The following is a 144179-nucleotide window of genomic DNA, read 5'->3' as shown; positions in this document are numbered from 1 at the left end:
GGGACTCTGGCCTCCCTGTGAGCAGCAAGTTCAAGGGCAATTAGGGATGAGCAATAAATACTAGCCCAGCCAGTGACCTCCATATCCCATGAATGGAGATCAAATTTATGTAGGTGGCACAGTGGTTAGCACTACTGCCTCAGAGCGCCAGGGACCTGGGTTCAATTCCGGCCTCAGCTAACTGTCTGTATGAAGTTTGCACATTCTCCCTGTGTCTGCGTGGATTTGCTTCAGGTGCTCCGGTTTCCTCCCACAGTCCAAAGATGTGCAAGTTAGGTTGACTGGCCATGCTAAATTGTTCCTTAGTGTCAGGCAGATTAGCAGAGTAATTATGTGGGGTTACAGGGATAGGACTTGGGTGCGATTGTCAGTGCAGATTCGATGGGCTGAATGGCCCACACTGCACTGTAGGGATTCTATGATATTTACCATATCAGAAACCAGGGAGGGGGTTCTTCACTAAATGTATAGATAAGCTTTTAATGATATCATCCGGGCCTGACTGACATAACCAGGGGCCTTTGTGAAGAAGACATTGTGGCTTCACAGACAGTCCACCCAAGCAGGACAAGGAACCAGGAACAGAGAGACCCAAATTGTTAGGCTGTTTTAAAGAAAACCTCCCTGGGTTCAGGTGGGAGGCTAGATGGAGCAGGAGTGTTTTTATGGTGGTCGATGCAGTATCAAGGTGGTATGAGAATGAATGAATGACTAATTAATTCAGAGCTTTGCTGATTCGTGGCTGATTCAGAATTTAAACGAGAAAGTGTGGGCCAATATGGGAAACTTATACGATAAAATGTCACTCTCTCTCTTTCCTTTTTCATGGCTTCCCTCACTCCTTTTTATTTGATAAATGCTCAGAATATTTTTTAGAATATGTATTAAATCTAGCAAGGTAATCTGCGCATGTTTAGTTCATTAGTAACAACTCTTATTGTAAAATCATGCGGAAGTTAGAAATATGTTAAAGTTCTTGAGTAGACAATTATTGACCCTTTGAAGAAGGCATTCTTGGTACAAGGCAGAACATGCACTAAGTTATGTCTTTCAGATCTTTGCTGAAAGGAGATATCACTTCAGTGGGAGAATGAGGAGAAAGCAGTAAAATCCAAGAATATAATTCTGTAGGAAATTTATCTCAAAGTGGAAAATCTTTGATGAAAACAATCAAACCAGTTAGGGAGGTAATGACCTAGTGGTATTATCACTAGACTATTAATCCAGAAACTCAGCTAATGTTCGGGACCTGGGTTCGATTCCCACCGCTGAATTTGAATTCAATAAAAAATATCTCTGGTGTTAAGAATCTACTGATGAATATGAAACCATTGCTGATTGTCGGAAAAACCCATCTGGTTCATTAATGTCCTTTAGGGCAGGAAAAGGTAAGAATATTACCTACTCTGGTCTACATGTGACTCCAGAGCCACAACAATGTGGTTGACTCTCAACTACCCTTGGGCAACTAGGGATGGGCAATAAATTCTGGCCCAGCCAGCAATGCCCATATCCCACGAACGAATAACAAAAAAAGTACAAAATAATTTGCACTGAGATTTTAATATTGAATGTTTTCCCCGCTCCCTCCCACTAAAATCAGCTTACAATCCCACGCAAGCAGTACTGTACAGAGCTTGTGAAATGGTGAATAATTTTCCTACCTAGCAGTTACTGTTATAACTGCTGTGAACAAACTTTGTTGTGGGCGTTACATAATGAACCTGCTATTTCAGTTGCATATATTTTCCTGTACACCCATATTGTTTTGTTAAAATTGCTGGGACAGCTCACCACAGAATTTTGGTTCTACACTGATTTTCGTGTAACCTTAAAATCAACAGCACCGAATTCCAATGCTAATCATCCAAAGGGTGATGCTTAATCTCACATGGCAGCGTGATAGGCAACAGAGACCTGAATCAATTTGCTCGGAAGATATTTTCTGTGGGCGACAAAATATTCCTATGAATAAATATAAGGTGTAAATGTTTCCATCTCCGCTCCTGCCTTTCGTTTTCATTTCTGTTTTGACCCCCTTCGAGCTACTGAAAACCCACTAAATGAATTTGACTTTCAACCTTCAAAAGAATAGAAAAGCAAATTCTGTAAATGTATTCAGTGGCTTACGACTGCGTCATCATATACAGGGAAACAATGTTAATTCTCTGCACAGAACAACATAAACCCAGTAAACAAGTTCTTTCAACCTTGTGGGAATTTTGTTGCAGCCAAAGTGAGTTTTTGCGTTGCCGAATTTTTTTTTCAGATTTCATTTACATTCTATTTTATCGTCCTTTTTCTCTTATTAAAAGACTAATATGGATTAAAGTATAAGGGACAGTATCTGTGGCCAAACGGACCGCCTAAGATGGTGGTTTGCAAGAGCATGCTGGGATAATTGGACCAGTACTGAAACAGGTTGCAGCCTCAAAAGAAATTGGACCGAGAGAAACAGGCTGCAACTGCAAGAGCTGGAATACACAGGACATAGGCCACCTCCACTACAAAGGACACTTTCTGATCAAACTGGGTTGTTTATCAGACATAGGAGTGCCGTAACCCCTTACTTGGGAGGGAGGTATGTGACCTATGTACCTCTAGCGCCAACAGACATGGCCGTTGGGTACATATGCAGAGATTGGTGTGGCAGCACCTGACTGGACTTTATCGATCAGGGTAATCAAGTCCTGATCGATTGATTGGCAATGGCCAAAAAGAGCATGAAAACTAATGAGGTATAAAGGGTGCTGCACAACATAAGAATCTCTTTCTCTCCCAATGAATGAACAACAACAATGGTGGACATCGCCTGCAATGACCAGCACACAGAGAGCCACCACACCTGAGAAGGAAGGAAGATCAGGGCCAGAGTTTCAGACCAGACCAAAGGACCAGACTATGCAGAGGATTACAGAGACTAACACATGGATAAAGGCCAATATCTGCCTGGGTACTTGCCAGTCACGCAAAAGTTAAGTCAAGACCTAGTGTTGGACTTGGACTTCAGTATTCTGTAAAATAACTTTGTATCGATTGGGTGGATGATTAATAATTGTGTGGAAATAAACATTGTACTAACGAGAAGTCTATTTGCAATTCTTTCTCTATCATATGAGGGTTAAAACAGACTGTGCAGCAGGCACGCCAACATATCTTTAATAGATGCTATCAGGGAGATCATGGCAATGTTCAACAAATTGCATATTACATAGAAACAGAGAGACTAGAAGCAAATGAAGGCCTTTCGGCCCTTCATTCTCCAGCATTTATCTTGATCATGGCTGATCATCGAATTCAATATCCTGATCCCCCCTTTCTCCGCTATCCCCTGATCCCTTTGGCCCCAAGAGTTATATCTAATTTCTTCTTGAAATCAGAAAACGTTTTGGCATCAACTACATTCGGTGATAGTGAATTCCGCATGTTCATAACCCTCTGGGTGAAGAAATTTCTCCTCACCTCAGTTCAAAAATGTTTATCCCTTATCCTCAAACTATGATCGCTAGTTCTGGACTGCCCCACCGTTATATCACACCATCGCTTAAACCCTGCATTCATTTATTTTGAATGGAACTATTACTCCGAGATAGATGGTTTAGGGTGCATATGGATGATAAGACAAGCAATAAAGGGAATAGTCCAATGAACTTTCCCAAGGATCTGATCTAGCCCCAACTCTTTTCATTCTCTATATCAATGGCTTACCTCCAATTCTGTCTCAGAAATTCATCTGTGCTGACGATATCTGCTGTGCCTCTCAGGCTCAGGCATTTTCTAAACTAGAAGCAACACTAAACAATGATGTTACAAAGCTGACCAACTACTTTAAGACATGGTGCTTTCACCCCAGCTACAACAAAACTGTCTCAACTATATTCCACTTTCACAATGCCAGCACCAAGAGGGAAATTAACATCTCCTTGAATGGTAAGAGACTGAATCACAAACAAAATCCTTCTAATCTTGGTGTTTCCTTTGACTGAACACTGATGTACAAAAAACATCTCAGCAAGACAGCAGCAAAGATCAAAATGCAAAATAACCTCCTCAACAAACTTGCTGGCTCTTCATGGGACACAGATGCTCAAACCTGGTGGACCTCAGCTCTTGTCTACTCAGTAGCAAAATACTGGGCACCGGTATAGTACAACTCATCCCACACCAGATTTGTAATTACCCAACTCAACACAACAAATGCATAGTCTTGGGTACCCTCCGATCAACTCAATTCTCCCGAATCCCAGTCCTGAGCAACATCCCACCCCCTCATGTCAGGAGGCAGATTGCAAAAGGAGAGCTCCTGGAGAAGGTCTATAACAACCCAAGCCTGCCACTACACAAGGAGATTAGCGATCAACCTGCTATTCACTCCCATCTTGCCAGCCTGTGTGGCTAAGACCATCGTGCCATAGAATAACAGCAGAGACCCCATGGCAGCAAGAATAGAATCAACACACCACCACTAAAAATCACTTCCTCATCATAGTCCAACAGCCCACCCACCTAGCTTCAACCTGCTACTAACATTGTAAGAAGTCTCACAACACCAGGTTAAAGTCCAACAGGTTTATTTGGTAACACAAGCCACTAGCTTTTGGGGCGCTGCTCTTTCATCAGGTGATAAAGGTGATCCTTCGTCACCTGATGAAGGAGCAGCGCTCCGAAAGCTAGTGGCTGTGTTACCAAATAAACCTGTTGGACTTTAACCTGGTGTTGTGAGACTTCTTACTGTGTTTACCCCAGTCCAGCACCAGCATCTCCACATCGTGCGAACATTGGTCATTCCCCAACTGTTCCCGGACTGGCTAAGGCCTTTGTGCAGCAAATTGACACAGGTGGAACCTTGTAGGGAACCCGGCCTGCAGCTGTGGTGCTCCCCAACCAAAGGCTCACATCTTTATAAGACTGCCCCATGACAGAGCTCAGCGAAGGACTCAGAGAGCTCCATCTAGCCGTTGGGGAAGGTTTGCCTTGCTTACTGATTGCTGCACATGCTAAAAAAAATGTTTCAACTACGAATTGAATTTGCTGACACTGGGTTAGATTTTTAATTTGCCACCCAGGTGTATACTAGGGTTGAAGCTTGGCTGCCTGTTATTATCTGATTTTGATGCTATAATGGGTGGGCACTCTGCATATACAGGTGCGTTGGCAGTAGAAACCATAGAAACTCTACAGTGTAGAGAGAGGCCATTTGACCCATCAAGTCTGCACCGACTACAGTCCCACCCAGGCCCTACCCCAATATCCCTACATCCCTCTAACCAATGCATCTCAGGACACTAAGGGGCAATTTTAGCATGGCCAATCAACCTAGCCCACACATCTTTGGACTGAGGGAGGAAACCCAAGCACCCGGAGGAAACCCACGCAGACACGAGGAGAATGTGCAAACACAGACAGTGACCCAAGCCGGGAATCGAACCCAGGTCCTTGGAGCTGTGAAGGAGCAGTGCTAGCCACTGTGCTACCATGCCACCCGACATATAGTCCACTGCTGTCTGCTTGGGTAATCTGCTCTACATTGTTGCCACCTTACAGTATGAAGTAGTTTCCGTGACCAGAGTTTGTTATCCAGTAATTTATTACCTACCACAAACCCTAGATTTCTTTAAAAATTGATGAAGTTTTGTCTGCTCCTTCTTTCCTGCAGTGTATTGTCTCTCCTTTCAACTCACATAGGGTCCATATTGTGAAATCCCACACAATGCCAGTGCACAATCAATCCATATTTCAGAGACTCAGAACAGGCAATGCTGGATCTAGTAATGGATAGCATGGTTTAATAAATGACCTGAGAGTAAAAGATCCCTAGGAAGTAGTGATCATAACATAATAGAATTTAATATTCATTTTGTGAGTGAGAAACTTGAGTCAGAAACAACAGTGTTTAACTTAAGTAAAGGGAATTAAAATGAAATGAGGATAGAGTTTGCTGTAGTGGACTGGGTGGATAGATTAGCAGGAAAGGCAGTAAGTGAGCTGTGGCAGGTATTTAAGGAGTTTGTTCATGACTCCCAGCAAAAATATATCCCAGTAAAGGGTTAAGTTTCTAAGAGAGGGACAAGCCAACCGTGGCTAACCAAGGAAGTTAAGGAGAATATTAAATTGAAAGACAAAACATAAGGTGGCAAAAGTCAGTGATAGCCCCAAAGACATGGGATAAATTTAGAATCCAGAAAAAGTGGACGAAAAAGATGATAAAGAGAGAGAAAATAAACCATGAGGTCAAACTAAGAATATAAAAACTGACAATAGGAGCTTCTTTAAATATATCAAAAGAATGAGAGAAGTCAAAATGAGCATAGGCTCCATTGAAATGAATCTGGGCAGATAGGAATGGGGAACAAGGAAATGGCAGAGGAATTGAACAGATATTTTATGATGGAAGATACTTCACATCCCATTAATATTAAAGAATATGGGGAAGGAATTAAGTACCATCGCCATCACTAGAGAAGAAGTATTAGACAAATTAATGGGGCTAAAAGCAGATAAGTCCTCTGGCCCTGAAAGCTTGCATCCTAGGATCCTAAAATAAATAGCTACAGAAATAGAGGATGCATTGGTTTTAAATTCCAAAAATCCTAGGATTCTGGAGAAGTCCCGACGGGTTAGAAAACTGCCAATGTGACACCCCTTTTCCAAAAGGGAGAGAGGCAAAAAGTAGGTTAGCCTATTAGCCTAACATCTATTGTTGGAAAATGTTGGAATCAATTATTAAGGAAGTAATAGCAACACATTTGGAAAATCATAATCGAATCGAGCAGAGTCAGAACGGCTTCATGAAAGGGAAACCATTTATTGGAATTTTTCAAGGAATTCTCATCCAGAGTGAATAGAGGGAAACCAGTAGATTGTACAAACAGTATTTGGACTTCCAGAAGGCATTCAACAACGTATTTCACAAAAGATTAAGCCATAAGATAACAGCCTCTGGTGTTGAAGGTAGTGTATTGGCATGGATGTGGAACTGGCTAATGGGCAGGAAACAGCGTTCTTTTTCAGGTTGGCAACCTGTAACCAGTGGGGTTCCACAAAAGTCATTGCTGGGTCTGCAAATGTTTACAATATATATTAATGACTTGGAGGCAAGAAGCAAATGTACTATAGTCAAATTTGCAAATGACACAAAAATAAGCTGGAAAGCAAGTTGCAAAAGGAATACAAACTGCTTACAAAGAAATATTGATAGGTTAAGTACGTGGGCAAAACGTTGGCAAATGAAGTATAATGTGGGAAAATGTGAAGTTGTTGATTTTGGAGGGAAGATCAAAAGAACAGAATATTATTTCAATCGAGAAAAACTGCAGAAAACTGCAATCCAAAGGACTTGGGGGCGTGTGTGCATGAAACACAGAAGGCTTGCACACGGATGCAGCAGATAATCAGGGAGGCTAATGGAATGTTGGCCGTTATTTCAAGGGTAGGGAAATCTTGCTGCAATTATGCAAGGTACTGGTGAGGCCACATCTGGAGTGCTGTAAACAATTTTGGTCTCCTTATTTAAGGAAAGATAATATTTAATTGGAGGTGGCTCATGAGGATGATTCTCAGTATGGAGGGATTGAATTATGAGGAAAGATTAAACAGGTTTGGATTCTACGATTGGAATTTAGGAGAATGAGGGGTGATCTCATTGAAACATGTAGGATTCTTAATCGGCTTGACAGGGTAAGTGCTGAGAGGATGTTTCCCCTCATGGGAGAGTCGAGGACCAGAGGGCAGAGTCTCAGAATAAAGCGATGTCAATTTAAGACTGAGGTGAGGAGGAACTCCTTGCCACAGAAAGCTGTGGGGACAGAGTCCTTGGGCATGGCCTTACCTGCCGCTCATGCCATACTCCCACTGCAGAGGAGTCGGAGAATTTGGCAGCCAGCCAAATCACCGTTCACTCTGGCGGGATGAGAAAATCCCACTGGCGTGAGTGGTGTTACGATTCCAGCCATTGTGTATATTTAAGGCTGAGGTATATAAAGATTTTTGATCAGTAATGGAAACAAGAGTTATGGGGAACAAAGAACAAAGAACAACCCAGCACGGGAAACAGGCCCTTCGGCCCAACGAGCCCGCGCCGCCGCATCGCCCTACACCTATTCTACCCTGCATGTCTACGAATGGGACCCTACTCAGTCAGATTCAGGGAAGAAATAGTGTCAATTTGGTGGAAACCAATTAGCCTAAGAGCACATCTTTGGGGTGTGGGAGGAAACCGGAGCGCCCGGAGGAAACCCACGCAACCACAGGGAGAATGCGCAAACTCCCACAGACACAGGCCCAAATCCATGTATCTGCACAGCTAGCAGTGCTAGTCACTGAGCTGTTGTGGAGCCCGTCTATCGGTCCAGGATCAAGCACACACACCGACATGAAGTACTAGGCCACTCCTGGACTTCCAAGAGCAGCCCACGCACGACCCACCGTGTGCATGCCCCTCGCTTGACACGAGGTGGACCTCCACCTGTGGAATAAAGACAAAACATATTAGTTATACAGCCTGCCCTTCCGGTGTCTCCCGAGGTTTAACCCTATTTAATAGCCCCTACCATATCCCTCCATTCCCGTTACACTCATATGCCTATCTAACTGCATCTTAAACGAGTCCAACGTTCCTGCCTCCACCACCCTACTCGGTAGCGCATTCCAGACCCCCACAACTCTCTGTGTAAAGAACCTTCCTCTTACCTCCAAATTATACCTCCCCCCCCTCACCCTTAAATGATGACCTCTTGTGTTCGTACCCAGTCTAGGGAGCAGTCTCTCACTATTAACTCTATCTATTCCCTTCAGTATCTTATATACCTCTATCATGTCCCCTCTCAATCTCCTTCTTTCCAAGGAGAATAGCCCCAGTCTCCTCAGTCTCTCCTCGTAACCCAGTCCCCCCATGCCAGGCAACATCCTGGTAAACCTCCTCTCCACCCTTTCCAGAGACTCCACGTCCTTCCGGTAATAAGGTGACCAGAACTGGACGCAGTACTCCAAATGCGGTCTAACCAACGTTCTGTATAACTGAAGCATTAGACGGCAGCTTTTATACTCTAAGCCCCTTCCTATAAAGGCTAACATCCCATAAGCCTTCCTAACAACGTTCTCCACTTGTGACACAACCTTCATGGATTTGTGGACCTGCACTCCCAGGTCTCTCTGTACGTCTATACTCCTAATCGGCCTACCTTTTATCACATAGCTCCTCTCTGCATTATTCCTTCCAAAATGCATCACCTCGCATTTGTCAGGATTAAATGCCATCTGCCACCTATCTGCCCACTGCACCAACCTATCTATATCCTGTTGTATCACCTGACAATCCAGTTCTGTACCCGCCAACCCTGCCATCTTGGTGTCATCAGCAAACTTGCTGATCACACCACCTACTCCCTCTTCTAAGTCATTTATGTAGACTACAAAGAGGAGAGGTCCCAGTACCGAAAGGGAAAAAAAAAAGGGAAAGGGCAGGAAAGTGGACGTAAGGAATGTCGGATCAGCCACGGTCCTATTCAAAGGCAGAGCAGGCTCGAGGGGCCGAATGGCCTACTCCTTCCAATTTCTTCTGGTCTTTTAAGAACAAACCCCATGATTTTCTGTCTTTTGATTTAATTAATGGAAAATTATTGATGTAAAGCGTTACTGTAAACCCCTCAATCCTTGAGTCACTTGAGTCAACCTCCTCTCCAAAATCAGGAGCTCCCTAATGAAGTACAAAAATATACTGCCCAGATTATTAATTCTTATATTTATCCATTAACCATACCTAGGCCACAAAATCAGCTTCTGTTTTGACAGTGATGCCAATGAATGGAGGCCCACCCAGGGAGAAAATGGTTGCTTGATGCTTCCAGTTACTTTTAACACAGCATTTGTGTCTCCCCATGATGTGTAGGGCATGCCACTTGAACACCAGAAACACCAGGGGTGGTCAGATTGTGATGTTAATCAACCATTCCGGCTCGTTTGATGAACAAGTTTGAAACTTGGGCCACGCAAATCCACAGAAGGTCTGTAATATCCAATCACAGCTGAAAATGATGAGGAAACCTCAGAGTTATTTAAAGGGCCAATCATCTAACTAGCAGGTGAGGTGCTTCTATCTCTGGCTAGGGAAGTTTGTGGTGATGCTATGGATTGCTTTTGACAATGTTGTGTGAGTTAGCACACCCATACTGGAAGGCAGATGATTTGGGTACCTGTCCAAAGCAAGTCTGCAAAAGATACTTCCTTCATTCAGACCGATAGCCTCACACCAATGTGAGCACAGAACTCTAAATGCCCATCAAGGTCACCTTCCCTTTAAAGTTTGATGCGACTGATTCCTTCCCAAGTAGGAGATGGTAACATAGCTAACATCTTGCCATACACCATCCATCACTACAGAAGGGAGGTGGTCCTGGATACCCTGAATGCCAAGAGAAATTATTTCATCTGTTTCTCTCTAAACAGCTACGTGGCTGCCAGGATGACAGGATTTTCAATGGGGCAGGAAGCTATTGATTGCAGGCTTAGCATATCATTAGCTAGTGTCCAGGCTCACTCAGCTTTTAGAACAAAGAACAAAAACAGCCCGGGAAACAGGCCCTTTGGCCCAATGAGCCCACACCGCCATCTCAACACCACCAGTCCCCCTCTCCACCCACGACCCTTATCTAATGTTTTATGGCCAGCTGCGACATTAGACTCCAGCTCTTATATTCTATACCCCTTCCTATAAAGGCTAACATACCATAGGCTTTCTTCACCACACTCTCCACTTGCACTGCCACCTTCAAAGACTTGTGCACTTGCACCCCCAGGTCTCACTGCAATTCTATACTCCTTACGGGCTTACCCTTTATCATATAACTCCCCCCTACATTATTCCGGCCAAAATGCATCACCTCACATTTATCCGGATTAAACTCCATTTGCCATGTATCTGCCCAATCAACCAGCCTATCAATATCCCGCTGAATTGCCAGACACTGCTCCTCACTGCCCGCCAATCCAGTCATCTTGGTGTCATCAGCAAATTTGCTGATCACACCACTTACTCCCTCTTCCAAATCATTTATATACACTACAAAGAGAAGAGGTCCCAGTACCGAGCCCTGCGGCACACCACTAGTGACAGACCTCCAGCTAGAAAAAGACCCTTCCACTACTACCCTCTGTCTCCTCTTTGCAAGCCAGTTCTCTACCCATCTAGATACCTGGCCACGTATCCCATGAGCTTTAATCTTCTGTACCAACCTACCATGAGGGACTTTGTCAAACGCCTTACTGAAATCCATATAGACGACATCAACGGCTCGTCCTTCATCGAGCGTTTTTGTCACCTCCTCAAAGAATTCTACCAGATTCGTAAAGCAAGACTTCCCCTTTACAAAGCCATGCTGCGTATCCTTAATCAGATCGCAATGCTCTAAGTGCACATACATCCTATCCCTAAGAATCCTCTCCATCAACTTGCCTACCACTGATGTTAAACTCACCGGCCTATAGCTATCCCTCCTACCCTTTTTAAACAACGGTACCACGTTTGCTGTCCTCCAGTCCTCTGGGACCTCACCTATGTCCAAAAAAGAGACAAAGATTTGCATCAGAGGCCCAGCAATCTCATCCCTCGCCTCCCTAAGCAGCCTAGGATAAATGCAATTGGGCCCTGGAGATTTATCGGTTTTAATGCCAGCTAAAAGCCCTAACACTTCTTCCCTCGTAATCAATAGATCTTTCAATTGGTCTACCGCTCCCTCGATGACCGTACCAGACATCAAGCCCCTCTCCTTCGTGAATACCAACGCAAAGTATTCATTCAGGATCTCCCCCATTCCCTCTGCCTCTAAGCACAATTCCCCACGTCTGTCCCTGAGAGGACTGATTTTACCCCTAGCCACCCTTTTGTTCTTAAGATAGGAGTAAAACGCCTTTGGATTCTCCTTAACCCTACCTGCCAAAGCCATCTCATGCCTCCTCTTTGCTCTCCTAACTCCCCGTTTGAGATCCCTCCTACTCTCTCTGTATTCCTCTATTTTAACCACTTGGTTATCCCCGATGGCAATCATAGATGGTCTCCACCAGTGGAGACCAGACACGATGGGCTTACCGGGGGCATCAGAGGATATCCAAGCCCTCCGGGTGGTCAGTGTCAAGGCTGGGCAATGCCCATGGAGCAGTGCTAGCATGGCAGTGCCCACCAGGCAAGCTGCCACTGCCCATTGGGCACTATAAGTGTGCCAAGGGCAGTACCAAGGGGTGGGGCCTGAGTGAGGGCAAAGCCTGTGGGGTTGGAAGGGGAGCTCCGCAGGGGTAGGAGGGAGGGAGGGAACTCTGCAAGGGTAGGAAGAAAGGTGAGAACCTTGCTGGAAGGAAGGGAAAGGAATTCTGCCAAGGAAGGAGGGAAGGAACAGGCAATCCCACTCCCCAAAAAACTGGGAGCAAAACCCCCCCCCCACTTTGAATACTACATTATCATTACCTCATGTCCCCACTTTAAATCCTTGAATTAAAAGACTCAGGAGGTCTGCAGGTTTTATAACTCTTCAATATCTCTTTTGTATTACTGTCAGAGGAATAGTAGGCTTTGTGAGTGCTGGTTCTTCCCATTGCTTTAGAGTTTGTTCTGGCACCTGGCCATGTTCCGCAGTATCATTTGTACAGTGGGGATAGAGAGTTTAGACATGAGGAAGAGACCCTGACTGTACCCTTTGCAGTGTTATCCAGATACAAGTAAGGTTCTTTCTAATGATGGTACCTTCTCTCTCAAGGTCTTTAATCCAGACCTCATCAACTTGTTTGATGTGGTGTTGTAGGTGGAAGTTTGTTGCTGCCTGTTTTCTCCCTTGGATGTGTTGGTAATCCTTGGTTATCTCCTCTTGTGTGAGTCTTTTTGAGAGGATTGGAAGGTGTGCACAGAAACTCGACCATCTCGCTCGCCCCTGAATCAGAGTGGATGAGGTTCCTCGAACAGAAACCTCCTTTGGCCTTGGGCAGGATTTTATGATCTCACCTGAACGAGGCCTAAAAATCCCACCCATGAGTTCAGATGGGGACAGATCGCATTGCAAAGGGGTGGCCCTGTATGTTCTGTGCTGTATATCCTGTGTAATACGTAACGTAATGTAAGCAGTGCTGTGGGGAAGACCTTATTCTTCTTTAGGAGGGCTTTCAACCTCCCCATTTGACTGTGGGTATCTTGGGGCGCTGCTGCAGTGATGGAAGACAGATGTGGCTGCCAGTGAACAAAGCTTTGCTCCACGCCATTGGCTTGGTCACTCTGTCAGTCGGTTTGAGTGTTGCTTTCTCTTTCCTGGATTGCACAGGCAGGTCATTCTTCACCTGGTCTTTTTTGTGCTGGGCTGGACAGGTCCCATCTTCCATTGTGACCTCCATCCAAGCCACCAGGATCAGAAGGAAAGGAGTCTGCTGCCATTCTGGGAAGCAGAACACGGTACACTGTGGCACGGTGATTAGCACTGCTGCCTCACAGTGCCAGGGACCCGAGTTCAATTCCAGCCTTGGGTGACTGTCCGTGTGGAGTTATCCTCGTGTCTGCATGGGAGTACTACAATTTCCTCCCACAGTCCAAAGATGTGCAGGTTAGGTGGTTTGGCCATGATAAATTACCCCTTGGTGTTAGGGGGATAAGCAGTGCTAATATGTGGGGTTACAGGGATGGGTCCTGGGTGAGATCGCAATTGGTGCAGGTTCAATGGGCCGAATAGCTTCCTTCTGCACTATAAGAATTCTATGATTCTATGATCCTGCTTTCCCCGAATGGCCTGTAAGAGGGTCTTCAAGAAGGCTTCACTAAAACGTTGGGCCACATGGTGTTTGGTCTGGGACATCCTGGATGATTAACCTGGAGGTCCTGGCCTGCAGTGAGTGACCAGCTGTCCAACTACCCTTTAAAAATGGCAACTGGACCTTTGACCCCACGACATAATGCAGGGATGGAGACTCCCATCCATCCCCAGCACGCAATTTGGCAAGTTCCTTGCATTTGCTTGGGGATGTGGTGAAAAGCGCAAAACCTCACATGGTCAGCTGTCCCATCCCACAGCGGGAATCACTCACACCTCTGCACTCATCATTGAACATTGACTCCAGAACAGAAGATTCTGGCTAATGAATCCAGCACCATCTGTCAGGAGCCACTGCATCGGTTCTGCTGAGAGTTGTTGGCCATTTACACAGAGAATCAATGATTTAACAATTAATTTTAAACCAACCCACAGTTACTGCTATAATTATAGATTGTAGCTTCAGTTCCAATACAATAAAATGCAAGAGGTGCCAATTAATTTTGCTTCACATCAGCAAACTGCTCTGAATTGAATCCAACCTTCACTTGTTTTTTAAATAATAGTAATTAAATTAAGTTAATTAAATAATTAGTGATAATAATAACACACATTCGATTTCCAACTAAAATTAGTTGCTTGTCTCATCACCCGTGCCGAGTTAGAAGAAGAGTCAGCAACAGTTTGGACACCTTTGTATGGGTGCATACGTGAATGAGTGTAATTGACTGGAACTTATCACCCTCCCCTGAGGCAAGTTTGGTGGTGGGGGGGCATTTATTCGGCTGGAAGGGTGCCTGGTGGAGAACCTGCCGTTTTCCCATCTCTGCCCTGATTAAGCCTGGTGGGAAGGCTTGAGAGCTTCCCCTTCCTTTTGGTCAACCCCCACCAACCCCCACCGCCCATTCACATGCGTCTGTCCCTCAGAACCCAGCACCTCTGATAGATGAACAAGTCAAGGTGATTGAACCCTACGCATTCTCTTACATTACTGACAGCAGCCACCACTGTCCCAGCCAACTTTATCCATTCTAGGCACAGACAACCCAAACCTCTAGTGTGTCATGAAATCTTATGAATTTCCATCCTATCCATTACCTCCACCACCTCTGCTTCTACCAATATTTTGACAGATATTGTTAAACCACTTCAGTGCCATATCATTTTTACAAAACTTTGCTTACCTATATACCATGAAGAAAACACCTCCCAAAAAAGGGATACCCCAATTAGCAGGTAACATGCGTTTTGTTTGAGCTGTGTTGTTTACTTTGTAGGAAAGTGTGGGGAAAATGCGCGGGTAGGGAGTGCGGTAATTGTGCAACCTGTTTCAGGAATTGTTAGCAAGGGGGCAGCTGTAAGCAAATATCGTAATGGGTACCCCTCCTAATGGCAGGACCACGTCATTTCAGAGGCCGCCCTCAGTCAACTGGCCACATTAAAAGAAAATGTGAGACTTGCAAACCAAACAGGGGGAGCTCCCATTCAGAGCAGCAAGAGCTGGCTTGGGTTAGCGTGGGGGTGGTGGCACACACTCATAATCAAGGCATAATTGTTACTCACTTGCAGAGGGGAAACCAGCTTGCAGATAATCTCGAGTATTAAGAGCATGTGTAGTGTTCAATCGCCTTGACTGATTAATGGCACTTTTCTCCCTGGCGCTGTGAAAGAAATGGCCATGGCATTGTTTGCTCAACAAGTCATCTTGGTGCTTTCTGTAACTTTGTGGCAAAATACACTAGGTAAGTGCATGTCTCTTTCAGTTTTTTGTGATCTTTTAGTCTTGCTGATGTTGAAAGAATTGTTTAAATTGAAAGGAAACAGACTTCTTGAACATTTTATTAACTCAGATTGATTTTGAACTTCCAGTATGATGAAATCTGATTCATGTTGTAGCACAGGCAATGACTGATTTATATTTTGTTACTTGCACTTCATTTCCACAATAGTCTGGAAATTATTGTTTGCATTGCCATTGCAGAACTATATGACAGGTTTTTATTACATTCTTTCTTTAGCATTTTAGTGATGATAATAGATCTAAAATAAACAGGTTGAAATAGCAGAGAGAAACGTTTGGCAATGGTACTTTAAGCATTTGTGCAGCAAACTTACTCGCTGTGCTTTCCAAAACAAATATATTAGGCAAACATGCAATCCCTTTGTTGCAAACCCAAAGATTGGGCAGCACAGTGGTTAGCACTGCTGTTTCATAGCACCAATTCTTGGCTTCAGTAACTGTGCAAGTTTGCACATTCTCCCCATATCTGCGTGGGTTTCCTCCAGGTGCTCCGGTTTCCTCCCACAGTCCAAAAAACACATTGGTTATGTGCATTGGCCTTGCTGGATTCTCCCGTGTGCCCAAACAGGCGCTGCAGTGTAGCGACTAGGGGATTTTCACAGTAACTTTATTGCAGTATTAATCCAAGCCTACTTGTGACACGAATAAAACAAACTTTAAAAGATTTGGTGCCTTTTGGTTGTCTGTCACTTACTATTACCCACCAAAATGATGGATGATGGAGGGCTCACAGTAAGCTGTCAGCACGATTTGGGTAGGTAGCAATAGAATAGGAATGGCGAGAATCTGTGTCAACTGCTGAAGCTATACTGCATCCACAAGCCACAAAAGTACAGAGTAGTTGATAGGTAAGACCGGTACAGTTTTCAGTGTGAGTGAGAATGAGCATGACCTTGAGCTTTTAGGACTATATTTACAATGAAATAAGGTATCCAATTCAATTTAAATATACATTTGTGTTTGGCTGATGCAAAAAACATTTATACTGGCAATATTTCTGAAACATTGGCAAAGCAAAAATAGTTAGCAGCTTCTCTTGCTGCTTCTTTCTATAGTGTGGTTGGGTTACATTCCATTGTAATAACTTTCCCTAAACTTACTCCAGCTGTCATGAGGAACTGATAACCACAGCATGCAACTTAAATTTAAAAATTAATGGAATTATTGTTAAGATAAAGAGACTTATAAAATCCCCACAGTGTAGAGGAAGGTCATTCAACCCATCACATCTGTACTGACTCTCCCAAAGAGCATCTTACCTGGGCCTAGACTGTCCCCGTAATCCTGCACATTTACCATGGCCAATCCACCTAACCTGCAATCTTTGGAATGGGGGAGGAAACCAGAGCAAACTCACTCAGACACAGGGAGAACATGCAAACTACACACAGTCACCCAAGGCCAGAATTGAACCCAGGTCTCTGGCGCTATGAGGAGCAGTGCTAACCATTGTGCTACCACACAAACTTATATTTGTCTGCAGAAATACAGAATGTTACTACTTTTCTTTCATCCGGAGCTTTTGAAATTTAAGTTTTTTTCAGTTGGTCCTCATACAGTGACCATGGCAGTCAAGAAAAAGGATTCACATTGGAATCCAAATCAGTGACAAGAGGGAAGAACGCGCTTTGGGGTGTCAGCAACGAACCTGGGCACAAAATTTCACTTTTAAAGAGAAATGGAAATATGGCACCAATGAAATTGCACCTTTTGAAATATTTAGTTCCGAGGATTGGGATTCAATTGGAAATCAAAATCTGGCAATATCAGTGTTTTCTTTAAAAGACAAATTTCAACTCACGTTTTGTGACTTGTTCTATTTTAGAGGGAACACATCACATTCACTGAGTTGTATAGTCTGGTCACGGTACGTTCCACAACTTAGGATGCATTCATACTTTTACTATTAATGTAAGTGTTAAATGTTTCATTAACTAAGTGTATTCGCTTCTTTGTTGTACATTTGAATTGGTTGAACAAGTTTAAAAAGCACCTGATAAAACTTCTACACTGACTTCATTGCCTTCAATGCAAAATAACTGCACTTCAAAAGATATCCATTGGTTGTGAAGCACTTTGATATCATGTTGATGTGATAAGCTGCCAAAAAATTTCAAGTTCTATCTGTGCAATTTCAAATCTAAGTGATTTGAGATTGCCTCCCTGAGGGGGAACTGCCCGGTCAGAACCGTACTCCAGACTCACGACGCCACTTTATGTTCTACACCAATGTTAAAACTCCAGCATAAACAGACCTGTGGCTATTTACATAATTGAGGTTCAATTCAGCAAAGAAACATACCTGTCATGTTCTTTTTTTACCAATAAATGTGAAATAATATGTGCCATCCACAAAATGCCTGTGGGGAACTCAGAACCAAATCCATATCCTGTTATTCACTGTAATTGCTTATTACTATATTGTTCATTACAGTGTTAATTTCAAAACATCTATTTTGACCTTCTCTTGAAGATTGTTCCCTGCTTTTCTGAACAAGGCACATGTTGAGTGCTTTCTCGGTATTAACGAATGATGAAAAAAAGGGAACAACTTGAACTACTTTATTGCCAATTTGCTTGCAATGAAAGAAATCCACATAGTGTTTTTAAACATTTCACTGTGGGACGGTAAACCCCCTCACAGGTGGAGTTCCCCACAAATGATTGGACTCCGAGAATATTGCGGTCGCACGCTCGTGTTCCCACTCAAATGTGCAGGAATTGCTAAGCTGCATTTGCAGGAAATTAGTGTGTCTCTGCAACTTCCCTAGGGAACGTTAGGCGAATTTAAGCACTGCTGAAGAACAGAGCAAGCCACAGCGTTAACCAATGAGACTGAAGGATTGAAAAATAAACAGAGGGATGATAGTGAAGGAAGTGTAAGGTAGAGTGGGTGAATTTAACGTCAGGTCAAGCTAAGAAAGAGAAATAAAGAGATTGAAAGAACAATTGGATTATGAGAAAAAAGAGACAGAAAGGACTTTTTTTAACTTTAAATGAGATTTTTTAAAATCTGCAATAATGGATGAGGTGAAGGGCTCTTGCAGGCTGCAAAGAGACATTGATAGGATGCAGAGCTGGGCCGAAAAGTGGCAGATGGAGTTTAACCCTGATAAGCATGAGGTGGTTCATTTAGGTAGGACAAACTTGAATGCAGATTACAGGGTCAACAGCAGGGTTCTAAGGAACGTGGAGGAACAGAGAGATCTTGGGGCTCATATCCAAAAATCTCTGAAGGTTGCCACGCAAGTGAAGAAGGCTTATAGCATGTTAGTGTTTATTAACGGGGGGTTTGAGTTTAAGAGCTGTGGAGTTATGCTGCAACTAAAGCGGACGTTGGTGAGACTGCATTTGGGATATTGTGTTCAGTTCTGGTCACCTCATTATAAGAAGGGTGTGGAAGCATTGGAGAGAGTGCAGAGGAGATTTACCAGGTTGCTGCCTGGTTTGGAGGGCAGGTCTTATGAGGAAAGGTTGAGGGAGCTGGGGCTTTTCTCTTTGGAGTGGAGGAGGATGAAAAGTGACTTAATAGAGGTTTATAAGATGATGAGAGGGATTGATAGAGTGGACGTGCAGAAACTATTTCCTCGGGTGGATGTAGCTGTTACTAGGGGGCATAACTATAAGGTTCATGATGGGAGATATAGGAGGGATGTCGGAGGTAGATTCTTTACTCAGAGAATGGTTGGGGTGTGGAATAGACTGCCTGCTGCGATAGTGGAGTCGGACACTTTAGGAACTGTCAAGCGGTTATTGGATAGACACATGGAACACTCCAGAATTATAGGGAGGGGATAGCTTGATCTTGGGATTGGACATAGCTCTGCACAACACTGAGGGCCGAAGGGCCTGTACTGTGCTGTAATGTTCTATGTTTCTATGTTTCCATGAAATGAGACTTCACACCATAAATGCTCAGTATCAGAGAGTTTGATTGGCTGATACCTAATTACCTCGTAATGACAAACATAACAAACTTACTTTCTGGCACGATGTGGAGATGCTGGTGTTAGACTGGGGTAAACACAGTAAGAAGTCTCACAACACCAGGTTAAAGTCCAACTGGTTTATTTGGTAGCAAACGCCACTGGCTTTCAGGGAAAAGCCCGAAAAGCTAGTGGCATTTGCTACAAAATAAACCTGTTGGACTTTAACCTGGTGTTGTGAGACTTCTTACTACAATGTGGCAATGCCAGCATTGGACTAGGGTGGGCACAATAAGAATTCTCACAACACTAGATTAAAGCCTAACAGGTTTATTTGGAATCATGAGTTTTCAGAGCACTGCTCTTTCCTCAGGCGAGTGACGCTCCTTCATCACCTCTCATCTGATGAAAGAGCAGTGCTCCTAAAGTTCACGATTCCAAATAAACCTGTTGGACTTTAACCTGGTGTTGTGAGAATACTTAGTATTACTTTCTGTCATAAGTTAGTTCTTATCTACCACACAAATATAGCAACTTCATCACATTCAACGATGAGGCAGACAGCAAAATGTCACTTTTGCAAAACTATCAGCCGAATGTTGGAACTCGCATAGCAACCTTTTAGAACTGGGATTAACCGTGCACCTGCCTATTCCCTGAAGTCGCTGTAACATTGATAATTAAATGACAAGCGCCTTTAGCCTCCGTGTTGTGTTGACAGAGAAAGCTAGCCTGATAATACACACAGCTCAGTCTCCATTAGTGTAAGCCACAGAGAGTGAAATGTTTCCTCTGAGTTTAATAGCAGCGATTTATTTTTAAGTTTAGGTAATTTCTCTCTGTCGCTATAGGCCTAAGTCTCATTCACAATGAAATATACACATGTCTAGAATAAGTATACCGTATGTTTAATGAATAATATGTGAAATATGTAAACCTGTAAATTCTAATGTTAGCTCTGTTTGCCTCTAAATAAATTCTTCCTTTGCTGGAGCATTTGTAAATGAGTAAAAATGATTCACATCCCCCAACATTTAAACATGGCTAAGAAAAATGCTTGAAAGTTTCCAAGTTGATATAGCGAACACAGTTTGATGCCGACATTGCAGACCTTATCATATCTGTCCACCACTGAAGTCTGCCAGTCCTTTATTTCTTCATTCACAATCATACCGATCAGTTTAAAAAAAAGACCTTTTGGCCAAAGTATGGCTGTTACAGAGGTAGTGCATTATCCTGTGCAATGACTTGTGAAGATGTGAAGGACCTAGATCAGTATCAGTGTGGCTGGAATGTAAAAATCTATAACTAACAGAATTAAAAGGCATATAAAAATGCTGCCACATAAATTTAAGGCGTTCATCCATCTATGCATTCACACCATAGTATAAACATTGCTTCCTAAATATGGGTAGTCATGATGCAAATAAAAAACATCCAAATAAACCTGATGATGAATTGACATATGGGTGACACGGTGGCACAATGGTTAGCACTGCTGCCTCACAATGTCAGGGACCTGGGTTCAATTCCTAGCTTGGGTCACTGTCTGTGTGGAGCCTGCATGTTCTCCCTGTGGGTTTCCTCCCACAGTCAGAAAGATGTGCTGATTAAATAAATTGGCCATGCTAAATTCTCCTTCAGCATACCCAAACAGGTGCCAGAGTATGGTGACTAGGGAATTTTCACAGTAACTTTATTGCATTGTTAATGTAAGCCTATTTGTGATACTAATAAAATTATATAAATTATTATTATAGCTTCAAAAGCCACTCGGAAGGTTAATTAATTGAAAATGTATACTGGTTCAGTCCTTTACTGAGATTGAGTTTAAAGTTCATCATTGGGACTGTGTTAGGAGAATTACTCTGCACTTGACCCTTGATAGAAAGAAATCCCATAACACCAACTTAAAGTCCAACAAGTTTATTTGTAGCAAATGCCACAAGCTTTCCAAAGTTTTTTTTTATTCGGACTAAGGGAACTCCCAGCCACCTGACAAAGGGACAGCCTGTTCCAAAAGCCTGCGGCATTTGATACAAATAAAATCCTGTTGTGGGATTTCTTTCTGTTTTATCCCAGTCCAACGCCGGCATCTCCACATCTTGACCTTTGACACCCAGTAGAAAAAATGTTCCCCTCCCAGAACTGAAAATCTTCAAAATTTATCACAAAAACACCGTTAAATTATCTTATTATTGGGGTTATGTACAAAAGCAAATTTTAAATAAAACTGCAGCATCATTTAATGTTTTATAACTTCAAGATTTATAATTCTGTCTTCATTGTTAGCCATTAACCTTTAACATGCTATTTCTAGCACCCCAGAGATCAGTATTAAGACAAATATCGGGGAAAAGCAGGTTAGTATAAAGAATAGCAAACATCCGGCAGTCAACTTAATCAGCAATTCACTTCTGCATTTCTATTTTCAGTCGCTAACCACAGGAGGGAATCCTGTGTACATTTTAGGTAAATGGTGTATTTGTCTCTGGCACATGCTGGAGGATGGATCAAATTAATGTCATAGGTAAAGCTTGTGCTTTAGCAGAGATTTTATTTCCCCTATCTCTGATTCCCTCTGATTTTTTCTCCAACACTGATTCCAAAAACAGAACATCACAACACAAATAATCTAGTCAAGTGGTAACGATTAAGTAAATCATAGATCCAAGTGAATGGTTATTCTGAAGGCTAAAGTGACACAGTTGTGACTCTGTTATAAGTTGCGCATTGATGACTGTACCAAGAAAAGCCAGCATGGTGGTCCTTACTAACTAGGAAAGAGCTGGACTTCATGTCACTCACTGCTTCAGTATGTTTTCAAAGAGAACTTCTTCAAAGCAGTTTCAACTGTCTCTGGACTAAATATTAGCCAGTCTGAATATTTCTGGAATATGCATATTAAAAAGTACATGGCACACCCAGTACCAATTTACAACACAGATCTATTTTCAAAGCAAATGGAAATTGAAGTAGTCAAATTGTGGTCCAAATCAAAAAAAGAAGTTGGAAAGCAAGCGCACAGGAGTATATGTCCTTTAGGGGACATACGTACTATTCAAATAACTAATTTGATACAAATTGAGAAATATTGTACATATCAATTGAAAGAATGGAAAAATGGAATTATGAATAAGGATCCCTATCAGTTTTTATAAGCCTGATTTTAGAGAATTAACTCCTGTTCCTATTAAAGCAATATTTGGATCATCTTGGTACTGGTTTAGTCTCACTTCCACAAAGCCAGAGCAGTATGGAATGAGTCTTCTCAAACTGTACTCTGTATTGGACCATACTAACTGATCAGAGTTATCAATCATGAAAATGTGTTTGTTACCCCATCCCAACATGGGAATGAATGCCTCTGTTATTTTTTTTATTTTCAGGTGATTCCTTAACTCTGCTTCAGAATCCTATGACCATTGAGCAGAGACCTAGAGACAAAGCTATCATCTCCTGCAAACTTTCCAATGGAAATACCACTGAAGACATGAGACTGATATGGTACAGATACATAAATCAAAGCCAATCAAAGGTTGGAGAAATCAATCTGAAGACAAGTAACACCACAGCTATTGACCATGTTGTTTTAAAATGGGACCTTCACAACCAAACGGCTACAATGGAAATTAAAAACCTGACAAAAAACGACACTGGGGCATACGGGTGTCAACTACTGACATTAACTGACAATGTCATAAAGATAATGAAAGCCAATGCAACAAAAATCATTGTTAATGGTATGTCTCCAATCTTTTTCAGCACCTAAGTAAATACCTTAACGCATTTTCCTGGATTGAATTTTAATATTCATTCATATTTTTTATATATTTAGTATATTGGCAAAGGGAAGATTTAAAATCAGAGGTGTGATTCATTTAAATTCTTCAGAGCAAAGATGAACATATCAATATTCTTCATTGCAGCTCCGATGACAAACTCTATAGAAAAATCCCAATAGATTGGCTGCCTGCTTAATTCAATGTTAGTGGTTATTTACCTAGATTTCGCACATGAAAACACCATATATTTCACACATTGGGTTTGTTATTTATATTACAATTGTCTAAACTGATAAATTGTTTACGAATTCCAGTTCAAGTACTTAAAACTCATCAGTATTGTAGTTCTTAACATGATAAAGACAAAAGATAGATTTCAGATATCCTCCAGTAAATATTTTATTATCTGATTAGAATGTTCTCACTGCAAATGTTCACAGTGCATAGAGTTATAGATGTTTACAACATGGAAACAGGCCCTTCAGCCCAACTTGTCCGTGCCTGCCATGCATTCAAAACTGTTTATGTAAGCTGGTTGTAATTGATGGCACAGTGGCACAGAGGCCAAATGGTGGCACAGTGGTTAGCAGTTCTGCCCCACAGTGCTAGGGATCCAGATTCTGGCCTTGGGTGCAGATTCTCCCTATGTCTGCGTGGATTTCCTCCAAGTGCTCTAGTTTCCTCCCACAGGTTAGGTGCATTGGTTAGACGTGTGGGTTGGGGAATTGGTAGGGAAAATGCATGGAGTTACAGGGGGTAAAGTCTGTCAGCAGGTCAGTGCAGACACAATTGGCGAAATGGCCTCCTTTTTCACTGTAGGGATTATATGAGATTCTAACGGGAAGGGAAGCCAGCTGAACCTGACCATTCAGATATCCCAAAGTGCAAGTTAAAAGCTTGATGATTTGGAAGGAAAATAACATAACATTATTAGAATTTACTTGAGGCCCAGGCTCGAAGCTGTGATTCTATTCAGCAATTTTATAATGACCAAAAATAGTGGTCTTTCTTTCACCCTAATGCTGTCTGAACGGCAGCATTCACTGAGAGTGAACTTCTTAAAAAAACAGCTCATTCTCCCAAAAAGACAAAAAAAAAAGCTCATTCTGGAGCCTTTCCTCCTCATTGTCATCGCACAAGTACTCCAGACTTTTTATTCATGATTATTCTTTTCTGATTTCAGGAAAGATCTTAAAACCTGTTGATATGAAAGCAACCATCTCATGTTGTGAAACTGGACAAAGAAAACAACATACATTCATGTTAATTCACAACACTGTAGATAAATCAGATTTGGGATTGTAAAGGTTAACTGCTGCAGTTACATAGTGGTTAAGAAAGGTCAAGTTAAATCCTGCAGTTTTGATGTGTCTATTTCTTTCCTCTCCACCTTGTGTTTGAACTTTATTTTTCATTTCTTTCCTCCTTATTTCATGGCTGACTACAATACCCCATTTTACTCCCCAGTTTCACTCTTTTGGTGTATATGCACTGGAAAGCCAGTGCAGTCACGATGGTCTGAATGGCTTCCTCCTGTGCCACAACCACTTCAGAAATAGGGTCAGGTAATCTCAAAGAATATTAACCTATCAAAAGCTTTTTTACACTGCAGTTGATATGGTGTCGTCTGTTTTGATTTCAGATCAAAATCATTTCTGAGCTTAATACTGATGTGGAGATGCCAGTGTTGGGTTGAGGTGGTCACAGTAAAAAGTCTCACAACAGCAGGTTCATTTGGAATCATGAACTTTCAGAGTGGACTCCAGTCACCTGATGAAGGAGCAGTGCTCAGAAAGCTCATGATTCCAAATAAACCAGTTGGACTTTAACCTCATGTTGTGAGACTACTTACAGTTTAATATTAGCAGGCGCCTCTTTGTTAATATATATGATATAAAAGCAGAATACTGTGGATGCTGGAAATCTGAAATAAAACAGAAAATGCTCTAAAGATTCACTAGGTGTGGCAACTTCTGTGGAAAGAGGAATGGAGTTAACGCCTCAAATCCATATGACTAATCTTCAGAATCTCTTTGTTATTAGTTGAGGAAACTGATGTGAGCTTACCCCCATTTATGCTTGTTGGAGTATCTTTTAGAATTCTTGAGTAAAATATATATCAAATGTGATTGGAATAATGGAACAGAAATCCTAACTTCTATTGACATGGAAGGGTTACATTAACCTAATTGAAATATTTATATGCATCATAATGGTAGGTTTAATATCCCCAAAATAAAAATAAAAGAAGTTCATGTTCCAAGCTTTACTCATTTATGAAAATGAATGAGTCACTCTTAAAGGTGTAATTCATAAATGCCCTATTTTGAACCCACCATCAACATCAATCTTACTTTTTCTTAATCCATGCCACATGGTTTATCTATTGCTATGTAATAGAAACTATTAGAAATTGTTTATTTTCCAGAACCTAATGTTAGGATCACTGTTGTTAATTTATTGCCAGGAAGGGGGCTTTCTTGTTTGCTTTCTGGCGTCGATGTTAGATAGATCCAATTCCAATACGAAGTAAAGATAAATCAGTTAGATCAGAAATAGGTAGCAATTTAGTGAGATTCCAGAGGTGAGATATTACTTTATGAAAGAGGATATTAACATTTTCCGTACCTTGAGTTGAACTTTTAATTAATTTCAAAAAAGCACTCAGACGTTGAAATTCTTTCTCATCTTCCCACTGCAACACAAACAGTACTGGTGTCCACATTAGGGTCCAGGCCTTGAGAATGTAAACTTTGGTGAAGGAATAGTTGAGATTATAGGTGCACATTTTTTTGGATGGGATGGGTAGAGGAATCCAACTATTCCCTCCAGGGCCCAGGCAGCAATACTTTAAGCCTAGCCTCCATGAACAGGCATGTCTTAATTGACCCCCATGTGACTAAAGTAGGGTCAGTGGCAGAAGTCACCAACAGAGACTACCCACTTGGAACTTGCATAACTACAGATCACATCACAGAGATTCTTTTGCAGTCATGATGTTCATGGAATAGCTGACACAGGGAATCTTCATCAGGAACTGCTGATCAAAGACTGAACTGATCTCCCAGGATGGGAAGCGAAGGTAGTCTCCAAAAATTACCTGCTCCGGGACAAATTTATAAACACCTTTGGGAAAGTTTTCTGTGTTTGTTATTTGTATTTAAATCATAAGTGAAAAGCACCTGTTTACTACAAATACTGAGCAGATGCAATTTTACCAAACTACCAACAACTTATTTCTGAAGTTTCTAAATGATAAATGACAGTGAATTCAATCCAGGGGAATGTGAGTTGATGCATTAGTGGAGGGCAAACTGGGCAAGGAAATACCAGAAGTAATAAGTATTAGCATACTGAGAAGAGGAAAAAGGGGCCTTGGAATCCATGGTCATAGATCCCTGAAGGGAGGGCAGATCAATGAATAGGTAGTTAAGTTGGCAAATGGAGTACTAACCTTAATGGACCATGGAGTGCTAACCTTAATGGACCAAGGTATAAAGGAAAAGAGCAGCCACGTTATGCTAGAACTGCATGAAACACTAGTTAAACCACAGCAAGAGGACAGCAAGATTCAGTACAGCCCTCATTTACAGGAAGGATGTGATCACACAAGGGTAGAAAGGAGATTTACAAGGATGTTGTCAAGGATGGAGAACTTTACCTCAGAGGAAAGATGGGATTTTTTTTTGGAACAATTGAGGCTGTGGGCAGATTTATTTAAGGTATATAAAATTACAAGTTTGCCTAGTTAGAGTGGGTAAGAAAGACCTATTCGCTTTACCAGATTGGCGGGTAAGCAGTAGGCCTTTATTTAAAATAATCAGTGGAAATATTAGGGGGAATTTATGGAGAAACCTTGGTTGTTGGTGATCAGGAACTGACTGTCGAGGCAGAAAACCTCATCACTTTAAAAGAAATACTTGCGTATGCATTTGTATTACTGTAACCTACATGTTGAACTAAGAGCTGGGAAGTGGTATTGGGTGGACCACTGCTTTTTGGGCTGGCACTGACACAGTGGGCGAAATGGTTTCATTTTATACCATAAGTCTTCTGTGTTTCTATGTTCCTATGATAAACCTCATGCCATTATGAACCAATATCATACATGGTGGAAAGCATGCCTCCAAATTCAACTACCTGCACCTCCCCATTTAAGGATAATTTGAGTAATAGTTTCAAAATGCTTGATCAACTGGAAAATAGTGATTCCATGCACTGATACAAGTCAGACAAGTGATCATTTTGTCTGAGAGGCACAGGTGGGAAATCAACCTGGTTTACTAGGTCTATAATCTTATCAGTAAAAATAACCTAAGTAAGCCGCAGGAGCTACTGCAAAAGTGATTATTAGTAATTAGGTGATTTTATGAATGTGGAAACCCGGGCTATGAGTCATCAATAAGTCAACGTATTTTGTCTTTCGTAGTACAAACAATCTTCAGAATCAGGTGTATTATTCCATTCACATCATTTCAGAAATGTGGGCTTGCATCCAAAAATGGTCAATGAACCTCAAACTGCTTTGGGGAAAAAGCAGTTTCCATGACTTTTCAAGTCTTGCTGTATTACGTGGGGAAAACATAAAGGTATTACCCTGTGTATTTAATAAATTGTTTAACTGGGCACAATGTTCAAATGGAAACAAAAAACATGTGCATTATGTAACAATGTGTGTATTTAGTTCTTGTCACTGGGAAAGCTAATTGTTAAAAGGTAACTGCCTAAGACAACAAAAGCTGAGTAAAACATCTACCTGGGGTTAACAATGGAATCCTCTTTTATTTAGCTGTTAGATTTGAGAATGGTTTTAGAACATCAGTCTCTCAGTAGGGAAATTCAATCTTTCTGAGACATCAGATCTCACTTTTTGACTGTTAATGTGTTTTTTCTTTGATGATTATCTCTAAGCTGCAACAGGAAGCAGTGCAACATTGAAGGATCGCAGTAGCAAGGGCTCAAAGAGCACATATCTTTTGGTGTAACCTTCATCTAACTTAAAGTGCAGTGCAGTTTTACTTTTCAAAGCCTGCAGTCATTACATACAGGAAGACTGTAATGGTCATCAATTATTTCCAGAATAGGTTAAAGAGAGTGAAAATGGTTGACAGCCAGGCGATAAAATACATGATAACAAATGGGCAGTCTGTTTTATACACCACCCTATTTTCATTTCCATTAAGATTTTATGCCATCACTGAAGCTCTCTTTCAACCCCATGTATCTTTGAACTGTACCAATGTACATGCTGCAAAAAACAATCACATTATCAAAGTGATTTTCCTTTACCAAAGTGATTTTCAATCATGATACACTTTGCACCTTATGTTTAAAAGCTTATTACTTGTGACACTAATAAATAAACTTTAAAAAAAAATGTGTGGGTAAGGTTGATTGGCCATGCTAAATTGCCCCTTAATGTCAATGGGATTTGCAGGGTAAATACATGGAGTTGTGGGGATAGGGTCTGGGTGAGATTGTCGTCAGTGCAGGCTCAATGGGTCAATGGCGTTTTTCTGCACTGTAAGGAATCTTTTATTCTATGGTGATAATGATTTAAAGCATTTAATTATTAATTGCAAATTTCTGCTTCTGTCACACAGATTTAAATACATAGTTTGGAGCAGATTTTGGACCAACACAATAACAGTGAAGCTAACAACACTTACTGGAACTGGTACAGCAAATTAGATGAGGCTCAGATTGGCATTAAATGTGACTATCCAAAGGTTGTGTGTGAGATGTGACAGCTGAGGCTATGCAAAAACAGTATTTTGCAATTAATCCAAACATTGAAATTTGTTAAATAGTAAATATGAACTAAATTTGCGACACAAAATTGACTCTAGTAATTTCAAGCATAAGTATCGTTTTAACAACATAATGATTCCTGATTAGTACCAATCAACCTCACTGAAAGTGAACTATTAATAATACAGAGTCACATTTAATGTAGATCTGAGCCTTGCCTAATTTGCTACCCCATCTCCACAAAACAAACAATGAGTTCTAATACAAAAACTGAAAGATGCTGGAAAATCTTAGCAGATCTGATAGCATCTGTGGAGAGAGAATACAGCCAATACTTCGAGTCAGAGGTAAGTACCCGGTGTTGCGGGGATAGGGTGGGATATCAGATGCTGAGGTTTTCTAGCATTTTTCTATTTTTGTTTTAGATTCCAGCATCTGTAGTATTTTGCATTTATCTCAGTGAGTGTTATTAGCCTCAGTGTTATTATGAAGCTCCAAAATCTACTTCAAACTATGAGTCTGTGTGACAGAAGCAGGGATTTGCAATTCATAATGAAATCCTTTAAATCACTGTCTGAGATTCTCTGACCATGTGGATGGGATTCTCCAATCCTGCTGCAGTGAATGGAGATTTGGCTAAGTGCCAAATTCTCCGTTTGCGGTGGCAGGGCGTATGACATTGGAAAATTCAGCTAATATCCAGAAAAATATGTAGAAGATCTTGCTATATTTTCTGAAGGAGCAGACTGTTTAATAAGCTTCATTAATTTAACAATTATCCTTTTTAATTTTAGCCCCATCAGCAGCCCACTGCCTCAGCATTATGAACTGGCACATCGTTATATGACCAAAGTTGACAATTGTTGAAGTATTAAAGTCCGTCTAAGTGTTGGTTTCAGTGCACCTGTTAAATCATTTGCATTAATTTTTATTAGGCTATTTTGTGAACAGCCATACATACTTCATTAAAATTAACAGGTTAAGTTGTGCAGATAGGAGTTTATGCTGACAAATGCACAGAAGATAGTCAGTGGAGAGAATTAAACCTAGATTTGTCAACCACATCCTCAAGTAATTGTTTAAGAGACAAACTTCAGAGGCCTGTTTGACATCAAACTGTTCTTTAAACATTTAACTGTGAAGAAAAATAATCTCAGAGGCAAGTTGAAATCTGTAATTGTTTTCATGTTTAGAACACCCATTCTTATGATTATACAACTGTAAGATATAGGAGCAAAATTAGGCCATTTGGCCCATCAAGTGTGCTCTGCCATTCAATCATAGCTGACAGGTTTTTCAACACCATTCTCCGCCTTTTTCTCATAACCTTTGATTCCCCCTACCACCCAAGAACCTATGTATCTCTGTCTTAAATATATTCAATGAGCTGACCTCCACAGCCTTCTGTGGCAATGAATTCCATAGGTTCACCACCCTCTGGCTGAAGAAATTCCTCATCATCTCGGTTCTAAAAGGTCATCCCTTTACTCTGCAGTTGTGCCTTTGGATATTAGTCTTGGCCACTGATGGAAACACTATTTTAACCTTTTCCCACTTGGCCCCAACTTCTCCACCAGATACTTCCAATGCCTTCCACGACTTTTCAGCTAAGAAACCAGACTTCCGAACACATAAATTTCCATTTGTTTCATTCAAATGACTTGGAGTATCTTCTATCGCCAATTCTTTCCTTACAATTATCAATCAGATAAAGGCCACCATTAATGCTGCTGTAAAATTTGCAGTCTGGGCTTTACAAATATTGCATTATAATTAAGTTTGATTGCAATTTTCGTGTGCTGGCCAGCATTTATTGCCCATCCCTAGTTGCCCTTGGAGAGTCAACCATATTTTTGTGGCTCTGGAGTCACATGTAGACCAGACCAGGTAAGGACGGCAAATTTCCTTCCCCAAAAGACACTAGTGAACCAGATGGAGTTTTACAACAATGGATAATCGTTTCACGGTCATCAGTAGATTCTTAATTCCAGATATTTTTTAATTGAATTCAAATTCTACCATGGTGGGATTTGAACCCAGGTCCCCAGCATATTAGCTGAGTTTCTGGATTAATAACCCAGTCATAATACCACTACGCCATCACCTTCCAATGACAGGCAAAAGGTGCGTTTTGAAATGTTGTCACAGGTTAGTTCTGTAAAATGTCATTGTAACAGCTTGTGAGAATTGAGATTTCCTATTGTGTTCTAAATGAAATATTATCCATTTTTTTGAAGATTGGGAGATTCCAATCCCAGAGAACAGAAACAATACAGACAACAGGACTGAAGTCCCGAATAATGAAGCTAAAATTCAGATAATCGTTGCAGCAGTAATAGCTGCCTTCATCACCATTTGTCTGCTAATTTACATTTTATTCAGATACCGACCAAAGAAACAAGGTAATTAACCCAAGTTTTTTTTTGTTTAACTAATTCTAAAGTTCAAGTATAGAAACCACACAATCCTCTAACATATCCAGGTCGAATATTATACAACAACACAGTTCAAAACCTTATCAGTCTTTTATCACATGTATTTATCTATCATCTAGCACTTTCAGTGTCCATGGGCAGGATTTGCTAACCTCATTTGCCCCGCTACCCCTTTCAGCGAGAACAGAGAATTTGGCACTCAGCCAAAATTTCATTCACTGCAGCGGGACTGGAAAATCGCAGCCTCAGGCGAGGCCGGAGGTTTCCAACGCATATAGCATTAATGACAAAGTTGCACCAAACCACAGATTTCCTTTTCTTACCATTCTCAAGGAAGGCTTTTTTTTAACCAATTTCAGGCTTTCCTGTAGTCCTGACAGAGGTGAATAAACTCCTACGATTGTAAAATAAAATCAAGATCACGATGCAATTTACATCGATAGTATCAACTAGCATTGACATTTTAACATTGCTTTTAACATGCATTTTTTTAAAATGGACAAAATCTACTGTCACAACATCATTAAGATTAATAAAAACGGGACATACTGGAAAGAGTCAGCAGATCTGGTAGATCTGGAGAAACAGAGGGTGGGCTTTTACCAGCACGTCCGCCCAAGGTTCGTATGATCCCATCCAAGGCCATCAGAGAGTGCCATTCTCCGAGCCTCACCTGCTCCTGGAATCTGGGTGGGCATGCGGTAAAATTCCAGCCAGAGTTAACCTTTCCAGTCCATGTGACTCTTTATCTGCCCTAAGGAAGAAGAGGACTCAAAATGTTAACTCTGTTTCTCTACCACAGATGCTGCCAGACCTGCTGACCCTTTCCAGAATTTTTTGTTTTTATTTCAGATATAATAGCTTCTGTAATAGTGATCCTATCCTAATGCATCACTGTGGAAAATCAGTTGATTGAGAAATTTTAGCCAAGATTAAAAAAAACTATGAGAGGAATGAAAGACAAAGAGATTAATGCCTTCCATCTATTTGTGGAGATTGAATTGATCACCCCAACTGACCTCATTCAGGGATTCATATACAGTCTATACTGATAATATGTATATAAACCAGCTCATCAAAGAAACATAGAAACAAGAAGCAGGAATGGGCTAGTCCACCCATCGGGCCTGATTCACCATTCATTTCAATCATGGCTGATCATCAAATTCAATGTCCTGATTCCCCTTCCCCGCCTCCCCCCCCCCCCCCCCCCCAATATCTCTTGATCCCTTTAACCCCAAGAGCTATATCTAATTTCTTCTTGAAATCACACAATGTTTTGGCCTCAATTACATTCAGTGGTAGTGAATTTCACACATGCACTACTCTTTGGGTGAAGAAATTTCTCCTCACCTCAGTTCTAATAGGTTTACACCTTATCCTCAAACTATGACCCTTAGTTCTGGACTCCCTTACCAATGGGAACATTCTTTCTGAATCTACCCTGTATAACCCTGTTAGAGTTTTATATGTTTCTATGAGATCCCCTCTCACTCTTCTGAACTGCAGTGAATATAATCCTAACGGACTTAGTCTCTCCTCATATGACAGCCTGGTAAACCTGGTAAATGTGTGAATTACAATATTCCGAAAACCACCTAGAAAATTCATAGGAAAGTTCTTCATCATTTCTGAAATGAGGGTGGAACTTGCATTCATTTTACACAGGATATAGAATCCTATAGTGCAGAAGGAGGCCATTTGGCCCATTGAGTCTGCACCCACTACAATCCCACCCAGGCCCTATCCCCATGAGCTTACGTATTTACTCTAGTGACATTAGGTCAATTTAGTATGGCCAATCAACCTAATCTGCATATCTTTGGAGTGTGGGAGGAAATCGGAGCATCCATGCAGACAATCTGCAAGCTCCACACAGACAAGGACCCCAGGCTAGAATTGGACCCAGGTCCCTGGTGCTGTACCACTGTGCTATTGTGGGACTCAGAGCAATCAATGTTTGTTGGTGCTTTGGTTCTACTTCAGTCTGTTAATACCCTGACTTTAGTAAGGTTAAAAACCTCCACCATTCAATTAAATCAAGAAGGCTAAGCTCAGCATTACCCCATCATCTCTTTGTCCAGTTTTAATATTCCCCTGAAAGCTGAAGTAGATATGGTGTAGGGAAAAAAAAGATTGAGTTGAGCTCCCACTCATCAGCAGTGTGACAACTAACCGAACTGTGGTGAATGTGGTCACATAGGTGACCATTTATTGAACTTACAGAGATTGGATAGAGAAGTTGTGGTCTCATTTGTGAGAGGTGAATTCTCAAACAGCGTTACACTATACAAAGGTTTGCTCTGGAGCAGATGGTGCTTATCTTAGCCGATCTACTTGCGGATGTATCGTATCCAGCTTGTCAACTTGTATTTAACAAGTCTCTTTTTCTCTTCTAGGTACTGATGCCAGTCCTCCTGCAGCAGATGTCAATTTTCAGGTAATTGTATTTTAGGTTATCATCATATAATATCTGCATTTAAATAATTCACAGGTTTCATTTTTATTAGCTTTGATTCTGCTGTTGGCATGGTGAATTTTTTCAGTTGAAGTGATGGTATCCTGTGCAATAAGCCTTTAGTCAGGTTTACTTAGAGCGGCACGGTGATGCAATGGTTTGCACTGCTGCCTCACAACACCAAGGACCCGGGTTCAATTCAGATGACAGCCTGTGTGGAGTTTGCAGGTTCTCACCGTGTCTGCGTGGGTTTCCTCCGGTGCTCTGGTTTCCTCCCACACTCCAAAGATGTGCAGGTTAGCTGGATTGGCCATGTTAAATTGCCCCTTACTGTCAGGGAGAGTAGCAGGGTAAATACATGGGGTTATGGGAATAGCACATGGGCAGGATTGTTGTTGGTGCAGGCTCAATGGACAGAATGGCCTTGTTCTGTATTATAATGATTCTATGTATAGGTATTAAGGAGGTATTCTTCCAAACCAACATATCACATGATGCCCACCAACCACAATGAGTGAAGTGAGGAGTGGTGCTGACTCTTTATGTTGGCCATGAAGTGATTGAAGTCTATAGAAAGATATGGAGATGATAAGAAATCAAAATGTAAGATATAGCAATATATAAAATGTGGAGGTTGGTGCAAGTTAGCTCCTGGCCGGGGGTAGAAGAGGCTCAATATTACTAATTGCCATTTAGTGACGATATGGTTGAGATAGCCCTGTACCTACACAATCTGTAACAAGGTTCATGTGGCTCACAAGTTGTAACAGTGGCATCGTAGTAATGTCACTAGATTATTAATGTAGAAGCTCAAATCAATGATCTGAGGTAAAGGGTTCAAATCCTACCACAGCAATTGTTGGAATTGAAATTCAACAAAATCCGGAATTGAGAGCTGGTCTCAATAATAATGATCATGAAGCTATCAGCGATTGTCATCAAAACCAGTTTGGTTCACTGATGTCCTTTAGGGAAGGAAAGCTGTCATCCTTATCTGGATAGGCCTACAAGTGATTCCAGATCCACAGCAATGTAGTTGACTCTCAACTGCCATCTGACATGACCTAGCAACAGTAAAAAGTCTGACAACACCAGGTTTTAGTCCAACCGATTGATTTGATAGTAAACGCACAAGCTTTCGAGGTTTCCCTCTTCATCAGGTGAATGGAGAGTTCTGGCCTCAGACAGAGCATATAAAGCACAGACAGTGCTTTATATGTCCAATGCCGGCACATCCACATCATGACCTAGCAAGCCACTTTGTTCAAGGGCAACTAGGGATGGGTAACAAATGATGACATTGCCAGTGATGCCCACGTTGCATGAAAGAATAAATAAATTCTTCGTCGTCATTGGGTCAAAATCCTGGAATTCCCTCCTAACATCGTTGTGGGTCAACACACAGCACTCAGACTGCAGTGTTTCAAGAAGGCAGCTCACCACCATCTTCTCAAGAGCAACCAGGGATGAGCGATTAATGCTGGCCAGCCAGCCACACCCATGTCCCCCAAATGAATTTTTTTAAATTTGGAAGAAGAGAGAAGGGAGTATGCAGCCAATTAATTACTTATGAAGGCATCCAAGTCCCACTAACCACAAATAACTAGCAGATCTGCTTTTAAGTACATAGAACCCTACAGTGCAGAAACAGGCCCTTCAGCCCACCAAGTCTACACTGACCACAATCCCACCCAGGCCCTACCCCCATACGTTCACCCACTAATCCCTCTAACCTACATATCTCAGGACACTAAAGGGCAACTTTAGCATGGCCAATCAATCTAACCTGCACATCTTTGGACTGTGGGAGGAAACCAGAGCACCTGGAGGAAGCCCACACAGACAACATGCAAACTCCACACAGACACTGACCCGAGCCGGGAATCGAACCCAGGTCCCTGAAGCTGTGAAGCAGCAGTTCTAACGACTGTGCTACCGTGCCACCCTAGTGATAGATAAACATTCAGCAGGATGCTGAAAGAACACCCCAGCTCTTGTTGGGTATTGTTTTGCAATCTTCTGTATCGACCTGAGAAGAGGAGCTCCTCAAAACCAAACCATCCCCATTAAAATGTGTTTCTCCTGCAATGCAAGCTAATAACCAATGGGCAGAGTATACATGGTACAAACTCCACTCAGTTCCCATCAAAATTGCGGCTGGCTTTCAGTGTATATTATAGAATTTGATTTGCAAATTAAAAGGGATATGGCCTGATGCTAGCTGCCAGAATACTGGTGTAAATTGGGCAGTAAGTTATTGACATGAGATGCTCAAACTAGGATCTAACCTCACGCATGTTCCTTTTCATCAGCAAATTAGGCGTGTGTGAGATGCTACGCAGATAAGTGGTTCAGGATTGTACAGATATCCAGATGCACAATACAGATATTTCCATTAGTACAAGAGACTAGGATCCGAGGGGACAACCTCAGAGTAAAGGACGACCCTTTAGAACTGAAATGAGGAATTTCTTCAGCCAGAGAGCGGTGAATCTTTGGAATCCATTGCCACAAAAGGCTGTGGAGGCCAAGTCCTTGACTGTATTTAAGACAGAGATAGATATGTTCTTGATTGGTAAAGGGATCAATGATTATGGCGGAAAAGTGAGAGAATGGGGTTGAGAAACTCCCCTCATAAAAACAATGTCCAAATTATAAGCCATAATTGAATGGTGCAGCAGATACGATGGTCTAATTCTGCTCCTATAACTTATGGTTTTATTTAAGACCAGTGTATAGATGTAAAATTCTTCCAACATTAAAAGCCATGGTTCAGTGATAGCACTCTCACCTCTGAATCAGAGGGATGTGGTTTCACACTGCTTTCCAGAGAGCCTTGGCCATAAAATTGAGATTGATACCCTTGTGCTGGGAGAGTGCTGGCCTGTAGGAGGTCTTTCAGATAAAATGTTAACTCAAGGCCTTGTCAGCCCTTCCAGGCAGGCTTAAGAGATCCATTGACACTGTTTCATTGAACAGCAGGGGAGTTGGCCCCAGTATCCTGACCAATAGGCATCCTTCAATCAACATCACAAATAGATTAGTTGGTCACTACCGTTTTGCTGCGTTTGGGATTGCTTTATATAAATTTACTGCTGCATTTCCGGCACTTCTTTCTATTCCCTCATAAAAGCTATTCCATCCCTGGTCACCAGTGGGATTTTCCAGTGCCGCTGAGAAGGAATGGGGTTTTGGCTGGAACACCAAATTTTCTATTCCCGCTTGTGACATGTTCCACCATAGGCAAGACCGGAGAATCCCACCCAATAACACCATGGCCAGAATTTTCCAGCTGTTCACGTCAGTAGGATCTTCTGGTCACACTAATGTCACACTCCAAACCATGGCACATGGTGCAATCAATGGGAAATCCTATTGACAGCTGTGGTGCCAAAAGATCCTTCCTTTGGCAAATGGCACACCGCCTCCTGCCGCGAGAGGCACTTCTGCTCTTTTTCTGATTGGCTTCCCCTGAAAACTTCCAACCAATAGCATTCCTGATGTCTCTAGTTCAGGACAAATCATGGTGTGATTTCAAGAAGAAATTAAATATATATACCTCTTGGGGCTAAAGAGATCAAAGGATATTGAGGGGGGGTGGGTAGGCAGGATCAGGATATTGAATTTGATGATCAGCCTTGATCATAATAAATGGCAGAGAAGGCTCAAAGGGCCAAGTGGCCTACTCCTGCTTCTAGTTTCTATATTTCTCATTTCTACTTTATGTCTGGAACTCACCTCTTATAGTGCAATCATGCTGACCCTCGGGTTTAATTTCATCAGGCAAGCTCCCCAGTTATGCACTAGCTAATTTCTACTTACACAAACATAAAATCTAGGCAAGTAAAAAAATGCCCAGGATTGCAACAGACTACCTTAGTGTTTAGTGACTTTAACCTGCATTCATACTCTTATTATGCTTCAATTGTTGCCTTATGTAATTGACGTTAAGTGATCTCTCGGGGCTTAACATTACTGCATTCTGGACTCAGGCTGCATGTCAATTTGGGTTGATGCAAAGCTATGTTCACTTTAGGATTCTATATCTGGTAAATCTCTACAACACACAAATCAAAATATAAATCTTACTCAAGCACATTTTCTTTGAATTCATTTCAGAAAGCAGAGGATCCCATTTCCACTGTGTGCTCCATGGACTACGCTGTACTGAATGTCCCTGGAAAAATTGATCGACAGCATCTAGCATCTTCAATCACCTCTGATGATTCATATTATGCTACAATAGTATTTGCACCTCAACAGCAAGCTACCGGTGTGCTGAAAACAACCATTGGTAACTAAGCGACGATACGCTTGGTACAGTGGCACCTGACTACTTACCTTTGTCCTGGGAACTTTCAAACATCACAGTGAATTCTCACTGACCTTTCTTATCACTTCTTCTACCAAAACATAAGGCACAATTTAACCACTGTGAATGAAATTTTGAATCACTTTCCTAAACTGAGGAAGTAAAATCTGAACCAAATTAATCTTTCTTCAGTGACAAGAATTGATTAATTCTGGAAAGAGATGAGAGAATTTAGGAAGCTCAGCGTTAGATTCCTCAGTAAAAGTTTCAGGTTGATATCTTTGCAAGAAGCTCTTTCGTAGGTGGCTGGAAAGAACAAAGATCAGTACAGCACAGGAACAGACCCTTCAGCCCACCAGGCCAGAACCAATCACATTGTCCTGTCTAGACTAACCACCTGTATCTCTCTATACCCAATAGACACATGTTCATGTGTCTATCCAGATATCTCTTAAATGTCGCTGATGTATCTGCCTCAACTACCTCACTAGGCAGTGCACTCCAGGCTCCCACCAACCTTTGTATAAATAAACTTCCCCTGCACATCTCTACTGAACCTTTCCGCCCTTATCTTGAACTTGTACCCCCTTGTAATTGTCATTTTTGCCCTGGAGAAAAACTTCCAACTGTTCACCTTACCTAACCCTTCATAATTTTATAAACTTCTATCAGGTTGCTCCTCAGCCTCTGTCTTTCCAGGGACAACAATCCCCATTTATTCAATCTCTTTTCATTGCTAAATCCTCCATACCAGACAACATCCTGGTAAACCTTTTCTGTACTCCCTCCAAAGCCTCCATGTCCTTTTGGTAGCGTGGTGACCAGAATTAGACACAGTATTCCAAATGTGGCCTAATCAACATTTTATGTAACTGTAACATAATTTGTCAACTTCTATACTCAATGCCTTGGCCAATGAAGGTAAACATGCCATATGCTTTCTTCACCACCTTTTCCACTTTTGCTGCCACTTTTAAAGATCTGTCGACCTGCACGCCCAGATCTCTTTTGTGTCCGTGCTCCTGATAGTTTTGCCATTTACTTTATAGCTCCTACCTGAATTAGATCTATCAAAGTGCATCACTTCACATTTGTCTGAATTAAATTCCATCTGCCATTTCTCTGTCCAATTTTCCAGCCCATCAATATCCTGCTGTATCCTCTGACAGTCTTCATCACTATCTGCAACTCAAGCAATCTTAGTATCATCCATGGGCAACTATTCAGGCTGGTTGTTTTAATCAGAAAATTATAGAATCCCTACAGTGCAGAAGGAGGTCCGACAGCAATCCCACCCAGGTCCTATCCAGTAACCTTACGCAGTCCTCCTGACACCAAGGAGCAATTTAGTGTGGCCAATCAACCAAAGCCACACATCCTTGGACTATGGGAGGAAACCAGAGAAAACAAAACATGTAATCTCCACACAGACAGTGACCCAAGCCGGGAATTGAACCTGGATCCCTGGCACTGTGAGGCAGCAGTGCTAACTACTGTGTCACCATGCTGCCCTCTGGTTTACTACTGTTTAGCGTTCCCATTTTTGGCTCTAACTGGACTCTAAAATTTGCTTTTGTTGGGTGCGATCTCACGGAGTTAGTTCTGGATTTCAATTCCATGAATTAAACCCTCAACCTTTACACTACATAGATTTGTAGTATCAATAAAAGTCCATGATTAACAATATCAAAATTTCACTGGATTCCTCGTTTTACCTGAACTCATTTTAAATGAAAACATTTAGTTCATGCCTCACCGCTGCTGCCAGTGGGAGTAGAGAATTTGGCACGCAACCAAATCTCCGTTCACTGCAGTAGGGCTGGACAATCCCAGCTGCGAGTGAGGTTGGAGAATCCAGCCCAGTGAGTCTGCATCGGACAGGAATGGATACCAGCTATTTCACAAGGATATGTTTTTTCAAATTCATTCATGGGACATAGGCGTCACTGGCTGGCCAGCATTAACTGCCTATCCCGAGTTGCCAAAGGGCAGTTGAGTGTCAACCACGTTGCTGTGGCTCTGGAGTCACATGTAGGCCAGACCAGGCATGGATGGCAGATTTCCTTCCATAAAAGGTAGTAGTGATAATAATGTTCTAAAATTAGCTCCAAAATGTAAGCTTCTGTTGCAATCTCTGCATTTTAGAGGAAGATAATACCATAGCTACAAGTGTTCAGTTGGAGTATCAAAATGCAACATTATCAGTCTGTTAAGGAGTGTATCAGTGACTTAAGACTTTGGCCAGAATGTTGCCACCATTCATGACAGCAGGATTTTCCCATTCCATTGCAGTGAAAGGAGATTTGGCTGAGTGCCAAATTCTCCAATCTCACTAAGTGGGAGGGTGGCATGGATGGCCATAGCAAACATGAGGCACAATATGAATCAAATTATCTGATATTTCCTACAGTAGGATTATCTGTCCAAAAGATATTGATGTTGGAGTTACCACATAAGACTTACTGAAAGATGCCTTCATGATCAGTTAGTTATGAATCTGATCTGGTACAAATTAAAATTGGTTTGCAAGTGTTTGAAATGTTTGTTGTTCATGTTCTGAGATCTTTACTTTTTGGAGTCCAGATTTATGGAAAATATCAATTTAAAATCTGGTGCTTTGTCGTCTTACTTGTAGAACATTGCAACGTTTATGAGTCATTCGATCTGAATGGCTTTTCGCAACTAACCAAACCTGAGTTTAATCAGATTGTGAAAATTGTACCGAATGTTGTGAAAATATATGTAAATAAAAAGTAACCTATTTATTGAAACTTGTCGAAAAAATATTTGTGTAATAATGTAACTTCTCATCATTCAAATCTTTTGAAAAAAGATTTATTGTTTGCCCAGAGAGTGTCTATATGTCTCAATTTAAACAAATACATTGTGGTTGCTTGATAAATTTCACAGCAAATGATCTAACAGCTAAGTGCTTAATAATTAATTTGCCCTGCTGTCTTTGACATGCATTTTGTTTATACCAAATTAGAGAGATGCTTGAAATAAACATACTCACTAAAGCATACCTTACAACATAGGCTTGTCCATCACTATCCCTGGGTATGTCCTTTTTCACAACGTAGACATGATGTAGAGATGCCGGTGTTGAACTGAGGTAAACACAGTAAGAAGTCTCACAACACCAGGTTTAAATCCAACTAGTTTATTTGATAGTAATCCCACAAGCTTTCGGAAACGGTGTTCCTTTGTCAGGTGTGTGACACGCTGTCGTGTGTTGTGTGACAGCACAGACTCGCTGTGCAGAGACTGATAGCCAAGTTCTGCACACATGAGGATGGTCTCAACTGGGATCTTGGGTTCATGTCACATTATCTGTAACCCCCAGGACTTGCCTGGGTTTGCAAAACCTCACTTACTGTACTGTCTGGAGACAATTCACATCTCTTTAACCTATGCCTAATGCTCTTTCCACTCACATTGTCTGCATCCTTAAGACTTGAATAGCAGATTAGCTGTAAAGACTCGCATTCTAATCAGTATTCTGTAAACTGTGTGTGCTGTTATCTGCTCTGTCTGAGACCAGAACTCTCCACTCACCTGACGAAGAGGCAAACCCCGAAAGCTTGTGGGTTTACTATCAAATAAACTGGTTGGACTTTAACCTGGTGTTGTGAGGCTTCTGACTGTGTTTACCCCAGTCCAACACTGGCATCTCCACATTATGTCCTTTTTCAGTAAGGGTAGTGGCACAGGGAGTTAGAGCTTATTTTTATGGCCTCGCTTGTTGCAAAATAGTAAAATCCCACCTGAGGTCTACCTCCCTTCCTATTGTCCTACTGGCGGCTGGGACAGTAAAATTCCAGCCATGGGGTCAGGAATCCTCAACATTGACTCTCAACCCTATGCTTTTTAATTCCATCAAGTCAAATATGGGCAAGGAAACATCTTACGAATTACAATTTCCCGTCCCCCAACCTCAGCTGATGACACCACTTGGAAGGAGACATTGAGGGTAACAAGGGTACGGAGTGTAATGTGGTTGGGGCAATGATATCCATCATCAAGAGCACCTTGGCAGCACCTCCACCAGCCAAGCTGGCTGAAGATAACTGCCACACCTGGCCTACAGTTGGTGGTGAGGGAAGGGACAAGAGGGAAAAACCAACTTAGTTTCATCTTCATTCACCCACATTTCCCAAACGCATCTGTCCATGACGGTATTGGTAAGAGGGACCACCAGACGGTCCTCGTAGAAACAAAATTCTGTCTTAACAATGAGGATACTGTCTGTAAATTTCACAGAATCATAGATCATAGAACCTTACAGTGCAGAAGGAAGCCATTCAATCCATTGAGTCTGCACCAACCATAATCCTACGCAGGCCCTATTCCCATAACCCTCATATTTACCCTGTTAATCCGCTTGACACTAAGGTTAATTTAGCATGGCCAATCAACTTAACCCACACATCTTCGGACTGTGGGAGGAAACCAGAGCACCCAGAGGAAACCCACTCAGGCATGGAGTGAACATGCAAACTCCACACAGACAGTGACCCGAGGCCTGAATCAAACCCAGGTCCATGGTGCTGTAAGCAGCAGTGCTAACTACTGTGCCACCCTGCTGCCCTAAAGAAGGAGCTTTATTGGGAAGAAAGGTCTGGCAAGGAGCTGCACATGCTGTTAAAACACCCATTCCTTTATTTTCCTTCTAGACATGTATGTAGTAGGTTTGTGTGGACAAAATGCATAATGTGATTTTTATATATTATGCAATACATTGTGTTGTGTGGCATGAGCACCAAGCTAAGTGAGATAGAATCAGAACAACTCTACCAGCTGAAAACTGGGCATCCAGGAGTTGCTGTGGGACAGTAGCAGAACTCTATTCCATCACAATCTGTGATGGCATGGCCTAGCATATCCCTCGCTCAACAACTATCACACTGGGGAATCAACGTTGATTCATTGAGGAACGCAGGAGGGCGAGGAACACTACCAACTGAGGTACCAACCTGGTGAAACTACAATACAGGACATCATGCATGCAAATAATGGGAGCAGCTTGCTACAGGTAGAGCTAAGTGATTCCAAAAACAACAGATGAAATCAAAGCTTTGCAGCCTTAGCATGTGATAACTTAAATGGTGCTGGACAATTTTTTATTATTATTCATTCATGGGGCATGGGCGTCACTGGCCAGCATTTAGTGCCCATCCCTAGTTGCCTGAGGGCAGTTGAGAGTCAACCACATTGCTGTGGCTCTGGAGTCAGAGGTAGCTCAGACTGGGTAAAGATGGCATATTCCTTACCCTAAAGGACATTAGTGAACTAGATGGGTTTTTACAACAATGGTTTCATGGTCATCACTAGATTCTTAGTTCCAAATATTTTTTATTGAATTCAGATTCCACCATCTGCTGTGGTGCAATTCAAACCCAGATTCCCAGAACATTAGCTGAGTTTCTAGATTAATGGTCTAGCAATAATACCACTAGGCCATTGCCTCCCCCTAAGCAACTAACTGAAAGAAAAAGTTCCACAAATGTCCTCACCTTAAACAATTGTTGGAACCCAATGTGAGTCTAAAAGATAAAACTGAAACATCTGCAACAATTTCCAGCCTGAAGTGTTGAGTATGATCCATCTTGGCTTCCCCCTTAGGCCCCCAGTATCACAGTTACCCATCTTCAACCAGCTCTATTCACTTCAGATGGTGTCAAGAAATAGCTGAGGGCACTGGATACAGTAAAAGTGATGGGCCCCAATAGCATTTTGGTCATTGAACTCAAAACTTGTGCTCCAAAATCTCTCACACACCTTGCCAAGATGTATAGCATCTGGCATTTACCTGACAACATGGAAGATTGTCCAAATACATCCTGTTCACAAAAAGCAGGACAAATCCAATCCACCCAATTACCACCCGTCAATTACTCCTACTCATCAGCAAAGTGATGATAAGTATCATTGACAGTGCTATCAGGTAGCATTTATACAACAATCAACAGTTTTGGTACTACCAGAACAATTTGGCTCCTGACCTCATTCCAGCCCTGGTTGATTGACTAAAGAGCTGAATGACAGAGTTGAGGTGACAGTGACTGGCCTTGATAACAGGGGCAGTTGTCAAGGCAACATTTGATTGAGTATGGCATCAAGGAGCCCTAGCAAAAGCTGGAGTCAATGAGAACGAGGAGGAAAACTTCCACTTTTTGGAATTATTACAATTAGGAATGGAGATGGTTGTGGGACGTACCTGGGCAATTTTCCACATTGTTGTATAGAGGCCAATGTTGTAGCTGTACTGGGACAGCGTGACTAGCGATATGGCAAGTTCTGGAGCACAAGTCTTGAGTACTATTGCTGGAATATTGTCAAGGCCTATGGCCTTTGCAGTATCCAGTGCCCTCATCCATTTCTTGATGTCACGCGTGGTGAATCGAATTGGCTGAAGACTGGCATCTGGCAACCTTACGAGGAGGTCGCGATGGATCACCCACTCGGCATTTCTAGCTGAAATGTTTTTTCTGAAGTGAAGTCTCTGTTGTTAAATAAGAAGCACAGCAGCCAATTTGGACCCAGCCAACTCCCACAAACAATAGTGACAATAGCCAGATCATCAGTTTTTAGTGATGTTGATTGAAGGTTAAAAATTGGCCAGGACACAGGGGATAGCACCCTACTCTTCATCCACACCCAGAGAGAACAGACAGAAGCTCAGTTTTAAACCTCGCTTTGACAGTGTTATGCTCCATCACCACTACTCTATCAGCCTAGAGTGCTGTGTCAAGTGCTGGAGCGAGGCTGGAACCTACAACTTTCTGACTTAGAAGTGTGATCATGGGCAACTAAACCACAACTGGTACAGATGGCCTGTGTCCTTCCTGTATTGCTATAGGTGATGAATCAGTGCTGCTGAGGGAACCAGGTGAGAGCCATTTTTCAATTCTGGCTTCACATTTCCAAGATTAATGCCATCAGCATGTGTTTGCAAGTTAAGAAACCTGGAGCTGAAAAACCATTGGCTCCAATTTAACAGAAACAGATGAAGCCAATGGACAGATCCGATATAAGGAACTTTAAGAAAGTTTTATTTGTTTATGGAATGTGGGAGTTTCTAGCAAAATCAGTATTCACTGCACATCCCTCCAGGGAAGGTGGTAGAGTAATGGTATTTTTGCTGGGCTAGTAATCCCGCGACCCAAGGTAATGCAGTGGGACCTGGGTTTGAATCCCACCACACCAAATGGTGAAATTTGAATTCAACAAAAATCTGGACTTAAAAATTGTACCGATGACTTGAAACAATTGCCAATTGTTATAAAAGCCCATCTGCTTCTGTAATGCCCTTTAGGGAAGGAAATCTGCTGTCCTTACCTGGTCAGGCCTACTTGTGATTCCAGCCCCACAGCAATGTGGCCAACTCTTAATACCCTCTCATATGGCCTAGCAAACCAGTTAGTTCAAAGGCAGTTGGGGATAGGCAATAAATGCTGACCCAGCCAACAACAACCACATCTCCTTGTCCTTGAGAAAGTGATGATGAGCCACTTTCATGAACATCTGCAGTACTTGTGGTGAAGGTATGCCATGGCGTTGTTATGGACTTTGAGTCAGTGATATAGTCAGTGATATAGTGATATACAGTGAAGGATCAGTGATACAGTTCCTTATCAGGAAGGTGTGTGACAGGCAGTGAGGATTCCACATGCCTTCTTCCCACATCCCTTCTCATATTTGCAACCTGTCCTTGTAACCTTCTCACTCCTGTATCAGTCTGGTGAATCTACACTTCCAAAGCCAATAAACCCTTTCTGAGTTACAGTGTCCACAACTAAATGCAAATCTTTAGATTGGATCTAACCAACCTCTTTACATACAACTGCAAAATAATTTGCACCTCATTTTTGGGTTAGAAGGACGTGATGAATGGTGTGCCACAGGGATCAGTGCTGGGGCCTCAATTCTTTCTAATTTAGATAAATTATTTTGATGAAGGGACTGAAGGTATGGTTGCTAAATTTGCTGATGACACAAGGAAGGTAAATTTGAAGAAGACTTAAGGACCCTACAAAAGGGATGGGTGTGGGCAAAGATCTGGCAAATGGAGCATAATGTAGGAAAATATGAGATTGCTAATTTTGTCAGGGGAATTTAAAAAAAGCATATTATCTAAATGGTGAGAGATTGCAGAGCCCTGAGGTGCAGAGGGATCCAGGTGTCCGAGTGCATGAATCACTAAAGATTATTATGTAGGTGCAGCAATTAATTAGCAAAGTTAACAGAATGTTATCAGTTATTGTGAGGGGAATCAAGTACAAAATACCTCAGGTTATGCTCCAGTTATACAGGGCCTTGGTGAGAACACTTCTGGACATTACACAGTATTCACCTCCTTACTAAGGAAGGATGTAACTGTATTGGAAGCAGGTTTACAAGACTCATACCTGGAATGGTGGTTGGCTGGAGAGGCTAGGTTTGTATCCACTGGAGTTTGGAAGAACAAGAGTGTCCTTTTTGAAACATATAAGCTCCTGAGTGGACTTAACAGGGTGGATGTGGAAAAGATATTCCCTCTTGTGGGAGAATCCAGAAATAGTGGCCATTGTTTAAAAATAAAGAGTCATCCATTTAATACAGAGATAAGGAATTTTTCTCTCAGAAGCTTGTGAGATTTTGGAATTCCCTTTCCCAAAGGATGGTTGAGGCAGAATCATTTTAGGGGATACGTTCCTGATAAGTAAGGGAGTGAACTGCCATTGGGGTAGGAAGGAATGTGATGTTGAGGTTAAAATTAAATCAGCCACAATCTGATTGAATGGTGAAGCAGGCTGGAGGGTTTGAGTGCTCGACTTCTGCTCCTAACTCATACGTTCGTATGTATGTTCGTATTTTAAATACTGGAGGGGGGTGGGTACAGGGGCTGAAAGTCAGGATGTGGGCTATCAATCTGCTATTGTGCATTTTCTTTTCCCGTCAAAGTTGAATCTTACTTCTCGTGGTGTCTACTTTCAGATTAGGTTCTTACTTTCAGCCTGAGAGCAGTTAAGCTTTCAGCTACCTATTTCACTTAGTGCCTTCCTCAGATAAGCATCTTTGGAGGCCTACACAGCCCTTTGCACTTGTGGTTAAGGCTCCACATACTGAGGAGTCCACGTAACGCACCTACTCCCACAGCTTAATTTCCAGCTTGAAAGCAATGAGATCTTTTCAAAGCACGATCAGTATCATTCGACAAATTCTCCAATGCTGCATCAATGAATAAAAGTCTGAAAATTCAATCCTGCTCAATACATTAGGACATGCATATCAAGAGAGAGAAAAAAATGAGCATTTTTCATTCATTTGAAGTCATCATTGAAATTTCGAACAGATGTAAATGTTCTTATTTTTAAATTTTGTGCCAAAAATACTCCTTACAGCTTCCACAATGTTACACATCTCTTCTGGCTACCCGCTGAGCTGGAACCACGCAGCAAGTGGCCTTGGCAAGAACTAACAGGTACATGTCACAGCACTGTGAGAAAGCTGAAAGACATGTTGTTGATTTAGCAAAATGCTTCAGCAATCAATAGGTGTTACCACATACTCAGGCTAACACTTTCAAATAAAGAGAACATTTATGCTGATTGTGTTCAAAGTTGTCATTACTGATTGCCAGAATTATACCATGATGCTGTTCTTGTACTTATGTGATGGACAATTCAATGGAAATTGGAACATATACTTTTCTTTCAGTCATTTAAAACATTGACACTGATAATGGATGAAGCAATTACTTTTCTTGGCAAGTGACCCCATTTTGCTACCTGCATCTGAATTATAATATTTATTTTCTCTTTATTCTTTATCTGGTTTGTATTGTTCAGACTGTCAGGCTGCTTCGATTAGGCTAAGACAATATCTATCTATATAGAAATAATTACATAGAAGCATAAAGTATACATTTTAATTACACAGAAGCATATAACATAGATCCGGCACCTTTGGTATTATACACAACTGTTTTGAAATGATGAGTGCTGAATCTTTTAATGTCTATTCCAATAACTTTCTACCTCAGTCATTATTGAAGCATTTCTATTCTAGGATTTCATCTGGAACCATCAATGTTGCAAAACATGTGCTCAGTGCCCAGGCCCCAATGAATAGTAAGGCGCATAACTTACTACCTTGGTCAGATCATTCAATATTTTGCATCGTGCTCGTCTCTTCTGGGGATAGTGTCAAAATTGGTATTCAGTACCACTTCCCTCCAGCTGCCATGAGTGACATTTCAGGCCATTTCTGTGCCACAGATATCCAGCAATCTGCATGACCTGATCTCAATTTGCTCATGATCACCTAGGTTAAATTGTGACATCTCCACTTAAAAGCCATGCCCTCTGGCCTTGCTTTGCGGTATGTGCCAGCTGCTCTGAAAGTTGACATTCTTGAAATGTGACACATAAAGGCTCACAGGATTTGCAATCAAGTGAGATGACAGTTAAGTGAGTGACCCAAGCACTGATTCTAATGTATTTGGCTTGCCTCAAGGCTGCACATTAAATCCCATGTACCCCAGCAGATGGGAGCAGTTTTACACGGGATTTACACATTACTCTTTTCCAATGCAATTTTCTTGGGTGAATTTCTTTCAATGAAATGATCCAGGAAACTCTCATGTAACTTTCTGTATGGAGTTTGCACATTCCACCCCCCACCACCCCCCCCCACACCACCCCTCGTGGGTTTTGTTTGGGTGTTCGGGTTTCCTCCCAGAAAGGTGTGAATTAGATTGATTGGGCATGTTAAATTGCCCCTTCATGTTAAGGAGATTAGTAGCATAAATACAGGTGGTTATGGGGATAGGGCCTCGTAGAATTGTTACCGGTACAAGCTCAATGGGCCGAATGACCTCTTTCAGCACTGTAGAGATTCTATGATAAGGACAGCGTGGTGCCACAGTGGTTAGCATTACTACTCCACAGCACCAGAGACACAAGTTCAATTCCGGCCTTGGATGACTGTCTGTGTGGAGTTTGCACATTCACGTTGTGTCTGTGTGGGTTTCCTCTGAGTGCTCCAGTTTCTTCCCACTGTCCAAAGATGTGTGGATTAGGTGCATTGGCCCTGCTAAATTGACCTTTAGTGTTAGGAGGATTAGCTAGGGTAAATATGTGAATCCACAGGGATAGGGCTTAGATGGGATTGTTGTCTCTTGAAGCTCAATGGGCCAAATGGCCTCTTTCTGCACTGTAGGGATTTTATGATTCTAAGTATCTCTCTGGACCATTGACAGTGCAAAACTTTATCTATTGAAGTAAAAGTGATGCAACGTGACATTTTCTTCCCAATTTTCAAATTACGATTAAAAAAATAACTTTGAATCAAATATATTTGCTGAGGCAAGTATGGGATGTGGTCTAGATCAGCTCATTCTTCCAGGCAGGATGAGGCTATGGGGTTGCCAATAAGATTGCTCACCTATCAACAGTCTTTCCTGTTTTGATACTTTTTGTATCACAAAGATTTCAGTCAGACCCTTCCTCGAGTAAATGCAGTCTTATCACCCAATTATAGAAAGGAAATTGTTAACCTTGACTAATGTGAAGTTCTGAGAAACAAGTGGCTTGCTTCTTTTGAGAAAGACAGGCATTTCAAAGATTATATTGAGGTTTTCAAATTTGTGATGGAGGTTGACTGAAATAATGAAAGATAATTTTGATGAAGAGATCATCTAAAGGGGTGAGGTGGAGGAGGAGTTGGAGCATAGAATCTACTGACCTCCCCCTGATCACAGGTTAAGTTCTGCTAACATTTTCATTAGAATCATCAGACAAAGTTGTCAATGTCATGTGGACCTTTACACCTTTGACATTTGATTGGCTGAGAAGCCAGTTTGAAATGTTAGACTATAGCCAATAAAAGATTTGGGCTGAAATTCTTCAGCCATTCATGCTGGTGGGATTCTCCAGTCCTGCCAGCAGCGCACCCTCGCAGGTTTCCTGCAGGCATGGGGTGATGTCAGTGGGAATTCTCCTCGTCAGCGATTGGGTCAGAGAATCCTGCTGCAAGCAAACAACGCACCACCTTCAGCCAGTGGGAAACAGGCGGCTAGGCGCCCATCATGGGGAGCGGTGGCGAAAATCGGAAGTCTCTCGCTGGCGGGATTCACAACTCCTGGGTTTTGCTGGATCTTGCGCCCTCGACGCCATTCCCATGGACAGCAAGTGCGGGCTCAAGATCACCCTGTTTTTCCCAAATGTCCAATTAGCAATTAGAAATAATGCACAACTGGGCTTTACATTAAAGTCATTGGAGAGCAATAATGATTTTATCATTAGTTTTGTTGTTTAGAAGCATTCATATAAAATTTATAATCTTTTACATTTTGCAGAAGTGACCACAACTGACTCATTGGAGGAACTGTGACTCTGATCAAGAGTTTGCAACATTCTGGCTGACAAAACAATGTTTAACCACAGGTTTATACCACATTAGCCAATGTGGACCGGAATGTAGTGCACTAAAGGCAATATAAACATGATCATCATAAATGAGACAAAAAAACTCACTAAAAAGATAGCCAAGATGATTCATTGTAAACAAGAATTTCTCCATTGTGATCATGAGTGTTATTTTCTTGACTAGAATTCTCCGATCTCTACCACGGCTGGGATTCTCCAGTCCTGCTTCAGTGAATGAAAATTTGGTTGAGCGCCAAATTCTCCTTTGCCGCTGGCAATGGCGGCTGCACAACATTCAAGGAATCTGCCCCTTGTGTTCTTATAAGGCTAACAATGACTATTACAATATGTGTTTTTTTTCTCTCAAAGGCTAGACAAATAAAAACGGTCCGTAGCTGGAATGGTTAGCTTTTCATGCTAAGTTACTTTTGGCTGTCCGTATAGCATTGAGAATTTGCAATTGCTCACTTCCCACAACTGCTCATCATCTGATTACAATGATTATGTCTGTGCTTTGACCAGGTGAGAAAGGGTGAATTGGTTCCCCACTATTCAATAACCTCAGTTTAAGTGGTTTAAGTGGCTCTTCCATGAAGATGTGCCTTTTCCAAATCAGAATGTATTTCACTATTCAAGCTGTGAGCAATAAGATGCCAATCAAGCAAGGTTCTCTTGAGTCAAAGAAAGAGCAAATTTATTAACCTCAAAACACAAGAGAAATAATAAAAATGCAACATCAAACATTTGGCTCTTATCCAATCATTCAGGAGCATACAAACAAGTACACAGACACATACACATATGCACGCATACACACACACACACACACACGTATCAGAAATAAGGGGAGAGCCCAATAAATAAAATGTTAAGAGATATCCAGTTAATATTATTTGATTGTCCTTGAGGCATAGATTTTAAAATACAGTGGCTGATTTAAATTAGCTGGTTTCTTGGATATGAAGTGATGCAAAAGTATTGCAATTATTATGACATTTTGGCTTGCCAGTAGGCTTCTAGTAGAATTGGCTTCTCAGGCTGGGGGACACTCTTAGTCTGAAAGAGAGTGAGGGAGTGAAAACAGACTTTAGCCTGCCTCCTCTGCTGAAGACTTTCTTAACACTGCCTGTGTCATTTGCAATCTCTCTCAAGAGATTGGGCTATGTTGCTTTGAAATACTTCACCCATTGTTTACTTCGGATATATCTGTCTGTGGCAGCAATTGTTTCAATATTCAATACTGAAATTGTATTTCAATTCAATACAATTGAATTTAAGGAAGATGCACAATGCATCTTCCTTAAACTGTTACAAGTTTTGATGGGTATCTGGGGATTATAGAAATAGCCTCTCTTTTTGCACTCCTTTGTGGGCAATTTGTTGTTTGTCACCTTCACCTTGGAATGTGGCCTTGCAATTTTGAGAAATTTGCTCTGTATTAGTTCAAATTGCAACATTTCCAGTCAGTTTAAATTTGAAAAACCAACCTTGTGACAACTGCTTTTAGGAATCAGGAAAGAAAATATCATAGAGTCATGCAGCACAGAAACAGGTCCTTCAGCCCGCCTTGTCTATGCCAACCATCAAATACCAATCTATATTAATCCCATTTACCAGCACTTGGGCAATAGCCTAATATGCCTTGGCGATATAAATGCTCATCCAGACACATCTTAAGTCAAATGCACTTTTAAAATAACTTTACTCAATGGATTCTTTATTCAAACTTGTCTTTAACATCTGTTGACAGAGTATAATTACCAAACCACCAACAATATGATCCTTAACTTAGTGCCAATGTTAAGTCAGAGCATCCTGTAAGAAATTAGTTAAAGTCATCCAAATCTACCCCACTAGCAAGTGAAAATGAAGTATTTAATGTGATCAGCTGCACGTAGTTTACACAATTTTGTCATTAAGAGAAGGGGGAATGAAAAATAGAGTTCATTAACATTACTTCTTCAGAGTCAATGGAAAATATGAAAGAATCCATTTCTTGCAGCCAAAATTATGATGTTACAACAGCTCTGGTCTGCCAGTTCCCCATCCCAGCTTCAGGTAAGGACTACAATTCTGCATTCTATTCAATGCCATTTGATTCAGAGAATGGAATTCATGCTGATTTGGATTATTCTTTTCAATTTTTACCACTTTCAAAATTTGTGGGGGGAGTTTTCCTGATCCACCCGCCACAGGAATCATAGCGAACGGGGTGGGGTGGACCATGCAAAGATCCATTGACTTTGAGCAGGATTTTCCGGTTTTGGAGTGAGCGCAGCAGGAAAATCTCACCCTGTATATTTTCCTTAAGTGCTAAAATCTGCAGACATTTCATCATAGAACCCTACAGTGCAGAAAGAGGCCCTTCAGCCCATTGAGTCTGCATCAAACAATCCCACCGAGGCCCTACCCCCATATCCCTACATATTATACTCACTAATCCCTCTAACCTATGCATCCCTGGACACTAAGGGTCACTTTCTTAGCATGGCCAATCAACCTAACCTGCACATTTTTGGTCTGTGGGAGGAAACCAGAGTACCCGGAGGAAACCCACACAGACACAAGGCGAATATGCAAACTCCACACAGACAGTGACCCGAGCCGGGAATCGAATCCAGGACCCTGGAGCCGTGAAGCAGCAGTGCTAATCACTGTGCTACCGTGCCGCCCACATTTCTAACACTCTGTAAAGAAAGAACACTTTGCATTTATGTAGAGCCTTTCACAATCTCAGGATGCGCCAAAGCGCTTTACAGAGAACAAAATACTTTAGAAATGTAGTCATTTTGCGCACAGAAAGTTCCCACAGACAGCAATATGATAATGAGCAGCCTGTCCATTTTTGTAATGTTGCTTGAAGGATAAACATTGGCCAAGCTATCAGAGATAAATCCTCATTTTTCTTCTTCAAATTGATGCCATGGGATGCTTTATGTCCACCTGACAGGGAAGACAGGCCCTGAATTTAACATCTCATCTGAAAGATGGCACCTCTGATAATGCAGCACTCCCACAATGCTACCTTAGATTCCCGTGCTCAAGTCACAAGCACCTGCTTCGGAGCAGAGAGTGCTATAAGCTGAGGTGAAGCAGACACATATTCATCAACCATGCTATGTATGCCTGGCATAGCAAAGGAAAAGTACAGAAATTGGACTGTGAATTGAAATAGTAAGCACATAACACTTTTTTGCATTCACTGTGCCAAAGTAGCTGCAGCTCAGCAGCATATTGTCCAGCACTTTTCTCTTTGGGGAGCTGATATCGCTTGGGTGGACATAAGGTCCACAGAAGAAGTGGAAGGTGCCGGTTTGGTGGCATTATCGCTAAACTATTAATCCAGAAACTCAGCTAATGCTCTGGGGACCCGGGTTTGAATCCTGCCATGGCAGATGGTGGAATTTGAATTCAATAAAAAAAATCTGGAATTAAAAATCTACTGATGACCATGAAACCATTGTTGATTGCTGGAAAAGCCCATCTGGTTCACTAATGTCCCTTAAGGAAGGAAATCTGCTGTCCTTACCTGGTCTGGCCTACATAGCCATAGCTATGCAGTTGACTCTCAACTGCTCTCGGGTAACTAGGGATGGACAATAAATTCTGGCCCATCCAGCAATTTCCAATTCCCAAGAATAAAAAAAGGAAGTTTTTGCTGCCCTAGATATTGTGAGGTCTTACCACAAGCAGTGTGTTTGTTATATTTGGCCAGCATCAACAATGGCAATTCCTTTTCAGAGTATTCAATTTTGGATGTAAAATTCTTCGAGGATTTAAGAAATCTGCATAAGTTCATATCTATATAGGCCCAGGACGTTGGTGGAGTTGCCTTCTCTCCACTCCTTTTTACTTACCCAGGTTGGGAGCTGCACATTTCTCACCCAATCTTCCAACTGGGAATTGTGCAGCACAGCAACCTCAGAGACCCTTCAGCACAGGACAGCAGCATTAGGGAAAGTGAAGCCTTGCCCCCTTTTAACAACAGTTGTGTTGGAGGGTTGGGGCATTAGAAGTGAGGAATAGTCAGAGCTTAAGGGGGAGTCCAGTCGTGGAGGTTCATTGGGGTCAGTATCACAGTTAGCCTGGAGATAGAGATGGTTTTAGTATATATTAGAATCATAGAATCCATACAGTGCAGAAGGAGGCCATTCAGCCCATCGAGTTTTCACTGACCACAATCCCACCCAGGCCTTATTCCTATAACTCCATATATTAACCCTTGACACTAGGGTCAATTTAGCTTGGCCAAGCAACCTAACCCGCACACCTTTGGAGTATGGGAGGAAACCAGAGCACCCAGAGGAGACCCACACAGACACCGGGGGAATGTGTAAGCTCCACACAATAAGTCATCCAAGGCCAGAATTGAACACAACTCCCTGACACTGTGAGGCAGTAATGCTAACCACTATCCCACTGTGCTGCCCCTTTGAGCACTGGTATTTTTCTAACTTTTACTGGATAACTATTCTGCTAAGTAAATTGGAACAATCCCAAATCTCTTACTTAAATTGGAGTTTTGAATAATTTCAGATGCAGGATAATAGCCTGACAGAAGTTTAACCATCTTGTGCAGTCCAGGGAGGCCCCTAGCACATCTTCTAGTGTATATCCACAGTATAATCCTCCCACCCTATGGAATGGAAGTTCTGGACCATTGTGCCACTGGCATTGAGTGCAAGCAAGCACTCTCCCTTTAAAACTACATTGCCACAGAAAGTTAAATGACCTGACCAGAGCAAATAAGGTGACACAAAGGCCACTCCCCCATTTCATCCTTGAGAAAAGCATTGAGAACAAACATGCTTTTCCAATCTTCAAAATAAAGAGCTGCACAACTTGACTCTGATTAACAGAGGTCAGTAATTCAGGATTTTACAGTATGGGTTGCTATCTTCCCCAAAATTGCTTCCATGCAGAACCTTAAAACCCTTTGATATGATTAAAGGCTGTTGTGTGTATTGCTTTTCATTGGCAGCCTCTAGCAGTCCCTTTAAGCTTGTTGGCATGGAATCTGCGCCTCCTTGGTAGAATTAGTTTGAGAAGTGCTTGAATGTTTGAGTCAGAAGCATTCAGTGATATTCTGTACCCGGGTATCATACCTGTGGCGATGTTTGGCTTTCTGCTGCAGACAATCTTAGGAGCATAAACAGATTAGTGAGTCATATGGTGAAGTTATCTGGGAGCTATGTATGTGAGCCAAACTCTGTTTCTTCTTTGCCTTATTGTTCCACCTCCTTATTCCGCTGCTGAAATGTAAGGCTGAACTGTCATGTTAAAGGCAGCAGCCTGGTTTCAATGCGCTCCAGAAATTTAATCCTATTTTACACAGGATTTATGCTAATCACAAACACGATAGGCAGTCTATTTTAAAGTTTCCAAGCAAAGGCTTTGTGGCTTCACTGAAAAGTAAATATATACCTCTTTCCACATAGCACAAGATACATTTTTATGCATTTTCTCCTCAGAAAGTCTCTCTCTTACACACTCTCTGGTTTGCTGGATCTCCTCAAAGAAATTTGAAGGTGGATCTTGCTGAAATTATAGAGTCTCTGTGCAATTAGTTTGTTCCTTCTTGGCTGCCCATGCCAGTCAAATGTGTTCTTAAAAGGTTGAGCAAATCACACACCAGCCATTCAAGACTTACATTCTTAATTACTGTTTCCCCCTTGTGTTATATTTTGCTTTCATGGGCTGTAGGGCACGGTGGCACAGCACCAGAGACCCCGGCTTGGATCATTGTCTGTGTGGAGTTTGCACGTTCTCTCTGTATTTGCATTGGTTTCCTCCCACACTCCAAAGATGTGCAGATTAGGAGGATTGGTCATGCAAAAATGACCGTTAGAGTCAAGGGCTTTAGCAGGGTAAATACATGGGGTTACAGGGATAGAGCCTGAGTGGGATTGTTGGTGCAGGCTCAAGGAGCCAAAGGCCCTCCTTCTGCATTGTGGGGATTTTATGATCTTTTGTAGGCACTACTTGCAAGAGCAGGGTTTAGTTAGTAATCTAATATATCCTTGAGAAGGTGGTGGTGAGCTGCCTTCTTCAGCTGCAACAGTATATCTGGTACAAAGTGCTCCCACAGCACTCTTCGGAAGGGATTGTAGGGTTTTGACCCAGTGACAGTGAAAGAAAAGTGACCTTACTGGCCATTCATGCCACATTCCTGCAGCAGCGAGGTTGGAGAATTTGGCGCCCAGCCAAATCTCTGATCACTGCAGCAGGATGGGAAAATAGTCTGAACAGTGATGACATTCTGGCTGATATATTTCCAAGTCAGGATTGTGTGTGGCTTGACGAGGAGCTTCAGCTGATACTGTTCCCGTGCATCCGCTGCCCCAATGATTCTAGTTGGAAGAGATATGGAAGGTGCTGTTGAAGGAGCTTTGGTGAGTTACTGCAGTGCATCTTGTACATAGTACTGTCACTATGCACCTGCGGTGGAGGGAGTGAATGTTTCAGTTGGTCGATGGGATGCCAATCAAGCGGGTTGCTTTGTCCTGGATGGTTCCACGCTTCCAGGATGTTGTTGGAGCTGCATTCACCTGGGCAGGTGGAGAATATTCGATCATGCATCCTCCTTGTGCCCTGTGAATGATGGAGTCCAGAGGTAAGTTACTCATTGTAGAATTCCCAGCCACAAACCTATTCTAGTAGCAAGTATTTGTATGTCTGGCCTAGTTCAGTATCTGGTCAATCGTAACCCCAAAGATGTTGATGGTGGTGGAATCAACGATAGTAATGCAATTGAATTTTAACTGCAATTTTAACCACAAACCACAATGAGATAATGACCAAGGCATCCACTTGTTTTTTGCAATGTTGATTGCAGAGTAAATATTGTCCAGGAGTAGCTCTCGTGCTTTTTGTATACATTGGGCAGAATGTTCTAGCCACGCTTGACCCAAAACAGGAAAATTCCGCTCAAGGTCAATGGACCTTTGCATGGTATACACTCCGCCTGTTACAACTAGTGGGACTGATGGTGAACAAGTCCCCAGGACCAGATGGAATGCATCCCAGGGTTCCGAAGGAAATGGCAGAGGTGATAGTGGATGCCTTAGTGATTATTTACCAAACTTCGCTGGATTCCGGGGAAGTGCCGGAAGATTGGAAAATGGCTAAAGTTACACCGCTGTTTAAAAAGGGTAGCGGGCAAAAGGCAGGGAATTATAGGCCGGTTAGTTTAACGTCTGTTGTTGGAAAAATGCTGAAATCCGTCATCAAAGAAGAAATAGCGAGGCACCTAGAGAAGAATTGTGTGATAGAGCAGGCGCAGCACGGATTTGTTAAGGGGAAGTCATGTTTGACAAATTTATTGGATTTCTATGAGGATGTGACTAGTGCGGTAGATGGAGGGGAACCGGTGGATGTGGTGTTTCTCGATTTTCAGAAGGCATTTGATAAGGTGCCGCACAAAAGGTTGCTTCAGAAATTTAGGGTGCATGGAGTTGGGGGTAAGGTGTAAGTGTGGATAGAGGATTGGCTGTCTAATAGGAGGCAGAGAGTTGGTATCAATGGGTGCTATTCTGATTGGCGGTTGGTGACTAGTGGAGTGCCGCAGGGATCGGCGCTGGGGCCTCAACTATTTACCATTTATATAGATGATCTGGAGGAGGGGGCTGAGTGTAGGGTATCGAAATTTGCTGATGACACAAAGATGAGTGGAAAAGCAAATTGCGTGGAGAGTGTGGAAAGTCTGCAGAGGGATCTGGATAGGCTGAGCGAGTGGGTGAGGACCTGGCAGATGGAGTACAATGTTAGCAAGTGTGAGGTTATCCACTTTGGTAGGAATAATAGTAGGAGGGATTACTATTTAAAGGGCAAAAAGCTGCAGCATGCTACGGTGCAGAGGGACCTGGGGGTCCTTGTGCATGAGTCGCAAAAACCCAGTCTGCAGGTGCAGCAGGTGATCAGGAAGGCGAATGGGATGTTGGCCTTTATAGCGAGGGGGATTGAATACAAAAGCAGGGAGGTCTTGCTGCAACTGTACAAGGCACTGGTGAGGCCGCAGCTGGAGTACTGTGTGCAGTTTTGATTGCCGCACTTGCGCAAGGATATTTTGGCCTTGGAGGGAGTGCAGAGGAGGTTCACTAGGCTGATACCGGAGATGAGGGGATTGGACTATGAAGAGAGACTAAATAGATTGGGTCTGTACTCGTTGGAGTTTAGAAGGATGAGGGGGGATCTTATTGAAATGTATAAGATAATGAAGGGGATGGATAGGGTAGAGGTAGAGAGATTCTTCCCGCTCAGAAAGGATAGCAGGACTAGAGGGCACAGCCTCAGGATAAGGGGGGGAGCAGTTTAGAACGGAGTTGAGGAGGAACTTCTTCACTCAAAGGGTGGTGAATCTCTGGAATTCTCTGTCTGTTGAAGTGGTGGAGGCTACCTCGCTAAATATATTTAAGACGCGGGTAGATAGGTTTTTGGTAGGCAAGGGAATTAAGGGTTATGGGGAGAAAGCGGGAAAGTGGAACTGAGCCACTTCAGATCAGCCATGATCTGTTTGAATGGCGGGGCAGGCTCGAAGGGCTATATGGCCTGCTCCTGCTCCTATTTCTTATGTTCTTATGTTCTTAACTATGGAGAGCTTATGGGCCTTTTCCCACCCAGCCTCCATTTCTTGGTTGACGGGAGATGGTCCTGGATATAGAGGAAGCTGGAAAATAATTAGATTCATGCTTCAGGCTGAAATGGAGGGTCGCCTCCATCTGAAGCCTCCTTTTAACTTTGGATGCCTCCTCCATAAGGGCTGATGTCCACAGAACCATCCCCCCTCCCCAGCCTCTCCCCCGACACCTCAGTCCTCCACTGTCCAGCCTCCCTCCAGGCCTTCCCTTACTGCCATTCCCTGAGACTCCTAAAACTTACCTCTTCTTGAAATCCCGGGATTTAGGCTTGAAATCCCAATCCTGCCCACTACATCTGCTGGCACTGCAGGGACCTGAGTACTGCTAGACTACCAGATTGGCTGGCAGCTCTCTAAGGCGGGATTTTCTCCCCAGTGAGGGACAGAAGTCCTGTCTGCAGCCAATTAATAATTGTTGGAGCGTGAAATGGTTATGGGACAGATGAAAATGGCGGGATGGTGGCAGAGTGGTGCCTCATAGCAATGAGCTTTGCTGTCCCTCCCTTAGCCATGTTTCAGTTATTGCTACAATATCCCAGTCCCACGGACACATCCATGGCCTGAGTTCATCTGCCTATCCATGCCCGGGAGTATGCCTGGGAGTGTCAGGTCTGCTGGCACTCCAGATTCTGACTGTGTACCTGATGCACTCTTAGAAGTGGAATTGAGTTTGTAAATAAAGGGAATCTAGAGAAGGCACACTGGCCTCTGGAGAGTTATTTCAGGAGCCTTTTCCATAATGCTGACTTAAGACTCGGCATCTTTCCTTCTTTTGCATGATCACAGGAAACTGGGTGCTGTTGGGATAAATTTACTGCTTTCTTGTTACATGCCAAAGCCCATTTGCTGTATAGCCTACCTGACCGAAATCAAAGTGTTGGCAGATTCATTGAGGATGTGTCATCAGCAGTGAGAAATCTATCAATCCCAGCTTCTGTTGTTTGTAACCATGGGGATAATGTGCAGAAGCCTGAGTAGAGATTCAGGAAGGTGGGAGGCATAGCGGTTTCCCTCTGGGGTAGGGGGAATAAGCCAATATAACAGCATGCAAAATTCTAGAAACTCGAATTTCAAGTTGTAAGCCACAAGATCTGATAAATGAAAGTCATCCATGATATGAAGCTGAAATTAATGAACTGATGGAATAATCCTTTCACATGCAGGTATTCAATCTTACATTCCTATAAATAGGAGCATGTTGACTCACTGCTGTCTTTCCATTTGCCTACATAATTACCAACAAACAACACTGCCAATTTGAATGTAATTATTTATCGCTGTTCTGTGGTTAACAAGCTAGACTTTAATCTAGGACATGTTGAAGCTGTTTCTTCAATTTCCTCTGTTTGTCATCTTAACCAAGGAACAAATGTCATTTTCTTGTTTTCGCTTCCTTCCTGTGTGTTCGTTTTGTGACATCATACGATACCAGCAGAGCGCGAGCAGCTTTGCTTGTCAGCAAAAAGTTACTGGCAACGAGAAATCTAAACCACACCAAACAAGTTACTGATAACACTAACATCAGTGTCGAATAGATTCCATGCCAAGTAGCAACGAGTCAAGTTTACACAATTCCCTCATTTATTTTCTGTTCCACTAAACTCCTCATGACATCTGTTCACTTTTTTTTCAACAGAACTCGTATCAAAAATTATTGCAGATATACAGCAGGAGAAAAGACACAAAAAGAAAATGTTCCTTAGCAAATAAAAAAATCAGTCTCTTTTTTTAAAAATATTCATTCTTCGGCATGGTTGGCATTTGTTGCCCATCCCTAGTTGCACTTGAGAAGATGTGACAAGCTTTTACTTGTACCATTGGATTCCATGGTGGCAAAGGTGCTACCATGATGCTGTGGGTTGAAACGTTCCAGGATTTTACTTTTATTCATTCATGGGATGCGAATGTTTATTGCCCATCCCTGAGGATATTTAAGAGCCATAGAGTTAAAGAGATATACTGCATGGAAACGGGCCTTTTGACCCAGCTCATCCATGACAACCAGGTTTTCTAAACTGAACTTGTCCCATTTGCCTGTATTTATCTCATATCTCTCTAAACCTTTCCCATCCATGTACATGTCCGAATGTGTTTTATATGTTGTAATTATACCTGCCTCTACCGCCTCCTCTGGCAGCTCATTCCATACACGCACCACCTCGTGTATGAGAAAGTTGTCTCTCAGGTTTCTTTTCAATTTTTCCCCTCTCACCTTAAACCTATGCCATCCAGTTTTGGACTCACCTGCCCTGGGGAAAAGGTCTTGGCTATTTACCTTATCTATGCCGCTCATGATTTTATAAACCTCCATAAGGTCACCTCCTCATCCTGCTACACTCCACAGACAAAAATCCCAGCCTATCCAACCTCTCCTTATAATTCAAACCTTCCAGTCCCTGTAACATCCTTGTAAATCATTTTTGCACCCTTTCTAGTTGAGTAACATCCTTCCCATAGCAGGGTGACCAAAATCACACGCAGTACTCCAAATGTGGCCTTACCACGTTGCTGTCGATCTGGAGTCAAATTTAGGCCAGATCAGGTAAGGACAACAGATTTCCTACCCTAAAGAACGTTGGTGAATAAGACAGGTATTTGCAACAATGTTTCATGGTCATCATTATACTTTTAATTGAATATTATATTAAATTTTATTTTCACTGTCTGCCATGGTGGCATTCCAATCAGGGTTGCCAGGGCAATACAAAGAATAAAGAACAAACAAAGAACAAACAACAACACAGCACGGGAAACAGGCCCTTCGGCCCAACGAGCCCACGCCGCCATTTTAACATTGTGAGTTCCCTCTTCAACCCATGACCCTTGTCTACGCTTATGGCACTCCATATTGAAAACCAGATTGAGGGGAGGCTGAATACCTTTGTGACAATGCCAGTATGTCACTGTCTCTCACAGCGGTGCCAAGTCAAGATGGTGAGTGATTTGGAGTGGCATATGGAGGTGAGGAAATTACAAATGGTTTTTCGGTGGACTAATGTACTAAAGGTCAAAGGTCAAGGGCTTGGCAATCATTATAGGTGATGGTTTCTCCCTGGAATTGGAAAAATACCATGCAAATGCACTGACTGTTTTCGAGGCCCTGTTAACTCAAATGCAAATCAGGAAATTAGAAATGGATGTAACAAAGGTAATATTGTAGTTCAATCACCCCCTGGTGGCCTCACAACAACATGACATGAAATTATTCATTTAGTGTGAATCAATTGAAACACTCTTACCATCACATCACGTATCCTGCATCACTCTGACGATGTCACATGCCATAATTAAACGTTATATTTACAGACATCGCATCCTCTATGTCTGAAAATTATAATTTTTTTTAATTGATCTCTTTAAAATGGAGAAGCTGTTTGTGGAGGTACAGCAGGCTCAGGTTGTGGTAAAAAGGCCCAAGGCTCATGTTCATGGCTGGCCATGAAGCTCCCACTTGTGGTGAGAGTTCTGTGCATGGCATCGACTTCAAACTTAAAAACAGGCCGACAGCACATTGATTGATTGAGTTTCCGAAGGGATGGGGCTCTGTATTGGATTGTTTAGATTTTCAGACACAGGGATCACGATGTGTGATTATCCCATGTCTAGTCAAGCTGATATAGGCAACTAACTGGCTGTAGGCTCAACAGGAGACCCAGGTATATGAATGTCTTGCATAACCTACATCTAGGCTGCATTTCTTAAAGGCACATTGCTCCGTTTAAAGGGACAAGCATTCTGGCAGTAGCGAGTGGTGGAACTGTCTCCAAAAATGTTTTTCAGAAGGAATGAAAATATCAATGGAATAGCATGGCCGAAAGAGAGTTCCCTGGTTCACCAATATGGTGCCTGAGGTCCTGTTCCTGAAGGTGAAAAGAAGGAGGAATGTCGTGCTTCCACAAGAAGCCAAGAAACCAGGGGGTCATCACTGTATACAGTGAAGGGAATGGGAGCAAGTTAACCATAGTGGTCAAGTCAAGGACCCTGGGTCCCAAGGATCTGACCTCTGTACCCTTACACAAGACATTTAGATCAGTGAGTATATCTGCAAACACCATCTCCAATCCATACACTGCAAACTTTACACACTATTCAATGCATCAGTGAAACATAGGAAGCAGGAATAGGCCATTCAGCCCTTCAAGACTGCTCTGCCATTCAATATGATCACAACTGACCCTCTATCTAAACACCATGCCCCCAAGCTCTCCCCATACCTCTTGACACTTCTAGATTCTAGAAATCTATTTATCTCCTTCTTAAATATATTCAGTGACTTGGCCTCCACAGCCGTCTGAGGTAGAGAATTCCATAGGTTCACTACCCTCTGAGTGATGATGTTTCTCCTCACCTCACTCCTTAATGGCCTACCCGGCATCCTGAGACTGTGACCCCTTGTTCTAGACCCTCCAGCCAGAAAACAACATCCTTACATCTAGCCTGTCCAGCCCAGTCAGGATTTTATGCGTTTCAATAAGATCTCCTTTCCTTCTTCTAAATTACAGTGAATGCAACAAATCCCTTAAGTTCAGAAGGAGGCCATTCGGCCTATCAATTCTACTCCAACTCTTTGATACAGCATCTTACTCAGGCCCACTACACTTCCACCCCCACCCTATCCCTTTAACCTCACACATTTACCCCACTAATCCCTTTAGTTTACACATCTTTGGACATTAAGGAACAACTTAGCATGGTCAATCCACTTAATCTGCACATCTTTGAAGCGTGGGAGGAAACCGGAGTGCACAGAGGATACCCACGCAGACACATGGAGAACGTGCAAGCTCCAGACTGCGACCCAAGGCCAGAATCGAACCCAGTCCCTGAAGCTTTGAAGAAGCAGCAATAACCACAGGCTCAGTTAATCCAATCTCTCCTCATATGACAATCCTGCCATCCCAGGAATGAGACAAGTGAACCTTCATTGCTGTCCCTCTGTCACATATTTCCTTTCCTAAGGAGACCAAAACTGCATGCAATACTCCATCTGTGGTCTCACCAATGCCCTGTACAGCTGCAGGAAGATACCCTTGCCCCTGTACTCCAATCCCCTTACAATGAAGGCCAACATACCATTTGCTTGTTGTAAAGAGCTTGCTGCACCACCTGCATGCTTGTTTTCAGTGACTGGCGTACTGACACACCCATGTCCCTTTGTGCGTTAACATTTCCAATCTATCACCATTTAAAAAATACTCTGCCATTCTGTTTCTCTGTCAAAAATGGTTAACTTCACATTTATTCACATTATTCTGCATCTGCCATGTATTTACCGCAAAGTCAACGGGTGAGATTCTCCCCAGAAAACTTTAAGTGTCAAATTCACATAAAAAGTGGAAATAAATCCCACTTTTTTTTAGTGGGAATATCAAAATGAATGTCATTGAGTGGGTGGGACCTATTCCTGCTGAAGAGGCCGGCAGCATAATGCTGAGCAGGCCAATGCGCATGAGCCAACCTGTCAGTGCCAAGATCACGCATGCGCAGTAGCCCCACACTGCCAATCTCCCAATCGCTTGCCAGTCACGCAACCCCACCTCCCCATCACTGGCCGTGGAGAACCCCCCCCCCCAGGCCCCGATCGTTGGCCCCCCCCCCTCACCGGACATATCCGGGCAAACATTGACCCACCCACTCAGTAGCTCTGATCCCCTGATATCTCCCCATTGCCCACCGGCAGCTTTGACCCACCCCTCCCTCCCCGCCACAGTCATGACACCCCCTCCCCCTGCCGCCGTCCCACAACTCCCCTGTCAGGCCAATCCCCGCCCCACCCAAAAACTGGCCTTCCTCCTTCCACACACAATCACAAGTACAAGTGGCAGCGGAACCTGCCAGCCCAATGATCTCCAGAAGCCCTGCCTCCCTCCAATCAGGCCCCTTTCCCAACAGGCCCTGCCCCCTTGGCACTACCCACTGCCCGGTGGGCAGTGCTGAGATGCCCCCTGGGCATTTGCACTTTGTCCCTTGGGCAGTGCCAGGGAGCCAGGCCAGCACTTCCAAGGGAGGGCTTCGATCTTCACTCCAGTGGGGTTGGGCTGCAAACTCCCCGTTATTGGGGATTACAGTAGTCCCAGCTGGAGTGAACCGCAGGCCTGGAGACTCCAGTCCCAAGCCCACTAATGACCCATAAAATATATTTAAATTATGATTTGAATGATTTATACAGCTCCGTGCTGATTTCTGGGGCAGAGCTGACAGTGCTGGAAATCCACCTGCTGGAGACTCGCAGATGCCCAGCAGGGAGCTTGTGAAACAGCCTCCACTTGATTCTCCCAACCCATTGCACTATAAAAGCAGTGCAGCAGGCTGGGAGATTCACCCCCCCCCCCCAACTTGTTTAAATTCCCTTGAAGCCTCTTAACATCCTCCTCACCACTCACATTCCCACCAAGTTTCAAGTCGTCAGCAAATTTGCAAATATTACTTCTGGTTCCAAGATCTACATCATTGATACATATTGTAAATTGCTGAGGCCCAAGCACTGATTCCTGCAGAACCCCACTATCCATCACCTGCCACTTTGAAAATGACCCAGTTATTCCTACTCCCTGATTCCAGTAGAAAGGGTGCAAGGAATAGGCCAGAAAAGTATAGTCCAGTCAGTCTGATTTCAATAGTGGAAAAATTACTGGAAACAATTCTAAGAAACTAAGATAAACTGTCACTTAGAAAGGCACGGATTGATCAGGCATAGCCAGCATGGTTTTATTTGGGGCAATTGTGTCTTACCAACTAAATGAGATGTTTTGAGGAAATGACAAGGAGGATTGATGAGGGTAGTGCAGTAGATATAGTCTACATGGACTTCATTAAGGCATTTAACATGATCCCATATGGTAGACTGGTCAGAAAAGTAAGATCTCATGGGATCCAGGGGAAGGTAGCAATTTGGATCCAAAATTGGCTCAGAGACAAGACACAAAGGATTGATGGATGTTTTCGTGAATGGAGAACAGTCCTCAGTGGTGTTCCACAGGTTTTTCCAAGGTCTTGGAGCTCTTATGATTTGATGAATACATTAATGATTTAGACTTAAATGTGGGAAAAATTATTGGGAAATTTGCAAATGGTACAAAACTTAACTGTGTAGTTGATAGTGAAGAGAATAGCTGCTGACTCCAGAATTATATTTGATTGAGAGAAAAGGCAAATGGAAGTTAATCCAGAAAAGTGTGAAATAATGTGTTTGGAGAGGGCAAACAAAGCAAGGGAAAACTGAATGAATGGAAAAATATTGCCAGGAGTTGAGGAACTGAGAGACTTTGAAGAGCATGTCTACAGACCCTTGAAGATGGCGGGGTAAGTGGGCAAGGTGGTAAAGAAAGTAGATGGAATGCTTTCCTTATTGGGTGGGGTTTGGGATACAAAAGCAGGAATGTAATGATGGAACTGTATAAAGTGCTGGTTAGGCCACAGCTGGAATTGTGTGTATAGTTCTGGTCAACTTTACATGAGGGCATAATTGCTCTGGAGAGAGCACAGTGGAGATTTACAAGAATGTTACCAGGGTTTGAAAATTGCAGTTATGAGAAGAGATTGGATAGACTAGGGTTGTGTTCCTTGAAACAGAGAAGGCTAAGGAGTAACCTATTCGAGGCATACAAAATTATGAGTGGCCCAGATAGGATAGGCAGGAAAGACTTATTTCCCCCAGCTGAGAGGTCAATTACTAGGGGGCATAGATTTAAGATGATGGGTAGAAGCATTAGAAGGAACATGAGGAAAAGCTCCTTCTTCCAGGGTGTAGTGGGCATCTAGATTCACTGCCTATGTTGATGACTGAGACTGAAACACTCGACTCATTTCAAAGGTATATGGAACTGTATCTAAAGTGCTGTAATTGGTAAGGCTCTGGACCAGGTGTTGGAAGTGGGGTTAAAATGAGTGGCTTTTTTTTTCCCCTCTTTTTGACCAGCACAGACATGGTGGGCTGAATGGCCTCTTTCTGCAGCACAAGTTTCCTATTGTTACCTGGTTGCTGAACCAACTTCCTCAGACCTCAGCCTGAGCACTTAGGGGTCCGACTTGTCTCCTTCATTCTACAACATGTTTGGTCACCGCAAAGCAAACACCTCTCCCCTTTTAACCACGGTAGACTCTACAGAATCTGAAGCGACAACAATTCCCACCTGTGAATTGATGAGCTGGCTATAAATAGGTTGTTTAATGCTGCCAATTCACTGCCACACTAATGAACGGTGACCCAGAAAATGAAATGGGTCACCATTGCTATCGCCCCACATACATCCTGCTGGTTTTGTGGCAACACACTAAAATGGAGCAAGGAGTATGAGTTAAGAAAGAAAGCATTCATCGTGGAATGCACGTGAAAGCAAGAGTGACTACCCCCAAGATTTGCTTTCCATGAGCAATGCCAAAGACGTATGAATATAATTTAAATACTGCAGAAACTATCTTCCACTTTTCACAAGCATCTGAAGATTAAATATAAGGAATCATTCTTCTGACGGAAGGTCTCTTCCAAAGGCTGTGCGTCTCTGAGATTTAGCTGCTTGCTACTTGCCTGGAGTATAAATATTTTAAAAAATGCAAAGTAATGGTGCTATTAGTTCAGGCAATGACGTGGATATTACGCCCGCAATAAGGGTGAGGCTCTTTGTTTTTACAAGTAACTTGGACAACGATTTCCACATATCACAATGCACATAGAAATATTCACTTTGCTGTCCAAGTCACCCTCCTCCTTCATAGACTGTGAACCTTACTGATGGACTTGGCATTGCCATCCATGCAAAGTTTTGAAGTTACTGTACTTACTTCCTGGTTACTTAATAAGCATGGCAGGCAAAACGTAGGGTTTGTGCATTCTGTGTGGAGTCTGCACATTCTCCTCGTGTCTGTGTGGGTTTCCTCCGGGTGCTCCGGTTTCCTCCCACAATCCAAAGATGTGTGGGTTAGGCTGATTGGTCATGCTAAAATTGCCCTAAGTGTCCTGAGGCTACAGGGATTAGTGAATAAATATATGGAGTACGGCCTGGGTGGGATTGTAGTTGGTGCAGACTCGATGGGCTGAATAGCCTCTATCTGGGCTGTAAGGTTTTGATGATTTCTATGATTTCTAGTTGCCAGTGTTAGCAAATATAATTACCACCAAACAAACTTCTTGGCCCTGAAAATTTAATTTTACAAGTGTGGAGTTTTATTCCTTCAGAATTTAAGTATGTTGAAGATTTTTATTTTGATTTTCTTATGTCTCTCTTAATCTCTTAATCTTTTAATTTTATGTATTTCTTTCCCTCCCTTTCTTTTGCTGTCTTTAAATGTTTTTACAATTAATTAAATATTTTAAGTTTAACTTCCAAGTTTGAACTCTACAGCCATAGAATTGGCTTTGTCATTTTGCCAATGTGGATGCTGATGTATCCCTAATAGGCATCGATGTACCTGCTGGCATGGCCAGTATCAAATGCTATTCCAGTTGAGGCATTTCATAGAATTATAGAATCGCTACAGTACAGAATGAGGCTATTCGGCCCATTGAGCCTGCACTGACAACAATCCCATCCAGATCCTATCCCTATAACCCCACTCTGCTAATCCCCCTGACACTAAGGGGCAATTTACCTTGGCCAATCCACCTAACCTGCACGTTTTGGACTGTTTTTTGCTCTGTGAGAGTAAAGTGGAGCACCTGGACAAAACCCACGCAGACACAGGGAGAATGTGCAGACTCCACACTGGTAGCGACCTGAGGCTAGAATTGAACCCAGGTCCCCAGCGCTGACAGGCAGCTGTGCTAACCATTGTGTCGACATGCTACCATGTATCAGAGTATGGAGGATGAACATATGGAGACATTAATCAGCATCTATCATTGGGCATCATTGTTCCAGCTAACATCCTCCCTTAAGAATATACAACTGGATACATGGTCAGCTGTATGAAGGATCCCCTCAGCAGTATTATTTAAAAAACCATCATCAACAACTTGTATGGTTATCTGCTGCTCCCTTGCTACTGGCTTTGTGTTTATGGAAATGCAGGATATTTCAGGGAGTTGCTTATAATTGGTGAAGACTGCACAAGATGGTGCTGCATGTGGGGAGGGTGTGGGTTGTGACTGCAAGGACTCTGTGCACACTACATGCTCTAGTTATAGAAGCATTTCCCCTGGGGCTGCAGCATGAGACGGAGATGGAGCAGAGATAGCAATTAGGATGATAAGTGCTCCCAGTGGGAGGTGTAAGACAAATGCTTTCAGTTGGTGGCTGTATCCAGCGGGGGCCTTCAGGGAGCAATTTCATTACCTCCAGCTCAACCTGACATTCTGTGCATCATCTGAGGTTCACCTGTGCCACCCTTGGAATCAGGTCTCTGAGCTATAAGAGTATTGCCCACAGTTGTGAAGGTCTTGAATTTCTTCACATCTGGATCCTCCCCAGCTAGAATAGGCAAAGTATGTGACATCTCCCAGTTTGCCATTTAATGCTGCATCAGGGAGGTAACATGGGCTCTTCATGTCAAGGAGGGAGAGTTCATTGTTTTCCCTGAACAGAGGGAAGCAAACGGAAAGTGCCAGGATAGCAGGTTTTCCATGCTGCAGAGTGCCCCCAAATGTACACACACACATTTACCAATGCTACATCTCAGTACTGAGATCTACCGCAACTGCAAAATGAGAAGTTATTTCTTGGTCATGGTCATCACATCATGCTAGTGAATCTTCACTATCCTGGCATAAAGCATTTATTCTTAGCCAGTCCACTGCTCCAAGACTATTTAAGACAGAGGGTGGCTGCTGGGTGACAAAGACTACCTACTCTACAACTGACTGACTGCCACCTCCTCCTCCACAATCCAACCGCACACGGACAGCGTACACACAATGGCAGCTACACTGCCGTGAGAGACATAACTGAACAGACAAAAGGGGGTGATTCTCCCAAAAGTGCTGGATTGGCAGGAAAACTGTTCTCAATCTTGGCTGTTTAGTCAGTTCAACTTCTCACTCGAGTCTCCCCACTCTGTGCACTGCGGAGTCCCAATCGTGAAACTCATTAAAAGCCAGGAGAGTGGGGGGCACTTTGTGCTGGAGTCTGACGGCTCTGGGACTCTGTGCGTGCGCAGTGGCCCCGATCTGTCAGTCCCTCTGCTTGCTGGTCAGCCTGGGACCTCTGCAGTTCTGCTCCTCAAACCCCTCCCATGGCCTGATCGCAGCACCCACAACAATTCCCGGGCCAGCCTTGACTCCCCCCAGGCTGGGAGCACCCCGATGCCCAGTCCCCCCAACCCCCTCACCCCAGCAAACCACCGCCCCCCCCCCACCCCCCCCCCCACCGCGCCTCCCCCCCCCGGGAGGCAGGTCGCCCCCCCCCCCCCCCCCCCCACCCCCCCACCCCCAGCAGACCACCCTCTTCCCAGGCCCACCTTAGTCACTGCCTTCCCTCCAGCCCAGATCAATCACCATGCAGAGTGGCAGCGGGACCCCCCCCCCTCACCGATCACCCTAGACCCCGCACACAATAGGGCCTGTCCCCTTGGCTTTGCCTGTGCCCAATGGGCAATGCCAAGGTGTCCCCTGGGCATGGGCATTTTGCCCCTTGGTCAGGGCCGGGGGTCACAGGCTGGCACTGCCAGGGTGCCCATGCCCAGGGTGCACCAACCCCCTGTCACCGATCTCCTGGGGGTCCTGATTACACCCCCCCCCCCCTCATTCCAGCAGGCTCACCCGCTAGTTTCCTGAATATGGGGAGCTACTTTAAACCCCGCTGGAATGAAGTACTCCTGGTGGGATGGGAGATACAATCGGGACCGATAAGTTCCCGATAATTACTTTTAAAATACATTTAAAACATATTTTTAAAAGATTTAAATTACTTACCTGCCTTCCTGCCGGTTTCCAGCGTGGTCTGACCGGCGACTGTTCCCCGGCTCTGGGAAACGTGCATGCGTTCCTGGTGCATGTGCAAATCCCGGAACAAGGCCGGCAACGCGCACCTCCCACCCTGACCTGTCAGAAAAGTTGTGGGTCGGGATGGGAGAATTGTGGCCATGAATTCTGAAGCAATGGTCCCACTGCCTCTATCACTCGGGAAGAGCCATTCAGTATTCAATCAAACAAGAGGCCCAATCTGTGTCCTGGGCTGTATTCTTCACCACCTGGCTGTCATGAGGACATAGCCTTGGTCACAATCGGTGGCCACCTCAGGAAGGTGAGGAGAAAGAGGAGGAAGAAAGGAAGTTGCCAGCACATTCACTGCACATGTTCTGGATGAGCAGCCTGTGAGCCCTTATTTCAACTGCAGTCCCTGTGAATATGTCACATGTTATCATCCCTGAGCTACATACCATCACAGTGTCTTAATGGTCACTTTCCTGAAATAAAAGATGCCACAAAATTCCATGCCAACTCAGTCCAGTAAAACATCCAATCTGACCTACAAATGGCAACAAGTCACCCTTATGCGTTCCCTTATTACTTGTCTTTTGGGTGTTGTGTACCTGCCCTCCTGCTGCTTTACAGTAGCTGCAGTGTGACTAGCGAGAAGGCTGATCACTTTCAGTGGAGTGGCGGGGGCCTCCAGACTGGACTTCCCTTTCACCCTAAAACGGCTCTTAACTGTCCGAAAATACCCAGCTTCAGACAGCTGTCAGCGTGGGCAGTTGCAGTGTGGGCTGGCTGGCTGATGGGAAACTGCAAGGGCACTGGCAGAGTGGCAATGGTGCGAGGGCCAACGTAGCCACCCTGAGAGAGCAGGTTGGTACTCCATGGATCCTCAGATTTTGCCCTGCAACAGGAGAGATGTGTGTCTGTGAGTGTACAATTTGTCTGGCTGAGGTACGTGTTATAGGTGAATAACTGGCAGTGTGTTCGAGCTGTGAGGTACGGCCGTGAGACTTACAGTGGAGCTCGGTGTGCAAGGTGAAGTGAGGTGAGGCTATACATAAGGAGCGTGAGTTATGGTTGATAAGGAATGCTGGTGCATGAGTAAAGGGATGTGATGAATGGAGAAGTGTGTGATGATGCTGGTTGAAATTGACATGCATTTGTTGGCCTTGACCATTCATTGTGTAACCTAATTAGACTTCTTTTTGCACTGTATCCAGGTCCATGAGAGTAGGCAGCAGGCATTGACTGCAAAGGTTACCTGTTCCCACTGCCTTCACATCTTCTGTCTGGAGGCTTGACAGTCTCGCGTTGAACAAGCATAGGTTAATATGCATCTTGATTTCTGTGGAAATTGTCTGGGCATTGCTGGTAATGTCATTATTTATTGTCTAACCCTAATTACTCTTGAGAAGGTGGCAACCAATCAAACAGGCTGTTTTGTCCTGGATGGTGTCAAGTTTTTTGAGCACTGTTGGAGCTATACTCATCTTGCCAAGGGGAGAGTATGTTATCATACACCGGATTTGTGCCTTGTAGATGGTGCAAGAGCTTTGGGGAGTCAGGAGGTAAGTTACTCGCCGCAGAATTCCCAGATTCTGATCCGCTATTGTAGTCACTAGGTGGAGCTTTTCTGTCCCACCCACCATGGGAATTGTAGTGGACAGGACCATGCGAAGGTCCTCATTGGAAGAATGCAGCCAGAAAATTCCAGCTACTGTGTTTATGTTGCTGGTCCAGTTAAGTTTCTTATCGATGCTGATTTCCATGTGTGTTGACTGGGGGAACCTCAGAGATAATAATGCCAAGGGGAAGTGATTACTCTCTCTCTTGTTGGGAGATGATCATTGTCTGGAACTTGTGTATCACAAATGTAACTTTCCAATCATCAGCCCAAGCCAGAATGTTGTCCAAATCTCACTGTATTCTCCCTCAGTGTACCTGAACAGATGCCGGATTGTGGTGACTAGGGAATTTTTACAGCAACTTCATTGCAGTGTTAATGTAAGCCTACTTGCGACATTAATAAATAAACTTTAAACATCCCTACAGTTCAAACTGAGCTCAATAATGAGCACTTATTAACTTCTGAAAATTGCTTCTGGAACAAAGAACAAAAAAAGGTTCAGGAACAGGCCCTTCAGCCCTCCAAGACTGTGCTAATCATGATGCTCTAACTAAACTTCAAAAAACCTTCTACCCTTACTCGATCCATATCCCTCGATCCCCTCTTTATTCATGCACCCATCCAGATGTCTATTAAATGTTGCTAATGTGCTTGCTTCCACCACCTCCTCTGGCAGCATGTTCCAGGTACCCACCACTCTCTGCATGAAAAATTTTCCCCGCACATCTCCCTTAAACCTTCCCCCTCTCACCTTGAACCTGTGCCACCTTGTAATTAGCACTTCCACCCTAGGAAAAGCCTCTGACTATCCAGTAGACTCTCTACTGCCCAAAAAATGATGATCAGGATATCAGGAAGTTATTATTCGTGTATTGTTTTAATACTTTTAAACGTGAGCCAAATGAAAACACCATGGATGGAATTTTACACCAGCGAGATATTATGGTCCCACCAAAGTCAATGAATCTTTGAGCGGCTTGCTGCATTTTACATCCCTGTCCCACCCTGGTGGGCTATAAAATTCCACCCACAAAGCTAAGGTTTCCATTTTGACTCATTCCAAGATAATTTGTTGCATTTATTTGTTATTTAGGGGCAGCACAGTAGCAAAGTGGCTAGTACTGCTACCTCACAGGGACACAGATTTGATTTCCAGCTTGGATCACTGTGCAGAGTCTCCCCGTGTCTGCGTCAGTTTTCACTGGGTGCTCCGGTTTCCTCCCACAGTCCAAAAGGCGTACTGGTTAGGTGCATTGGCCATGCTAAATTCTCCCTCAGCGTATGCAAACAGGCGCCAGAGTGTGGTGGCTAGGGGATTTTCATAGAAACTTCATTGCAGTGTTAATGTAAGCCTACTTGTGACACTAATAAAATAAAGTTAAACTTATTGCAGTTGCACTATAAAATAATATGGTCTAACTTTAGGGCTTAAATGCTTCCCCTGCAAGAATTATTAATTTTTGTCTACCGTGAAGAGATACACCTGAAAAGTGATTGTTTTTAAGTGATATGACAATCATGCCTGTCATCTGGATACTTTTGTTTATGTGCCAGCATTATTTTAATTTAAATGAGTCACTGTTCATATGAGTAAAAGTGTTTTCAAATACCTGTTTCACATTATAGAAATAAGGTACAATGAATTATTAGTAATGCAGCAGTTTTCATCAGTTTAATTATATGAATCATAGAATTATATTGCACAGGAAAACATCAAATGATCCTTCATGCCTGTGGCAGCTCTATGAAAGAGTTATGCATTAAATCCCACTCCCCTGCTTCTTACTCTACAATTTTTCCCATTCAAGCATTTATTCAATTGCCTTTTGCAAATATGAAGCTGCATCCACCATCTCCCCAAGTCTTACAGCTACTAACACCTCGCATAAATCAACACGAATTACAATGAAATATAATCACAAAAGAAAATATAAAGTGGAGGCATGGAATTGGTGATTTAAAAAAACAACAAAATTGGAAGTCTTATTGCATTCTTTAAAATATGTATTTTACAATTTTAACAATTTTTGCATCACAAGTTTCTAACAGCATATGTGCTAAGGAAGACTCTCAGATTCTTGGTCAGATACCTTGGCTGCAGATCCCCAAACTGCAAGCTTCACAATGGCGTCTTTCATGGGGACCATCCATGTAGTCATCCCTTTTGAAAAGCCTCATGCCTTCTTCAATGTGTTCCTGATAACATCGTTGCCGGATCTTCATCATTAACCGACCAAGAACTTGTTTTATATTTTCTTCGCTGAAGCTAGGTTCCACAAAGCTGGCTGCATTATTGTGGTTCCTCCGGCACTGCTGTTTGAAGAATCGGACCTTCACCTCTCCTGTCCTGTTCTGCAGTCTCATGTTGAAAAGAATTACAGCCCTCGCAGAAGCCCATTTATTGGAGCAAGTCGAGCAGCGAAAACTGAGAATAAAGAAATAAGGCATCAGTTTCTCGTTTCCCAATTGCTACAGGAACAATAGTTCACTAAAGCTTCTCATTCTTTTCCAAAATCAGATCATGTCTGTCTCTCAATCAAGGATGTAGCTGAAATCTGTGTTAGAACGGATACTGTACCACAGAATATATATTCCTCTGCTCACTTCATTTTAGCAAAACTAAACATTGGCATGACTTACAAAAGCACTTAGTAGGTGCTCAAGTATGCTAAGTTTAGTCCCACAATGCCTGTCACTCTCTGATACCTCTTCCAAGTAGTCATACAAGTAGTAGTAGAGTGACAGCATGGGCACCATGGTGGCACAGAGATTAGCACTGCTGCCCCACAGCGCCAAGGATCTGTGTTCAATTCCCAGCTTGGGTGACTGTTTGTGCGGAGTCCACACGTTCTCCCCAGGTCTGTGTGGGGTTTCCCTCGAATGCTTTGGTTTCCTCTCACAGTCCAAAGGATGTAGCGTTGGCCGTGCTAAATTCTCCCTCAGTGTACCTTAACAGGTGTCGGAGTGTGGCGACTAGAGGATTTTCACAGTAACTTTTTTGTAGTGTTAATGTAAGTCTACTTATAACACTAATAAATAAATTTAAAAGCAAGTAGACTGTGTACTCTGACAGAGCCAGCAGTGGAGAGTTAATTCTGCCTCCCCTGCATATTTTCCACTGTAAAATCGTAAGGTGGAATTAGATGAAGAAAATCATCAGCCCATTTGATTGCATCCATGTGGAATATGAGTCCCAGTATCGCCATGTTTAACAGCATTGTAACTGTTCCATATACTGGTCCCAACCACTCTCAGCACGAGTTGCTAGGGGTGTGGGATAATCCATGTATTTTTTGTTAGCATGCGTTCTTAGGTCACAAATGAATGCTGCCCACTAATGCAAATAGACTACATATAATTTATTCATTTAACAATGCTTGTGATGTTTTAATAATTTCCCATCCAGGTGCTTCCTCTTGGTGATTGTATATAGTTTCTGATAAATATTATTTAGTGCAGTTCTCCTTCCAAGTCTTATGAGGAACGAGTTAAGTGGGTGGCTGTTCATTTGCAAGGGTTGTGACAGTGGCTCTGTACTATTTTGTGTGGGTTTCTGCAACTGTTCACACCATATCCGAGGTAGTAGAGGTTGCTGCCTAGGCCAGCTCCATTTCTGGTTCAACAAATGAGATTTGAGGGCGGCGATTTGGTGGCACAGATGTTCCATCGTTCTCTCACCTGTGCCTCACTTGTAACTATTACTACAAATTATTACTGCTGTGTGTTTCGGCAACATTCCTGTAACTTGCAGCCAACAGGCTACAAAATTGCGCAAAGGTTGTTGAAATTCCACAACATGTTAATTTCCCAATGTGGTGAGTTTGGCATGGCACTAATTCAGACAGAGCACTCATGAAACCAGCTTAATGAAACCAGCACTCATTTTGAGCGACATGGTGGCACAGTGGTTAACACTGCTGCCTCACAGCACCAGGAACCCAGATTCGATTCCCGGTTTGGCTCTGTGTGGGGTTTGCGCATTCTCCCCGTGTCTGTGTGGAGTTTCCTCTGGGTGCTCCAGTTTCCTCCCACAGTCAAAAGATGTGCAGGTTAGATAGACTGGCCATGGTAAATTGCCCCTTAGTGTCAAAAGAACTAGCTGGGGCAAAAGTATGGGGATGGGGCCTGGGTGAGATTGTGGTTGGTGCAGGCTCAATGGGCTGAATGGCCTCCTCTGCTCTGAATGATCCTATGATTTTGAGCAGCCATCAGGGACATCTTATGTGCACCTTAAGCAACATGCCAGGGGCATTTTTTTGTGTGCACTTCTGGCACAGGATTTTCCAATACAAACTTGGCAAGTGGAATGCTGATTTTGTATTCAAAAACTCAAAAAGACACAACTGAATTTCTATCCCCAAATTTTTTTTTGTGCCTTTGAGCTATTCAGGTACATTCTGATCAGTGTTCTCTGAACCTCCTGCAGCTTTTTGAAAGTCTCTCTTGTAATCAATGGCTAGGTTGAACGTAATGAGTATATAGGTGTTGATTGTGTGGAGTTTGCATGTTCTCCCTGTGTCTGCATGGGTTTCCTTCCAGGTGCTCCGGTGTCCTCCCAGGTTAGATGGATTGGCCATGCTAAATTGTCCTGTGATGTCAGCCGGGGGTTAGCAGGATAAATACATGCGGTTACTAAGATAAGGTCTGGGTGGGATTGGAGCAGTGTCGGCTCGATGGTCAAATGGCCTCTTTCTACACTGTAGGGATTCTATTCTATCTGTCCAAAGCATTATTTGATTATAATTTCCTTTACCGTAGTTGCTGATGAAATTACAATATCCTCTCACTATTTTGGCTTTATGCCTTAGCATTGTATTTTCTTTGTTGATTACTTCTCTGCTGTGGGTGTCAATATTGCTCTTCAAGTCTATTAGATCTCTTTCAATTTCATCTCAGCTATTTCAACATCATTCTTAAGATTGTGTACTGCTCACTTTTATTCCTATCTGCAACATTTGCACATGTCTATTTTAAATTTAATTTGTCATTACTCTGTCCAATTGTACTCTTTTCAACTCATTTTGTATTTGTGAAGTTTCTCCTTTGTATCAACTTTTACCCATTAGTAATGAATTAGTCAATCCAGGTTACTGACTTAACTTGAAGTGGTAATATCGAAAAGAGAAACAATACTAATTCTGAAACTCTCCATTCAGCCCTTTCCAACATCCCACTCTTTTCTCCCCTTTCTATTCTTTATACTTTCATTGAATCCCTATAGTACAGTGTACACTTCATTGAGCCTGCACCAACCCTCCAAAGGACATCCCAGCCAGGCCCTATCCCCAAGTCCCATCCTGCTACCCAGCACACCCACCAAAGCTAATCCACCTAACCTACACATTATGCCCTTTCTGGGTGCCAACCCGCACATCTTTGGACTGTGGGAGAAAACTGGAATACTTGGAGGAAAACCACATGGACAGTGACCCTCAAGCCGGAATTGAACCTGGGTCCCTTGTGCTGTGAGGCAGCAGTGTTGACCACTGTGCTGCCCCTGGAATCCATGTTCACTGGTGGTTATTAGGTTATTAGGTTATTATTGAAGATATAATCAACACCTTTATTCTAAATGATCAACTTCCTTATTTGACAATATATTGTAGTAACTTTACCAAACCTCCTGAGGCTGGAATGAAATTTTGAGTGGTCATTCCTCTCATCTGGGGCAATAAACAGAAGTGATCTCATTCCACACATAAGAATATGAAAAATATAAATAGGAGGGGGCTATTTAGTTCTGCCATTCAAGAAGCTCATAGCATATTTGATTGTGACTTTACCCCACTTCCTGCCAAAGTCCTTTTACTCTGTTGTCGATCAAAATGTGTCTGGCCCTGTCATGATCCAGCCCCCATAAAGAATTCCATAGTCTAATGACCCTCTGAGAGATGATATTCTTCCTCATCTTCTAAGTAACCCCTTATTTTCTAACTGTACTCCCAAGTTATGGGGGTGATTTTCCAACCTGCCACACCTGGCTCAGATCACACTGATCCCGAGAAAATTGTGCGCAGACCTTTTATCGTACCTGGCGCCAATGGTTTGTAATCATCCTGGTCTCTTTCTAATGGTGCAAACTGGATTGTGCCCTTTCTGGGTGGAGGGCGATTAGCATGTCTAATGCGGCTTTTAAATGTATACAGCCTCTGTCTGACGCCAGATTCTCCCAGCTCCTGGACCTTCAGACCTTCGGGCACAGTGTGAGAATGAGTGAGAATCACTACTGGTCTGCACTAGCAGAGAACAGGTGCAATGGCTACACCAAAGGGCTCAGAGTCCATTGAAGCCCCCAAGTGGTTGAGGATATGGCTGGGCAGTGCCCATGTGGCAGTACTCACCTGACATAGTGCCAGAGTGGGCACTGCCAGTGAACTGGAAGAAGTGCCAAGGGGGTGGGGCCTGAGTGGTTGTGTAGCCTGAGTGGGGGCTGGAGGGTGATGTAGGGATCCATTCCGGGATCGAGAATGAGGTGGGGGGGGCATATCGGGGATCATCATGATGGAACAGGCATGTCACGGGTCCTGGAGAGGGGAGGAGAGTCTGATGCCAGCGATCCATGTTGGGGAAGAGATGAGAAAGCATAATGCTGATGGTTAGAGGGTGGGGTGGTGGCACGGAGGGATTGGAGTCTCCCACTGCAGTGTGAGATCAGGGCTACCTTCCAAAGTAATGCCCAATCATTTTGTAGCCAGGCTGATTAGGTCCCAACCCTCCCAGAACCAGCGCGCAACTCGTTCCTCTCCCAAAAAATGACAATGTATGGGATGATTGTGATCCAGACCACAGCAGTCAGACAAATGCGGATCACTGTGGTTACATCATGGCCATAGATTCCCAATGACAGAAAGCATCATCATAGCACCTACCAGTTCAATCCCTCTCAATCTGTTCAAGGGAACTCACTTGCAATATCCTTGCAATGCCCCTGGCATTGTGTGCTCCCTGCAACTTACTTTTCCATCTTCCAGCTCAGTATCATCAGCAAACCTAGACACATTACTCTCTGGCCAGAATTCTCTGTTCTCTCACGCCTCCCTACCCCCCTGGCACTCAGCTAAATCTCCATTCACAGCAGCAAGACTGGATAATCACAACCACAGGCAAGGACGAAGAATTCTGGCCTTTGTTTCTTCACTTAAATAGCTGAGGCCATCACTGATCATTGCTGCACTGATTTACTGTCAACCTACTTGAAAAAGCCGCATTTCTGCCCGCTCCCTAAGTGGGATTTTCTGATCCAACAGACTTTAGGCCACTCTTCAAATTTTCTCATCATGCCCCTGATGATGTCCTTCTGACCTTTAGTTTCCATCTTCTATCCATGAACCAAACCTCTATCATGCTATTAGCCCCCAACTCCATGTGCCATTATCGGTTAACCTTTTGCATGATACCTTATCGAGCGCCATTTAGAAATCCAGATATACCACATCTACTGGCTCCCCTTTTCTCTATTTATTACATTTTCAGAAGAAATTAATTTTTTTAACCATTCAGGAACGTCGCTGGTTGGGCCAGCATTTGTTGCCCATCTTTCATTAACCAAGAACAAGGGCATTTTAAGAGTTGACAACATTGTTATAGATCGAGAGTCACATGTAGGCCAGACCAGATATGGATGGCAGGTGTCCTTATCTAAAAGACATTACTGAACCAGGTTGTTTTTTTGACAATTAGCAATGGCTTTATATCAGTGACTTTTAATTCTAAATTTCTATTTAATTCAAATTTCACCATCTGCCACGTTAAGAATCAAACTTGGGTCCTTAGAAGAATGGACTCTCACCTCTCTCTGCTCTTTAACGGACTCTCACCTCTCCCTCTACTCTTTAACAGATTCTCACCTCTCTGTCTGCTCTTTAATGGACTCTCACCTCTCTCTGCTCTTTAACGGACTCTCACCTCTCCCTCTACTCTTTAACAGATTCTCACCTCTCTGTCTGCTCTTTAATGGACTCTCACCTGTCTCTCTGCTCTTTAATGACCCCACCTCTCCCTCTCTGCTCTTTAATAGACTCTCACTTCTCTATCCACAGTGTTTAATTTTCACTGCTTGAATAAGGTTTCTGTAATTTACTATCCAAGGAGTCCAGCTTTTGCCTTAATTGATAAAGTCTTGTCCAAACAAAAGTGAATTTATAGACTAACTTACAAACTGCTGAAATTAATTTACAGATAAAGATATCAGACAACAGGAAGAGGACAACAGGCCTGTATCAATATCTATGGTAAATTCAATCAAAGAACTTATTTTATATTTTTATCTTTCACCTCTCATACTCCTCACTACAAATTTCAGCAAGTTATTTTTAAATTGCCTCATCTCAACAATTCTGGCACTACATTCATGCATTTATATGTTAGCATCATGCACCTACTTTTGAGTATTTAGGTCCCATACCTTTTGTAATCCTATGCATTGTGACTGAAATGCAACATTACAGTGAAATATCATCCAATTGACATGACTTTGAATGCTGAAAATATCAAAGAGCTCCCAAAAGGGGATCTCTTTGCTTTACACCACTCTTTTCCTTAGAGAACATTGATTGTTGTTTTTGCCTCTAAAGGTGCGTTAACAATACCTTGCTGATTTTACTCTGTTTTCCTGCCTCTGTTGCACTCGAGGCAAACGTGCAGGTCCTATCTTGTTTACTCTGACACATACCTGTGTTGGATAAAGGTTATCTAACACACACCCCTTACCTTGCAAAAGAAGAGGTCCTGTACCAACTCCATCCTGCAAGTGCAGACTGTGGTTGTAAGTGATCATCCTGTGTAATAGTCCAGCGATCGGAGTATGCCAAATCTGACACTTTACTATTAAACAATTGAACCCAGCTACCGTTCATTTTCTTTAGGCTGAAATATTCACCACACCGTCAAAACTTCTAAGAAACCTTCTCCAAGTCCTCTTCAATGTTCAGGCTCATCTGTTAGTTTTGTATCCCCTTTGTAGTACTGGGATAGGTGTGCAATCGCAGTAAGAAGCAGCGATATAATTAGAACCTCTTGCTCACGTTTCAACCATTTGGTCTGATGCTGTTAAATAACAACAACAGACTGAACCAATTGGGAGATTCAAGTCTTTATAGAGTTGCAGATTCACTAAGACTAACCACGCCCTCAAAGTGTAAGAACAAGGAAATTTGAAGGCATTAGCTAAAAATGCCAAAAGGAAACTGAAACTCATACCAGCAATGGTCTTTTGCAGATGCATGAAACAGGAATCTCTTTCAGTTTCATCCTTCTCTTCATAATGCTATTCCCAATGTTTTGACCACAGTGTGATGTTTTTAATTCCATGCATTTTTTTAGCTTTATTCATGGGATGTGGGTGTCACTGTGAAGGCCAGGATTTGTTGCTCTTTGCAAATTGCCCTCAATGGCTTGGCAGGCCATTTCAGAGGGCATTTGAGAATCAAACACAAGGCTGTGGTTCTGGAGTCACATGACCCGGTGAACATAGCAGATTTCCTTCCTTAAAGGACATTAGTGAACCAGATGGATTTTTACAACAATTAACAATGGTCTCATGGTCATCATTAGACTTTTAATTCCAATTTTTTTTGTATTGAATTCAAATTTCACCATTTGCTGTGGTGGGATTTGAATCTGGTTCTCCAGGAAATTAACCTGGGTCTCTGGATTACTAGTCCAATGATAATACCACTACAATACCACGATGCCACTGCCTCCCCTTCCTCCACAATAAAGCATTTCCAACCTAAAAGGGCTTCTAGACCTCTGCTATTTCTGCTTTCAGGCCAGTCACTAAGAGATATGTAAGAGCAGTTCAGAATGATTCACCCTTTAACATTCCTCTCTCCAGAAGGGAAACGTCTATGCTATGTGTCACAGTTCATGTGAAGGACAAATTCCAACACTGACTCATTACTCAATAGTATGTTATTGATCCGTGGGTTCTAAACTCTGGGACAGTCTATCTGGGGAGTAGCCCAATGATGTGATGGGAAACTCCACCTGGAAGCTTCAAGCTAAGGATTGTATGGCAATTGCCTGGGAAGTTCAAGCTTCTAAGGGACAACTGCTCTGCACAGGGAACCATCCAAAAGTGCAATTTAAATCACAAACTTGGGATTGTTCAGATTGTCTTACAGCCACAGTTATCCAGAAAACGTTAAAAGAATTAAACCACTTAGAACCCCTATAGTACAGAAGGAGGCCATTTGGCCCACTGACTCTACGCTGACCACAATCTCACCCAGGTCCTATCCCCATAACCCTATTTATTAACATTACTATCCCCCAGATACTAAGCAGCAATATTTTTAACATCTGGTGAAATACTGGATTGATGTTCACTGGCCCACCATGGAACAACTGACTCCTCCAGAAGGGCCCCACCCCAACCCCCATCCCTCCTACCCTTGGTAAAGCCCTCCAGTACCCACACAATGTCCTGCACGGAACACACCACATGGGGCCCCCTGACTAACCCTTACTAGCCACCCCGCTCACCTCCCTGAAAACCACTACCCCAATGAGGCACCCCAAACATGCCCCATCAACCTGGATGGGACATCCCAACCCTCAGTAAACACCCAAAACCACTCCCAGATCAACCTACTACCACCAGCCCCACATTCTTCCAACTTACCATGTACACTTAGTTTCTCTCAGGCTCCTTATTGGCTGGGCCATGAAATGTATCTGCTTTATGGCACCCACTGCTGTAAATAAAGAGCTGTGGCTTACTTTGACTGAGTTGCCCTCAACTGTAGACTGCAGGAATCTGCTGCGTTACACAGATCCCACCAGATGAGTACAAAGATTGAGTGAGATAGGAGGAACTGGATTTCAAGGTTTGTTTTTTAAAGTTTATTTATTAGTGTCACAAGTAGGTTTACATTAATACTACAATGAGATTACTGTGAAAATGTCCTAGTTGCCATCCTCCAGCACCAGTTTGGGCATGCTGATGGAGAATTTAGCATGGCCAATGCCCCCAACCAGCATGTCTTCTACACTGTGGGATGAAACCGGAACACCCGGAAGAAATCCATGCAGACACGGGGAGAATGTGCAAATTCCGCACAGACAGTGACCCAAGCCGGGAATCGAATCTGGATCCCTGGTACTGTGAGGCAGCAGTGCTAATCACGGTGCCACTGTGCTACCACAATAAGTAACTCCGAATAGAGAGACAATCTAACTCAGCTGCCATGTCACCGGATGTGATGGGTGATTAGTTGAAATTATTCTGATAATCAGAAATTTGGAATGGGGTTTTAATAGGGGAATAACTGCTTTTTGCTGCTGGAGTCCAAGACAGAGAACAGAATTATTCCAAAAAATGACTACAATGAGAAAACCAGTGCAATCCATGTCAGTCTGTCGAGCATGGACTGTACCATAATCATCCCACACTTAAATCATTTTTTGGGAGAACGGTGAGTTGCACACTGGTTCTGGGAGGGGCGAGGTCTAAACATGCCAATAAGCCCAGTTGCAAAGTGATTGGGTGCCATTTTGAAAGGGCACTGCCATCTCAGCTTGCACTGGAAGACCCCTGCCCTCTGCGTGCAGACATTGGGACATCGCCACCCTGCACCCCCTAATTGTAAGCATGTTCCCCCAGCCCCCTCCCCACCACAGATCTTTGGCATCCGACCATTGGGGTCCATCCAATGAGTACCCCTTCATGACCTGTGACATAACCCCCTTCATGCCCCACCTTCATGACCTCCCTCCCAACCCCCCACATAATCCCCATTCACTGCCCCACAATGTAGTCTCCATATCATAGCTCCCATTCAGGCCCACCACCGCCCAGGCTCCACCCCCACTCAGGCTCCACCCCTTTGGTACTGCTCCTCGCACTGCCCAATTGGCACTGCCAGGGTGCCAGGTTGGCATTGTCAGAGTGCCAGGTGGGCATTGCACAGCCATGTCCACAACCACCCTGGAGCTTCAATAACCTCTGAGCCCCCTCCGGTGTGGATATCAGGTCTGGTTTCTGCTAGGCTGATCTCCGAGTGTCAGAAGATCCTGGGAGTTGAGAGAATCCAGCGTCAAACTGGCTAAGCACATTTAAATGCTAATCGGCCTCACACAATTTCTGGGTGTGATACAGTGTGCGCCATTGGAAAGGGACCAGGATGATTCCAAACCATCTGGCGCCATGCGCAGAGCCCATTTTTAGGCCCACATGCTATTTTCCAGGATCAATACACTCTGCGCAGGCGCAATGAGGCCGGAAAATCACCCCGTTGAATCAGACTCGGTAGAAATAAGAAATAGAGGAAAAGAAGTCCCTAGTCTAAGTAATCTACAGGTCCCCACACAGTAGTTCTGCAGTGTGGAACAGTATAAACCCAGAAATACTGAGGGCTTGTAAGAAAGGTAAGGCAATAGTGATGAGTGATTTTAAAATGCATATTGACTGGAATAATTAAATTAGCAAGGGTAACCTCAAGGGAAGGTTCATTGAATGTCTTAGAGATTGGTTTTTGGAGCAATATATTGTGGAAACAACGGGAGAGCAGTCTATTTTAGGTTTGTAATGAGGTAGAGCTAATAAATGATCTCATAATTAAGGATCCTCTAGAGTGATCATAGCATGCTAGAATTTCAACTTCAGTTTGAAGATAAGAAACTTGAGTCCCACACTGGAGTTAACAAAGGAAGTTACCTAGGCATGAGGACAGAGTTGGCCTTAGTGGACTGGACAGGAAGACTGAAAGGTAGGACAGTTGATGAACAGCAGCAGATTTTTAAGGAGATATTCAAGTCCTCCCAACTAAAATATATTCCAGAGAGGAGAAAAGGTGGGAAGAGGGGGAAAAGACTTCCATGGCTAAGCAAAGAAGTTAAGGATAACATAAAGACAAAAACTAAGGCTTATCATATAGCAAAGGCCAGTGACACATTGGAAGATCTTAAGAACATAAGAACATAAGAATTAGGAGCAGGAGTAGGCCATCTAGCCCCTCAAGCCTGCCCCGCCATTCAATAAGATCATGGCCGATCTGAAGTGGCTCAGTTCCACTTTCTCGCTTTCTCCTCATAACCCTTAATTCCCTTGCCTACCAAAAACCTATCTACCCGTGTCTTAAATATATTTAGCAAGGTAGCCTCCACCACTTCAACGGGCAGAGAATTCCAGAGATTCACCACCCTTTGAGTGAAGAAGTTCCTCCTCAACTCTGTTCTAAACTGCAGCCCCCCTTCTTTTGAGGCTGTGCCCTCTAGTCCTGCTGTCCCTTCTGAGAGGGAAGAACCTCTCCACCTCTACCCTATCCATCCCCTTCATCATCTTATATGTCTCAATAAGATCCCCCCTCATCCTTCTAAACTCCAACGAGTACAGACCCAGTCTATTCAGCCTCTCTTCATAGCTCAACCCCCTCAACTCCGGTATCAGCCTAGTGAACCTCCTCTGCACTCCCTCCAAGGCCAAAATATCCTTGCGCAAGTGCGGCGACCAAAACTGCACACAGTACTCCAGCTGCGGCCTCACCAGTGCCTTGTACAGTTGCAGCAAGACCTCCCTGCTTTTATATTCAATCCCCCTCGCTATGAAGGCCAGCATCTCATTTGCCTTCCTGACCACCTGCTGCACCTGTAGACTGGGTTTTTGCGACTCATGCACAAGGACCCCCAAGTCCCTCTGCACCGTAGCATGCTGCAGCTTTTCGCCCTTTAAGTAGTAGTCCTTCCTACTATTATTCCTGCTAAAGTGGATAACCTCACACTTGCCAACATTGTATTCCATCTGCCAGGTCCTTGCCCACTCGCTCAGCCTATCTAGATCCCTCTGCAGACTTTCCACACCCTCCGCACAATTTGCTTTTCCACTTATCTTTGTGTCATCAGCAAATTTCGACACCTTACACTCAGCTCCCTCCTCCAGATCATCTATATAAATGGTAAATAGCTGAGGCCCCAGCACCGATCCCTGGGGCACTCCACTAATCACCAACCGCCAATCCGAATAGCACCCATTGACACCCACTCTCTGCCTCCTATTTGACAGCCAATCCCCTATCCACGCTAACACCCTACCCCCAACTCCATGCCCCCTAACCTTCTGTAACAACCTTTTGTGCGGCACCTTATCAAATGCCTTCTGAAAATCGAGAAACACCACATCCACCGGTTCCCGTCCGTCCACCGCACTAGACACATCCTCATAGAATTCCAATAAGTTCGTCAGACATGACTTCCCCTTAACGAATCCGTGCTGCGTCTGCTCTATCAAACAATTCTTCTCAAGGTGCCTTGCAATTTCTTCTTTGATGACGGATTCAAGCTTTTTTCCTACAACAGACGTTAAACTAACCGGCCTATAATTCCCTGCCTTTTGCCTGCTACCCTTTTTAAACAGCGGCGTAACATTAGCCGTTTTCCAATCTTCTGGCACTTCCCCGGAATCCAGCGAGGTTTGGAAAATAATCACTAAGGCATCCACTATCACCTCCACCATTTCCTTCAGAACCCTGGAATGCATTCCATCCGGTCCTGGGGACTTGTCCACCATCAGTCCCACTAGTCTGTCGAGCACTACCTCTCTAGTGACAATGATTTCATTCAGGCCCTCAACTCCTGCCATCCTTCTATCTTTAATACCCAGCAAACTATTCACGTCCTCCTCCGTGAAGACCGAAGCAAAAAACTTATTCAAGGCCTCAGCCATTTCCTCATCCCCCACCACTAAATCCCCCTCTCATTCTCTAAGAGTCCAACATTCACCCTAGCCAGCCTCCTCCTCTTTATATATTTATAAAAACTCTTACTATCCTTTTTTATATTTAGCGCTAGCTTAGATTCATAGTCTATCCTTCCTTTCTTTATCAACTTCTTCGTCATTCTTTGTTGTTTTTTAAACCTCTCCCAATCCTCTACTCGCCCACTACTTTTAGCCACTCTAAAAGCATCAGCTTTTAATTTAATACTCTCCTTTATGTCCTTCGTTATCCACGGCTGATTATCTCTTCTCCTTCGATCCTTCTTTACCATCGGAATAAATTTCTGCTGAGCACCAAGAAAGATCTCCTTAAAGATCCTCCACTGTTCCTCAGCAGTCCTACCGCCCAATCTGCGCCCCCAATCTACATTCGCCAATTCCTCTCTCATCCTATCATACTCCCCTCTGTTCAAACAAAGGACACAGATCTGGGATCCTACTTTCTCATCCTCCATCTGCATCAAAAACTCCATCATACAATGATCACTCTTCCCAAGCGGACCCCTCACAACAAAGATCAGAAAGCTTTTAAAGATCAACAAAGGGTCATTACAAAAAATAAAAAGAGCAAAGGTAAATTATGAAAGAAAACTAGTGCAAAATATTGAAAACAGACAGCAAAAGCTCCTATCAGTATATGAAAAGGAAGAGAGTTATTAATGTTGGAAGATGAGACTGGAGAGTTAATAATGGGGAGTGTAGAAATGATTGAGACACTAAATCAATACTTGGCCTCAGTTTTCATAGTGGAGGACACGAGTACCACTCCAAGAGTAACAGAAAATGCAGAGATTATAGAAAGATAGGAAATTAGAACCAGCATCATCACCACGGAACAAGTATTGAGCAAACTATTGTGATTGAAGGCAGGCATATCCCCCAGAGCCTGAAGGCCGACATCCTAGGACCTTAATGTAAGAGGCATTGGAGATAGTGGATCCATTGGTTACAATATTCCAAAATTCCCTGGATGTGAGAACGGTTCCAGTGGTTTAGAAAAATGCTGATACAACGCTCTTGTTCAAGAAGGGAGGGTGGCAAAATGTAGGAAACTCGAGGCCAATTAGTTAACACCTGTCATTGGGAAATTGTTGGAATCCATTATTAGGGAAATAATAAGACATTTAGAAAATCAAATGTAATCCTTCAGAGTCAGCATGGTTTTATGAATGGTAAATTATGGTTGATTAATTTGCTTGTGTTCTTTATAGTTGTAACAAGCAAGGTGGATAATGGGAATCCTGGAGATGTAGTTATATCTGGACTGCCAGAAGGCATTTGCTTAGATGTCACACAAAAGATTAATGCACAACATTAGTTCACATAGGATTAAGGGTAATTTATTAGCTTGGATAGAGGATTGGCTAACCAACAGAAAGCAGAAAATTGGGATAAATGGGTCATTATCTAGTTGGCAAGATGTAACTGGTGGCGTCCCACAGGACTCAGTTCTTGGGCCCCAATTATTTAAAATCCATATAAATAACTTTGATGCAGATGTAGTAGGTACCATAGCCTAATTTGCAGATGACACTAAAATAGGAAAAATACAAAAGCAAATTATTATTAAAATGGAGAGAAACTTTGGAGTGCTTCGGTGCTGAGGGATCTGGGTGTCCTCGTGCATGAATCACAGAAAACCAATCTGCAATTAATAAGGAAGGCAATTGGAATCTGAGAATTTATTGCTAAAGGAATAGAATGTAAAATTAGTGAAGTGTTGCTGCTACCATACAGAGCATTAATGAGACCACACTTAGAATATTGTGTACAGTTTTGGCTCCCATACCTGAGGAGGGATGTAGTTACAATGGAGGCAGTTTAGAGGAGGTTATTCAGATTGATTCCAGAGATGATGGGTTTGGCTCACAAAGAGAAATTGGGCAGTTTAGTCCAATGCTCTCAGGAGTTTAAAAGAATCTAATTGAGGGCATTAAGATTATAAAGGGGATTGTCAGGGGAGGATGTTTTCTCTTATGGAGAAATCTAGAATAAGAGTTCATAGCTCTAGGATAAGGGGCAGTAAATTTAAAACAGAAACAAGGAGAAATTACTTCTCTCTAAGTGAATCTTTGAAATTCGCTATATCAGTGTTCATTGGATACCAGAACATTGAGTAATTTAAGGAGATAGAGATTCTTAATTAGTTATGGTTTGAAAAGTTATGGGGAACAGGCAGGAAAATGGAGTTGAGGCCAAGATGACATCAACCATTATTATGTTAAAGGGCAGAGCAGGCTCAATGGGCTAAATGCCTACTTCTGCTTGTAGTTCTTATGGAAAATACAGAAAAAGCCACATCATCTCAGGGGCAGCATAGTGATTAGTACTGCTGCCTCATAGAGCCAGGGACCCGGGTTCAATTCCAGCCTCGGGTCACTGTGTGGGGTTTACACATTCTTTTCATGTACTGATAGGAGCTTTTGCTGTCTGTTTTTAATATTTTGCACTAGTTTTCTTTCATAATTTACCTTTGATCTTTTTTTTATTGACCCTTTGTTGATCTTTAAAAGCTTTCTGATCTTCCAATGTGTCACTGGCCTTTGCTATATGGTAAGCCTTAGTTTTTGTCTTTATGTTATACTTAACTTCTTTGCTTAGCCACGGAAGTCTTTTCCCCCTCTTCCCACCTTTCCTCCTCTCTGGAATACATTTTAGTTGGGAGGACTTGAATATTTCCTCTGCTGCTGTTCTCTCCATCTCTGCGTGGGTTTCCTCCGGGTGCTCCGGTTTCCTCCTACAGTTCAAAGATATGCAGGTTATGCTGATTAGCCATGCTAACTTGCCCCTTAGTATCCAAAGGTGTGTGGGTTAGGTGGATTGGCTATGGTAAATGCATGGGGCTATGGAGATAGGGTGGGTTTGGATCTGGGTAAGATACTATTTCAGAGAGTTGGTGCAAACCTGATGAGCCGAATGGCTTCCTTTTGCACTGTATGGGTTCATTCAATTCTATGTTAATCATGCAAGTGATGCAGTTTTTGAGGGACAGATTTAAAAAGAAATAGGTTATTGCATTACGTATTTGAGAGGTGTTCCCTGGCTAGAAGATTTTTTTATTCAGAGTAAAAATGACTAAATAGGGGATGTATATCTCAAACATGAAAGGATTAAGTAATACGTGGAGAAGCCAAATCTATTAAAAATATTATGGTCCTTTCCTTTCTCTTTCAATGTTTATCTCGTGGTGTCACACTGATCTTTTGAAACAATCTATTAAAATCCCAACTCTGTTCTAGCTTGCTTCCGAAAGACGAAATCGAAACTGAAACTAAATGAAACAAAACTGCTCTATCTGGCTTTAGGCAATTAGAAACTGAAGATCTTCCGGTCAACTCAGGCAAAGAAGAGCAAGAAAGAGAGAGAGAGAGAAGAGGTTGGTAAACACTTAAATGCCAAGTGGGGGCCATGGGGGAGGGGGGAGCAGAGGCGCAGGAATCTGGTGCTACAGGAGATAAAAATCGCTGCTGTTTCAGCTGCTTTGTCTAATAGTACAGCCAACTATAACACTAGAGGAAGATAGAAACCTGGGTGAAACAGATGGTGGCCATAACACAGAATCAAGTGGCAAGCTTGTAGAGCTTAGCCTTAAGGTCCTCTTATAGGCAGCAGGATGGCATGGTGGTTAGCGCTGCTGCCTCACAATGCCAGGGAACCAGGTTCAATTCCGACCTTGGGTCACCGTCTGTGGAGAGAGTGATCATTGTATGGTGGAGTTTCTGGTGCAGATGGAGGAGGACAAAGTGGGTTCCCAGACACGCGTCCTTTGTTTGAATAGAGGGGAGTACGGTAGGATGAGAGAAGAATTGGCGAATGTGGACTGGGGGAGCGCGTTGGAAGGGAGGTCTGCTGAGGAGCAGTGGAGGATCTTTAAGGAGATCTTTCTTGGTGCTCAGCAGAAATTTACTCCGATGGTCAAAAAGGACCATAGGAGGAGAGGTAATAAGCTGTGGATAACGAAGGAGGTGAAGGAAAGTGTTAAATTAAAAGCGGAGGAATTTAGAGTAGCTAAGAGCAGTGGGCGAGAAGAGGATTGGGAAAGGTTTAAATGTCAACAAAGATTGACAAAGAAGTTGATAAAGGAGGGTAGGAGAAGCTATGAAGCTGGGCTAGCACTTAATATAAAAAAGGATAGCAAGAGTTTTTATAAATATATAAAAAGGAAAAGGCTGGCTAGGGTGAACGTTGGTCCTTTAGAGGATGAGAAAGGGGACCTAGTGGTAGGGGATGGGGATATGGCTAAGGTCTTGAATAACTTTTTTGTTTCTGTCTTCACGGAGGAGGACGTGAATAATTTGCCGGGTGTTAGCGATGGAAAGGTGGTAGGAATGGAGGGTCTTAATGACATTACTGTTGCTAGAGAGGTGGTGCTCGACAGACTGGAGGGGCTGATTGTGGACAAGTCCCCAGGACCGGATGGAATGCATCCGAGGGTTCTGAAAGAAATGGCGGAGGTGATAGTGGATGCCTTGGTGGTTATTTTCCAGACGTCGCTGGATTCCGGGGAAGTGCCGGAAGATTGGAAAACGGCTAATGTTACGCCGTTGTTTAAGAAGGGTGCCAGGCAAAAGGCGGGGAATTATAGGCCGGTTAGTTTAACGTCTGTGATAGGTAAAATGTTAGAATCCGTCATTAAGGAGGAAATTGCGAGGCATTTTGAAGGGAATTGCTTGATAGGGCAGACGCAACATGGTTTCATTAAAGGGAAGTCGTGTCTGACAAATTTACTGGAGTTCTATGAGGATGTGTCTAGGGCAGTGGATAGAGGAGAGCCGGTGGATGTGGTCTTTCTGGATTTTCAGAAGGCGTTTGACAAGGTACCTCACAAGAGGTTATTGCAGAAGGTCAGGGGACATGGAGTTGGGGGTAGGGTGTTAGCGTGGATAGAGGATTGGATGTCAAATAGGAGACATAGAGTGGGGGTCAATGGGTGCTATTCGGATTGGCAGTTGGTGACTAGTGGGGTGCCCCAGGGGTCGGTGCTGGGGCCTCAGCTATTTACCATTTATATAGATGATCTGGAGGAGGGAACCGAGTGTAGGGTGTCGAAATTTGCTGATGACACCAAGATTGGGGGAACGGCAAATTGTGTGGAGGGTGTGGAGAGTCTGCAGAAGGATCTAGATAGGCTGGGCGAATGGGCCAGGAAATGGCAAATGGAATTTAATGTTGGCAAGTGTGAGGTGGTCCACTTTGGTAGGAAGAATGGTAGGAAGGACTATTACTTACGTGGCGAAAAACTGCAGCAGGCGACGGTGCAGAAGGACCTCGGGGTCCTTGTGCATGAGTCGCAAAAACCCAGCTTGCAGGTGCAGCAGGTGGTCAGGAAGGCGAATGGGATGCTGGCCTTCATAGCGAGGGGGATTGAATATAAAAGTAGGGAGGTCTTGCTGCAGCTGTATAGGGCATTGGTGAGGCTGCAGCTGGAGTACTGTGTGCAGTTTTGGGCGCCGCACCTGCGCAAGGATATTTTGGCCTTGGAGGGAGTGCAGAGGAGGTTTACTAGGCTGATACCGGAGTTGAGGGGGTTGAGCTATGAGGAGAGGCTGAATAAACTAGGCTTGTACTCGTTAGACTTTAGAAGAATGAGGGGAGATCTCATTGAGACGTATAAGATGATGAATGGGATGGATAGGATAGAGGTGGAAAGACTCTTCCCACTCAAAAAAGACAGTAGGACTAGGGGGCACAGCCTCAAGATAAAAGGGGGGGCGGTTTAGAACGGAGTTGAGGAGGAACTTCTTCACTCAAAGGGTGGTGAATCTCTGGAATTCTCTGCCCGTTGAAGTGGTGGAGGCTGCCTCGCTAAATATTTTTAAGAAGCGGGTTGATGGGTTCTTGATAAGAGAGGGGATTAAGGGTTATGGGGAGAGGGCGGGAAAGTGGAACTGAGCCACTTCAGATCAGCCATGATCTTATTGAATGGCGGGGCAGGCTCGAAGGGCTAGATGGCCTACTCCTGCTCCTATTTCTTATGTTCTTATGTCTGCGTGGGTATCCCCAGGGTGATCCAGGTTCCTCCCAGAGATGTGCAGGTTAGGTGGATTGGCCATGCTAAATCGCTCCTTAGTGCCCAAAGATGTGCTGGTTAGGGGGATTAACGGGATAAGTACTGGGATTACAGGGATAGGGCCTGAGTTAGATGCTCGGTGGAAGAGTCGTGCAAACTCGATGGGCCAAATAGCCTCCTTCTACACTGTAGGGATTCATTGTAGAAAACAATGAAATAATTGTTTAATCATATTGGTTGCACTTGTGTGATAGCTGTTAGTAACACGACAGCATCCTCAGATCTTATCATTGACAGTAGTCAGAAAAAGTGACCAAGTGAAATAAAAGAGTTGAGGAACTCTCTATGATCTGGAATGAATTTGAAGACATCCGTGTTAACTAACTTGGCTGTTTGGCCACCTCTTAAATAAATGGTAGTGAATCTGCAGAATTCTTTACTGCTGTAGAGGCTAGATCCTTAAGTATGTTTAAGGCTGAGAGAGACAGATTTTTAATCAGTAAGGGAATCATGGGTTATGGGGGTAAGGTGGGAAAGTGGAGCTGAGAATTATCATATCAGATCAATTGAATGGTGGAGCAGATAACATAAGAACATAAGAAATAGGAGCAGGAGTAGGCCATCTAGCCCTTCGAGCCTGCCCCGCCATTCAATAAGATCATGGCTGATCTGTTGTGGCTCAGTTCCACTTTCCCGCCCTCTCCCCATAACCCTTAATCCCCTCTCTTATCAAGAACCCATCAACCCGCTTCTTAAAAATATTTAGCGAGGCAGCCTCCACCACTTCAACGGGCAGAGAATTCCAGAGATTCACCACCCTTTGAGTGAAGAAGTTCCTCCTCAACTCCATTCTAAACCGCCTCCCCTTTATCTTGAGGCTGTGCCCCCTAGTCCTACTGTCTTTTTTGAGCGGGAAGAGTCTCTCCACCTCTATCCTATCCATCCCATTCATCATCTTATACGTCTCAATGAGATCTCCCCTCATTCTTCTAAACTCTAACGAGTACAAGCCTAGTTTATTCAGCCTCTCCTCATAGCTCAATCCCCTCAACTCCGGTATCAGCCTAGTAAACCTCCTCTGCACTCCCTCCAGGGCCAAAATATCCTTGCGCAGGTGCGGCGCCCAAAACTGCACACAGTACTCCAGCTGCGGCCTCACCAATGCCCTATACAGCTGCAGCAAGACCTCCCTACTTTTATATTCAATCCCCCTCGCTATGAAGGCCAGCATCCCATTCGCCTTCCTGACCACCTGCTGCACCTGCAAGCTGGGTTTTTGCGACTCATGCACAAGGACCCCAAGGTCCCTCTGCACCGTCGCCTGCTGCAGTTTTTCGCCACGTAAGTAATAGTCCTTCCTACCATTCTTCCTACCAAAGTGGACCACCTCACACTTGCCAACATTAAATTCCATTTGCCATTTCCTGGCCCATTCGCCCAGCCTATCTAGATCCTTCTGCAGACTCTCCACACCCTCCGCACAATTTGCCTTTCCCCCAATCTTGGTGTTTCAATGGGCCGAATGGCCTACCTCTTTTCCTATATCTAATGATCTTAATACTAAACTTTGAAACAATAGGTGGAACTTATTCTAAATTGTTGGCTTCCCTGCTGAAAGTTATGTTACTAATGTCATCAATGATAACTGATGGTTAACACATTTTCCACTTCTACCAATGGAGAACAGGTTTACTAGACTCATTGTATAAGTGTTGAAGATTTATCTCTGTGGAGGGTAAGGCTATTGGCTTCAAGAGAGTTGACCCACCAGATTTTGGCAGGGGGTGAAAGGTGACAGCCTTTACAGGGTGATCAATTTTTAAAGTTTCCCATGCAAATGGACACATAAAATGTGAAGTTAACAGTGCTCAACGTTACTCAGGAGTTAGTCAAACAGCAACTTTTGATATCCACACAGGATTATTTAAATGCAGGAATTTGGAGGTTGTTGACAATCTGGCTTTGAAAGCAGTGCAGTATAATGCTGCATTATTTACCAATGAGTTATCCTCTAACTAGGCCAGAAAAGTAAGGACTGGTGAACTAAGGAGTTAACTGAAATTTTAATGGTGTGCTAACTTATGATTACTGCCAAAAAAACTCTTTGGTCCCCAAAATTTAATTTTATAAGTGTGGAGTCTCATTGATTCAAAATTTGTGTTGGAGATTTAAACAAAATACATTTGAAATGTTTACTTTAACTTTTGCTGCCTGATTCTTTTAACTCGTGCTCTTAATCCCAATTTATTTTGCTTTCTGCACATGATTTAACTCCAGTTTATGCCATCTGGTTTATGCCTCTTGGTTTAGATCCTGTGGCTGGACTTTTTTCAGTCTCCCTCCCCCTCTGATTGCAGGCTCCCCCATAATGAGGCCAAAAAGCCATTAAAGACTCCGTTCGCGTTAGTGGGAGCAGAAGATCCTGTTGGCATTATGGGCTGGAAAACTTTGGCCTATGTGTGTCTCTGTAAGGATTCTTGGCAACATAGAAACAGGAATAGCCACTTAGTCCCTTGAGTCTACCCTGAGTGCATTGGAAGTGTAAAGGCAGGGAACTTGAAGCTGTAATGAAATTGATTCTCATTATAGTTTATGTAAATAAGCTGACTCAGTTCCAAGTGGACATTTTTAAACATTTTTATTCATTTGTGGGACTTGGGCATCGCTGGCTGGCCACCATTTATTGGCCATCTCTACTTCCCCGAGGGCAGTTGAAAATCAATCACATTGCTGTGGCTCTGGAGTCACATTTAGGCCAGACCAGGTAAGGACAGCAGATTTCTTTCCCTAAAGGACATTAGTGAACGAGATGGGTTTTCCTGACTATCGTTAATGGTTTAATGGTCATCATTAGATATTGCAGGAAGGGCGAGAAAATACAAAGAAATCTGCCTTGATTTTGGGGCAGAAAAATGGCATATATAGGTTTCATCCAATTTTTCTTCAGTGTTCTCCAAATTATACCAAAAGCAGCAAGGGATTTTGAGGCCAGTGTGACGACAAGTTTGGCAAAATGAAAGAATGGGTCAACAGAGAGTTCACAGCTCTTTTCAATCCCACCAGCATTGTGTTTGAGGGATTATGGTCTCCCCACCACTCAAACTGTTGAACCATCTCCCATTCATTCAGTCATGAGTAGACATCCACATCAACTCCTGTTGCAACATCTATAGTTATGAAGGCAATGTTAGGACGCAAGGGCCAGAGATTGCGCAGATGATAGATGTGATATTAAACGGGTTTTAAACCAACCCATTTTACACACATTTCAATGAAGGTAAAGTAAAATTGGACCGAGTGTAAAAGGGTGGTTTGGGGCCCTTTCAATTTTATAGAAGTTTGTGCTGACAGAGTTAATTAAATCCACGTAGGCTTTCAGGATTGGTCTGAACAGAGGATCAGAAATGTGAACTAAGTAAGATGAGTTGACAGTCATGTGATTTCTTAGAAATGACGTAAGGAAAGTGAAACTTATCATTATATCAATAAACTCCACCTTTCTGAATCTATGTCAGTAAGTGGCAACTTTTCTCCAGGACAAACATTTGAATCGATTCTAGAGCAAAACACGACTTACTTTCTGACAGAGTTATTTCAGTGTGCTGGGGAAACATATTGCCCAAGTGAAAGGTAAAGACATTCTTCAATATAATTCTATTATTTTTGATAATACGTGATTCTTACCTGGATATCTGCCTTTGAAACCTAGGCTGGAACCTTTACTATTGAATGTTCGGGAATGTTATTTGATTGCTAGGCAAATCTACAGGCTCCTGGGTGCTGATGCCCCCAGACCTGCCAGAAATATAACTCATTCTATCTGGAGGAAGGTGGCACAGGCATTGAGTGGAAACTCCCTCAATCCCTAGCTTGGGGATCTTCAAATCTTCAGCTCCAGGGCCGCATGCAATCCCTTCGCATCTTATTTGTAGCTCCCAACCTTTTCCAGTTAGGTGAAAAAGCCTGCAATAATTAAATTAGGAATAGTAACAGCCGTGTTTTTATTGTGGGGATAAAAGGCCATCATTAAGCAGCACTTTACAGTTTCAAATGATTATTTTAATGGAAAACATTATTATGCTCTAAATAAACCTTAAAGATAATGGCTGCAATTTTCCCAAAAGAACTAAGGGCATGATTTACCAAAAAAATTCTAAGTGCTGTTGCAGTGAGAAAACGGGTGGTATTTGCACCGGTTTTTTTGACACACCTGGCACACCAATCTTACGGCACTGAGTTCAATGAAAAAGCCTCCATGTGATTCTAGCCAGCATGGACCCTCCAATCGCCTGATTCACCTGGAGTGGTCACAGCTATATGCTGTTAACCAGGGCGAGCTGCATCTAAATGTTAACAATAGCCTCTATGCTTCCTGAAGTTGATGACTATCTCTTTTGTTTTACTGACATTGAGGGAGAAATTATTGTCATTGCACCAATTCACCAGGTTGTCTATCTCTTTCCTGTATTCTGTCTCATCATTGTTTGACACCACTATGGTGGTGTCATCAGCAAACTTGAAAATCGAGTTGGAGGGGAATTTGGCTACACTGTAATAGGTGTATAAGGAGTACAGTAAGGGGATGAGGACAAAGCCTTGTGGGGCACCGGTGTTGAAGATGATCATGGAGGAGGTGTTGTTGCCTATCCTTACTGATTGTGGTCTATGAGTTAGGAAGTTCAGGATCCAATCTCAGAGGGAGGAGCTGAGGACCAGGTCACGGAGTTTGGAGATGAGTTTTGTGGGAATAATGGTGTTGGAGGCTGAGCTGGAATCGATAAATAGGAGTCTGTGAGAGGTGTCTTTGGCTCTATGCTCAATTCTGGAACACTTTAATAACAAAGACACCTCTCACAGACTCCTATCTCTCTGGCTCTATGCTCAATTCTGGAACACCTTAATAACAGAGAGATGGCATTTGCTGTGGATCTGTTGCAACGATAGGTGAACTGTCATGGATCCAGGCAATCTGGGAGGCCGGAATTGACTTGTGCCATGACTAACCTTTCAAAGCACTTCATAATGGATGGATGTCAGAGCCACTGGACAATAGTCATTAAGGCATGCTGCCTGGCTTTTCTTTGCTACAGGGACGATGGTCATCTCCTTGAAGCAGATAGGGATCTCAGATCGGTGTAGGCCAAATAAAAGTAACAAATTTTAGGGTCACCAAAAGGGCACAGGTGAAGGAGTGCAAGTAATTATGGTTAGATTAACAAGCACTGTTAATAAATGTTATTACATCCCATAAATGTGTCTGTGATTCACCTGCCACAGGCGTGGCCTTTGGTGCCAATGTGCACGCAGAGAACAGGGAGGAGTTGGCTAAGATCAAGTGTAGTATCAACATGCTGTGCTTGGTTGAAGTCATTGGGTTACATTTCAGCTTCATTTGAAGCAATTTTTTAAAGCGGCATCTCGGCCTTTTGGCTAAGATGCGAATAAGATGAAGCCTTGGAGGAGGAGCTATACCTACTCCAATCAGCTTGGATCATGCAGATCAAGCCCAAGACAGGAGGTGAGAGCCCTGCCTTGTCAGCTTGGATAGGAAATGTCCCAACTTGTTGGGACTCTGAATTGGATTTAATTTGATTGGATTGGATGGTTTAAAAGAAAAGGAGTCAGACTTGTGTTGCACCGGGCAATGTCACACTGTGCCACATAGCGAGTCATCACCCTCTAGCCTGGACCAAATACCCGCTAACACAGCCAACCAAGGCCCATCACCCTGATGTGATGTCTGTTGGACCCATGGCAGGGGTGTGGACGATGTGTGGGGAGAGGGTTAAGGCTCCCAGGGAGTGGTGGGTTTGATTGACTTATTATTGTCACATGTATTAGTATATAGTGAAAAGTATTATTTCTTGCACGCTATACAGACAAAACATACCGTTCATAGAGAAGGAATCGAGAGAGTGCAGAATGTAGGATTACAGTCATAGAGAAAGATCAACTTAGTGCAAGGTAGGTCATTCAAAAGTCTGACAGCAGCAGGGAAGAAGCTCCTCTTGTGTCGGTTGGTATGTGACCTCAGACTTTTGTATTTTTTCCCGATGGAAGAAGGTGGAAGAGAGAATGTCCAGGGTGCGTGCATTAGTTATACTGGCTGCTTTTTTGAGGCAGCGGGAAGTGTAGACAGGATCAATGGGTGGGAGGCTGGTTTGCACAATGGATTGGGTTGTGGTTGGAGCTGATGGATCCCATGTCTGCTATTAGGAGAATCTCACTGTGATGAGGGTCTTCCTCACCTCCCCTCTGGGCCCTCGCCACCACTTCCAGCCTCTACCCTCCAGCTCCTCCTCAGCCTCTTTCTCCACATCCTCCTCGGCCTCCTCCTCAGTGGCTTCCGCCTGATCCCCTGCTGCTATGCCAGGCTGTGAATCACACAGCAGATTATGGTGATACAGAAGACTCTCAGAGGGCTGTACTAGAAGGCACTGCCAAAGCAGTTCAGGCAGCAGAACCGCATTTTCAGGATCCCAATGCACTGCTCAACGCTGAACCAGGAGGCAGCATTGGCCTCACCGTAGCGGGTCCCCCCTCGGTCTCAGGCCTCCACAGTGGGGTCATCTGCTATGACCTGAACGAGTAACCCTTGTCAACCAAGAGTCACCCTGGCAGCTTGGGCAGAGACTGCGGATGTCTGAACCCCAAAGGATGTAACTCTCCTGCAGATTCCCTGAGTGGTGCGCACACACCTGCATAATATTCATCCTATGGTCACACACAATCCGCACATTCAGGGAGTGGAACTCCCTGTTCTTGTTGACGAAGTGCAGTGCTTGATCATGCGGGGACCACAGGACGATGTGTGTGCCATCTTCAGCCCGCTGCACATGGGGCATCCCGTCGACAGCAGCAAAGCCTGCAGCCTTGGCTTCCCGTTGAGCCTGGCCCAACTCAGGATAGATGCAATTGCCTGCTCAGACCAGCAGGGCATCCATCATCTCATGGACACATTTGTGCACAGAGGACAGGAAGATGCCACACAGTTCTCTACTTACATAAGAACATAAGAAATAGGAGCAGGAGTAGGCCATCTAGCCCTTCGAGCCTGCCCCGCCATTCAAAAAGATCATGGCTGATCTGTCGTGGCTCAGTTCCACTTTCCCGCCCTCTCCCCATAACCCTTAATCCCCTTGCCTATCAAAAACCTATCAACCCGCGTCTTAAATATATTTAGCAAGGCAGCCTCCACCACTTCAATGGGCAGAGAATTCCAGAGATTCACCACCCTTTGAGTGAAGAAGTTCCTCCTCAACTCCATTCTAAACTGCCCCCCCCTTATCTTGAGGTTGTGCCCTCTAGTCCTACTGTCCTTTCTGAGCGGGAAGACCCTCTCCACCTCTATCCTATCCATCCCATTCAACATCTTATACGTCTCAATGAGATCTCCCCTCATTCTTCTAAATTCTAACGAGTACAAGCCTAGCTTATTCAGCCTCTCCTCATAGTTCAACCCCCTCAACTCCGGTATCAGCCTAGTAAACCTCCTCTGCACTCCCTCCAAGGCCAAAATATCCTTGCGTAAGTGCGGCGACCAAAACTGCACGCAGTACTCCAGCTGCAGCCTCACCAGTGCCCTGTACAGTTGCAGCAAGACCTCCCTACTTTTATATTCAATCCCCCTCGCTATGAAGGCCAGCATCCCATTCGCCTTCCTGCAGTTTGGGTGTTTATATACAAACTCTATTAATGTTCTTTGCCCTTTGGTGTTTCTTAGCTCTACCCTTATAGATTCCACATTGTTCAAGTTAACATCCTCCCTTAACATGGGTAATTTCCTCTTTAACCAGTAATGTAACTCCAATGCCTTTCCCATTTTGACTGTCCTTCCCAAATATGGAATACTCCTAGATGCTGCACCTACCTGTACTTTGCTCCAGTGTTATGCAATGAGAGATGTGTCCCCACCAGTACTGTACCCCAGTGTTACACAGAGACAGACCTGTCCCCACCAGTACTGTACCCCAATGTTATACAGTGACAGACCCATCCCCACCAGTACTGTACCCCAGTGTTACACAGAGACAGACCTGTCCCCACCAGTACTGTACCCCAGTGTTACACAGAGACAGACCTGTCCCCACCAGTACTGTACTCCAGTGTTACACAGAGACAGACTTGTCCCCACCTATTACTGTAGCCCAATGTTACAGTGACAGACCTGTCCCAAAGGGGAGCAGGAGCGGGGATGGAACGGGAGGGGGGGTGGAGTGGGACAGGGGTGGAACGGGACGGGGGTGGAGCAGGAGGGGGAAGAGGCTGAGGCTGAAGAGGGGGGAGGGGAGCTGGGGGTGGGCTGGCAGAAAGAGATAGAGGATAAATAGAGAGATAAAGTGACAGAAATAAGGAGGGAGGAGAGAGATATGTGTTGCACGTTAATACTGAAAGTGGGAGAAAGGCAGAGGTACTTTCACTGAGAGAAATCCCCAGATGGAAAGGCAGTCACTGGGAGGTTTTCTCTCTCTCTCACACACACATCAAACTGATCTTTCTTGCATAGAATCAATTTCGGAAGAAAGCTGCCCATTTCCTGCCTGGCTGGGCACGGCAGGCAGAGGGGTTGGCATGATGGCCACAGCGCGGGCCAGCAAGATATATACAGGCCCAGGGCTGTCAGCAGGCAGGCAAGGCAGCAAGCACACAAACAGCTGCTGCCACCCTGAGGAGGGGGAGGAAGAGAGAGAGAGAGAGAGAGAGAGAGAGGGGTGGTAGTGGTGGCGAGGCAATGCCTGGCCATGCCAATGCAGGCTGGTGAAAGGGTTTTCAATATCCCTACAGCTCACTGAGTCCTGAACATCCTGAATTTCCCAATAACAAAATACGTTGATTTAAATACTGCCATACTGCCTTTATCACCTCAGGATGTACCAAAAATCCATCATAGCCATCTAACACCTACACCTTCACCACAAGCCCCAAACAAGAATTCCCCATCCCCCTATCCTGAGAACACTGCAGCGAATGACTCCTCCCTACTTCCAAAAGCCTGTCCATTATCTATAAGGCACGCAAGAGTGTGATGGAATGCACTCCCCTTGCCTGGATAAGCGCAGCTCTGATAAACTAGAAGCAGGAGTAGGCCATTCAGCCCTTCGAGCCTACTCCATCATTCATTTTGATTATGGCTGTTCATTGAATTCAATATCCTGATCCCCTTCCCCCCATATCCCTTGATCCCTTTTGTCCAATAGCTATATCTAATTTCTCCTTGAACTCAGATAACATTTTGGCCTCAACTACTTTCTGTGGTAGTGAATTCCACACATTCACCGCCTCCTGGGGAAAGAAATTTCTCCTCACCTCAAAACTCAAGAAGCTCAACACCGTCCAGGACAAAGCAGCCCCGCTTGATTGCTATCCTATCCACCACCCTCAACTTTCACAATATGCACCACTGACACACAGTATGTCCTCTCTACAAAATGCACCGCAGCAACTTATCAAGGGTCCTTAGGCAGCACCTCTTAAACCCACCACCGCTACCATCTAAAAGGACAAGTGCAGCAGGTACCTGGGAACACCATCATCTGGAGGTCCTCCTCCAAGCTGATCACCATCCTGACTTGGAAATATATCGGTCGTTCCTTCACTGTCGCTGGGTCAAAAATTCTGGAACTCCCTCCCTAACAGCTCTATGGGCGTATCTACACCTGAAAGACTGCAGCAGTTCAAGAAGGGGGCTCACCACCACCTTCTCAAGGGGCAGTTAGGGATGGGCAATAACTGCTGGCGTAACCAGCAATGCTCATAACTCACAAGTTAATCAATGGCAGTTCCTTCAGAATTGCAGGCTCTCACCTACATCATTCCCTACTCACGTCACCCTCCCATGCTGACCCACACTGGCATCCAGTCTGTCACCCTCCCCCCACCAACTCACTCCAATTTCACACTCTCATTCCTATATTTCTATGCATGTAGCTGTTGGGGCTGAAGGGATCAAGGGATGGGGGAGGGGGGGGGTGCACGGAAATCAGGATACTGAATTTGATGATCAACCATGATCAAAATGAATGGCAGTGCAGGTTCAAAGAGCTGAATGGCCTCCTCTTGCTTCTAGTTTCTATGGGGGGAGAACAGGGCAGCAGATTATCGGGGATTAGGTAGAAATGTGGGGTTGAGGTTACAATCAGATCAGCCATGATTTTATTGAATGGCAGAACAGACTTGATGGGCCTAGTGGCCTACTCCTGCTCCTAGTTTGGATGTATGTACATTCGTTCATTGAACTGACAGGCCAGGAAGAGGATGGAGGCGGGGGATTTTAAATATTACATGCAAAAAGCAGTGCGGCACTTCCTCAGTCCTGACACTGGGAGAACACGAATGACTTTCTCCCTTGCAGTTAAATAAGGAAACTGCTGGAAATTTGGGCTCCAAAGATGTGCGGGCTAGGTGGATTGGCCATGATAAGTTGCCTCTTAGTGTCGAGGGATTGGGGGGTAAATATGTCAGGTTACGGGGATAGGGCCTGGTGGGATTGTTACTGGTGCAGATTCAATGAATCAAACGGCCTCCTTCTGCACTGTAGATTCTAAACAATCTGGGGGCTGGGGTGGAATCTCGGTGCCCCACCCCCCCCCGCTACCCCCCAAGACACTGGCGATGGAACTCGGAGAATCCCTACGTGGGATCCCCACAGTGCAAAAGGAGGCCTGGCAGGACCCAGTGGTGTAGACATTGAGGGCTGCCGTGACCTTCACTGCCACCGGGGGTGGGTGTCCTCCTGTCCGTGAGATGCTAAGTCCACAGTGACTTAACACTGGCGCTGAGATGCAGCCTGTGGCAGCACACAGCATCCGTCAGCCCATCGAAGGACATGCGGGTCCTGTACTCCATGCCCTGGGTCTCTGTCTCTCCCATCCCCTGGCACCCATTATGGGCCGATGGGCAGCCACATCCTGGCCCTGGCCAGTGGCTCTCTGTCCTCCTCCTGCGGCCTCTGGCATGGGCTGGCCTTGCAGTGGGCAGATGTCTCCTTCCTCCTCCTCCTCAGCAGTTGTAAGAATGACTGCCACCTATATTGCCATTAAGCTGAAATCCACATTTGCACTTGATGGAGGGTGAGGGGGAGACAAAGTGACAGAAAGAGAGAAATAGTCCGTAAGGTTATCCATCCCGGGCCCCGCACTCCCTCCCAACAACCAGCATTCCCGTGGCAACCCGGTACCATCCCTGGTGCCATGCGCTACATGTTCATGGATTACCTACCATTGACACATCCTTGCCATGAGGGGCAGGGACAACATATGCGTGGCTTTGTGGGAGACCCATTGGCATCTGGATGTATGGTGCAGCAGCTTCCGGGAATAGCTTGAAGTCAGGGAGACAGAGGAGAGGCAACCTCGTGACTATCACAAGATGGGTTTAAGTCAAAGACAACATTGCAGAGTTCCTATTCCTTAGATTCTGGGACTTTCTGTTCTTTAGTTTCTGAAACTGACTTTCTGTCCCTCTGTATAGACCTGCCTGTACTGGCAGTGCCTGTGAAATGTGTCATGCCTCAGTCTTGACTGAGTCAAGACTGACTGTCTTGGAGTATAATGTTAGCAAATGTGAGGTTATCCACTTTGGTAGAAGTAATAGTAGGAGGGATTACTACTTAAAGGGCGAAAAGCTGCAGCATGCTACGGTGCAGAGGGACCTGGGGGTCCTTGTGCACAAGTCGCAAAAACCCAGTCTGCAGGTGCAGCAGGTGATCAAGAAGGTGAATGGAATGCTGGCCTTTATAGCGAGGGGGATAGAATATAAAAGCAGGGAGGTCTTGCTGCAACTGTACAGGGTACTGGTGAGGCCGCAGCTGGACTACTGTGTGCAGTTTTGGTTGCCACACTTGCAGAAGGATATATTGGCCTTGGAGGGATTGCAGAGGAGGTTCACTAGGCTGATACCGGAGATGAGGGGGTTGGACTATGAAGAGAGATTGAATAGGCTGGGTCTGTACTCGTTGGAGTTTAGAAGACTGAGGGGGAATCTTATAGAGACATATAAGATAATGAAGGTGATAGATAGGGTAGAGGTAGGCAGATTCTTCCCGCTTAGAAAGGATAACAGGACTAGAGGGCACAGCCTCAAGATAAGTGGGGGGGGGCTGCAGTTTAGATCAGAGTTGAGGAGGAACTTCTTCCCTCAAAGGGTGGTGAATCTCTGGAATTCTCTGCCCGTTGAAGTGGTGGAGGCTACCTCACTAAATATATTTAAGTCACAGGCAGATGGTTTCTGATAGACAAGGGAATTAAGGGTTATGGGGAGAAAGTGGGAAAGTGGAACTGATCCACTTCAGATCAGCCATGATCTTATTGAATGGCGGGGCAGGCTCGAAGGGCTGGATAGCCTACTCCTGCTCCTATTTCTTCTGTTCTTATGTTCTTAAGACAGTCCGTCTTAACTGACTGTCACTGCTATTGCTGTCTCAGTGTGGGCCCCTGGTTGCTAAGTAATAGTCTAGATTTTTTGAGTTGTGTTTGCTTTAAACGTCGTAAAGCCTTATTACAATGCAGGCAAAGTTTAAAGTGAAACTAAAATGGAACCAAACTGAAGTTATTACCCCTTCTTTAGCACACAAATTCAAAAACACAAATTAAACTGACTTAAATGTATACTGTATACCTTACACACGCACTATAAACATAAATTACTTCAATTATTTCTATTTCCTAACATCATTCATAGTCTTTTACATAAAAAAATCAGTAAGATTTATTTCATGATAAGTTATATTTACCAATTCAATGCTTCAGACGGGGAGCTACATTTGAAGTGCACAAGTTTCTGTTACTGCAGCTACACTTCTGTGTCTTGAATTAGTTTGCATACTCTTCGATCATTTGTAATTATCTCTCTGCTTTAAATTATCGGTTCTAAGGTCATCCCTTCACTTGTTACACAGCCTATCGCCACCTTACACATACTGATTATACTTAACTGCTTGCACTTATTTATTTGCACTTGTGATTACCTGTAAAGACATGTTATTCAGCTGGTTGACACTGCAATATACTGACTGGACTTATCCATTGACACTCTTAGTTACCTGTGAGTATGGGACTATCGTCACTCCGCCTATTTATTCTGTGCCCACACACCTCTCTCTACTTTACCTGATGAAGGAGCAGCGCTCCAAAAGCTTGTGATTTCAAATAAATCTGTTGCACTATAACCTGGTGTTGTGTCACCCCTCATCTTGCCCACCCCAGTCCACCACCAGCATCTCCACATCATGTCCACTGTCTAACTTTGGCTCCTTTTCAGTTCAACTCTTCACTAGAAGTGCCAGACTGGTTAATTTAAGTGCCTGTGTTTTGTTTAAGCATTTCATGTGGTCATAACTTTTTTTTTACATATGGCAACAGAAAAATGGCCCGAATACCTGGAAAAAACCCTTGGATTGACTTATTCTCTAAACGTATGGAAAATCTGGAATACGGGGACAGGTGGAATCTAAATTTCAATTACCATCTCAAACCAGATCTTGAACCTGGGCAAAGACAAGAAGGTTGGAAGATTTGTAAAGCATGGTCATTTGGCAGGTAAGGGACATTTTAGAGTGGAATCTTGTTGAGCTGAGTAACTAAACTGTTTCAGTTTCCCAATGGCAGGATGGAACTTAGCTATGACATTCTCAGGACTTTAAAAGCTGGTCGAGTTTCCTGATGAATAATGTCAGGAGGTCCATTTGCATGTATCAGCATGTCGTGCATAGTCATTAAAAGGCCACCTTGCTGGGATTACGTTCCCCTGCAAATTAAGTTCCCCACCTGTGAGAAATTAAAATGTTCACATTCATGACTGCATATGGGTGGCATGCTCTTGCTTAGGCAGAATTTTTCCATGGTTAATGGTGAGTTGCCATTGCATTGTCCTCTTTGAGCAGTGTCTGTAAATGTCAGTCTTTGCTTGAGACTGGGAGGCAGCAGTGCAAGTCGCGTGGAGGATCACTTAAGGGAGTGTTAGTGGTAAGGGAGGAGCAGTGGTTGGCCAATGGCAGAAGGGATAGTACATGTAGTGCAGGTGCCCTTTAAATATGGCATCCCGTGAAGTAACAGTGGGGACAGTGATATCCTGCCCACTCCTGTCGGGACAGTCAGCGAGCTGCTCGCAAATGCATATGTAATAAGCTGAACATTGCACAATCCTCATGCTGGAGGGGGGGACTATGGGCTGGAATCACTCCGTCTTCCATACCTGCCACCGAACTGAGTCTCCAGAATGGAGATTCTGGCTGAAAAATGCAACAGGGACATTACGGCTTATGGAAAAATGAACTAAAATTCTTTATCGTGCGCAGTTTTGGTCCTGCTACTCTGCCATTTTTAGGCATAAAGAAATCAGTAGCAGGTCAAAAATGGTCGAGTTTCCTGATGAATAATATCAGGAGGTCCATTTGCATGTATCAGCATGTCGTGCATAGTCATTAAAAGGCCACCTTGCTGGGATTACGTTCCCCTACAAATTAAGTTCCCCACCTGTGAGAAATTAAATTGTTCACATTCATGACCGCAGAATATTTTCCCCAGATTGCATGAGGTTCAGAGTTTAAGGCGTGGGTAATGGCAGAAATGTGTATCTGTAGGTTAGTCACGGACGGATCGTGCTCAAATAAAAGCCAGAGAGTTACAGAACAAAGAGATCTAGGTGTACATGTTCATAGCTCCTTGAAAGTGGAGTTACAGGTGGACAGAGTGGTGAAGAAGACATTCGGCATGCTTGGTTTCGTTGGTCAGAACATTAAATCCAAGAGTTGGGGCACATTGTTGAAGTTGTACAAGACATTGGTAAAGTCACACTTGGAATACTGTGGGCAATTCTGGTCACCCTATTATAGGAAGGATATTATTAAACTAGAAAAAGTGCAGAAAAGATTTGCTAGGCTGCTACTGGGACTTGATGGATTGAGTTATAAGGAGAGGCTTAATAGACTGAGACTTTTTTCTTTAGAACGTAGGAGGCTGAGGGGTGACCTTATAAAGGTCTATAAAATATGAGGGGCATAGACAAAGTATATAGTCAATATCTTTTCCCAAAGGTAGGAGAGTCTAAAACTAGAGGGCATAGGTTTAAGGTGAGAGGGGAGAGATACAAAAGCGTCCAGGGGGGCAACCTTTTCACACAGAGCATGGTGAGTGTCTGGAACAAGCTGCCAGAGGTAGTAGTAGAGGCAGGTACAATTTTATCTTTTAAAAAGCATTTAGATAGTTACATGGGTATGATGTATAGAGGGATATGGGCCAAAAGTGGGCAATTGGGATTAGCTTCCAGAGGAAGATGAGAACTGGAAAGGGAAGGACAGATGGGCAATGGTGATCAGCAAAGGCAGCCTTGTGAAGCTCTAGAAAGCCCTAAAATGAGCCAGGCACAGAGACCAGTGTAAAGCTGAGAGTGTCCAGTGGCCAGGATGTACAGACAATGTATGAGCTACCTTCAGATGTCTGAGCAGCAGTGTCTCCAAAGACTGCGTCAATCACAAGAAGCTGTGGCCAATCTGTGTCTCCTGATGGTGGAGGAGGTGTGATCTTAGTGGTCTTCCAATTCCAGTAGCTCTGAGGTTCACTCTGGCCTTGAATTTCTATGTTTCCCACTGGACATATATGTGGCTTCTCCCAATCAATTACATATCATTACATCAACGCAGTCCCAATGCCCTCTTGAAGAGGGCAAGCTATATCTCCTGTTCTTCCATCGAGGGGCGCACAGGACATGCTTCTCTATGAATTGTTACTGAACCATGGGGCAACCTGGGTTCCTGCTTCAGCCATTGCCAACAGGCATATTGCAGAAGCTTTACTTCCCCTTGAATGGCTCACTGCCAACTGAAAGTGGTGGGAGGTCAAACGGGGGGTGGGGGGGGAGGTGGTCTCAGGCTGTTGAGGGGTTGTTCTTCAACAAAATTTCAGGTTCTTTCGGCTGAATGCAGCCTTCCTTGTCTGACAACATCAAAAAGGAATCAGGTGCTAGTGAACTTTTAAACATGCCGCCAACAGATTCCACCAGGACACTGGACACTGTGATCACTGTCTAACTCCTGCTTCCCCCCCACCCCCCCAGCTACCCCATGGATGATTAGTTGGTAACCACCCCAGCACCAATCAACCAGCCAGCACGTGACAGTCATCAACACAGAATGGGTGGACCCTCACCAGCTGCTTCCATTTCTAACTCCGCAACATTATCAGTCACACTAAATTCCAGCCAAGGAGCGCATGATGCTCAAAGCAAATATATTGTAGTTACATATCGCAGTATACACAAAAGGTTCCCTCACTACCAATCATGATCAAATATCAATTTCTTAGGTGTCCCTTAAAAATATCATTTCAGTAATTACGGAATATTGCTCTAATTGATGGAAATCTGAAACAAAGTCAGAAAGTGCTTGAGGAGCTCTGTAGACCCGGCAGCATCAGTGAACAGAGAAACACGGTTAATGTTTCAAGTCAGAATCGAAGAAAAGTCATGTTGAACTCGGGATGTTAACTCTGGTTATCTCTCCACAGATGCTGCCAGACTTGCTGAGTGTTTCCAGTACTTTCTATTTTCGTTTCAGATCTGCTGTGTTTGGTTTTTACCTGGCAGGGGTGAAACCATGACCACCTGGCAGGGGAGAGCGTCTTGACCTTTTGGCTAAAATCAATGGGGAATTTTACCAGGAACCAGGGTGGGCGTGCAATGTTTGCAGAATGGCATTCTCATTTGGCCTCAGGTGAGATCTTACGAGCCTCGGGCAGGCCAGACGGTGAAATTCTGGCACAAGTGACAGATCAAGCCCAAGATGGGGTGCAATTGCCTTTCTTTGTGAACTTGAATCTTATATGTCTGTCCTGTGGGGGCCATGAATTGGATTCAGTTTGAATTTGAATTGGTTTTCGGAGCAAATGGGGAGATAGATTGAGGGTTCACCTAGTCTACCCATTGGTTTTATAACTTTAATGATGGAGTAAAAGTTAAAAATAAGAGATGGAGCTCATTATTTTGCAGCAGCCCTTTCAGTGTTTTAACAGTGTGGATAGTGCTGTTGATTGTGACTAACATCACTGTCCAGAATCTTGATCTAACTATTGACTTGTGCGCATGAGCTACCTTAAATGTTGGAAAACGTGGTCAATGCATTTGGAAGGAGTTCTGGTTAGTAAAAATGATGAAGCACACTTTCACATCCCAACAGACATGAATTCATGTTATAACAAGTGTCCTAAGGAACTCAGAGGCTACAGCCGGAATTTTACCGCCTCCCCCAACCATGGGAATCGGAGCATGTGAGGGGCGGACAAAAGGAAGGTCCATTGACGTCGGGTATGATTTTACGGTTTCAGGATGGGTGAGGTTGTAAAACCTCACCCTTTTTTTATTCATTCATGCGACATCGGTGTCGCTAGCTGGCCAGCATCTACTGCGCATCTCTAGTTGCCCTTGAGAACGTGGTGGTGAGCTGCCTTCTTGAATTGCTGCAGTCCGCGATCTGAATGTTTACCCACAATGCCGTTTGGGAGGGAATTCCAGGATTTTGACCCAGTGAAGGAATGGTGATATATTTCCAAGTCAGGATGGTGTGACTTAGAGGGGAACTTGCAGGTGGTGGTGGTCCCATTTATCTGCTGCCCTTGTCCTTCTAAATGGAAGTGGTCGCGGATTTGGAAGGTGCTGTCTAAGGACCTTTGGTGAATTGCTGCTTGTAGATTGTACGGGCTGCTGCTACTGAGTATCAGTAGTGGAGGGATTGAATGCTTGTAGATGTGGTCCCAATCAAGCAGGCTGCTTTGTCCTGGATGGTGTCAAGCCTCTTGAGTGTTGTTGGAGCTGCACCCATCCAGGCAAGTGATGGTCATTGCCTGGCATTTGTGTGTGATGTGAATGTTACTTGCCAGTTGTCAGCCCAAACCTGGATATTGTCCAGATCTTGTTGCACCAAGTTAATTCTAAACATGAAAAGATAAATACATCATAGTATTAACTACCCATCTCTCCTTTTCAACAGATTCTACTGCCACTGTTCACACTCATGGACCTCAGCCCACGTTGTTCTTCTGTTTCAATACCGACGAAAGAAGAATCGTGGATTAGTCTTGCTGCGCATTTTCCGACAGGGGTGCCGTAACTGCAGGAACAGCCCAGAACTAAAACCACAAGTTACCCATGACCAAATACAGAAAGCGTTCGATCGGCTTATTTCAAAAATCCTTAAAAACTGCTATGGGGAAATGGTGGACGATGTTGAAAGAAACCTGCCATATCGTAAGACTCAACCCCATGAGAGGTCGCTCTGTGAAGCCTGTAAGATTGGTATCTGCTTTAACCAAGACAATGTGGGTGATTGAATCTACATCCGTGAAGAGCACTGGAATAGAGTTTACATTTTGGGTAACATTTGGAAATTGTGTGCTAAATTCTGCTGGTTAGATTATAGCTCAAATTACCTATAAAGTAAGTATGTGTATAATCACAAATATAAAACTTCCAAGAGCCAACACAATCCATCAGCATAACAGAAGATAACTGTTTAATTTATTTTCATTGCTCCTTGATATACCTGAGATGATAACCTGGTGAAATATTTTATTACAGCTGAAAATAAGTTAATCACCAAAAACAAAATTTGAATAGAAGTTCACCTGTGTAAAATCTGATATAAACTCACAGAAAATGGCTCCAATTAGTTACACTGAACAATTTAATACGTGTATCGATGCACACTTACTGGCTTCTTAGCAAATTTGAATATTTTTTAATATGCGTGAACAAAAATGAGCAGAATCTTGCAATTTTATCCTGGGGAGACTGGCTGATCCAGGTGAATTGAATCTTAAATAAGTTATGGAAAATATAAGCATAAGTGGTTTGGGAAGTAATTCACTTATACAAGTTCAGAACAAATAGAAACAGTTGGCCTCTCAGCCCATCAAGACTAATCTGCCATTCAATGGTTGATCTGATTATAGCCTCAAATACACAATCCTGCCCCTTGAACCTTGATTCACTTGTCAATCAAAAATATATCTATCTATCAATGATTCCTTGAAATATTCAATGACCAGCCTGGTCTCTGGGAAGACAATGCTACAACCTAGATGCCCTCTGAAATTGCTCCTCATCTCCATCTTAACCAAGAGATGCCTTACTTTTAAATTGTACCCCGTAGTTCTACATTCCTCCACAAAAGGTAATCTCCCCCCAGCAATTACCACATCGAGCTCCTCAGAACCTCATAGGTTTCAATAAGATCACCTCCCATTCTTCTAAACTCCAAATTTGGCCTGTGCATAACTTGATTGAAAATTACTCAAAATGGCTTCAAACATCTATACTGAACAATTTAATACATTTTATTGGTGTACACTCATTAGGTTCCTGTTAAGTTTTTTTTGTAATGTTTGTGTGCCTAAGAAAACGAATGCAAGCTCCCAAGCTGCTTGACCTTTCCTCATAATTCACCCGTTCATCACTGGAATCAGCCTAGTGAATCCTCTCTCAACTGCTTCCATTGTAAATATAATGCTCCTTAAGTAAGGATACCTACACTGTACAGAATCTTCCAGGTGCATTCTCACCAATGCCTGTACAATTGCAGCAAGACTTTCTAACATTTATACTCTATCTCATGTGGCAATAAAGGCCAACATTCCATTTGCCTTCCTAAATACTTGATGTCCAAGCATGTTAAACTTCTGTGATTCACGTACAAGGACACCCAGATCCCTCTGTACCATAGCATTCTGAAGTCTATCTCCATTTAAATAATATTCTGCTTTTCCTGCCAAAGTGGACAATCGCATATTAAACTCCAACTGTCAAATCTTTTGTTCTGTCTCATAAGCTATCAATAGCAGATGCTTCATATTTTCTGCAGAACTATATAAATGGCATAGATGAAGAGACTGACTACATTGTTGTTAAATTTTCTGATAGGTAGGAAAGCAAGTTCTGTGGAGGAAAGTGGAGTTAAGGCCAAAATCAGATCAGGCATGATCTGATTAAATCGTCTTGAATTGTCAAATGGCTTACTTCTGTTTGTACTTACGATTCCTGTGTTCTTGTAAGACTTCACAGTTAATTATCTATGCAATCGTGCAACTGTGTTGATTTTGCACTGTAGCTGTCAGTCACAAAGCAACTTCCAACTCCAGGTGGTCAGTCAGGGACACTGTCCCATTAAGTTCAACATTGACACAGTATGTCATAATAAAAATAAATACAATATTTTCAAATAGTCAAGTATGATTATTTGTGCCAGTTATGAAATTCTCTCAGATCAGTAAGATATCAGCAATAATATGAAGGAAATTCTTATGACATTACATCAGTTACCGTTGACATTATACAGAAACCAAAGTTGCTTTTGCAATCATAAAATAACTGTCATGGATGATGGCACAGCACAGTGGCACAGTGGTTAGCACTGCTGCCTCACAGTGCCAGAGACCCAGGTTCCATTCCGGCCTTGGGTGACAATCTGTGTGGAGGTTGCACATTCTCATTGTATCTATGTGGGTTTCCTCAGGGTGTTCCGGTTTCCTTCCACATTCCAAAGACGTGCCGTTCAGGTGGATTGGCTATGCTAAACTAACCCTTAGTGTCTCAAGATGTGTAGATCTGAGGGGTAAATACATGGAGTTACGGAGATAGGGCCTCAGTGGGATGCTCGGTTGGGGAGTTGGTGTGGATTTGATGGACTGAATGGCTTCCTCCTACAGTGTGGCGATTCTTCTAACTTCTATGAACCAGGCCTTACACATGGAGTTAATTTCTGAATCGTATAGCCTGAACTTTTTCTTATGTGACACAAATGCTGATAATAATAAAGCTTCAAAGATTCTTATTGTTCTTGATCAAAGATCTTTTCTTCCATTTCTTTTCATCCTGATCTATCTGGATCCTGCACAGGCCATCTGCTCCCAGATATCCAGCGACATGTTCCGAAGCTGGATGCTGAGAGATTTATGGGACAATCATCCTTTTTCTACAACCAGGGGAACCATCTGAATTCACTCAGCATGTTGCTGCTGACTCAGTACATGAAACTTAGTGTTTGAGGACACCTGTCCCTCTTTGTGCAAGAGATGACCCTTATATTTCTCTCTGTCAGTGATATTTCATACATTATAAAATTGACTGAACCCTTTTTCTCTCCATTGGGCCTTTTATAGAGCTTTCAAGGTAGTTTTGAGTTGTCAAGGATAGCAGTGCTCCCTGGAAATACACCAACGTATGTCTCTTGTTTTCACCACTATTGGCAAATAACTTTTTTATGTAGGTGAGGAAAATAAGGTGAGGAAAATACGAACAAGTTCTTTGGGATAAATCAGCTTTCTTTACAATATTTAGCAGTTTGGCCTTGCAAGAATCGTAATTTTATAACAGAACAAAGTCAAGAAAAAAACCCTTTCTCCTTCCACACAATGACAACATTGTCCAAAATGAACAGGTCTAATGATGTCAGGTCTGACTGAAATGAGACTACTGTCCTTACCACGTGCAGAGCTACACTTTGTTCGATATAGGATTGAAGCAAAGGATACCGTAAGATTTTGATAATTCTATTGATTTTTAGAATTTATAGTATCTATAGATTTTATTCTGCAACCATAGTTTAAAATTAAGTGGTTTAGTTTTGACTTTTTTTTGGGCAACTAACAGGCAAAATATTTGGGAAAGAAGAAAAGCAGTTGTTTGAGAAGGAACATAATCATTTTATGATGGTGCTCATTTGAGTGTGGATCTGAAACTGTCTTAATGGCCAAAATATGAGTAAGTGTTTGTTTTTAGATCAGTTTGAAAGAATAGCTAAAGCAGCCTGAATTTAAAATAACACAATGTTTAAATGAAACGTGCATTGACTTAATTGATCTGTACTAGAGAGAAAACCTTAATTCTCTGATATAATGAAGGGAGGTTTTTAAAGTTTACTTATTAGTGTCACAAGTAGGCTTACATTAACATTACAATGAAATCGCCTAGTCACCACATTTTGACACCTGTTACAATACACTGAGGGAGAATTTAGCATGGCCAATGCACCTAACCAGCACGTCTTTTGGACTGTGGGAGGAAACTGGAGCACCTGGAGGAAATCCATGTAGACACGGGAAGAATGTACAGACTCCACACAGACAGCAACCCAAGCCGGGAATGAAGTCCCAGTCCCTAGCACCGCGTGGCAGCAGTGCTAACCACTGCCAGTGGTAAGGTGGTCCTAATAGCTGATTTTAATTGCTTTAGGGTGGGCTTGGGTTAAGATATGTTGACAAGACAGTATGGTTTTACTGACAGCTTCTCTGTAGCTGGAAGGAAATGTGCATTTGTTTGTGATGGAATGTAAACTTCCAGAGTTTTTGACCCATAAAGCAGGGTCAAAGGTGGGGTGACATGAGATGATTTGTGTCCTATAGCCAATAGGAGGAGTGAATCTGGACCATCTCCAGAAACGGAAGAAGGGATGGGAGACTGGGAGATAAAAGTTGAGAAATGCTATTTTTCATTTGCAGTGATACCATGACTTCTGGGGTATGACTCTTCCAATCACAGTTCAACATCACTTCAAAGACAAAAGAGGGACATCATCTGTGTTGATATCAGCAAGAGTTCCTGGGATCATGAGAGATGAAATACTTCTATGCTACCTTCACTGCTTGTTATTAAATATATGTCAAATTTTAATAAATCTACTTAATTCATAAGTACTAGCTTTTTGGACTAGTTATTATGTATATCTTATAGACAAGTACAACTGAGGACCTTAATGTTAGGAATTCAACACCCAGGTCTGAGAGTTTGTTTTAATTAGAAGGATTTTATACCTTTGTTGTGCGTCTGTTAGTGTTCAGCTTTTTACAGACTTTGTTCCCTTCCAGAAACTAGATGAAGAATTTTGGAGTTTTAGAATCGGCCTTTTATTTATGAGTTATGGCAAGGTCTCCAGCATGCCAGCTGGTGGCATAGTCCAGAGCACTGCATACAGAGTTACACAAAGAAATATACTGCCAGACTTGGTTACAATTAGCATATTCCAAACGGAGAGGTTCATTTATATAGACATTGTCTATGTTCACTCTCAACTATTGATTTTATTTTCATAATGGTATAGATGTCCAATTACAACTTGTGCACGTCTACCTAATCATAATATTATCAAGCAAGTGTTTTGTTATCCTTTACTATATACCACTCTCCAGACATGAATATGATCGCTATATGTCTGACCAATAGTGTATCAACCGCCCATGTCCATCATTCCTTGTTCTAATGGACAACACATGAGCAGCAGTTCACATGAATTCTTGTGTGCATACTGTGTGAATAAAGCCTCCCTTAGAACTAGATTTATGGTCCTTGACACTTATTTTGGTCTGCTTTAATCAAGGCCTGTGGTTTTGTCTCAGCTTTCCCTGTGTGACTGTATCCAGCATCTTACAGCTTACGTGATTTTTTAACTTGTGTGATTATTAACCCTTTCAATGTTTATTTTACCGATGATCAAAATTTATAATAGTTAATATTTACACATCTATTTAAATGGATGAAGTAAGCAGACTTTTAATATCTCAGAGGGCTGAGGGTTCCAATGCCTCAAACTCACCATCATCTTCAAGAGTTGTGGATCTTTCTTTTACTTCTCATTCACCATGTTGCTGTGTTTTTGATAACTCACTACCAGCTTCTTTCTTTGTTCGGCACATCTTTTTCCCAGTGATTGGGCTTTTGAATTGATGTCCTGCAGTTTGATCCACATGCGGAACATTTCCTTCTCTTTGAGAACTCAGTTAATCGCCAACATCTCCTACACATCTTTCATGCTGCTGTGCTATTATTTTTGGTTGCTGCTCCACTGCATGAACCCTGATGCCTTTCCCTTGAACTTGACTGAAAGTTAGCCATTTGGATAGTCAGCGTCTTCATCTGTCGCCTCGTAACTTTGTTTGCTCTGGCAGTTTCAAAAGCCTGCAATATTGTGAGATTGTCTTTTCTCGTTACATCTGATTGTGCTTTGGAATGTGCAAAGCCCCAGAGCAGCTGATCTTTCCGCATTCCATCTATGTCCTCAAGTTTACATTTTCTGGCAGCATTTTTCAGTCTTGTGAAGAAACCATCAACGGGCTCACCTGATTCCTGCCTCTGGTCTTGAAAGTCAAAGCAGCAGATCTGACAATTTGAATTTGGCTGAAGATGTGAGTTAAATTTGACAAAAAATTTGTCAGGGTTTCTCCTGTCATCTTCACTCAACTCCCAGCTACTCAGTGAATGTAACCCTTTCTCTCCTGCCCACAAAAGGATGTAGCTCCTTAGTCATCACTAGTGCCTTTTAGAAAGTCCGTTTGCACTTTTGTTTAAACTTCTCAAATGCCCCTCTGATGTCATCAACTTTCCAATTCATCAGGGGCTGTTTCCTGGGATGAAGGAAAACAGAAAATGCTGGAAAATCCCAGCAGTTCTGACAGCATCTGTGGAGAGAGAATAGAGCCAACATTTGGAGTCTGGATGATGCTTCATCAGAGCGAAATGTTGGCTCTATTGTCTCTCATAGATGCTGTCAGACCTGCTGAGATTTTCCAGCTTTTTCTATTTTTGTTTCAGATTCCAGTTGTTTAATGAAGAAAGGTTGAACAAGTGGGGCGTTTACTCATTCAAGTTTAGAGGAATGAGAGATGAGAGAATCTACACCAACCATAATCCCACACAGGCCCTACCCCCATTTCCCTGCACATTTACCCACTACTACCTCTAACCTACACATCCCAGGACTCTAAGGGGCAATTTTAGCATGGCCAATCAACCTAACCTGCACATCTTTGGCTGTGGGAGGAATCTGGAGCACCCGGAGAAAACCCATGCAGACATGAGGAGAATGTGCAAACCCCACATAGTGACCCAAGCCAGGAATTGAACCCAGGTCCCTGGAGCTATGAAGCAGCAGTGCTAACTACTGTGCCACCGTGCCGCCCACCATTTGATATGACTGAGTGGCATGCTAGGCTATTTCTGTGAGATTCAGTGAGTGCATTATTGCCCTGTGTATGACTGGTAGACTGACACATTGGATTACTCCATACATGATGGTTATTGTGAATATGGCACCTTGGAGGTATATTCTCATGAAAATTAGCTCCTAGCTTTTCATAACACTTCAATTGTCTTTCCAGGCCACAACTCATAAAGCAAAAAGGAAACTTGGGGTAGCACGGTGACACAGTGGTTAGCACTGCTGCGTCACAGCACCAGGGACCCAGGTTCCATTCCCAGCTTGGGTCACTATCTGTGTGGAGTCTGCATGTTTTCCCTGTGTCTCAGTGCGTTTTCTCCAGGTTTCCCCCCCCCCCCCACAGTCTGAAAGATGTGCAGGTTGAGGTGTATTGGTCAAATTCTCCCTCAGTGTACCTGAACAGGCACCGGAGTGTGGCAACTAGGGGATTTTCACAGTAACTTCATTGCAGTGTTAATGTGGGCCAGATTGTGACAATAATAAATAAACTTTAAAAACTGCACATCTGTAATTCCCATTATTCACACACACACTGCCAGCTGACTCGTTGGCAGCAAGTGGCAAGAGGCGTGTGCGCAGTACCGCGAGGAGGCGGTGCATTGTGTCAGTGGACTACAACTCCCATAATTCTGCAGCGGTGCCCGGGCGGGGCTGTGGTGCGATGAATTATGGGATGTGTCCAAGTCGGGAGGACTATTACAACTCCCATAATTCCGCCGCGGCCATCTGCTGAGCGACGCATTGTGGGAACTGTGTCCAAATCGAGGGACTACAAATCCCATAATCCCACGGCTGCAGATTACCGGACAATGCATTGTGGGATCTGTGTCCAAGTCGGAGGACTACTACAACTCCCATAATGCCGGGGCGAGCGGGGGTGAGGGTAGGTTCGGTAACGGTCGAACTCGGAGTAAATACCGGTCGGGAGGAACCGGTTGCGCCGTCTCGGCTTTTGTTACCATCACTCGGAGTGAATGGGGAGGAATTCAATGCTTGCCGTGAACAGCTGAGCAGGAGCCGTGCTGCTGAGCGGCCAGGCCCGGGGCTCCGTTTCCCCGGTAACAGGGCAAGAGGGGGACATTTTCCCGGAGCGGGGCTGACAGGACTCCGCCTTCAGCGTGTAGGCAGCCCGGGGGCAGCAGCTGACATCTGTGTCAACCCAGTGAGAATTTTTCAACAAGTACCGGGACAGAATGAGTCGAAAGTAGTTGAGGCTGTGTTAACTGGAAACAGAATCAGACAGCAGAGGGGGAGGCCCTTTGGCCCATCCTGCTGTGATGACTCTTGAATCCAGTTCAAAGTTTTAAAGTTTAATTTATTAGTGTCCCAAGTAGCCTTACGTTAACACTGCAGTGAAGTTACTGTGAAAAATCCCCTAGTTGTCACAGTCCGGTGCCTGTTTGGGTACACTGAGGGAGAATTTAGCATAGCCAATGCACTTTACCAGCATGTCTTTCAGACTGACAGAGAAACCAGAGCACCCAGAGAAAACCCACACAGACAACATGCTGACTCCACACAATGATCCAAGTGGTTGGAGTCATAGAATCCCTACAATACATAAGGAGACCATTTGGCCTGTTTGAGTCTCTACCGACCACAATCCCACCAGGTTCTATTCCAGTAACCCCATACATGTACCCAGCTAGTCCCCCTGACACTAAGGAGCAATTTAGCATGGTTAGTCCACCTAAGTTGCACATTTTTGGACTGTGGGAAGAAACTGAAGCACCTGGAGGAAACCCACGCAGACACAGGGAGAAAGTGCAAACTCCACACAGACAGTGACCCGAGGCTTTAATTGAACCTGGATCCCTGGTGCTGTGAGGCAGAAGTGCTAACCACTATGCTGCCCTTTTGTGTCACAAGTGTGCAACTGACTGCTTGGCAGTCAGCTGATAATTGTCTTCAGGCATTTTGTCATTTCTGTATCACATGTTACTGCTTCCATCACTCTTTCCAAAATTGCAAAACATAAAAGAAATGCTTCCTCATGTTCTTCTGCCAATCATATTAAATCTGCAACCCCCCACCTTGGTTATCAACCCTAGATTTCTGAGCTTGTAAATGATTTGAGGGCACAGGCAGGAAAGCAGAAAAGTGGAGATCAGCCATGATCTTAGCAGGCTTGAGGGGCCAAATATCCTACCTTTGCTCCCATTTCATATGTTCTGCTACTACGTTGACTGCAGCAGTTCAAGAAGGCTGGCCACCACCACCTTTCCAAGAACAATTAGGGATGGGCAGTGAATACTGGCCTAGCCAGCGATGCACACATCCCTTGAATAAATAAAAAATATTTCTCCCTATTTATGTTATTAAAGCCTTCATGATTGTGAACATCTCCATCAAATCTATACTTAACCTTCTCTGCTGCTTGAAGAATAACCTCAGCTTCTCTAATGTCTGCACATAACTGAAGTCACTTGTTTACCAAGTTTTGTTATATTTATGTTTTGACAGATAATGTAGTGTGAGAGCTGACTAAAGAGGAATTATTTATAGGGTTGTTAACAATCTGGTTTCTGCCGTATTTTCTGCTGTCTTCTGACAGGTAAGGTCTGTGATATAAAACACATTAGACCATGCTGTTTTGAAAGTCCGAAGTATTCAGTCAGAATTTTTCAGAATAACAGTGAAGCTAGTGGTACAAGCTGTTGTTTATTGTGAATGGGACTGTGACTGCAGGCAAGGAGTAGAGTGCAAAGATAAAAGTTGACAGCTAAATTGTGGTACTTCTCGTGAACTTTATGAAATCAGTATCTTGCTGCACCTTGATTTAATAAGGACTTTGCTGTATTGTTTGATTTGTTATTGTCACATATATTGGTATACAGTGAAAAGTATTTCCTTGCATGCTATGCAGATGAAGCATACTGTTCATAGGGTACATAGGGTAGAAGAAGAGTATGCAGAATACAGTCATAGCCATGGTGTAGAGAAAGATCAACTTAATATAAGGTAGGTTCATTCAAAAGTCTGAGAGCATCAGGGAAAAAGTCGGTTCTTATGTGATTTCAGACTTTTGTATCTTTTTCCCGATGGAAGAAGATGGAAGAGAGTATGTCCGGGGTGCGTGGGGTCTTTGATTAGCTGGCTGCTTTTCCAAAGCAGTGGGAAGTGGTATCTGCCCATTAATTGCCAAATAAATTTGCCACAGAATGTCAAGTCTTATTGTTACAAGCATAAGTATGCGTAATGACAAACTTGTTGTTAATTGCCAGTTAACCTCAGACACTGAAAATTAACACCTCCCGAGACTGGAATGTTTGAGACCATGTAATTTCTAATATTGGAATTTCCCAGACTATAGGATGACTTCAGAATGCTGAACCATAAGCATGAGAACTGGAAAATACCGTAACTATGAATATTTACCTGAAATATAAAAGAGTGGGGAAAAATGTAAAGCAATAATTAAAAATAAATTTTACTTATCCAAATACTGTATCTTTCATCTTTCCACTCCTAAAGTATTAGATTAAAATAATGCTGTGAATTGTCTGGGTCTACTCAAAACATTTCTGGGTGCTGTACAGTTACAGATTTCCATCTCTACAGAATTATAGATTTCTGGACTGGAGTGATTACTTTTGTGATATCCCTTTAGTTTTTTTAATTTTCTTAGGGGTGGAGAGATTTTAGAATGTCACATTCTAAAAGTTTTTCCACTTTTTATTTCTTTGTTTCTCTTAATCCAGTCTTTCCTCATTTATATTCAATTTGACTTTGAATTCATGAGCTTTGTGGTTGTTTCTCACTGTATGAATGTCACTGTTCAGTGAGAGATCCTGTTGGATTCCTTGTTTCAGTAACACTTTCAGTAACACTGTGGGCTCTTTTGAAGATCGCAGGGACGAATCTAACTAATAGAGGATGTTATTGTCCTGGTACAAAATTTCTTAGCCCATTATTTTGTGTTGTGACTTCCTGTTTTTTTTGATAATGAGTTAATGTAATGTACATTCGTAATGTACAATGAATACAATCAATACATTCATTGTATTGAAAGAATGAATGCACTGGACTGGAATTTCCCTATGCTGTGATTAAAATATATGGATTTAAAGAAGGGTTGACCTTATGCGACTTGTTTACTCTAGACTAATATATTGACTATTGAGGAATTTCCCAGGAGGGAAGGTCATTAGCATTGTGTGCAGTAGGCTGAGGCACAGGTCATACTTTACTCAGGATTGTGCAATTAATGGCATAATCTTTAAATGTCTTTAGAATTGCTTAATTGTGTATATTTTTAAGTAGCTAAAGAAAACACTTCTTAGAAAAACTTACACATTGTTTTGCATTGTGACTTTTTAAGTGATGACTGTGTGGTCGTCAGGAAAGTGGAGGTGAAGCCCAAGCTCAGCAGTGATCGCGTTGAATGGTAGAGCAGGCTCAACAAGCCATATGGTCCACTCCTGCTTCTATTTGCTGTGTTATTGTGTATAATTACCATTGTTCTGGGAATGGAAATTCCCCACCTGATATAGAGATTTACTCACATGGTTGGGGATAATTACATGGAATATATAGTATTGAAACGTTACCCCGTGGCTGGCATTTTATACCATGTAAGTCTCCTTCCATTCCATTTAGCTGATTTTGGCCTTTCAACATATCTTTTTCTTCCTTTTCCTCTGATATAGTTTGTTTTAAACATTAAAGCTATTTATCCCAGCCACTTCCGTGGTAGCAAGTGCTACATACTAACCACACTGAGTAAAGACATTTCTCCTTATTTCCCTATTGGATTTATTAGTAATGCTATACAAACTTACAAATTAGGAGCAGGAGTAGATTGTTTAGTTCCCTAAGCCTGTTCCACCTTTCTGCCTACCCCATTCTCTTTTAATTCCCTTGTTAGTCAAGAATTCATCTAACTATGCCTTAAAAATATTCAATGATCCTGCCACCACCGCGGTCCAGTAAAGGGAATTCCACAGGCTCATGACTGTCTCATCTCCATCTTATAATAAGGTCCCTTATTTTTAAACCATGTCGCCTAGCTCTGGTGTCACACACAAGGGAAAGCATCCTCTCAGCATCCATCTTCTCCAGTCCTCTGGGGATCTTATATATTTCATTTAAATCAACTCTCATCCTTCTAAATACCAATAGATAAATGTTCAACCTGCCTGACTTTTCCTTCAAGATAACACTATCATCTTAAATGAGCCTGCTCTGAACTGAACTATCTTTTATTTATGGCCCCTAGTTTTGGATTCTCTCAAATTTAGAAACTTCTGCGCGTTTACCTTCATCCTGTACAACCCATTTTATATACCCTTTATCAGGTCAGCTCTAAATGATCACTTATTATAAATAAAGCCCTAATCTGTACATGCTTTTCCTCATAGCCTTAGTCTTGATCTGGCACCATCCCTGCAAATCCTTTTTGCACTTTCTTCAGTGCTGTATGTCTTTATAGTATGGAGACCAAAACTGTGTTGCCTGACCCAAGTCTATAGTAGTTTAACATAACTTTACTACTTCTGAGTTCCCTATCCAAGAAATAAATTCCGGTGCTTTGGCGACGTTTTTAATTGCTTTGTTGACTTGTGATCCTACTTGTATCCTAGTCAAAGAACAAAGTCAGTCTGGGAAACAGGCCCTTCGGCCCAACGAGCCCACGCTGCCATCTCAACACCACCTCTCTACCCATGACCCCTGTCTAATGTTTTATGGCCATCCAGATTGAGGGAAAACTGATTTAGGGACAATTTATTCCTGCCAATCAGCCTAACAGCACATCTTTGGGGTGTGGGAGGAAACCGGAGCACCCGGAGAAAACCCACGCAAGCACGGGGAGAATGCGCAAACTCCCACAGACACCAGCCCAAATCCATGTGTCTGCACAGCAATCAGCGATAGTCACTGAGCTGTCGTCTTGCCCAGTATCTTGTCCAGTTTAGGCGCACACTAACGACATGAAGCACTAGGCCAATCTCGAACAACCAAGAGTAGCCCCAGTACGACCCATCGCGTGTATGCCCCTCGTTGGACACGAGGCGGACCGACTTAAAACCTGTGAATGAAAAGAGAAAAACATTATTATCATACTATACCCATTTACATTTCTAGGGACACCCCAATGCTAATGACCCTTAATTAAAGGTTCTCCTCTATCCACCCATCTCCAACTCACTCATGTGCCTGTCTAAGTTACTCTTAAAGGACTCTAGCGTGTTTGCTTCCACCACCTTACTTGGCATTCCATACCCCCACTACCCTCTGTGTGAAAAACCTCCCTCTAATATCTGTGTTGTACCTCTCCCTCCTCACCTTAAGTCCATGGCCCCTTGTCCTACATGACTCTATTATAGGAAATAGCTTACCTCTGTTTACTCTATCTATACCCTTCATAATCTTATATACCTCTATTAGATCCCCCCTCAGTCGGCGTCTTTCAAGGGGAAAGAGCCCCAATTTCTTTAATCTTTCCTCATACCCCAGTCCTTCCATACCAGGCAACATTGCTCTTCTGACCCCCAGCCTTCCCATTCAGTTTAATTATTTTCTAACCTGTAGATGATGTTTCTAATTTACTCAACTGAAGTTGATTTGTTACTTAGCTGTCCAATCTGCAAGTTTTCTAATATTTTGTGTAAATCTAATTTTTGCTCTGTGTTAGCTATGCCCCCTAGATTGGTATCATCTATGAATGTTGATTTTGAATCCAAAATGCTTAGGCAGTGTGGGGTGTTGATGCAGGTGCAAATGATTAATTTTGGCATCAGTAAGTATAATCTGAGAAAGCTTGATGAGAGTCAACCTCTGGAGGCAAATAGGGAAGAATTGGAATTTTGAAAATAAAAGTAAATTTGGGCTGTGCTATAGTGGAAACAGACAAAGTTGAAGTGTAGGATTTTGGTGTATACTAATCTGAAGAATGGCACAGTGGCACAATAGTTAACGCTGCTGCCTCACAGCGCCAAGGACCTGGGTTCAATTCTGGCCTCAGGACACTCTGTGTGGAATTTGCATATTCTCCCCTTGTCTGCATGGGTTTCCTTCAGGGCTCCCTTTTTCTCTCTCAATTCAAAAATGTGCAAGTTAGATTGATTGGCTGTGCTAAATTGCCCCTTAGTGTCAGGGGTATTAGCATGGTAAATACATGGGGTTTCGGGGATAGGGCCTGGGTGGGAGTATGGTTGGTGCACACTCGATGGGCCAAACGGCCTCCTGCATTGTAGGATTCTATGATCCTATGAACATAGCAGTGTCAGATTATAACACTGGGGAAGACTTTCATTGTTTCATTCACTGTATAATTTTCAGGGGTGTGGATGAGGATTTTTGGGTGAGTGAGAATGGCAACATCACTCACTAAAACATTGACTATCTGGGAAATGGACTGCATTAATTATTATCACTTTCTTTCCATGGCATTTATTTACTAGAGCTATAAACCAAGAAAATAAGTTTTAAAAATTAGCTGAAAACAAGAATTGGGATCTTTTAGTTATCCAAGTGGCTTGGCCAATACTGTTTTAGTCTCAGTCCTGACTGCTGGAGGCTGATTGTTTGGAGAGGCATCAGAAAAGGTGAAGCAAAATGGGAAGTTCAACTAACTGAGAAAGGGCTCAGAAAAAAAACAAGAGGCCAGTAATTCCTGCAGTGTCTCAGTCCACTGCCTTCATATGCAACAAAATTGGCAGATACTGTCGAGCCCCACTAGACAGTTTAACATGAGAGTTGACCGACAACCTTTTAATTGACATTTTCCAAGACAGAAGGCTGCTACAGGTTAACCTTTGAGGAATGAAGAAACAGCAAACCTAGAGAAACTTAGTTTACTTAGGTTCTTATTTCAACTACTTTGGCACAGAATGTGTCTGAACAATGCTGTTAAAGAAAACATGCTTGAGACACAAGTTGCTTGTGAATTTTTTCAGTTCATGCTAACATGAAGAGTGTAACTCCTAGGTCCTGGATTACAAATAGCAATGATAGTTTACTGCCAGAGAGGTTAGATTAGCTGCCTTCAGTATCAAGGCTGCATGTAACTGAGTATTGGGCCAATGTGTCCTAGTAAAACTAAGACAAAGGGAAACCCTCCAGCGACTGGCAGTATAACTGTCACTTAGATGATTGGTCTCAGACAGCCGCAATCTTCACAGTCATAGGTCGTTACTGCAGGGGTCCCTCAGCAATATTTTCGACCAATTTCAGTTGTTTCACCAATGACCTTTCTCACTTGCCAGCCAACAATCTATGTATAACAGTTTCATCATTTTCAGCTCCATCCTCAACTCTTCTGATAATAAAACAATCCATGTAAGCCTCCATCAGGATCTGGATCACATCCAGGCTTGGCCTGACAAATGAATCACACCATTTAACAATGAAATAGTATCTTGCCTGAATATGCAAGGATACAGTGACTTGCTCCAACTTTGAATATTGCTTTCAGTGAATCCTCAGCATCAGTGCTTACTGGTTGCCATTGGCCATAAGCTGACCTGCGCCAGTTAAATCAGCAATTGTACGTAGGGCATTTTGAAATGTCTTGGATGTATGTAGGTCTTTTTCCTTTTTTTAGGAGCAGGGCAAATGTCCTCAAGACATAACAGGCTAGAAGATAAAGGCATGTAAAATCGCCAGCTCCAATGCATCCCTCCCTGGGGAGCTCAATACATTCTACGCTCATTTTAAGCAAGAGGTTAGCGAGAGCACGCTCTCCACCCTGCCATGGTGGAATTCAAACCTGGGTGCCTAGACCTGGAACTCTGGATTACTAGTCCAACAACAATGCCACTATGCCACCCACTGCTTCCCCATCTATAATGCTCATTAGGTATGGTCCCTTATCAGAGTCACACACCACCCTATGTGTCTGTCACCATAGTGAATATCCTTCATCAAGTGACTTATCCCTCATTATCCTTCTCAACTGTCCACAGCCATTGACATGTTGAGTACACCTCTTCCTCCGGCGCCTCTCCTCTGATGTCCAGTTGGATGGGGTGTCTTTCAGATCTATCTAGTTGCAACCAGAAATCAGTGGCAACTGATGAAGGGTCATCCAGACTCCAGATGTTGGCTGTGTTTTCTCTCCACAGATGCTGTCAAACCTGCTGAGATTTTCTAGTATCTTCTGTTTTTGTATCAGCTACACTGTCTTCTCTTCCCAATTCTGCACTACTGTCTCTGGAATTCCTAATGATCTATCCCCCAGCTCTTCCTGCTATTCACCTGTGTGTTGCCCATTGGTGACATCAGCAAAAAGCACCACATCAAGTTTCAGATTTACAGTGGGAACACAGCTCTACCTCACCACCAGCATTCTGGCCCCTTCCAGTGTCTACTTTGTCACCCTTCCTGCCCAGCACCTTATATTTGATAAACAGAAATTCCCTGTCAACTAAATAATGAGAAGACTGAGTGCATTGTCTTTAATCCATGCCACAATCCTATAGCCTCTAACTCCACTTTTCTCCCAAGCCACTGTCTTAGACTGAACCAGGCAAATGTCCACTGTTCACATCCTAACTTGCACTGCCCCATTCACACATCATCCCTATGTTTGCTGTCCTATTTTGGCTCCAGTTGCACCACACCTCAATTTTAAAATTCTCATCCTTGTTTTAAAATCGCTCCAAAATCTCGACCTTCTCTATCTCTGTCACATTTTCCAGTCCTACAATCCTATACAATCTCTGCACTCTTTCAGTCTGGCCTATTTACATAGTCCTGATTTTGATCACTTCACCAGCCTTAAGCTGCCTATGTTCTAAGCTCCAGAATTAACTCCCAAAACTCTACTTGTGGACTCGCCAACTTTAAGGGCGTTCAAACGGTCAGTGGATAGGCATATGGATAACATTGGAATAGTTTAGGTTAGAGGGTCGTTAGATTGGTTCCACTGGTCGGCGCAACATCGAGGGCCAAAGGGCCTGTACTGCGCTGTAATGTTCTATGTTCTAATGTTCTAAAACCTTTTTGCCCCTCAACCCCTTTCTTCTCTTTTTAAGATGGTGGTTAAAGCACCTATCCTAAAATCCTTATTCAGCTAATTGTTAAATTCTGTTTGATATGTTTTCCTGTAAAGCATCTTAGGGTGTTTGTAATGACACTAAAGCTATATAACTGAGTTTTTTTAGATGGCATATGGCTGAATGAAAGTAGCAACACTCAAACTTGATACCTCCTGAAGAGAACAGATTTCATGATCAATGCTTGAGCCACTTGACTCAGCGTCTAATCCCTCTATCACTAACACACTGTGGCTGGTGTAAGTCCAGTCTACAGAATGCGTTACAGTGAGTGACCCCAGTTGCTTTGACAGGATCCTCTTCCTCTGGACGTCTAGCACAGAGAAGAACAAGCAGCAGTGCTGTGAGAACAACATTCCCTACCATTTATTACATACCATCCTGATTAAAACGTATTTGGATCATTACTGCCTCCCACTATTGTCCTAGCACCAGAAAAACAACAGTCATTCAGGAACGTTAACTATTACTACCACCTCTCCAACTGGAGTTGGGCAGTGAATGCAATCTTGCCATTCTAAGAAGAAATTAAAAACTCTTTTTAGATGACATAATTAGTTACTTATTTCATGTTTAAAAGGAATGCAGAAAGATAATCAGGGATTACACAGTTTGTGCTGGATCTCACATGACATTGTCTTTGTGTTTCTCTTGGAATTTAAAGAAATTGGCTGAATCTAGCTACAAGATGGACAGGATTCCTGTGTCAACCGTAGAGCTGATCTGTTTGGGGTCGAGCTTTGCATTTTCTGGATTGTTTTATTACTTATATAGAAAGAAAAGAGCAACAGTGCAAGTGCTAAAGGTAAGTGATTGTTCTTTTCTATTTGATTCCTCCTTCCCCCCAAGCGCAAACTCCTGTGCCTCTCATTTTAACTTAATCCATCCGTGATACTTTTATGATGGACTGATATGCATCCTGTGAGATGACACTACCCTGAATGATTTCTCCCCAATGAGATAGATTATGTATCCTGCATTGCGGTCTATGAAATACACTGATAGAAATAGCTGTAACCTGTAGTATGTTCAATGGAGTTAGAATAGCTGAGTATCAATCTGCCAGTGGAACAATGTGGCCACAATAGACATCTTCTTTCAATAAATGTCAAAATGCAACCTCTATCTGGTGCACGAAGCTTTCCATTTTTGTCAGGGTCCCTCAAAATGATTTACTTTTCTTTATCCCAATTGAATACTGTATTTCAAATTCATAACCAGTGTTGAAATTGGATCGGCAATTTTTAATATTTTTTTGATGAGATGTTAAACTGAGATTCTGTCTGGCCTCACAGGAGGATATAAAAGATGCCATTTAGAAAAGAGCAGGGGCTATCTATTGGTGCTCTGGCTCACATGTAACCTAAAATAAAAACAAAATAGTGCTGGAGATTGGAAATAAAATCAGAAAGTTTTGGGGAAATTCAGCAGGCCTGGCAGCATCTGTGGAAAGAGAAACAGAGTTAACATTTCAAGTACAATGACTCTTCTTCGCAACTTCAAGTCATTTTGGACTCAGATGTATGCATCCCTTGCCTGGTCTAATAGCACTAAAAATAGATTGTGTAGTCATGTACTTATTTGGTATTTGTGGAACTTTATCTGACAGTATAACAATGACAGCATTTCAAAAACATTTCACAGCCAATAATACTTTGAGACATACTGAAGCCTTGAAAGTGACAGATAAACGCAACGTCTTTCATTCTTTCTCCTTCTTTCCCTTGTAAACATTTGGCACGTTGTCAGTTTTGCACTGCACTCATTAGAACATTTGTGAGTGGGTGCCTCATAGAAGGACTTGGTACAACAATCTGTTGCAAATGAAAACTTGTTGTTTTTGTTGAACTCCTTTTATTGCACTCTGCGTTCAATAGCTCAGCCAGGATTCCATAGAACTATTGGGTTCAATCTGAGACAGGGGCGGTGTAAAAACGTAAGAACTAGGAGCAGAAGTAGGCTATCTGGCCCCTCGAGCCCTCTCCACCTTTCGGTAAAATCATGGCTGATCTTTTTGTGGACTCAGCTCCACTTACCCGCCCGCTCATATAACCCTCAATTCCTTTACTGTTCAAAAATTTATCTCTCCTTGCCTTTAAAACATTCAATGAGGTAGCCTCAACTGCTTCACTGGGCAGGGAATTCCACAGATTCACAACCCTTTGTGTGAAGAAGTTCCTCCTCAACTCAGTCGTAAATCTGCTTCCCCTTATTTTGAGGCTATGCTCCTATCTCTAGTTTTACCCGCCAGTGGAAACGACTTCCTTGCTTCTATTTTATCTATTCCCTTCATAATCTTATATGTTTCTATAAGATTCCCCCTGATTCTTCCCTTCATGAACCCATGCTGGGTCTTCCCAATGGAACAATTTATATCCCGATGTCTCGCTATTTCTTCCTTGATGATAAGTTCAAGCATTTTCTCTACTACAGAAGTTAAGCTAACTAGTCTATAGTTACCTGCCTTTTGTCTACCTCCTTTTTAAGGGTGATTATTAAGGATGATGGAACTGTTCGCACAAGTACAGAGTGCATGACTGGCCAATGATCATAGCTTCAACCTTCTAATGGTTAACCTGAGGAAATTGTAACATCTTTTTTTTTATTCGTTGAACATGGGCGTCGCTGGCTGGCCAGCATTTGTTGCCCATCCTTAATGGAGAGTCAACTACATTGTTGTGGTTCTTGAATCAAATGTAGGCCAGACGAGTAAGGACGGCAGATTTCTTTCCCTGAAGGAAAGTGAACCAGATGGGGTTTTCCGACAATGGTTTTATGGTCAGCATAGAACATAGAACATTACAGCACAGTACAGGCCCTTCGGCCCTCAGTGTTGTGCCGAGCTATGTCCAATTCCAAGATCAAGCTATCCCACTCCCTATCATTCTGGTGTGTCCATGTGCCTATCCAATAACCGCTTGAAAATTCCTAAAGTGTCCGACTCCACTATCGCAGCAGGCAGTCTATTCCACACCCCAACCATTCTCTGAGTGAAGAATCTACCTCGGACATCCCTCCTATATCTCCCACCATGAACCTTATAGTTATGCCCCCTAGTAACAGCTACATCCACCCGAGGAAATAGTTTCTGCACGTCCACTCTATCAATCCCTCTCATCATCTTATAAGCCTCTATCAAGTCACTTTTCATCCTCCTCCACTCCAAAGAGAAAAGCCCCAGCTCCCTCAACCTTTCCTCATAAGACCTGCCCTCCAAACCAGGCAGCATCCTGGTAAATCTCCTCTGCACTCTCTCCAATGCTTCCACATCCTACTTGTAGTGAGGTGACCAGAACTGAACACAATATTCCAAATGCAGTCTCACCAACGTCTGCTTTAGTTGCAGCATAACCCCATGGCTCTTAAACTCAAACCCCCTGTTAATAAACTCTAACACAGCTTCACAGCTCCATCCACTTGAGTGGCAACCTTCAGAGATCTGTGGATATGAACTCCAGGTTCTCTCTGTTCCTCCACATTCCTTAGAACCCTGCCATTGACCCTGTAATTTGCATTCAAGTTTGTCCTACCAAAATGAATCACCTCACACTTATCAGGGTTAAATTCCATCTGCCACTTTTCGGCCCAGCTCTGTATCCCATCAATGTCTCTTTGCAGCCTGCAAGAGCCCTCCACCTCATCCACAACTCCACCAATCTTGGTGTCATCAGCAAATTTACTAACCCACCCTTCAGCCCCCTCTTCCAAGTCATTGATAAAAATCACAAATAGCAGAGGACTCAGCACTGACCCCTGTAGTACACTGCTGGTAACTGGCCTCCAGTCTGAAAATTTTCCTTCCACCACCACCCTGTCTTCTATGAGACAGCTAGTTTCTTATCCAATTGACCAAATTTCCTTCTATCCTACACATCCTTATCTTCTTCATGAGCTTACCATAGGGAACCTTATCAAACACCTTAGTAAAATCCATGTATACGACATCAACTGCTCTACGTCCACACTCTTAGTTACGTCCTCAAAGAATTCAATCAAATTAGTGAGGCAGGACTTACTCCTCATGAAACCGTGCTGATTATCCTGGATTCAGCTGCATCTTTCCAAATAAATCTTTCCAATTTAGACTGTTAATTCCAGAAGTTTTTTAATCGAATTCAAGTTCCACCACCTGCTATGATGGGATTCGAACCTGGATCCCAGAACATTAGCTGAGTTTCTGGACTAATAATCTAGCGATAATATCACTAGGCCATTGCCTCCCTGATGGGGCCTGAATGTCAGACCCCTGAGGGATAGATCCTTGAAGGACTCCAGATGAAATGGCAGAGGAAGAGAGTCCACTAATGAAGATTCTTGCTTATGATTGGATAGATAAGAGTGAAATCAAACAACTGGAGGCCCATTTGGCCGAACAATAGTGTTAAAGGCAATGGAGAGAAAAAAATTGGTTGATGATGCTGAAAGGCAAATCCAAGTTAATGAGCCTAGATAACAGGGTTTATGTTTTTCTCAACACACCTAACTGTTTATACAGTAACAGGGTAGGAGGGAACTGGCCATTTGGGATTGTTCCATGAATGATTCCACCATATTGTATTTTCTACACCCCTTACCTCAACTCTTCTGCCTTGCCCCTCCCATTTGCCCTTACTCTGCTTGTGATAACAAAACAGGATCTGACAAATGTGATAAATAATCATGACATTTTTGTAGCAGAACGGATCCAGAACAAGAGAGCCTAATATTAAAGTTAGAACTGATCACTGTAGAGTGAAATTGGAAAACATGTTTTCACAGTGTTTTGGAAATCTGGAACTCGCACCCCCTGAAGACCAGGATGTTAAATTAATTGAAATTTATTTGAGCTTGATGGGTTTTGTTGGATAAGAGTATCAAGGGGTATTTGGAGCAAAGGCGGCTGAAAAGGCTGGTAGAAAAGGTTAAGGTGCATGGGATACGAGGCCAGGTAGCTAGGTGGATTGAGAACTGGCTGGGTAATAGGAGACAGAGGGTAGTTGTGGAGGGGACCTTGTCGGGCTGGAGGCCAGTGACCAGTGGTGTGCCGCAGGGCTCAGTACTGGGACCTCTCCTCTTTGTAGTATACATAAATGACTTGGAAGAGAGTGTAGGTGGTGTGATCAGCAAGTTTGCTGATGACACCAAGATGGCAGGGTTGGCGGGTACTGAACTGGATTGTCAGGTGATACAACAGGATATAGATAGGTTGGTGCATTGGGCAGATAGGTGGCAGATGGAATTTAATCCTGACAAATGCGAGGTGATGCATTTTGGAAGGAATAATGCAGAGAGGAGCTATGTGATAAAAGGTAGACAGATTAGGAGTATAGACACACAGAGGGACCTGGGAGCGCAGGTTCACAAATCCATGAAGGTTGCGTCACAAGTGGAGAAGGTTGTTAGGAAGGCATATGGAATGTTAGCCTTTATAGGAAGGGGTATAGAGTATAAAAGCTGCCGTCTAATGCTTCAGTTGTACAGAACGTTGGTTAGACCGCATTTGGAGTACTGCGTCCAGTTCTGGTCACCTTACTACCGGAAGGACGTGGAGTCTCTGGAAAGGGTGGAGAGGAGGTTTACCAGGATGTTGCCTGGCATGGAGGGGCTGGGTTACGAGGAAAGGTTGGAGAAACTGGGACTATTCTCCTTGGAAAGACGGAGATTGAGGGGGGACATGATAGAGGTATATAAGATACTGAAGGGAATAGATAGAGTTAATAGTGAGAGACTGCTCCCTAGACTGGGCACAAACACGAGAGGTCATGATTTAAGGGTGAGGGGGGAGAGGTATAATTTGGAAGTGAGAGGAAGGTTCTTTACGCAGAGAGTTGTGGGGGTGTGGAACGCGCTACTGAGTAGGGTGGTGGAGGCAGGAACGTTGGACTCGTTTAAGGTTCAGTTAGATAGACACATGAGTGAAACGAGGATGGAGGGTTATGGTAGGGGCTATTAAATAAGGTTAGAACCTCGGGAGACACCGGAAAAGCGGGCTTGTAAGATTAACGTTTTTGTCTTTTTATTCCGCAGGTGGAGGTCCACCTCGTGTCAAACGAGGGGCATGCACACGGTGGGTCGTGCGTGGGCTGCTCTTGGAAGTTCCGGGAGTGGCCTAGTACTTCATGTCGGTGTGTGTGCTTGATCGTGGACCGGTAGACGGGCGCCGCAACAGCTCAGTGACTAGCACTGCTAGCTGTGCAGATACATGGATTTGGGCCTGTGTCTGTGGGAGTTTGCGCATTCTCCCTGTGGATGCGTGGGTTTCCTCCGGGCGCTCCGGTTTCCTCCCACACCCCAAAGATGTGCTCTTAGGCTGATTGGTTTTACCAAATTGACACTATTCTCCCCTGAATCTGGCTAAGTTAGGGGTTCCATTCGTAGACATGCAGGGTAGAATAGGTGTAGGGTGATGCGGCGGCACGGGCTCGTTGGGCCGAAGGGCCTGTTTCCCGTGCTGGGTTGTTCTTTGTTCTTTGTTTGTAAAAGAGTTGACGTATGGATCATCTATGATCTAACTGAATTGCTGAACAGACTCAAGGGGATAGTCCTGTTCCCTTGTTCCTATTAACTTATGTTTCTTCTTTAAAATTAGGAGGCCCCAAAATTTCAGGTCAATAAACAGTTGGTGGAATTTCTGAATGCCACTCCAGGAAAATGTGTGGAGTATGCTGTTGTGGAAGGTGAGACTTATTGATTTTCCATTTACTGTGGTATATTTTCAACTGCCCATTTGTAAGAATAATGATGTTGATCAATAATAGAAGGGAAAATCAGGTCATTCCATAACTGGAGGCCAATTCAGACAGCAGAGTGAAAATCGACCCCGTGTGTCTTTTGTCTTTTTTTATTCAGATCTTGTAAATATTGCAAACATAACCTGGAGATTGTGCTTTATTTAAGAAGAAAATTTTCTTGGCATTCCAGTTCCAAAGATTAGGTGACGTTTCTTTTCTATCGAGTTGCATTTCTGACAACTGTGCATCAAACCTATCACATAGGATCATTGTAGCTGGCAGAGATGGACATACCTTCAGCCATCAATCTGGACTTCATTCAGATATCATTCTGGAGGTGAAAGCGACCACATGACTTACTCTGTGACAAAGTTTTGAGAAAGTAAATAAATAAATTAGGTTAACACTGCTTATAATTGAGTTAGCCATCTAGAGGGATTTGCAAGATTGGGCTTTACACAGCCTTGCCTCCAAACACTCTGCTGAAAGCAGTGAACAACATGGTGAGTTAAAACTTCTCAAAGCAGGCAAAGACATGTACCACAACCGCTGTTGTGATTTGATGTCATTTGATTTATTATTGTCATGTGTATTGGGATACAGTGAAAAGTATTGTTTCTTGTGCGCTATACAGTCAAAGCATACAGTTCATAGAGTATGTGGAGGAGAAGGAAAGGAGAGGGTGCAGAATATAGTATTACAGTCATAGCTAAGGTGTAGAGAAAGACCAACTTAATATATAATAGGTCCATTCAAAAGTCTGATGGCAGCAGGGAAGAAGCTGTTCTTGATTCTGGTTGGTCTGTGATTTCAGACTTTTTGGCAACAGAAGAAGTAGTAGAGTATGTCCAGAGTGCACAGGGTCTTTGATTATGCTGGTCGCTTTTCTGAGGCAGGGGCAAGTGTAAGCAGAGTCAATGGATGGGAGACTAGTTTGCATAATGGATTGGGCTTTATTCACAACCCTTTATAGTTTCTTGCGGTCTTGGACAGAACAGGAGTCATACCAAGCTGTGATACATCTGGAAAGGATGCTTTCTGTGGTGCATCTGTAAAAGTTGGTGAGAGTCAAAGCAGACATGCCAAAAGTAGATGCATTGGTGGGCTTTCTTAACTATAGTGTTGGCGTGGAGGGCTGGACAGGTTAAGCATAAGCAACAATGGTGGTGTAGTTCAATCAGGGAGTCTGCATTGCTGTGGCAACATGTACTTTCTTGTATGCATGTTGCAGTCTGGAGCTTAGGCTGACCAGAAATCTCTCCCATTCTCACCTGTCATTGGTGTATGTGCTTTGGAAGGATTTTCAAATCAGCTTTTTTGGTCACGTTCTGAACACAACTTCCTTGGCCATCAGTGGTATGGTAGCACAATAATTAGCACTGCTGCCTCATAGCGCCAGGGACCCAGGTTCAATTTAAGCCATGGATGACTCTCTGTGTGGAGTTGGCATGTTCTTTGCGTGGGTTTCCTTTGATTGGTCCGGTTTCCTCCCACAGTCCAAAGATGTGTATGTTAGGTTAACTGGTCATGGTAAATTACCCTTTGGTGCCTCAAGATGTGTAGATTAGGTGGATTAGTGAGGTTAATGTATGGGGTTATGAGAATAGGGGTGGGCCTGGGTAAGATACTGTCAGTGCAGATTTGATGGGCCCAATTGTCCTGCTTCTGCAGTGTAGGGATTCTATGATTTTGTGAGGTCCTTGGTCTTGCTCAGGTCAGGGACACTACCCACTACATCACAAAACGCCTACCAAACAACAGTTGTGAGCAGTTTATCCACTCTTTGTGAGAAAGTGATCAGGAAATAAGGCTATAAAATGACAAGTTGTTTTTCTTATTAGACATAAGGGTACCACAAAGCTTCTAAAGGCACATATAAGGACTGATAATACAATTCTCAATTAGCTACACCACTCACAAGGAACATGTGTTTGAAAATTCTGGGCAATAAGAGCAACAATTTCCTCACTTGTGCTGCTCCATTGGTGGGATTTCTTAATTATAGCGTTGACATACTAGGGACCAGGTCAAACATGATAATTATTTAAAGCTCAAGATTGAATATTTTTCTAGATAATTCTGATGCTGTGTATTTTTCACTTTTATTCATGAATAGAAGGGCAGTGTTATTACTGCACAATGCTGTCTTCCAATTATCCCTTTTAATAAAGATGACACCGGCTGCTGTACTGCAGTATTTCATTTACCTCCTATTTGTGCCATACTTCGTATCTTTTTAGTTTAAGGTTTATTTGGCAGAGTCCATATGTGCTGTTTAGCAGTTGAAATATTAGCCTTCTGATACTGAAAGCTTTGTGGAAAAATTGAAATATCATCATGTTTCTCAGTTAACTGTTTTTTCAGACCTGCAGGGCAAATCACCTATTTTGCAAGAGTTTAAATTGTGTCTACAGAATGTTCTGATGCTGTCGAATCTAATGTTAACAGTGCAATATATGCTTTAGCCTCTGAAGCAAATGTGAACTGATTAGCTTTAGTAAAATAAACCAGTGCTGCATTTATTTGATATTTGGCCAGTTGCAATATCAGTTTTCTGCCACCAGACAGTGTATGTGTGCTTCCTAAAGATGGATGAAGTGTGACAGTTAAAAGAATGAAATGCAAAATACTCTGAAATAAAGATAGAAAATGCTGGAAATTCTCAACAGGTCATGCAGCTTCTGTGGAGATGCTTCAGGTCAATAAGCTGTTGCCAGCATTTACAGACTGCACAGAGTTCAAAGTCACATGATTTAGCACTACAGGGAACTATGGTGTCAAAGAGCTGTGCATTGGTTCCATTTCCCTCAACTTTTTCCATTTCCCCTTCCCATATTTAGCCAATTCTCTTCTGAAAATATGTTTTGAATCTGTTGCCACCACCCTTTAAGGAATGCATTCCAGATCAGAGCAACTGTGTCTTAAAAAAACATGTTTTCCTCATCTGGCTCTTTTGTTTACTGAGCCTTTTGCCACTCTGTTAAGCTCCTGCATAATGTTTAACACCTCTTAAATCTCAATTTTCTATGCTCCAACAAGAACAACCTCAGCTCCTCTAGATTCTTTTTGCAATTTAAGTCTCACATTCTTGGTATCATTCTAGTAAGTCCTCTGCACCCTCATTTAAGATCTTGAACTCCTAGAAATATGCTAACGAGACATGCTGTTCCAGCTGTGACCTAACCATTGTTTTGTAAAAGTTTGGAACAACTTCCATGCTTTTGTGCTTTCTCTGTTAATAAAGCTAAGTATCCCTTCTCTTTATTGAAACTGTCTTCTCAATGTGTTCTTTCATCTTCAAAGATTTGTGTATGTACAGCAACAACTTTCATTTATTTAGCATCTCTGACATAACATAACGTCACAAGGTGCTTCATAGTGGTGTTACAAAACAAAATTGGACACCCAGCTACATAGGGCAAGTGACCAAGAGCTTGGTCAAAGAGGTACTCCCCCAGATTTCTTTCTCCTCTCACCCCCTTTAAAATTGCACCATTTAATTTATATTGCCTTTTCAGACCTCCCTGTTAATTTACGTCTGCTATATGTCTGCTCAATTCACCAGTCTGCTTATGTTTTCATGAACTGATACTTTATGTAATATCTGTTCCCTATAATTTTCCCCTATTGACGTACTTTGCTTTTGCTTGATGCTTCCTCGTGATAGTGAAACTAGTTTGGAATCTGGAAACTGAAGTCACAAGAATTGCGTCCCACCAATTGAGTGCAGTCTGTTGATATTCTAACTTGTTGCACTATGCTTACCAGAAGCACTTTGTCCTCAATTTCACAAGTAGCTGAGCTGCTTTTCTCAACATATTTGGACAATAATGAACGTGTGTTAACCCATTTACTGTTCAATCTCACATCAAGATCCCACCTAGGGTATTTAGAGCAGTTCTGGACACACCTTAAGAAGAATATATTAACATTGGACAGAATGCAGTGCATGTTTGTCTCAATGATATCTGGGGTGGGATTTTCTGACCACCCTGCCCCAAGACTGAAAATTCCTGCCCGGGGTCAATGGACCTTTGCATGATCCGCCGAATTTTCTGTCCTGCCTGCTACAATTCTCTTGACAGGCAGCATGGCAAAATTTCACCCCTGGACTCCAAGGCATAAATTACAGATTACAAATTAAGGCTGTGTTCCCTGGAATTTCAAAGGTGAAAGGTTGATTAGATCTAAGTTTTTAAAATATTAAGGAGAACGATTATGGTGTGTAGAAATTATTTTTGCTGCAAAGAGTCAAGATCAGGGACATGGCCTAAAAAAGTTCCTTTTCAGGAGTGCAATTAGGGAGCAGTTCTGCACACCAGGGTGGTAGAGGTTAGATCTGTTATCCACGAATGGCATTAGATGCTGGGTCATTGTAAATTTTAAGCCTGAGTGGGATAGTTTTATCCAAAAATGTTAAGGAAAATGATAAAAAGTGGGTGTGTGTCACTGTGCTGAAACCTTGCAACATTCTAGTCAGTCAGCCCTGTTCTTGTGTCCTGTAACTGGATTTAACCTTCCAGAGATCAAAATCGCACGGCTGCAAAATGGAATGCCATTGTGTATGTGTTTGAGTTTGAACTTTGGGGCAACTATCTGTCTTGCTGCATCCTCCTCTGTAAACTGTGATGTGTTAGATTTTCAAAATTCTGTTTAACTCTTAATTTTACCCAACCAGGTATCACTCGGCCAGTTGGGGAGAGTCTGCGGAGCCATTATCAGGATGACTGCACTGGAGTAATGCAGCGTCTTATTTTGAAAGAACATAAATTGATCTGGAACAATTTGGCTAGGAGTTGGTATGTGTCCATAAAAATTCTACTAAAAATATTTTTCATTCATTTCTCATGTTACACATATTCTATTGTATGGCATTATTTTCTTGAAAGTTTAAGACCAGATTTTTTAAAAACTACTTATTGAAATATCAGGTAACAATTGTACTCAATGGAACAAGACAAAATCTATCTCCATGAAGCCTGTAAAATAAACTACAAGGGTGATTCCATGTTACTTCTCGTGCAGGTGACCTTTGAAATTCCATGTACTGCTGTGAGAACAGTATTATAGTATTATTGCTCAAGCGTGGATCCATTTTTGTAGCTAGGAATGTAATTTCTTATTGCAGTGCAGTTTAAAAGCTTATGCTGAGTTAACTGTTGTGTAAAATGAGGCTTAGAATAATCATTGCATACTATCCCTTGTAAAATATATTTTTATACCTAGTTATACAAGTTATAGGACTTTTAGGCCAAAAGAACTACTGTTTAAAGTTTATTTATTAGTGTCTTAAGTAGGCTTACATTAACATTGCAATGAAGTTATTGTGAAAATCCCCAAGTCACCACACATCGGTGCTTGTTCGGGTACACTGAGGGAGAATTTAGCACGGCCAATATACCTAACCACCATGTCTTTTGGACTGTGGAAGGAAATTGGAGCACCCAGAGGAAACTGACACCGACACAGGGAGAATGTGTAAACTCTGCACAGATAGTGACCTGAGCCAAGAATCGAACTCGGGTCCCTGGCACTGTGAGGCAGCACTGCTAACCACTGTGCTGCCCCTGTTAATTGCAGTAAGATCTGAGTGTTATGGTACTATCTTTTTTATAAATTAACATCTTTTAGTTCTTCAATTTGAGTAAAATTATGGTTTGAGAAAAGAATGCTGGTGTTGGAAATGTCATATTTTATTGCTGCTTGAAGAAACTATTTCTGTAATTTGTCAGTTTTTACTGTGCTATGCGCTTGAAGCATAAGATTAAACACTTGACAGTATTTTGACAGGAAATTGCAGAATGAATTTTGGGCAGCCTTCTGAAAAGAAGCAAAATTGTAAGCAGGGAGTTACCCTGCATCAAGATGTTGGATCCAGTTAGAGTTTCAATGTTGGTGACTCTGAATCACTGTAAATGACACATAAAGAGATATGATGCTTGCATTTTTTTTACATTATTCTAAGCAAAGTGAATTGAAATGCACATTAATAGATCCAATCTTTTTATGTTATCAATTGCATACATAATAAAAGATTGTTGTTGTCTATCTAATATAAACACTTCCTTCCTCAACAGGAATGATAGTGAACGGATTATACACCAAAGAGAGAATGTTGTGCCCTTTGACCTGATATCTCCTGAAGGGGGGAAAAGTGCAATCCGTGTGATCAACCCACTGGAGGCATCGGGGCTGCAGTTTGAAACAGTGTATGAACGGTTTCACCAGGCAACACAAGGCTTCACTGATATCATTGGGCACTACCTGAGTGGCGAGAAGCCCAAAGGCTTCTTGGAGACTGAAGAGATGGTTCGTGTTGGAGCAACTTTAACAGGAATTGGAGAACTGGTTTTGGATTCTGACAAGATTATCAAGCTCCAGCCTCCTAAAGACAGTCTGGAATATTTCTTAAGCACCTTGGACTTCCCAAGCATCCTAAAACAGCAGGAGTCAAGTTGTAAACTTTGGAAGGTGTTCATGACCATCAGTGCCCTAACTGGCATTGCAGTGATTGTGGTCGTCCTGCGCAGGATGTATCGTGAGTTCAGTGAGAAACAGGAACTAGAAGAAATGCGGAGGAGCTATGAACGGTTCAATGAAAGCAGACGTATTAGAGGTTTGACAGCAGACGATGATGAAATACCAGAGAACGCATGTGTGATTTGTTTATCCAAGCCACGAGAATGTGTCTTCCTGACCTGTGGACATGTTTGCTGCTGCTATGATTGTCATCGGGCCCTTCCCGCACCAATTTGTCCAATATGTAGAAGTTGTATAGCTAGAGTAGTTCCTCTTTACCAAGCATAAGACAGTATTCAACATAGTAAGCAAATCAATCAAGTGCCTTTAATTGCTGATCTGCAGCAGAGCATTAGGCTTTCATATATAAGTAGTAACACTGCTCCCATCACCATTCCTTCACTTCGTTGGCATGTTAATGTCTAGGCTTTCTCTCTGCTTTAGCCACTGTACTGGGTTGGCACTCAGATTTCTGAATATGTGCTCATGCCCGTTGTCATTCATATACTGGTTTGACTATTGACCTTTGTTCAAAAGTGTCCTGTGATACACTGCACACAGCTGTATTTAGAGCCAAGAAAGACCTAGTCAAGCTAGCTAACCTGGATTAGTATTAATAGCATATGGAATTTGTAATAAGACACACATGGCTCATATGAGACAAACCATTGTTGGATAAATTAAAAACAATGAACATAAGCAGCCTTAGCCAGTGTCAGTGCCACCTGTAACTTGTTTTAACTCAATACAGGAAGGCTTATGAAAGCAGAATGGCATGATGGAGTCTCATAACTTAGGTTGTAGTATGGGTTAGGTTCTCCACAGTCTACAATGTTGTCAATATACTGACTTCCAAAACAACTTATTCAACATTTTCCCGCATTAGAAAGTGCCTTCATTAATAATAAGCAGTATGACTAGTGCCAGGGAGGTGAGACTAGAAATATGAGTGAATGATTTACGCCCTGTTTTGGCACTTCTGTCAATCTATGTTTAATTCCCCAGCTCCTTCCAGTTTCTTTACTGTTTTACAATCATTCACAAGCAAGAAATACTAGAAGTGGAAAAGCCAGTGGCATGATAATTTATATTGTCAAAGATAAATACCTGCAATTTATGATCTTAGTCGTATAGGTAACAGAAATTGTCACTGTTAGTATTTTTGCACTGACATTGATGACTTCTGTGCCTAGTTCCATGACAAAAGAGAATGAAGCTTTTCATTGGTATTGGGAATGCAGGGATAGTACTGTAAATTTCAGATGAACTGGGGCATTGAGCCAATGGAGATAAAAGAAGGGAGGAAAAGGAAAGCAAAAGGAGTTGGAAGGCCATGGAGTATAAAGGAAAAAGAAAATTGAGAGTTGTGCAGTGGACAGAAAAGGTGTCTGATACTTTTTAAAATGTGAAAACTGTCTAAAAGCTTCCCTTATGAGTAGTTTTTACAGGCTTCTTTGTGAATTATAATCTTGTCCTAGACCGAGTAATACTGTGAAGTGAGTTTGTATTTTCCTATTTTGTACATTAAATGACACAGTGAATTGCTTCTGGACTTTCAATTATTTCCTGGTTAAATTTATACGGTTATATCCGATGACTTGATTCTGGTTTTGTGACGGATCTTTGTTCCTCATTTGGCTTTGATGTTAACAAACAGCCTTTAGTGTAAACCATCTCCTTTTGTCACAAACATGCAAGAATTTCCATTTACAGATGCTGTATTTATAATTGTGTAATTTAGATTTACTTTTAAACGCACACTTCTAACTGGTTTGATAACAAGAGCTCTTTGTGGTTTATTTTCTCATCTAAAAATGCTGCCTCTTTGCCAGTGATTCCCTTATATCTGTCAAGAAACCTCATGTGGTTGATTATAAAAATATTTGAAGCCAAATTAAATTATTTTTCAATGCTGTGTTCTGGTAATTGTAGCTAATTTTTTAAAAGATGCAAGGCAATAATTTTGTTTTGTTGTAGGAAGTAAACATATTAGTTTGTAATAGTTATTGAGGTATATATGTGGATGTACAACAAAGTCTAAATAAAAACATCTTTACTGTTGACAATTACCTGAAGCCTATCAACTTTATGATTAACTACTTTTTTGCAGGACTGACTGATGTTTTTTATTGGAGTATGATAATTATTCCTGATAGAAAAGAAACATTAATTTGCATTTCTGAGACTCTTTTCTTGTCCTTGTACCACCCCAATGAACTTTACTGGCAGTGAGTTGAGAATGGCACAATGGTTAACACAGCTGCCTTACACTGTGGACTTGGTTCGATTCCCGGCTTGGGTCACAGTCTGTGTGGAGTTTGCGCATTCTCTCTGTGTCTGTTGAGATAGAAATAAAAGAACTGGGAGTCCTCCGTGCCACCTTATGTCTTCGCCAAGATTCACCCCATAGCCAGTGCTCCAGTTTCCTTCAACAGTCCAACGATGTGTGGGTTAGGTGGATTGACCTTAAAATTGTCCCTTAGT

General features: G+C 43.0%; 3 protein-coding genes across 8 annotated transcripts; all 3 read left to right on the top strand.

Moving 5' to 3' along the window:
* Nucleotides 1-15316: 15316 nt before the first annotated feature.
* Nucleotides 15317-40976, top strand: LOC145341501 (uncharacterized). The gene is made up of 5 exons (XM_080186478.1): nucleotides 15317-15520; nucleotides 22895-23248; nucleotides 31279-31443; nucleotides 33876-33916; nucleotides 38054-40976. The coding sequence occupies exons 1-5, from the start codon at nucleotides 15451-15453 to the stop codon at nucleotides 38234-38236; spliced, it is 813 nt and encodes a 270-aa protein (XP_080042604.1). The 5' UTR covers nucleotides 15317-15450; the 3' UTR covers nucleotides 38237-40976.
* Nucleotides 40977-97026: 56050 nt separating this feature from the next.
* Nucleotides 97027-113818, top strand: LOC145341250 (receptor-transporting protein 3-like). Its single transcript, XM_080186177.1, has 4 exons — nucleotides 97027-97125; nucleotides 99375-99459; nucleotides 106854-107030; nucleotides 111473-113818. The coding sequence occupies exons 3-4, from the start codon at nucleotides 106858-106860 to the stop codon at nucleotides 111810-111812; spliced, it is 513 nt and encodes a 170-aa protein (XP_080042303.1). The 5' UTR covers nucleotides 97027-97125; nucleotides 99375-99459; nucleotides 106854-106857; the 3' UTR covers nucleotides 111813-113818.
* Nucleotides 113819-119290: 5472 nt separating this feature from the next.
* On the top strand, nucleotides 119291-143761 carry mul2 (mitochondrial E3 ubiquitin protein ligase 2). 6 transcript variants are annotated; one of them, XM_080185821.1, is made up of 6 exons: nucleotides 119291-119351; nucleotides 120932-121022; nucleotides 129131-129271; nucleotides 135035-135122; nucleotides 139855-139975; nucleotides 141254-143761. In XM_080185821.1, exons 3-6 carry the CDS (start codon nucleotides 129155-129157, stop codon nucleotides 141981-141983), a joined length of 1056 nt encoding a protein of 351 aa, XP_080041947.1. In that variant the 5' UTR covers nucleotides 119291-119351; nucleotides 120932-121022; nucleotides 129131-129154; the 3' UTR covers nucleotides 141984-143761. The 6 variants fall into 6 exon arrangements, with proteins under 6 accessions (XP_080041947.1, XP_080041949.1, XP_080041946.1 ...); XM_080185820.1 differs by lacking the exon at nucleotides 119291-119351 and adding an exon at nucleotides 119362-119526; XM_080185822.1 differs by lacking the exon at nucleotides 119291-119351 and adding an exon at nucleotides 119569-119630.
* The last annotated feature ends 418 nt before the right edge of the window (nucleotides 143762-144179 follow it).

The sequence above is a fragment of the Carcharhinus amblyrhynchos genome, chromosome 3 (genome assembly GCF_965287045.1).
Source record: "Carcharhinus amblyrhynchos chromosome 3, sCarAmb.v2.hapA, whole genome shotgun sequence".
NCBI classification, from domain to species: domain Eukaryota; kingdom Metazoa; phylum Chordata; class Chondrichthyes; order Carcharhiniformes; family Carcharhinidae; genus Carcharhinus; species Carcharhinus amblyrhynchos.
The sequence above is the reverse complement of the archived record's forward strand: the minus strand, read 5'-3'. Positions and strand labels throughout refer to the sequence as shown.

Coding starts and splice junctions, on each gene's coding strand:
- LOC145341501 (XM_080186478.1), top strand. CDS start 15,451: ATGGCCATGGCATTGTTTGCTCAACAAGTCATCTTGGTGCTTTCTGTA. Junction 31,444..33,875: donor ATACCGACCAAAGAAACAAG/GTAATTAACCCA, acceptor TTTCTCTTCTAG/GTACTGATGCCAGTCCTCCT. Junction 33,917..38,053: donor CAGCAGATGTCAATTTTCAG/GTAATTGTATTT, acceptor AATTCATTTCAG/AAAGCAGAGGATCCCATTTC.
- LOC145341250 (XM_080186177.1), top strand. CDS start 106,858: ATGGCCCGAATACCTGGAAAAAACCCTTGGATTGACTTATTCTCTAAA. Junction 107,031..111,472: donor AAAGCATGGTCATTTGGCAG/GTAAGGGACATT, acceptor CCTTTTCAACAG/ATTCTACTGCCACTGTTCAC.
- mul2 (XM_080185821.1), top strand. CDS start 129,155: ATGGACAGGATTCCTGTGTCAACCGTAGAGCTGATCTGTTTGGGGTCG. Junction 129,272..135,034: donor CAACAGTGCAAGTGCTAAAG/GTAAGTGATTGT, acceptor CTTTAAAATTAG/GAGGCCCCAAAATTTCAGGT. Junction 135,123..139,854: donor GGAGTATGCTGTTGTGGAAG/GTGAGACTTATT, acceptor TTACCCAACCAG/GTATCACTCGGCCAGTTGGG.